Source organism: Hordeum vulgare, chromosome 3H (genome assembly GCF_904849725.1).
Source record: "Hordeum vulgare subsp. vulgare chromosome 3H, MorexV3_pseudomolecules_assembly, whole genome shotgun sequence".
Classification (NCBI taxonomy): Eukaryota; Viridiplantae; Streptophyta; class Magnoliopsida; order Poales; family Poaceae; genus Hordeum; species Hordeum vulgare.
In genome coordinates, this window is record NC_058520.1 from 151,357,186 (window position 1) to 151,500,681 (window position 143,496).

A 143,496-nucleotide genomic window follows, 5' to 3' on the forward strand; every position below is an offset into this window, starting at 1 on the left:
CCTTAAGAAAGATGATATGATGTAGAGGGATAAACTCAAACCAATGATGAAAACCCCATCTTTTTACCCTTGATGGCAACAACACGATGCATGCCTTGCTACCCCTTCTGTCACTGGGTGAGGTCACCGCACGGTATGAACCCAAAACCAAGCACTTCTCCCATTGCAAGAATCATAGATCTAGTTGGCCAAACAAAACCCACAACTCGAAGAGAATTACAAGGATATGAAATCATGCATAAGAGAGATCAGAAGAAACTCAAATAATATTCATAGATAATCTGATCATAAATCCACAATTCATCGGGTCTCGACAAACACACCGCAAAATAAGATTACATCGGATAGATCTCCATGAAGACCATGGAGAACTTTGTATTGAAGATCCAAGAGAGAGAAGAAGTCATCTAGTTACTAGCTATGGACTCGTAGGTCTATGGTGAACTACTCACGCATCATCGGAGAGGTCATGGTGTTGATGAAGAATCCATCCATATCCGAATCCCCCCTCCGGCAGGGCACCAGAACGTGCCCCAGATGGGATCTTGCGGAGACAGAAGCTTGCGGCGGCGGAAAAGTACTTTCGATGATGTCTTGATTTTTATGGGATTTTAGGGAATATATAGGCACAAAACCTAGGCAGAGGAGGTCCAGGGGGCCCACAAGCCAGGGAGGCGCGGCCTCCCCCTGGCCGCGGCTAGGGGGCTTGTGGGGCCCCTGGGGACCCCCTGCCTTGGCTCTCAAGTCTCCCGATCTTCTTCTATTACGGAAAAAAAAACTTTTTGTGGATTTTATTCCGTTTGGACTCCGTTTCAAATTCTCCTCTTAAAGGGGTCAAAAACATGGAAAAACACGAACTGGCACTTGGCACTGAGTTAATAAGTTAGTCCCAAAAATTATATAAAAGGCATGCAAAACATCCAAAGTTTGACAAGATAATAGCACGAAACCATCAAAAATTATAGATACGTTGGAGACGTATCAAGCATCCCCAAGCTTAACTCCTGCTCGTCCTCGAGTAGGGAAGTGATAAAGACTGAATTTTTGATGTGGAATGCTACCTAGCATAGTAGCCCTTTGCAACTTCTTTCACGTGACATGAATGTTCAGATCTGTAAGATTCAAAACAATAGTTTGCTATTGACAGGACAACAATAATACTTCAAGCAAACTAGCAAGGTAATCATGAACTTTCAAAATAACAAGGCCAAGGAAAGTTATCCCTACAAAATCATATAGTCTGGCTATGCTCCATCATCCTCACACAACTAATGTAAATCATGCACAACCCCGGTATTGCCCAAGTAATTGTTTTTGCACTCTTACTTTCTCGGACTTTTTATAACTATCACGCAATACATGAGCGTGAGCCATGGATATAGCAGTATAGGTGGAATAGAGTGTGGTGGTGGTGGTTGTGAGACAAAAAGGAGGAGATGGTCACATTGACTCGGCATATCAAAGGGCTATGGAGATGCCCATTAATAGATTTCAATGTGAATGAGTAGGGATTGCCATACAAGGGATGCACTAGAGCTATAAGTACGTGAAAGCCCAAAAGGAGGACTAGTGGGTGTGCATCCAACTTGCTTGCTCACGAAGACCTAGGGCATTTTTGAGGAAGCCCGTCATTGGAATATACAAGCCAAGTTATATAATGAAGATTCCCACTAGCATATGGTAGTGACAAAGCAAGAAGCTCTCAATCATGAAGAACATGGTGCTATTATGAAGCACAAGTGTGGAAAAAGATAGTAGTATTGTCCCTTCTCTCTTTTTCTCTTTTTTTATTTGGGCTCTTAGGCCTCTTCCTTTTTTCTCTCTCTCTTCTTTTATTATTATTTTTGGGCTCTTTGGCCTATTATTTATTTATTTATTTCCTCACATGGGACAATGCTCTAATAATGATGATCATCACACTTTTATTTACTCACAGCTCAAAGCTTAGAACGATGATGACTCTATAGGAAATGCCTCCGCCAGTGTACCGGGATGTGCAACGATCTAGCTTGGCGTATGACGTTGAAACATCTCGCTAGCTATCTTATGATCATGCAATGGAAATATGAGAGTGACGACACAAGTCATGAGACGGAACGGTGGGAGTTGCATGGCAATATATCTCGGAATGGCTATGAAAATGCCATAGTAGGTAGGTATGGTGGCTGTTTTGAGGAAGGCATATGGTGGGTTTGTGTACCGGCGAAAGTTGCACGGCACTAGAGAGGCTAGCAATGGTGAAAGGTGAAAGTGCATCTATACCATGGACTCACATTAGTCATGAAGAACTCACATACTTGTTGCGAAAGTTTTTATTAGTAATTGAAACAAAGTGCTAAACGCATACTCCTAGGGGATGGGTTGGTAGGTTAACCATCGCGCGATCCCGACCTCAACACAAAGGATGACAATCAGTAGATCAATTATGCTCCGACTTCCTAACATAGCGGTTCACCATACGTGCATGCTACGGGAATCACTAACTTCAACACAAGTATTTCTAGATTCACAACATCCTACTAACATAGCTCTAAATATTACCAAATCCACATCTCAAAACTAATTGAGAGGAATCAAGACTTCTCTTTCTACTCAATGCACATGAAGATGGAGGTTTGTGTATCCTCTTTGGGTACCTATCACCTTTGGGACCATTTTCATAGCATAAGACAACTACCAAGTCATGCACCGCCGTGCTCTAAAAGATATAAGTGAAGCACATAGAGCAAAATTATCTAGCTCAAAAGATATAAGTGAAGCACTGTGAGCATTCTAGCAAAATCACTATGAGTGCATGTCTCTCTCTCTCAAAAAGGTGTGAAGCAAGGATGATTGTGACACAACAAAAAGAAAAGACTCCTACGATACAAGACGTTCCAAGCAAAACACATATCATGTGGTGAATAAAAATATAGCTCCAAGTAGTGTTACTGATGGATTGAAGACGAAAGAGGGGATGCTTTCCCGGGGCATCCCCAAGCTTAGGCTTTTTGGTGTCCTTGAATTTGGCTTGGGATGCCTTGGGCATCCCCAAGCTTGAGCTCTTTCCACTCCTTATCCCTTTGTACATGAGAACATCACCCAAAACTTGAAAACTTCACAACACAAAACTAAAATAGAAACTTGTGATAACATTAGCACAAGAAAACAAACTACCACTTATTTTGGTACTGTAGAAAACTTGAATTATATCTATATTGGTGTTGGGATACTGTATTCTCACTTTTACATGGCTAGTACCCCCTGATACTAACCATAGTTTCATCAAAACAAGCAACCAACTCAACAAAAACAGAATCTGTCAAAAACAGACCAGTTTGTAGCAATCTGTATACTTCGTATACTTCTGGTACCTCAAAAGTTCTGAAAAATTACGACTGCCTGGGCAAAAGGCATATCAACGAGCAGAAAAAAAATCAACTCAAAAGCTCTTTATGAATAAAAATGAAAAATCATCTCGTGAGCGAAAAGTTTCTGTTTTTTTCCAGCAGGATCAAACAACCATTACCAAGACTAGTCATAAAGGTTTTGCTTGGCTCAAACACAAAAAGAAACACAAAAAACACAATCACAACAGAATTATGATGGTGTGGACGCAACAAAACAGAAATAAAAAAAGATAAATTCATTGGGTTGCCTCCCAACAAGCGCTATTGTTTAACGCCCTTAGCTAGGCAGAAAAGCGATAGAATCACGTATCGTCCTCTTTGGTGCTCAAACCATAAGTAGCGTGATCACTTTTCATCTTGAGGTTTTAATCTTTCTTGCTAGATGATTCACCACTATTTTTGAAAAAAAAACAGACTTGGTGACCTTATTGTGGGCAAAGTTTGGAGTATTCTGCACAGCGGCAAAAGCGGAACCCAAGTTGGTTATAACGTCCTCTAGTTTCCCAATCCTAGCGGAATCATGACCTAGCTTTTCGTTAAATGTGGGTTCCTTCTACTTTAAATTTTTCAAAACCATTCCCACCTCGGATCTGTACTGAGTGATTTGATTGTGGATCTTTTTATCCAAATTCTCAATGAGTTCGATCATAGCAACTTTATTTTCAATGATGTCCAGCCTACGCATCACATGTTCCAGAGTTAAGGTAGTTCCATTAGCCATGAGTGGGGGTGAGCCTACCAAATTTATTACAGCTCCATAAGAATCAACGGTATGGCTACCCAAGAAATTTCCACCTACGATGGTGTCAAGAATATACCTATTCCAAGGAGAAACACGCACATAAAAACTGCGAAGCAGGACGGTAGTGGATTACTTATGAGTAGATCTACTCTAAGCATTGCAAATCCTATACCAAGCGTCCTTTAAGTTTTATTCCTCAATTTGTTTGAAATTGAGAACTTCGCTCTCGGGAGTATCGTTCGAAGTGGTGGATCTAGCCATGAGGACAGGTAGACTATCCCACACAGACGAACAGAAAGCAAGTGAGAGAAAAAGGGCGAACGAAAAGGCAAACGGAAAAGGCAAATTGTAAAGTAGGCGAGAGGAAAACGAGAGGCAACTCATGAACAAAGTAAATGCAAGAGATGAGTTTGCGACACTTACTTGGATGAGTTCTTGACTTGATCCTCCCCGGCAATGGCGCCAGAAATTCTTCTGCTACGGCAAAAAAAGTCCTTCCCCAGCAACGCCAGGAATTCTTCTTGCTACTTCTCTTGCTTGCGTCGGTTTTTCCCTTGAAGAGGAAAGGGTGATGCAGCACAGGAGCAGTAAGTATTTCCCTCAGTTTGAGAACCAAGGTATAAATCCAGTAGGAGAATCCCGTCAAGTCCAGAGTACATGCGCAAACACAAAAGAGTTTGCACCCAACGCTATAAAGGGGTTGTCAATCCCTTCAAGATTGGTTGCAAAGTGAGATCTGAAGGCGGAAAGTGCAACGAAGAAAAAGTGTAAGGCTGAAAATATGGTGTGGAGTAGACCCGGGGGCCATAGTGTTCACTAGAGGCTTCTCTCAAAATAGAAAATATCACGGTGGGTGAACAAATTACTGTCGAGCAATTGATAGAACCGCGCAAAGTCATGACGATATCTAAGGCAATGATCATACATATAGGCATCACGTCCGAGACAAGTAGACCGATACTTTCTGCATCTACTACTATTACTCCACACATCGACCGCTATCGAGCATGCATCTAGTGTATTCAGTTCATGACGAACAGAGTAACACCTTAAGCAAGATGACATGATGTAGAGGGATAAACTCAAACCAATAATGAAAACCCCATCTTTTTACCCTTGATGGCAACAACACTATGCGTGCCTCGCTACCCCTTCTGTCACTGGGTGAGGTCACCGCATGGTATGAACCCAAAACCAAGCACTTCTCCCATTGCAAGAATCATAGATCTAGTTGGCCAAACAAAACCCACAACTTGAAGAGAATTACAAGGATATGAAATCATGCATAAGAGAGATTAGAAGAAACTCAAATAAGATTCATAGATAATCTGATCATAAATCCACAATTCATCGGATCTCGACAAACACACCGCAAAAGAAGATTACATCGGATAGATCTCCATGAAGATCATGGAGAACTTTGTATTGAAGATCCAAGAGAGAGAAGAAGTCATCTAGTTACTAGCTATGGACCCGTAAGTCTATGGTGAACTACTCACGCATCATCGGACAGGTCATGGAGTTGATGAAGAAGCCCTCCGTATCCGAATCCCCCTCCGGGAGGGCACCACAACGTGCCCCAGATGGGATCTTGCGGAGACAGAAGCTTGCGGCGGCGGAAAAGTACTTTCGGTGATCTCCTGATTTTTTATGGGATTTTAGGGAATATATAGGCGCAAAACCTAGGGCAGAGGAGGTCCAGGGGGGCACAAGCCAGGGAGGTGCGGCCTCCCCCTGGCCGCGGCTAGGGGGCTTGTGGGGCCTCTGGGGACCCCCGGCCTTGGCTCTCAAGTCTCCTGATCTTCTTCTGTTATGGAAAAAATCTTTTCGGGGATTTTATTCCGTTTGGACTCTGTTTCAAATTCTCATCTGAAAGGGGTCAAAAACATGGAAAAAACAGGAACTGGCACTTGGCACTGAGTTAATAAGTTAGTCCCAAAAAATATATAAAAGGCATGCAAAACATCCAAAGTTTGACAAGATAATAGCATGAAACCATCAATAATTATAGATACGTTGGAGACGTATCAGATAGCTATGATGTTGAGAAATTACTGCGCAAGTGGAAAGAAAAATCTTTGAACGCTAGGATGAAATACGACCCGAAGTTTGCTACTTCGCCTATCTTTGTGACCGATAAGGATTATGAATTCTCTGTCGACCCTGAGTTAATCACTTTGGTCGAATCTGATCCTTTTCACGGTTATGAATCTGAAACGGTTGTAGCACATCTTACCAAACTGCACGATATAGCCACCCTATTCACGAGTGAGGAAAAGATCCGCCACTACTATATCCTTAAGATGTTTCCTTTCTTGCTAAAGGATGATGCTAAGACTTGGTTCACTTCTCTTGCTCCTGGTTGTGTGCGTAGCCCCCAGGATATGATCTACTACTTCTATGAAAATATTTCCCTGTCCATAAGAAGCAAGTTGCCTTGCAGGAAATATATAACTTTGCGCAAGTTGAAGAAAAGAGTCTCCCACAAGCTTGGGGGAGGCTCGTCCAGCTGTTGAATGCTTTGCCTGATCACCCTCTTGAGAAGAATGAAATACTTGATATCTTCTATAATGGACTAACCGATGCTTCTAAGGACCACCTAGATAGTTGTGTCGGTTGTGTTTTTAGGGAACGAACTATAGAACAAGCTGAGATCCTATTGAATAAGATCTTGTGCAATGAGAATGCTTGGACTATCCCCGAACCACCTCCGAAGCCAACTCCGAAGAAAAGAGGTATTATATTCCTTAGTCCTGAAGATATGCAAGAAGCTAAGAAATCTATGAAAGAGAAAGGCATTAAATCTGAAGATGTCAAAAATCTACCACCTATCGAAGAGATCCATGGTCTTGATAACCCCATACAGGTAGTAGAGGTAAATTCTCTTCGTAGATTCAATGAGAGTGATATTCCTTTTGATAAACCTTCTAGCTTATGCATGGATGAATTTGATAACTTTGTTGCCAAACAACAGAGTTTCAATGATTATGTTAGCAGACAATTAGAACAGAATGCTCGTATGCTTAGTCATTTAAGTGCTTGTGTGGACAGAAATGTCAATGATCTTATGCTTCTGAGTAAACATGCCTCTATGGTTACTACTCAAGTAGAACAAGTACTTAAGGCTCAGAATGACTTGCTCAATGAGTTGAATGACAATTATGTTAGAGTCGTCACTAGAGGCGGTAGAATGACCCAGGAACCTTTGTATCCCGAGGGTCGTCCTAAGAGAATTGAACAAGATTCTCAAGGAGTTAGCACTGATGCACCTGGTCATCCTAGGAAGAAAGATGATAGGAACTTGCATGCTAGCAACCCTGATGCTGTTACACCTGAGAATCCAAACGATGTCTCTGTTTCTGATGCCGAAACACAATCTGGTGATGAACATGAGCCTAATGATAATATCAATAGTGATGCTCATGAAGATGCTCAACCTAGCAATGATAAGGATGTGGAGATTGATCCTGTTGATCTTGATAACCCACAACCTAAGACTAGGAGATGTGATAAGAATGACTTCATTGCTAGGAAGCATGGTAAAGAAAGGGAACCATGGGTTCAGAAACCCATGCCCTTTCCTCCCAAACCATCCAAGAAAAAGGATGATGAGGATTTTGAGCACTTTGTTGAAATGATTAGACATGTCTTTCTGCAAATGCGTTTGATAGATATGCTCAAAATGTCTCCGTATGCTAAGTACATGAAGGATATTGTTTCCAATAAGAGGAGGATACCTGAGGTTGAGATTTCCACCATGCTTGCCAACTACACCCTCAAGGGTGGAACTCCTAAGAAACTAGGTGATCCTGGAGTGCCCACTATACCTTGCTCCATTAAAGGCAACTACGTTAGAACTGCTTTATGCGACCTTGGAGTCGGTGTTAGTGTTATGCCTCTCTCTCTTTATCGTAGACTTGAACTGGATAAGTTGACACCCACTGAAATCTCTCTGCAAATGGCCGACAAATCAACTGCTTTCCCTATCGGCATTTGCGAGGATGTGCCAGTTGTGGTTGCTAACGTTGGTATCTTAACGGACTTTGTTATTCTGGATATTCCCAAGGATGATGCCATGGCGGTCATCCTTGGAAGACCCTTTTTAAACACTGCAGGGGCTGTTATAGATTGCAACAAAGGCAATGTCACTTTCCATGTCAACGGTAATGAGCATACGGTGCACTTTCCGAAGAAACAATATCGAGTACATTGCATCAATGCTATCGAAAAAACTTCATCGATTCTTATTGGGAGCTTCGAATGCCCTATACCTACTGTCAAGATGAAGTATGATTTGCTTGTTGGGGATATGCACATCCCCATTGAGGTAACCTAGTGACTATTCTAAAATTCTTCGTTTTCTTTTGCGATTCAAAAAAGTTTGTCAAGGAGACTTGATCAACCTCATTGACAGATTTCTTTCGATGACCATGAGACGGATGAATCGAGGAGTCACAAACCTCTGTTCCAAGATTTTCCTTCGGTTGCTTAGAAGAAAAATGATAGATTTAGCTTTAGTGTCTCCTGTTTTCTGCTTTTTGCATCCAGTAGAAAAGTGTCCCGAAAATAAAAGTTCTCCGAATGCCGTGAAAATCAAGTATGATTTTTTATGGAATTTTTGAAAAAATATGAGACGGAGAGCTAGTCAAGGGGATGCACGAGTGGGCCACAAGCCCTGGAGGCGCGGGCACCCCCCTGGTCGTGCCTACCAGGCTTGTGGGGCCCACGTGTACCCCCTCCACTCATTCTAGCTCCCATCTCCTTCTCCTACCTCCAGAAAAAATCATTTCGCAGCTCAAACCCGTGTTCTTGCTCTTCTTGCTGCGATTTTTGATCTCCTTGTGCAAAGCCCCATTTACCAAACTGCTTTGGGGAAATTGCTCCTTGGTATGTGACTCCTCCATTGGTCCAATTAGTTTTTGCTCTAGTGCCTTATACGTCGCGTATTTTTGCTGCCTTGATGACCCTGTTCTTGAGCTTTGCATGCTAATTTTAGCGGGTCCCAAGTGGTCTTGATGCGTGATATGGCCTCTAGGCACTTGTCGAAGTAGTTGCTACGAGTTTCGTTGGGCCATGTTCACTTTTCCTTTGAGTCACTGAAAATTTCAGAAAAGGAATATGTTCAGGAGAAACTATCATGGTGGTTCCTCAAGTAAGAGGGGTCCCCGTCTCGCTATTCGGGAACCCGACCCTTACCAACCGAGGAATGCACAGGTACAACCATGTGAATGGCCTTCTGATGAATTCATGATTGATGCAGGTTTTAAAGACGAGTTTGATACACTTGTTCACAATGTTGGACTTGAAGAATTCATCTCCGCTAAATGTGAACAGTATACTACTCTCACTGCCTCTTTTGTTCGTAGATTCAAATTTTTAGCTGGTCGTGACACATTCGTACTATTCAATCTCTATGACAAATCGTATACCATGGATTTAGAGGATTTCAATAGAATTTGCAAGATACCTGATTGGGGTAGTCTCAATGATCCTCCTAAGTCTTCGGTTAGAGATTTTATCTCTAATATAACTGTCGGAGAAACTAGAGATATTATGCAGGCTACCATGGGGAGCATTCATTTTCCTGCCTTGCATTACTTTGCCCTCTTCATAGGTAGATGCATTAACGACAATATTGAGCATTGTCACCTCTGCGCACCTGACCTTAGTATTCTTAAGAGCGGAGTAACGGGTGATAGAAGTTTCAACATGGGAGCTATAATAACAAAGAGGCTGAATAATAATGCTAATGAAGGGGATTTATTTGGTGGGATCTATGCCACTCGCATAGCAAATTTTCTTGGAGTACCCATCCATGAAGGAGATCCCCCACTCCATACAGCTTTCCTTGATCGCGCCGCTATGACACGCTATCAGTTCCTTGAGACGGATAATGAATCCCTCCTATACCGGTTAATATTTAATCGACAACGTGTTTTCCATATTACCCTTCCTTCTCCTGCCTTCTTTGACTTTCAGGTAAAACGGAGATATTACATAACCAGAGAAGAGGCAGAGGAGTATGAGAGGAAGGCAAAGGTTGCTCGCCTCCGTGAGGCAGCTATTCAGGCGGTAGCTGCAGCGCTCCCGTACAACCCCCATTATGATTTTGGGTATCGCCCGGACCATCCATGGGAGTAGACCAACTTACGCCAAAAGCCTAAGCTTGGGGGAGTACGTGTTTCTCACCGATTTTATATTCATGCTTACACTTTCACTTTGTTAGTCGGTGTTCACACCTTGACACTGTATCATCCATGTTAGTTTATTTCTTTTTCTCGCTTTCTTCTTATGTGTTTGTCTAGTTTGAGAAAACCCAAAAAGATTTCTCGTTCTTCTTTTGCTTGTTGGGAGCTTTCCCGTTTAAATAGTTTTCTTTTTCTTTGGGTCAAGGTAGAGGACCATGGTTACAATGTTTAGTGGCTCTCGCATGCATATCTGTTTATTGGTCAAAGAGCCATATTACTTTGTCTTCTCCTTTGTGTTTGCTTGCAGATTCCAGCGTAGTCCAATGCACGAGCACTCTTATTATTGTCCACATCATTCGGTCGTGCAAGTGAAAGGCAATAATGACGATATATGATGAAGTGACCGAGCCTGGAAAAGCCAGTATGAACTCGCTCTATTTTGTTTTCGTAAATATGACTGATTCAGCTTTGTTGTGAGAGAGACATGCTTGCAATGACAACTTAGAGATCATAGTTTCTGATGTCATGCTTAATTAGCTAGGAGTTTATAATGGTTTGTCTTGGATGCCAACATGAATCTCGAGATGATTATGATGTAGTATGATAGGATGGTATCCTCCTTTGAATGATTCAAGTGGCTTGACTTGGCACATGTTCACGCATGTAGTTGAAACAAAATCAACATAGCCTCTATGATATTCATGTTCATAGTGATTTATGTCCTACTCATGCTTGCACTCAATGTTGGTTAATTTCAATGCATTTTGATGACTGTTGTCGCTCTCTAGTTGGTCGCTTCCCAGTCTTTTGCTAGCCTTCACTTGTACTAAGCGAGAATGCTGCTTGTGCATCCACTTCAATAAACCCAAAGTTGTTCCATATGAGTCCACCATACCTACCTATATGCGGTATCTACATGCCGTTCCAAGTAAATTTGCATGTGCCACTCTCTAAACCTTCAAGAAATAATCTGTTTTGCATGCCCGAACCGCTCATGTGGTGACAGGGGGCGATCGATATCTTCCATGCTAGGCGTGTTATCCTCGATATGTGTTTATTCACTATCACTCACGAGAAAGGGGCTTCCATGCTCAAATCAAAAAGATAATTGCAAACAAAACTCCCCCCTGGATTGTTGTTGGTATGGACGGCACCCGGGTATTCGGCTAGTCATGGAGTGTGATTGACCGGTGGTGGGGGAGTCAAAACTTTACTTTTCTGTTTGGGAACCGCCTATAGTATGTGTAGCATGGAAGATGGTGAAAACTCTTAGTCATTGCGTTGACAATGAAAGCATGCCACCCAAAATTATTATCTCTGTTTTAAAAGCTTGAGCTATGGCACCTCTCCAAATCAATGCTTCCCTCTGCGAAGGGCATATCTATTTATGTTTCTATTGAGTCATCCTCTTCTCATAAAAGCACCAATTAGAGAGCACCTCTGTCATTTCTATGCTTCGCTTTTAATTGTTATTGAGTATGACTGGATCTTCTTTGCCATGAATTACAATGTTTAGTCAGCCCTTGGTCTTTAAAGGTGCTCTGCATTTATGTTTTGCAGTCTCAGAAAGAGCTAGCGAGATACCACGTGTTCATATTGCTTCATGATTGTTTTGATTGAAGTGTTGACGTCTGAGACTTACCATTATTGCTCGCTAGTTGATTATGCCATTGATATGAGTTTACCGTGAGACCTAGATGTCTTTGCTTATGTGGTTAGCTTGTGATCTTGCTGAAAATCTGGATATGAGTTAGACATAGTTGCTACAACAAGATCAAACAGAGTTCGTAAAAGTTTTTCTTTTGTCTCTTTTAGTTTGTCAACTGAATTGCTTGAGGACAAGCAAGGCTTTAAGCTTAGGGGAGTTGATACGTATCCGTCGTATCTACTTTTCCAAACTCTTTTGCCCTTGTTTTGGACTCTAATTTGCATGATTTGAATGGAACTAACCTCGACTAACGTTGTTTTCAGCAGAATTGGCATGGTGTTGTTTTTGCGCAGAAATAAAAGTTCTCGGAATGACCTGGAAATTTACGAGGATTTTTTGTGAAATATATAAAAATACTGGCGCAAGAATCAACCGGAGGGGTGGAGCGTGGAGCCCACAAGCCCACCAGGCGTATGCCCCCCTGACCGCGCCTAGCAGGCTTGTGGGCCCCACGGAGCTCCACTGCCTCCAATTCCATCTCTATTTAGTCCCTTTCGTCCGAAAAAAAATCAAGGAGAAGAGTTCATCACGTTTTATGATACGAAGGTGCCGCCACCACTTGTTCTTCCTCTGGAGGGCAGATCTATAGTCCGTTCTGGGCTCCGGAGAGGGGAGATCGTCGACATCGTCATCATCAACCTTCCTTCATCGTCAATTCCATGATGCTCTTCACCGTTCGTGAGTAATCTCATCGTATGCTTGCTGGACGGTGATGGGTTGGATGAGATCTATCATGTAATCGAGTTAGTTTTGATGGGGATTGATCCCTAGTATCCACTATGTTCTAAGACTGATGTTGCTACTACTTTGCCATGCTTAATGCTTGTCACTAGGGCCCGAGTGCCATGATTTCAGATCTGAACCTATTATGTTCTCGTCAATATACGTGTGTTCTTGATCCTATCTTGCAAGTTGTAGTCACCTACTATGTGTTATGACCCGGCAACCCCGGAGTGACAATAGCCGGAACCACTCCCGGAGATGACCATAGTACGAGGAGTTCATGTATTCACTAAGTGCTAATGCGTTGTTCCGGTTCTCTATTAAAAGGAGAACCTTAATATCTCGTAGTTTCCATTAGGACCCCGCTGCCACGGGAGGGATGGACAATAGATGTCATGCAAGTTCTTTTCCCTAAGCACGTATGACTACATACGGAATACATGCCTAAATTACATTGACGAACTGGAGCTAGTTACATATCTCTCCGTGTTATAACTGTTGCATGATGAATATCATGTGGCATAATTATCCATCACCGATCCAATGCCTACGAGTTTTTCCTACTGGTCCTTGCTACGTTACTTTGTCGCTACTGCTGTCACCGCTGCTACTGTTACTCTGTCGCTACTGCTGTCACTGCTGCTACTGTTACTGCTATCACTATTGCTACTGGTTACCGTTGCTACTGTTGCTATCACACTACCTTGCTACTGATACTTTGCTGCAGATACTAAATCTTTCAGGTGTGGTTGAATTGACAACTCAACTGCTAATACTTGAGAATATTCTTTGGCTTCTCCTTGTGTCGAATCAACAAATTTGGGTTGAATACTCTACCATCGAAAACTGTTGCGATCACCTATACTTGTGGGTTATCAAGAGTGACAACCCGCCCCCTCTAAAAATTAATATTAAACAAATATCCTTGCAAAATCCAAAAGATTAGATGAAAAATACATAGATGAACGCTTGTGGACCAAGGTCGTCATTTATGTTTTCTTCAATGGATTATATCGAGCATTAGAGAGCTTGGTGGTTATTCTCTTTCGCAAATAAATCAGACTGGTAAGTTGTACAAATCGGTATATCTCTGCAGATATTTTGCTCATATATGAAATATGAATTGTTCTTTGATTGCATGCATGCTTGGCTGGCCACGGATGTATTGGTTACCCTGTTTTTCTTCTAATATTAGGTATTTGAGCCACACGTTCAATTGTTCGGAGGAAAAACATTGTTTTCTACTCCCTCCGTTCCTAAATATAAGACATTTTAGATATTGCATTATGAACTACATACGGATGTATATAGACATATTTTAAAATGTAGATTCATTTATTTTACTTCATATGTAGTTTCCTTAGTGTAATCTCTAAAAGGTCTTATATTTTGAAACGGAGGGAGTAAGCACCATGCATATTTATTTGAACCATGCATGATGTGAGGAATTTTAATGCATGTTGCCCTGCTTCTTTTTTTGACCAAGCCCCTTGACTTTTTTTTCTTCATGGAAGAGCTAAACCACTGTTTTTCCCAAACCAAGAGTCCGACCCCTATCTTTACCTACTAATAAAGCAAATAGTGTTTCTTCCGTACGTCATCGAAAGTGCCCTTAAAGTTGACTAAAATTACCCACCAATGCCACCTATAAGTCATAAAAAACGTTTCAAACAGGAAAATATCCGGACTGGGCCGACCCATGTAGGCACCTCCTATATTACGGTCTGGGCGTTGGAAAAAGATGCAGCACACCTGTTTGGGCCAGCCCATGCGTGGGCGCCTGTTTTTTTAGTTTAATTTTTGTATTTTTCTTTTCAATTCCATTTTTTCTACTTTAAATAATTTAGAACTTCAAACAACTTTTCTCAATTTTAAGAAACTGAGAATTTCGAAATAAAATATTCAAAAAATCATTTTTTTGAGAATTCAAAAACTACTCACGAGTTTTGAAAAGTGTTTAAACTTTGAAAAAATGTCCATAAAATAAAAAAGTCAATGATTTTAAACAAAAGTCAGTGTAAAAATCTTAAAAACAGTTTGTGTCTATGTTTTTAGTCTCATTTTTTATTTTCATTTTTCTGTTCCATTTTTTAGTTCAAATAATTTAGAACTTTGAAAAACTTTTGCAATTTATAAAACTGGGAATTTTGAAATAAAAGTTTGAAGAAAATATAAAATGTTTGTGAATTCAAAAAATGCTCCGGATTTTTGTAAAAATATTCGCATATTCAGAAAAATGTTCATAATTTTGAGAACAATGTTGGTGAAAACAATAAAAGTCGAGGATTTTGAAAAAAAATTGTGTGTTATTTTTTGAGTACAATTGAAAAAAATGTTTGCTAATTCAAAAAATCTTCATGCATTTCAAGAAATGTCCTAAAATTTTAAAGACATAATATAATCAGCATCATTGAAGATTATTATTGTTTTTCTCCCGTTACAACGCACGGGTCCTTTTGTTAGTAAGTTAAAAGATAGCCCGGTGTAAGTATATGCCCACGTTGAGGACTCGTACCTTTTTTAAAATACTACTCCCTCCGTCCCAAAATAAATGTCTTAAGTTTGTACTAGCGCTAGTACAAAATTGTATTAAGCTTAAGACACTTGTTTTGGGACGGAGGGAGTACTATTGATGAGTCATGTCCGGCTACAACACACCTAAGACATGTTGGTTTTCTCCTCTTTTTTAGATGTATGCATCTTTTACTTTTTCTAGGCAAGATGCACGTACTGTATCACTTGCACTATACTACTATTGATCAGTCGTGTCAAGCTACAACACACCTAAGACATGCTGGTTTTCTCCCCTTTTTTAGATGTACGCATCTTTTACTTTTTCTAGGCAAGATGCACGTACTCTACCACTTGCCCTATGTTAACGTGAAATGAGATGAAAACATTTTTTTCCACATAAACATGTCCGAGGCACACCAATTTATGTTACGTAAATCGAACGATTACGGAATCATAATTTTAGAAGATCTACAAGATCAACGGCTAACATTTTCTGATTAATGTGGGAATTTCTAGCATATTTTCTATTTCTTACCCGTATTTTACTTTTAGTATATAATAGAAGATAGATAGATGTAAACATAAACTCACAATTCATCGGATCCCAACAAATGCATCGCAAGATTTACATATAGTAGGTATCGGAAAAGATCAGTGTATTTAAGATCATAAAGAGAGAGAGGGGGGGAATCCATCTAGCTACTGTTATGGACCCGTAAGTCCTATGGAGAAATGCTCACACATCATCTTGGAAGCAACAAGATTGATGAAGATGGGCCCCGTGATGGATTCCCCCTCCGACAAAACTCCAGCAAAGGTCTGCAAACGGGATCGCGAAAGAACAGAGGCATGTTGTGGTGATAAGATTGTTTCGGGTCTCGCTCTAGTGGTTTCTGAATTTTAGATAATATATGAAGGTGGAATTAGGTCAGTCGGAGCCACGAGGGGACACACCCTCACCTAGCACATTCCCCTCAAGGGGGGGGCGAGCTTGTGCCTCCCTCGAACGTCGTATGGTGTCAGCTAGAAGCTCCTGGGGGCTCTTCTGGTGCAAAAAATCACTATAAAATTCATCGTGCTTGGACTTCGTTTGGTATGTTTTTTTCGAAACATAGAAATAGACACAAAATAGAATCTGGCGCTGGGCACTAAGTTAATGGGCTAGTTCATAAGAACAATATAAGATTGGTAATATAGTAGCACGGAACAACCAAAACATATAGATACGTTGGAGACGTATGAGCATCCCAAGCTTAATTCCTACTCGTCCTCGAGTAGGTAAATGATAAAAATAATTTTTTTGATGTCAAATGCTACCTAGCTTGTATACTCATGTAATTCTCTTGGTATGAATATTGGGAAATGATGATTTAATATGTATCAAAAATGATAATACAAATAAGTGCTAGAAAATAATCACTCACTTTCAAAATAAGGAATGCTAAAGAATGTCATTCCAAATCATTTAATCATGTAAGAATCGCGTAGCTTGGTCTTCCTAGCATAAAGTATAAATCATGAACACCCCGGTGCCAAGTTAAGAAATTGTATCATACTTGTTCTCACTTCAGCCTCTTATACTCCACTCAATAAATGAGCATGAGCCATGGACTTAGCACTTAGGATGGCAAAGACAATAATGATGGGGTTATAGGAAGACAAAAAATATAAAAAGTGTGGCATCAACGAGGTTGACCGTTAGTCAATGGAGATGCCTTACAATCGATATTAATGCAAGGAGTACGAATTGCCAAGCACCGGATGCATTAGAGGTATAAATATATGAAAACTCTCCTAATGCAACTAAGTGGATGTGCATCCAACTTGATTGCTCATGAAGACCTCGAGCATTTGAGGAAGCTTGTCATCGAGATATACAAGATAAGTTATATAATGTAAAAATTCCACTAACATAATCATGAAATATATGAAAACTCTCTATATGAAGACCATGGTGCTTTGAATCACACGTATGAGAAAGGGACAATAGTGTGCCCCTCTCTCTTTTTTCTCTCACTTTCTTGTTGGGTACTTTTTTCCTCTTTTTCGTATATCCTCACAGGTAGAAGCACACCCTAATAATGCAGCACAATTTTATTTTACTTACAACTTGATATATAAACAATATGATGATTCGATATGAATGCCTATAGCAATGTACCAAGATGTGCAATGATCTACTGTAACATGTATAACAATGATTTCTCTCACTTAGGATGCTACAATGGGCACCGGTGTGAGCTCGAACGAGCCGCCAGCGATGTTACGACCCATGCGAGGACTATGTCGAGATGCTGCAACCAGCCCCCAGAGTGCTACCACGGGCACCACCTAAATCTGGAACCAGTGCCTCGAGGGTGCCACGAAGACGATGAGTTGCATCTAGGAGCAATCCCTCGTGCTACAACCGGCACGATAGTAAGCTGGAACTACCAGGGCGGTGAGCTGCAAATGAAGTCGACAAGTGCTACGATCGGGATGGCTCTGATATTGCATCTGTCATGGTGGCGAGCTAGAATTGAAGCGTCGAGTGCTGCAACCGCACAAGACAGGTAATGAACCATGGTGGGGCAGCGATATCAAGCATTAGCGAGCGGTCGTGCAACTGATGGCAATTTCGGGCTGGGAGGCAGTATTTTTTGTGAGTGGAATGGTATTGTGCTGGTGTCGGGCTACGTGGGAGATGTTAAGGAACACCTGCTTTGTGTTGAGTTTTTTTGTTACGAGGGACCACTCATCAAACGACTATTACGCACTCAATTATGTGGTTGTGATCGAATAGATAGAGTTTTCGACCAGCTGACTCACACCTAGCACCTTCCATTGCGTCGGCCCATGTATGGGACGGGACCCGCCCTATTATTTTATTTCTTATTTTCCCACATTTTTTGGTTTAAATAATTCAGGATTTAAAAAAATTAGAACTTCCAAAAACCTACATATTTAAGAACAAATATTAGAAAATCATAAATTGTTTGTGAATTCAAAAAATATCCATAGTTTTCAAAAATTTCTGAGGGAATCACATGACTTCGCGGAATCAAAAAAATATTTGTACATTCCAAACAGAATCGGGAAATTAAAAGATGTTGACGAATTTTTAAGAAGTTTGCGTGTAAAAAAATTGTCAAGAATTAGAACAAACTGCTTGCGAATTCAAAATATATTCATGAATGTATCAACAATGTTCAAACTTCAAAATCTATTCGTGAATTTCAAAATACCATCCCATTTTTTTAAACATTGCTTCGAAAATGGTTTGTTGATTCAAAACATGTATGTCAAAACAGAAAAATGGGAATTTCTAAATTTGTTCCCAAATTTTCAAAACAATATCGTCAATTCGAACAAATAACCGAATAAAAATGTTCACAAGATTTTAAAATATATTAATAAGTTCAAAGAATATTCTTGAATTTGTAAAAAAATGTTCATGAATTCGGGAACTATTGAAAATTCTGAATAACTGAGCAAATGTCTTGCTTCATGTTATGCTCCATCTCATTACCATGCAACCGTATTTCTATTTCGTTAACGAACTCTCTTAGTACAATCATCTCTATCTCTTCTCTAATCATGGTTGCCATCCTGGCTTCTTCAATATCAGACTCTAACATTCCAATTTTCTTTGCATGATCTGCCTCTATGGATGCAATGTGTGATGCCTGTGTAGGAAAAGCACACACTTCTACTTGATTATTAGTGGCAGCACCTTGTATTTGCTGGATTTCAGAATCTAAAACATTTTTCTTGTCTTGTTGGCCAACAAATGTTTCTGCCTTGACGCCAGAAGTGGTTCTCTTATTATTCTCCATGAGAAGGCCATCCAATCTTGTCATAACTTCCCCAATTTTCTTTCTAATCTGCTCGAATTCTTTGTTATTCCGTAAATGCCATGGGTTGGATCCTTCTTTGTTTAGCAGGTTTCGCTTGAGTGCAAATATCTCTTCTGTCTTCATTTCCACGACTTTATCATGCATCCTTTTCATAGTATTCATCTCTTTATTAAAATGGGCTATCAAAGCATCCCTATCCAAGTGCTTCAAACATGACGCATCAGCGAAAGCCGCATCAGGAGAGGCTCCAGCACTTTCAACCTTTGCAGAACCATTTCTGGAGGAATGTTCATTGTCTCTAAGTTTACTCACATCATCTGCACCATCAAAGTTATACTGGGACCCCGAAAGACCCCACTCAGAATTCAAGAGTGACTTGGAAATGGCATGAAGCTGTTGGCGGATACTATAAACTTCATCATATTTTCTATCCCGACCCCCAGACAAACTTAGGCTGCCATTTCCAAGCTGCATCAGCTTTTGATTCAGCAACCTTATCTCTTCATCCTTGGAAGCAAGCTGCTGACCTATTTCTTGTTCGGCATCTTTTACAAACCCTTTGATGACAGAGTACGTCACGAATGTTGAGATATCAACCATGGTATTTACATCATCCCACAAGGAGTCCATCTCATCCACGATGATTAACTCATTTCCTTCCGAAGAAGTTTCATCCTGAACAGTGGCGCTTCCATTGGTATCACTTACTGGCACATCCAAGCTCTCTTCACCGTGAACACTGGCACTTCCGTTGGTGTCCCTGAGTGGCACACTCAAGCTCTGTTCAGCTTGAACAGTGGCACTTCCATTGGTGCCACTGATTGGCACATCCAAGATCTCTGCCATGTTTGCTAGGTTGGAATTTGGAGGCACGCCACTGCAGAAATGGAAAGACACAAAATAAGGATATTGCAGCAACTGACTGCAGCTGTAATTAGAACAGAGTTCACTTTAACAACAGAATGATTTCTAAGCAAAGACTTAGCTTTATCAATCAACCAACCAGCAAGGCTTACAAATTTCTGGAACCAATCAGTCATAATGCACGGAAGGAAGTAGTATGTGAAGGAGCTACTCCGGCCTGCGCAAAATTTTTAAAAACGAAGGAAGTAGTATGTGAAGGAGCTACTCCGGCCTGCGCAAAAGTACGCAAGGAGGAGCGGGGGTTGCGTGTTTGGTCGATCCTGCTAGGAAGTAAGGAAGTAGGTCGCGCCGCTTGAAACAAGCATGTGATGGGCCTAGCAATATGGATCATAATGCCGATGACACATTGATCCTGTTAAGAAATTTAAAACCATGTATGACTAAAAAAAATCTTAGCACAGTTAAAAAAGAGCGAATAATTAAAAGAATCATAGCACGGTTTCAAAACATGTATGTCAAACAGAGAAATCAAGAATTACTAAATTTGTTCACAACATTTGAATTTGTTTTCTCAATTTGAACAAATATTCACAAGATTCAAAAGTATATTCATATGTTCAAAGAATGTTCTTGATTTTTCTTAAAAATATATGAATTCAAACAATATTCACAGTTTTAAAAAATTTCATGCATTACTAAAAATTGTTCATAATTTCAAAAAAATAATCATGATTTCAAAAACATATTCATAATTTGGAACAATGTAATAATGTAAAAAAGCACGAATTTGAAAGATGTTCGCAAAAAATAGAAAAGGAAAGAAGAACAATATGGTAAAAAAGGAAATTAAATGAAATTAAAAAACAAACATGAAAAAAGAAATAATGAAAATGACTAAAGAAAGGAAAAAATAAAAAAAAATTAGAAAACACACACAGACATGCAAAGGGTATGTGAAGGCGCTAGTTCGGCCTATCAAAATTACGCGACGAGGAATGGGGGTTGATTCTACTAGGAACATTGAATGAGATGGGCCTAGCGACATCGGTCGTCATGCTGATGACACTTCGATCCTATTAAGAAATTTAAAACCATATATTAATTATTTTTTACCACGGCTTAAAATAAGTGAATAATTTTAAAAAAAATCATGACAATGAAAAATGTACCCGTGTTTTATAAACATATACGCAATTTTTGAAAAATGCTTATGCAACGAAAAAAATATTAAAAATAGGATTTGTTTATCCAACTGGAAATCACAGCCCTTGGTTTGTTGATAAGATTAGAAATAGCATCAACCACGTAGAAAAGAAAAAAGAAGAAAAAAAAACGCGCCAACTGTCCAAGAAGCATCGGATTGGATTTTAGAAAACCCGCCCGGTTCGAGCCTGACCAAACCTGCCCTAGTTTTCGATCCCAATTTTCCCCAATCCTCGCTGCCCTAGTTTTCGTCCCAAATTTCCCCGATCTTCGCCGCCCTAGTTCTCGATCGCAGCTTTCCCCGATCTCAACTCCCGATCTCGAGTTTGCGCGCAGTCCGGCGAACATGGCAGCGATCATGGCGGCGCGCGGGCAGGAGCTGGAGCAAGATTTTGATTTCTTCGTGGTGGTCGACTTCGAGGCGACGTGCCTCAAAGACGCGCGGATCTTCCCGCAGGAAATCATTGAGTTCCCCGCCGTGCTCGTCGACGGCGCCACCGGTCGCATCGAGTCAGCGTTTCGCAGGTACGTTCGTCCTAAACATCACCCTGTGCTGACCCAGTTTTGCAGGGAACTCACCGGCATCCGGCAGGAGGACGTCGACGGCGGCGTGGATCTCGGCGAGGCGCTCTGGCTGCACGACGCGTGGCTGAAGGCGGCGACGGCGGGGGCAGGGAACAGGAGGAGCGGTCGCTTGGCCGTCGTGACCTGGGGAGACTGGGACTGCCGGACCATGCTAGAGTTCGAGTGCCGCTTCAAGGGCATCGAGAAGCCCTCCTACTTTGATCAGTGGATCAACCTGAGGGTCCCCTTCCAGGTGGCGCTCGGCGGTGGAGGGCGGGTGAACCTGCAGGAGGCGGTTCGGGCGGCGGGGCTGGACTGGGAGGGCCGCCTGCATTGCGGGTTGGACGATGCCCTCAACACGGCACGACTGCTTGCTGAGGTCATGCGGCGCGGGGTCAAGATGACCATCACTGGCTCGCTGGCGCCGCTGCTGCCGTTCGAGCAGGAGCAGCAGCCTCGCACAAGCACCTGCGGTGGCTCACCTGCGCTGGCGCCGCCGCCGCTGCCGTTCGAGCAGAAGCAGCAGCCTCGCACAAGCACCTGCGGTGGCTCACTTGCGCTGGCGCCGCCGATCCAGCAGCAGCCGCCTCGCACAGGCCCTTGTGATGGCTCGTTTCCGCTGGTGCCGGCGCCTATCCAGCAGAAGCAGCAGCAGCGGCCGCAGCCTCACATAATCAGCCCCTGTGGTGGCTCCTCTGCGACGTGGTACTGCGGGGTGACGACAAAAGGAGGCATGGAGCCAGGGGCGATGCAGTCTGGATGTACCAACTGGACGCCGGCCATGGGAGCCGTGTCCCCCTACTACATGTGGAGCAACTGAACCATGAGACTGAGATTTAGAATTCAGTGTCGCTCGGCTGCTAGTGTTAATCGTCCTAACCATCAGAATCAGAGTGTAGATCAGCTGATTCTTGCCTAGTCTAGGTGTGAATTTGGTCTTTGAAATCCAACTTGACCAATGGGGCTATTCTCGATGTATTCAGTGTCTGAATTAGTATTACAGTTCTACTATTTTTCAGCAGTCTGGAAATGAATTTGTTTCAGGCCATTTTTTAGTCCGCCCGATTCGCACAAATCTTGCACCACTTTTGTCCTCAGTATCGCGTCGGCGTGTGGTTCTGTCGTGGACTATTTTCTGTCTTTTGGGGCTTTTCGGTTTGTGGATCTACAACCGGTATCACTATTCGCTATCTGAGGAGGGGATTGGTGGGGATTGACCTAGGCGGGGCGGAGGGAAGGCGGGGGCTCCTTGATGGCGATTAGCAGCGGAGATGGCGCACGACTAGGGGTGCAGAGTGGCGTCCCGCATAGACCCGCCAAAGTACAGAATTAGTCTAAATTTGCCTAACAGCATCACAGCCTAGTTAGAACTAACCTTTTTTAATTTGTGTACGGAACGGGACGGGTCGGGCGCCGCCTTGCATCCCTACGCACGACTAGTCCCCCCAGGGAAGGAGAGATTGTAGGCAGGAGGCGTGCTCTACAGGGACGGCTGCAGGTAGGAGATCTGTTGGCCTGGAGAGGAGCTCGATGGAGCTGCCCCTCGTGGTCTCCACCAGCAAGCTCCAGTCGGTGGTAGTCACCGGAGCCGGTGGGCACAAGGTATTTTTATTCTCCCCCCTACTGTCCTCGTGATGTACCTTTTTCTGTTCTACATGTGTCTGCCCTCCTTCGCGCTTGATTTCAGTTCGTCGTGATTGTCACCGGTCATGGACGTTCATGGCTGGGGGTGGTTCAGTTCGCTGGGTTTGGCAGGAAAGTTTGTCATAGCTTAGTGCAATCCTGGCGAGTTTTTTGAGTGGTTCATCGAGAAAGGTTCTTGAATTTGTTGCAGACACCTCTCAGCACGTTTTCCCCAAATTTCCGTCACCAAGTCTGCCTCAACATTATCTTGGATGTAGATCTCCTTTTGTCTTGGATGTAGATTTCTTTTTTTAGTCTGAGTTAATTGTCACTACAGTATGTTTATTGTAAGAATTTAGAGGCCCGAGGAATGTTGCAAATGATCAGGGTTAGTTAACTGAATGATTGGTTTTTCCTCTGTAGGGGTACTATTGTGAAGAAACTATTGAGTATCATTTGTCAGCTTGATTTTGGTGGCTTATTTTAGATTAGTTATGGATGTTTTTTTTTTGCTTAGAGTTGAGCGCTTACCTGAAGAATGTTTTGTGGATCATCTGAAAGTAATGATATGCAATAATTAACAAGCCAGTAGATGGCCTGAATCTATTTATATGCAATGAAATTTGTTCCAGATAACCCTCTGTTATTCTGCACTTTCCTTTTTTGAGGGTTTCTTACCACCAACTATGCTATATATGTCGCACGCCTGCCTAAACTGACTGCCTCTGGCTGCAAGCGAGTGATCACTGATATACCCATATGTGAACTCAGAGGGGATGTAGTCCTAAATTGAATTAAATTTAGTTTTTTTTTACAGATTTTTTTAAATGTAGTTCATGTTATGGTGTTTTCCTCTCTGCGTTCTGTTTGATGTAGCATGGAGGAAGGAATATTTTTGAATCTTTTTTTCTTAGTAAGTACTTTTTGCATCCTGAAAAACACGTGTATAATCTATGTGTTTATAAAAGCCAGAGGCGGCATGTAACTCACAACTCATGTTTTTTGTAGTCATTTTTCTAAGCCATGTGTGATGCTATCTAGTTTTTGGTACTTGATTATTTTAGTTTTCATGCATGTCCTCTAGATTATTCAGGTTCAGTAAATCTTTTTTCATTCTGGATATGGTTTAGTGTCGCTATGTTTTGCATTCAGGGTCAATCAAACATTAAAAAATTAGAGCCCTGTGATCTAGTTTCTCTGAATTTTGTTTTTGTCCCTGCACATACCTGAAGACTCGACATGTACCACAAGACGGGCCGCCTCCATGGATCTCCTTGACAGTCATCAAACGACATATCATCCATTTTTTTGCCCAACTCAAAAGTTGTTGTTTCTGCATCTCTAGGTCCTCCATTTGCACAGGTGAATTGTGTTGGTTGTCAACAAAGCCATACATGTTGCCTAAATCTTGAAAAAAAGGAACATTGGAACCTATCAGATATCCTTCTTTTCATCATTTCATCGTCTGTTTAAGTTTGACATTTTTTCTCTTTCCCCGTTTGTTTTTAATTTGTTACCACCCCCACCTCAAGTCTTGGTGTGTTGTTCAACGTGTAGTCATTTTCTAACACTTGAGCTGCCCCTGTTTTGCTGTAAATGTACAGAGGTTCACCCCGATCACTTGTTGGACCAATGTCAGTTCCATACGAGCATGTCTCTTGCCCCTGCACATGAGTTTGTACAAAGTTCATCTCTTTTTAGCTTTATCTTTTTTTATCTTTTTTTTTTGGTTTTGTTTTATGTGCCGCACCTGGGTATTGATTCTCTGAGAGCCTCCATTCAGGTCAATGTATCCCTTCAACAGTGTCACATAAGAGAAGTTTGGCTGTTTCATCAACATATTTTTTTTCTGTTAGTTTCCACACAACTTGCAAGGCATAAAAATTACGAAGCAAGTTTTAACCCCTCCTTCAACCTGCATGAATACAACTTCTTGGCTTCCAATACACATATCTTCTATATCCTCATTCACACTGCTATTAAACTGTAAAATTCAATGTTTTTCAGATACAGTATGAACTCAAGAACATATATTTTTGAGGAACAAGCAGCAAGCATTAAACCAGCAGATATGCAAGCATTAGGTACATTCAGATATCAGTATCTTAAGTTATTAGTTATCCTGCTACTCATTTCTTCAGTTTCAGTTTTTTAATTCATCATTAGTCTTAGATTTTAAGTAGGTGTCGTTTTCAGTGTAATCACCTATCAGTTCTGTCAGGTTACAGTAGGTGTCATTTTCAGGTCAGTTTCTTTAGTTATATACTCCCTCCGTCCCAAAATTCTTGTCTTAGGTTTGTATAGAAATGAATGTATCTAAATACTAAAACATGACTAGATACATTCATATCTACATAAATCCAAGACAAGAATTTTGGGATGGAGTGCGTATCATTTTAGTCTGACATTTAGTTCATTATGTCAGTTTTAGTTTCATTTTGTCCAGTAATCTCATTGATTACTCTTTATTTTTCAGTCCAGTTATTTCATTGATTAGTCTTTTTTTTTGTTTTTCGAGCAGGAGTTTGTCTATGTGTTTATCATTTTCTCGTTCAATCATGTTAGATGTCATTTTGTCTGTCATTCTAGTGTCTGAACCTGTAGGTGTCAAATTCAGTTTACAGTTTTTGTTTCAGTGTTAAGTGTCATTTTTTACTTTCGTCGGTTAATGTTCTTCATTTTTATGTTTTATTCATTTTTTTCAGTGCCTTGCGTAGTATTCAGTTTTTTCATCTCAGAAGTGTCATAAAATGCTCAGCCATATTTCCAGTCTATAGTTTTCAATTTCAGTCATCTTCATTGCAGGTTAGTTCATGGTTATGTTCAGTGTCATTTTCAGTCTTATTCAGGTTTCAGTCATCTGCAGCTTTCTTCTGCTCCTCTTTTTTTTTGGAAGATCCAGCATCGCTGGCATTCATTGATAATAGCAGGAAGCAACGGAAAACAACAAGGTGGTGAAGGTCCTAGGACCAGAAGATCCGAAGATCAAAGAAAAACAAAAAACAGCAGCCCTAAAAGCTGCATCACAACACTCCATACAAACCAAACTAGACAGCGCAACTCCGACTCCAATGGTGAACTACAAAGGAAACTAGGCAAGGTTGGCGTGACGGAGGATCACCGAACCAACCACCTGTCACGCGTCATCGTATACCACCGTCTCCCCACCATGGCTTTGACTTCGCAGCAACAAACAGTCGAGGCACACCCACGGACACGCCGGAGAAGCAGAGCCGACTACCATGACCAAGACCACACCTCTGACATTGCTCACCGCCGTCATCGTTGCCATAGGAGCCCCCGTACGCGTCCAGTCGTAGGAAGCACCAGAGGTATCAAAGTCTTCAAGACGACGCCCTAAAGAGGGGAACGACGTTGAAGACGACGCCATCGCCCGACCTTACAGCAGGATCTAGGCTTTCATCCGAAGAAATTGATCCAGGAGCAAAGGCTGTGAAATTCCCGACGATGCCTCGAAGGAGGATAAACGGCGCCCGTGGGCGCCGTCACCACCGGCCAAGCTTTCACCTGGGGCAGCCACTCCCACGCAGCAGGCCGAGGTCGACCCGTGCCTCCACCGGACTGCGCACCCCCCTGCACAGTAAGCACGCCAACGCTGTGCAGGGCCGCCAGCTAGCCTCCTCTACGACGAGCCTGCGGAGACCAGAACAGGTCCTGCACCCCGCATCAACCGCGGCCGGAGCCTCCATGCTCCACCAAACGACATTTGGGCACCTTCAACCGCCTAGCCGTCACCATGTGCCGCCCCACGCCAGATCCGCATAGCCCTCCGCTCGCCGCACTTCCCCGAGCCGGATCCGCCACCGACCGCTGCATCCGGCCACCAGCTCGCCAGATCCAGCGCACCACCTCCAAGTGCGCTCGCTGCAGCAGCGAGCCGCTTGCGCCCGCTCCGTCACACACCTCCCCTCCGCCTCGCGCTCCAGCGACTGCAGCAGATCCGCACAACCCCGCGTCGTCGGCTCCTGCCCGTGCCAGATCCACGCAGGATCGTAGCGCTGCACTGCCCGGCAGCAAAGCAGGCGGACCCCCCCCCCCCCGGGCGGGCCGGCGCACCAAGCCGTCGGCCCCCGACCAGCATCTTCCGCGCCCAACCGCATTTGAGCAGCCGAGATCTGGGCGGGATGCCCCCACAGCCCGAGCCTCCACAAAGAGCGCCGCCGCGGGCCAGCCGTGCGCCAACTCCGATGCCAACGAGCTGCAGCCCCACCGCCATCGACCCAGGCGGCCGCGCAGGCTCTCGCCTTTGCCTGAGAAGAGCATCCCGCCATGCCCATCCCCCGACCCGAGACCGATGAAAATGGCCCCGCCACCGCTGACGCCGCGCGGGCTTTGCCCGGCAACGCCATTCGGCAGTGGCGAGGGGAGGGGGGGAGGGAGAGGAGACTGGCGGCGGTGGCTAGGGTTTCCTCCCGAGCCGCTGCAGGAGTGGCACGGGAGTAGAGTACTTTCTAGTTTTTTCGACCAGACGTCTAGTATTTTTCTCCTGCTCCTCATTTCTTCAGTGTTAGGTTTGTTGTTTAGCAAATTTGTTCATACAGTTTTCCGTCTATATATATTTTCTCTCTCAGTTTCAGTGTTGTCTGCATTTTTCATTGTTTTACATGTTTTTCAGTCATCAGTCGTCTGTATTTTCAGTTATCTGTCATTATTTTCAGTCGGTCCATGATAATTCGGCGAGGAGTTGCGTGGTAGGCGGACAGAATAGGAAGCTGATGCTCCTGCTGCTTTTCTCTTCTACTCATCGTACCTGCCTCGGCCACCATTGGCTTTGCGGCATTTGGTAGGGTTTCAGAAATTGCGTAAGTTTTCATCATCAGCCATTCTTTTAGTCTTACTTTTTTTGTCTTCTCGAGTATTCACTGAACATTGAGTGAAAGATCCCAAACTTTCTGCTCATTGGCTGACACGGCGACGCTATTTGGCGTACTATGCGATCAGGCCATGGTAGCGCAAGGAAGGATGTAGACGAAGCTAGCGGGAGATTTGCTTTTCCCTTGTTCGTTTTTTGACATTCCGTTGCTATATGGGAGTATTGTTCAGATTTGTCCTTTTTTTAGATAACATCACCGTAACTTGTCAGTATTAGTGCTATTCAAGTCATGATCCAGTCTGGACAAATTTAAAATTTATCTTTTGTGTTAGTTTTTTTTGCAGTTATGTAAAAGTGCCCGTATTTTCCTTTTGTTTAGATAATATTTCAAAATCTGACCAGGAGAAGTGCTAAGCTCGTCGTGGTTCAGATTTGGCATTTATCTTCAGTTTTCTTGTAGTAGTAATGTAGATGTAACGATTAACTCAGCAAGTCTCCCACACTAGTTTTCATGTTCAGTGATTTCATCAATTATTAGATTCTTTTTCATTTACTCAGGTTTCACTTTTTGCTTGGTTCATAGTGTGATTTTTATTGAGTTCTTATCTGCCAAGTAGAACAACAAGGACAACGTCAATGATCTATAGTCATCTATAATGATTTGTATTTCTATAGTCAGTGTTTGTCATTTTTGTCAGGTTAAAGTGAAGAAAGCCGGATGGTCATGTGCCAATGCTCTGTTTTATCTAGCTATGCTGGTAAAGATATCTACTCCTTGTTAGGAATAAGCAACTTGTATTCCCATGAGGCCATAGGCCGGTATATATATACATGTACAGGTGATGGACTATATGCAGGAAACCCCTTATATATTGGGATAAATACAAAAGGATACATGACTTATATTATAACTCTAACACCCCTCCTCAAACTCATGGTGGATGAACAACACTGAGTTTGGAGAGATAAAAGTCATGTTGTGCTCTAGTCTGGGCCTTCGTCAGGAAATCCGCCAACTGTAACTCGGAAGGTACATACTGAAGAGCAACAACCTGATCCTGCACAGCAGCGCGCACATAGAAAGCATCAACACCAATATGCTTGGTGAGCTCATGTTTCACAGGATCGCGCGCAATGCTAATAGCACATGTACTGTCAGATAAGAGCAGAGTCGGTGTAGTGACAGAAACATCAAAATCCTGAAGTAACCACCGTAACCAAGTCACCTCTGCCGTCAAAAGAGCCATCGCTCGCAACTCAGCCTCTGCACTCGAACGGAAAACTGCAATATGTTTCTTCGTCTTCCAGGCAATGAGAGAACCACCAAGAAAAACACAGTAAGCAGAAAGTGAACGGCGATCTGAAGGATCACTAGCCCACGTAGCATCTGAATAGGCCTGAAGCTGTAAAGAACCGGCATGAGGAAAGAGTAGACGGTGAGAGATCGTGCCTCGAAGATATCGGAGAACACGGAGGAGATGACTATAGTAAACCGATGTGGGTGCAGAGACGAACTGACTCAGAATATGAACCGGATAAGAGATATCCGGACGAGTGACAGCTAGATAAACAAGGCTGCCAACTAGATGGCGATAACGCGTCGGGTCAGGTAGGGGATCGCCATCAGTAGCAGAGAGGTGAACATTGAGCTCCATAGGAGTCTCAACAATGCGCTCATCAGTAAGAGCAGCACGAGCAAGAAGATCCCCTATCGGACAACCGGATTGGGACGGACTTGCAGCGTGACTGCACCATTAACCTGTCGCAATTCATCGAGCCCTCAAACCTGGAAGATCTTGACGCGCCATTCAATGAGGATGAGATTTGGCAAGCCATCAAAAGCATGCCGTCCCGCAAGGCGCCCGGCCCCGACGGCTTCACTGCGGAGTTCCTCCGATCCTGCTGGCAGATCATCAAGCATGACCTCCGATGCGTCTTCGACCAGATTTACGCGCTGCGTGGACGAGGGTTTAGCTGCCTTAACCAGGCGTTGATCACGCTCCTCCCCAAGCGCGCCGAGGCCACTGGCCTGGGTGATTATAGGCCCGTAAGCCTAATTCACATCGTCGCCAAGGTCCTGGCCAAGCTGCTTTCGATCCGCCTAGCCCCCAGGCTCAACAACCTCGTCAGCAACGTCCAAAACGCGTTCATCCCCGGGCGAAGTCTTCATGACAACTTCATCCTAGTGCGTCAATCCGCACGGCTATTGCATCAGCTGGGTGCCCCTCGCGTGCTGCTGAAACTTGACTTGGCACGGGCTTTCGACTCCGTCTCGTGGCCCTTCCTATTCGAGGTGCTGCGATGCCATGGCTTCGGCAACCGCTTCCTTGGTTGGATCGCCCTTCTCCTGTCGTCGGCCAACACCAAGGTTCTCCTCAACGGCAACCCTGGACCAGCGATTTGGCATCGCCGTGGACTGCGCCAAGGTGATCCAGTCTCCCCGCAGCTCTTCGTCCTTGCTGTGGATACGTTGGGCATCCCGCTCACGCTGCGTCGCCCCACGGCTGCCCAACTGCAACCCGTCGTCGATAAGGTCGCTGGGAAGCTGCCCTCCTGGAAGGCCTGGCTAATGAACAAAGCCGGCCGCCTTGCTTTCGCCAAGGCTGTCTTGAGCGCGATCCCCATTCATCAGCTCCTTGTGCTTGCGCCGCCAAAGAAGACCATCAAACTCTTGGAGAAGATTGAGAGAGGATTTCTCTGGGCTGGCCGCGCCGAGGCCCATGGAGGCAATTATCATGTCAACTGGCGGCACGTCTGCCGGCCTATCCAGTTTGGGGGCCTCGGAGTCCACGACCTCGAGCGCACTGGCCTCGCCCTTCGCATGCGGTGGCAGTGGCTTAGCCGAGTCGATGCTGGCAGGGCCTGGAGCGGCCTTGACCTGCACTTCGCGCCCGAGGAGCGCGCGCTCTTCTTTGCCTCTACCACCATGGCTATCGGCAATGGCCATCGCGCCCTGTTCTCGGAGGACCGATGGATCAACGGACATGCAATCCGAGAGATCGCGCCTCTCCTTTTTGATCTCATCCCTAAAGGGCGTCGCAAGTCAAGAACTGTTGCGGACGGCCTTCACGCGAACCAATGGGCCGCGGACATCCACGGCATGATTGGCATCCCGGAGATTGGAGAATACCTGCGCCTGTGGCACATGCTCGCCGAAACCGTCCTCACTGACGCACCAGACAACATTCGCTGGAAGTGGCCCGCGAGCGGCGAGTACTCCGCCAAGTCCGCATACCTCGCCACTTTTCAAGGCTCCGCGAGATGCCAAGCTTGGAAACTTACCTGGAAGTGTTGGGCACCGCCTCGGGTGCGCTTCTTCCACTGGCTTGCCAACCTCGATTGATGCTGGACGGCCGACCGCCTCGCGAGGCGCAACCTGCCGCACCCACAGCGCTGCCCTCTTTGCGATCAGGCTCCGGAGACGATTCATCATCTTCTCCTGGAATGCCCTTTCAGCCGCGAAGTGTGGCACGAGATCCTCTCATGGCTGCGCCTCTCTTGCCCGCTGCCCAACAACGATGCCACTCTACACGACTGGTGGTGCTCTGCACGACACGACACCCCTAGGCCTATGCACAAGGGATTGGCTTCCGTTGCTTTGCTCGTCCCTTGGATGATTTGGAAGCATCGCAACAGATGCGTGTTTGAGGGTGCAACACCGTCGGTTACCTCCCTGGCGGCTACGATTAAGGAAGAGGCCGGCCTCTGGGCCAGAGCGGGCGCCTTGGGGCTCCGGGCCATCTTGCCACAAACATGGGATGTCCACTAGTGTGCATGTGTTCGCCTTGTAAATATGCCTCCTAGGAGGATTGTACCAAACCCCTTCTTTTCAATACAATGAACCGCAAAAGTCTTTTGCGTTTTCTCCAAAAAAGTAAGAGCAGCACGAGCAAGAAGATCCTGGATGTACTTTTCCTGGGATATAAAGAAGCCATCAGAGGTAGAAGAGACTTCAATCCCAAGAAAGTAGCGAAGAGGTCCAAGATCAGACATAAGGAACTGCTCACTAAGGCGGGACTTGACAAAGGCAATATACTCGGGGTCATCCCCAGTGATGACCATGTCATCAACATAGAGAAGAAGAAGAGTCCGACCACGAGGAGAAAGGTGAATAAACAATGCTGGATCATGAACACTGGGTGAAAAAACAACGGCAGTCACCACAGAGGCAAAACGCTCAAACCAGGCGCGTGGGGCTTGCTTAAGGCCATAGAGAGAGCGACGAAGACGACATACCATGCCATCAGGAACAGAATACCCAGGTGGTGGCTGCATGTACACCTCCTCACGCAGCTCACCATTAAGAAAAACATTCTTAACATCAAGCTGAGAGATAGACCAGTGGCGTGTAGAGGCCACGACAAGAAGTGTACGAACTGTGGTCATATGAGCCACATGAGCAAAAGTCTCGTCATAATCACGACCATGCTCCTGCTGAAAACTACGAGCCAGAAGACGAGCTTTGTGACGCTCAAGAGAACCATCGGAGCGAGTCTTAACCTTGTAGACCCACTTACAAGTGATGGGGCGGACTCCGGGAGGAAGGGAAACAAGATCCCACGTACCAGTGCGTTCAAGAGCAGCAATCTCCTCTGCCATCGCAAACTGCCATTCAGGATGAACAACAGCCTGATGATAAGTAGTCGGCTCAAGAACGGCAGCACCAGCGGTGGAAAATCCAAAGCGATCAACAGGCGGACGAGGACGAGAACGCAAGCCATAAGTAGGCTGAGACGAGGATGACGAGACATCCACAGAACGTGAACGACGAGTGTAACACTGAGGAAAAGATGGAACAATGGAAGAAGGAATCGCCAAGATAGAATCGGGGAGTGGCGACAAAGAAGTGACCGGAGATGAAGGTGTAGAATCTGGTGACATGCTAGACGAGGAGACCGTGGAAGATGGAGGCGACAAATCGACTGGAGGTGGAGAAGCAGAGGGAGCGGAACGAAGAGGCAAAGGTTCGACGGGTGTGATAGGTGTGTCAGGAAAAGTGAGAAAAGAGATATCCTCCACTGAAAAAATCGAGGAAGATGGGCGTGGGTAGAAGGGACGAGACTCATCAAAAGTCACATCCCGAGAGATACGCATCCGACGACCGATAGGATCCCAACAACGATAGCCCTTATGCTCATCACTATAGCCTAAGAAGACACACTCAACAGACTGAGCGGCCAGTTTGGTGCGTTCGCGGGGGGCAAGAAGAACGTAGCAAACACAACCAAACAAGCGAAGCATCGAATAATCGAGAGAGCGATCAGAAAGACGCTCGAAAGGAACACCGCCCTGTAGAGCAGCGGAAGGCTGGAAATTGATGAGATAGATGAGGTGGAGACGGCCTCAACCCAAAAATGAGGCGAGAGAGAGGCAACAATCATCAATGCACGAGCCGTCTCAAGAAGATGACGATGCTTGCGCTCAGCCATGCCATTTTGAGCGTGAGCACCAGGACAAGAGAATTGAGAGAGAGAGTCCCTTGCTCAGCAAGAACACCACGCAACATCTTAGAGATATACTCGCCAGCGGAGTCAGCACGGAACACACGAATGGGAGAAGAGAACTGAGTATGAACCATGGCAGCAAAACGCTTATAAATGGACAACACCTCACTACGAGAAGTCATGAAATAAAGCCATGTGTAACGAGAGAAGTCATCTATGAAAATAATATAGTATTTATGACCCCCTTTCGAAGCGAAAGGAGCCGGACCCCATACATCGAAATGAACTAAATCAAAAGGACGCTTAGACACTGACTCACTATGTGGATATGGTAACTGAATCTGCTTGCCACGACAACCCTGACACTCTAAAGAGGCATCTCCTGAGACAGACCCCAGAAGACCTCGACGAACTAACGACGACAAACGAGAACCACACAGATGACCAAGTTGATGATGCCACTGTTGGAAGGAACCAGTAGCCGAGGCGACCAAAGCGGAAGAACTGGCGATAGAGTGGGCAGCGGAAGGAACATGAAGCCAGTCCAACTCCCAAAGACCCTCAGAATCACGGCGGCGAGGACCAACCCCAACCAGAGTGTGCGTGCGACGGTCCTGGACAAAACAAGAGTCAAGGTCAAGGATGACACGACAACCAGAATTAGCAAGTTGACCAGCGGAAAACAGATTTATGGTAAATCGAGGAACATGAGCAACATCAGGAACAGAATAAGGAGTGGTAAGAGTGCCTCTACTAACGACAGTAAGGGGAGTACCATCAGCGGTGAGGACATGAACAGGAGAATCAAGCGATCGAAGAGAGGACAGAGTGGAAGAATTAGAAGTCATATGAAAGGAAGCTCCAGAGTCCAGAACCCATGGGGATGTACCTGACTGTGTAGAAGGTGGTTGCTCAGTGCGGGAAGCCTCAGTCACAGAACCAGGAGTACCCGTCGAGGAAGAACCTGAAGCAACGAGCAGACGCTTAAGTCTCAGAATATCCTGCTCAGTCAAAGCGATGGCTGAAGCTATCGAGGTAGATGACGAAGTCTCTGTAGATGATGATCGCGCCTTGCGCAAGTGTTTCTTCTTCGTGTAGCAGTGGGACTCAATATGACCATCATTGTTGCAATAGCCACAATGTGGACGGGGGCGACCTGAGCCTCCAGAAGGAGTGGGCAAGAGCGGCGGAGCACTCGAGCGAGAATGTGTCGGTGCAGCAGGTGGCGTAGAAGGAGACCGAGCAGCAAGCACCGAGGGAACCTCCAGCAAACCAGCACCACGTAAGCGAGTCTCCTCAGCACGAATCTCAGAAAGCGCCTCCATGAGAGAAATACGGCCACAAGCAAACAACTGAGCACACCGGGGCTCAAACTCCTTACGGAGCCGAGAGAGGAACTCGTAGACGCGATGAAACTCCAAGTTGGCCTGGACAGCCCGGCAACAGGGGCAAGTACGACAACCAGCAGTGCGGAGAGAATCGAGCTGGCGCCAGATAGCAAAACTCTGTGCATAGAAGTCATCAACAGTAGAGTCACCCTGCTGAAGAGCATGCTCCTGATGAATCACAGAGAGGTATAAGGCATCACCAGAGGGCTGATAGCGCTGACGAAGACGGGTCCACATCTCAGATACAGTAGGAAGGCCCAGAAACTCAGAAGCAAACTGAGGCAGAACACTAGCAGTGAGAACAGCTGCAGCACGGGCATCATCATCAAGCCACTGGGTGTAAACTGTCAGAGCACCACGATACACCTGAAGAGCCTCCTCATAAGCCAAGACATTCTCATCATAAGCACTCACAGCGGCCTCATCAGCAAGCTTAGCCGCATCCTTTGCGGTCTGAGAAGCATCCGCAGGAAGAGCCGGTGGGGTCGGCGGAGTGGGAGCCACGGGAGGAACTGGACATGGCGGACAGCAGACCTTGCCAGAAAGAACACCCCATAGACGGATGCCACGAATGTGAATGCGCATGAAGCCAATGAACTCGGTATAGTTAGTGCCATCAAAGATCACTGGACAACGAGAAACAGCAACGTAGCCGGGTGCAACAGTTTTTTATTTATTTATTTTTTATCACGTCGAGACAGAAGAATCTGGCGAAATCCGACGAAGTCAGCAGCCGGAGGTCGACGAGATCGGGAGCTGGTGGCCACGGGAGCTAGCAGGCAGTAGTTTTAGGGTGTGGTTGGAGGGATATGCTAGGGTGGTTGTGGGTATCCCCAACCAGGTGGCTGGGATAGCCCTTTTTTTTGTTTGGTTGGAAGGGTAGGGTTATCCCTTTTTTTTGTTTGGTTGGGAGGATGGGATCCTACCACGTCGGCCTCCTCCCGCGCCGGCCGCCTCCTCCCGCGCCGACCGCGCCTCCCGTGCCTCCCGCGTCGGCCGCCTCCCGCGTCGGCCGTCCCAGAGTGGTTGCCACCGCCCGCCTGTTTTTGGCGGTTGGGCACATCCCTTTTTTTGGAAAATATTCCCAGCATCTGGTTGACTCTATCTCTCCTCACCTCAGATCCAAACGCATGGCAACCACAGAAAAAAGTGGTTATCCCTGTCCCTGGAAGGATATCCCTCCAACCAAATACACCCTTAGAGAACCAGTGGAGACCCAGGTGCTGGGAGCCGAGCCGGATGAGCTGCGTGGTTTGACTCCAGATCGGGATGTAATCCAGCGGGGCAAGAGCCGGCTGGTTTGACTCCAGATCGGGACGAAGTCCAACAGCGGTGACCGAGTAAGCAATGGGTACGGGAACCACCAGGAAGCCTCGATCAGGAGCAACGCGGCCAGGAGCAGATTAGGGGTAGCCTCAATCTGGAGCAACACGGCCAGGAGCGTCTTCGGCCAGGAGCGGATCAGGCGTCGGTAGCGGGATTCAGGCAGCCAGGCGCAACGCGGCCGGGAGTGCGGCGTTGACGCGAGCGGCAGCCTCAGACGCCAGATGCAGACGAGACGGATGGCGACTGCGGAGGAGACGAGATTGGATCGGAGCACGAGTTGCGCGTGCAAGAAAAACCTTAAGGCTCTAATACCATGTTAGGAATAAGCAACTTGTATTTCCATGAGGCCATAGGCTGGTATATATATACATGTACAGGTGATGGACTATATGCAGGAAACCCCTTGTATATTGGGATAAATACAAAAGGACACATGACTTATATTATAACTCTAACACTCCCATCATATTTTGTTAGCCTCGGTTAACAGATTTGTAGTGTTCCTTTCAGATTTTCAGATTTTTTTTAGCCGATGCTTCAGTGAGTAGTGTCTCATGGTTGCTTAGTACTCCTCCGTTTCTAAATATAAGTCTTTTTAGAGATTTCACCAAGGGACTACTACCTCCTTCCCAAAATAACTGTCTTAACTTTGTACTAACTCTAATACAAAGTTGTACTAAGATTGAGACATTTATTTTGGGACGGAGGGAGTACATATGAAGCAAAATGAGTGAATCTACATTATAAAGTACGTCTATACATCCGTATGTAGTCCCCTAGTGAAATTTCTAAAAAGATTTATATTTAGGAACGGAGGGAGTACTTTTTTCTTAGTTAGTGATTGCTTAGTCCTTTTTCTTCTTTGTTACAAATTGATGCAAAGATTCTCCTCGTAGGCCTTTCTTGTTTTTCAGTACCTTCCTATATACAACGATTAATATCTCCAGGGGAGGGGAGGGGGATGAGTACCTCACTTGGGGCGAAGACAGTACAAGGGGCTGCGATCTGGATCGCAAGCAACATCACATGCAGTTGCATCCATGTCTCTCCCGCCGCCGTCACGCCTCCACATATTTCTTTTTTTTGTTACACGTGTGGGTCCTCTACCTCAAGACTTCGTTGGGTTATGTTTTTATCCGTGATCACCATGGACGTTGTGTGCTGGCATGCAATGAACGTTTTGAAGGGGTAACATCACCTGAACTTGCTGAAGCAGTGACCATTTGGCATGCCTTGACATTTTCCAGAGATAATGGTCACAGGTTTGTGCTTCTTAATTCTGATTGTCTCTCTGTGACTTTCAACGCATTCATTCTGATGCCCTGGTTCGATCTTTGTTGGGCTTGGTGATAGATGATATAAAGTCTCTGGTGGCTGACCTTCATAGCTGTATCTTCAAGCATTTTCATCGTGATTTGAATGTAGCTGCACATCTATTAGCTCACAATAGTGAACATTCAGTTTGTAATATTTCTGTTGATGTAATCCCGGATACACTTAACGTAGCTGAACATCTATTAGCTCACAAGTAAAGAAGGATGTTATGTGTATGTGTGTAAATTTTTAGGATGAAATATCTTAAAATACGATCTGCAATCTTTTTAAAAAAAAATCATGTCCTGGGATGATGAATAGTATGATGTGTTAAAAAGTTCCAGATTTCTCTTTTGTGTACAGACCTCATTTTAATGTATTTTTTTCTGAAAATTTACGCCCTCACTTATCTCTGTATTTTTCTTTAATTTTTAAAATGTAAGAATATGAATTTTCATGAATTTTGAATTTTTCTTTTGAAAGCCTTCATGAAGCTCGGCCTCCAAAAGCAATTTCCGGCCTAAAATGTCTTAGAGAAGTGAACGGAGGGAGTACCTTGATTTCTACAGCAAGGTTGATGTTAACATTAACCAACTGATGTGTATGTGCACAGTTTCAGTTTATAAGTCCGGCACGTGTATCTAGGTCGTCAATTTGACCAACTTAATGAGAGGCATATATTACAAAAAATATATCATTAGAAATTTTAGATGTTCTATTTTTTAATGATATAATTTTTATGTTAAATAATATATTTTATATAAGTCAAATTGACGATCTAAGTACACGCGCATACTTTATAAACTGTGATGGAGGAAGTATTAATAGAAGATTTGTTTTACCTTTTCTGTGGATTTCTTCAGTATTGAGCAACGGGCCGACGAGTGAGTTGTAATCAACGCAAACTGTAAGAAATTGATAGATTTCTTAAGAAAGGGTACAATTCCAATCAACAATGCAAACTGTAAGTCGTCCTCCTATGAAGCCCTTGAAATTGATAAATTTTTAGGCTACAATAACAATCGACAACGCAAACAAGCCGCGTGGGCGAGGCCTGCACATCCATAACGTCAGCCAAACACGTGGCGACGACCGATGCCGGGGAGAGGGATGTTCTCTCTCCAAGGCACACTCATCAGGCACTGAACAAGGCAGCGTTAGACAACAGCATCTCACCACATATCACAATTATATTTTGACGAGAAAACAGCCAACTGTGGATTTCTGAGATAAGAGCCAACTCAGATCATTTCCTCGAACACAAATGCCTCATCATATTTGATATTACCACCCCAGGTTTAATATCATCAATACAAGATTTGTTTTAGCTATATGTTCCTTGTCCGCAAATTTCTTCAGTATCGATTTACTTGTAATTAAAATTTATTAATTGCTGACGAAAGATAAATGGATGTGTTCAACAAAAAAAGAAAGATAAATGGGTAATCTTAGAATTCAGATCATAGATGCCACCGTGTATATCAAGATTAAAAAAAAAAGCAGCAGAGTCTGTAGATTACTGAGACAACATCAAATTCAGATGTCAAGCTTTTACATAAACCGAATGAAAATTTGGTCACAAGCACTCCACAACCGTTGTTACTGGTCACTCAAGTCTCACTTTTGCAGATCAGCAGGTGACACAACCCCATACATCAGAATGTAGCTCAGAGACACGCACAAGGAAGGACTAGCCATGGTTTGGGTGGGTCAGTTGCAAGGTGCTCAAAGACTAGCAAAATCTACTGCCTACGGAGGGGAACAAGCTATTCTGCACTACACAGCCCTTGGTTTCTACAGCAAGGGCTGCATCAACCGCCTAAAAAAGTTACCGCAGATCGTCTGAAGTGCACCTTCTGTCCAATAAGACCAAATTCTGTTGTTAACATGTCACCAGCTGATGTAAATGTGCATAAGGCATTTTACTTTGCTGTGCTTATGTGTTTCTTGATCATGTTCAAGGTCTCCATAACCTGTGAAAGCAACACTACAATTAATACCCGACAGGAAAATAAGAACCAAAATTTGTAAGTGTGCAAGAAAATCATGCTGTCCTGATGTATGTCAGCAATTCCTAGCACACTAGCCTGATATGGAGCAGTACGCAATCCTAGACATGCCCTCAAACTTGCATGCAAAGAGCAAATCCATTAATGAAGAAACAAACCAGTAAAATCTGATTGGAATTTCTGTTAACGTCTATGTTACATCAAAATTTTCTTTCTAGCAAATCATCTTGGTCAACATCAAAGAGAGATGGACTATGGACTATCGAGACTTACTCCAGTATAGTGTTGCAAAACTGGAGAATAGTGGTCGAGCGCAATATAGATTTTTGCAAGAAGATCCGTTAAGGCCTCAACCTCATCACCAAGTAAATCCACCTGCAGAAAATTTCAGAAATCACAGCTCATTACATCACTCGTCTCCCACTTTAGGGCATTATCAAGGTTATAGGCTTGTTTCATTTTGTAGGCAAAGCAATATAAATGGAGCAGAAGAAATAAAGTATTGTTAGTCGTTAGGATCTGAAATTTTGTTTACCTCGAGCTCAGCCTTTTGAAGATTAGAGCCTCTTGTCTCAGATATCTCCTTGTATCGCAATGCCTTCCTTCTCAAAAGATTGCCTTCTTTCATGAGGTGTTTACATTGGTCTTTCAGTAAACAGAACCTGTGAAAGAAAAGAACACCATCCTTATTCACCGAAATACAACATGGAATAGTCATAAGTACTATTAACTACTCCCTCTGTTCCTAAATATAAGTCTTTTTAGAGATTTCACTACGGACTACATACGGAGCAGAATCTCTAAAAAAACTTATATTTAGGAACAGAGGGAGTATGAAGGTAATCATATGGCAAGATTGTTTAAGATATTAAGATAAAAACTAATTATCATCAAATAATATAGTTTTCACAAAAATAAATAAATACCCCCAGTACTGAATGCAATGCAAATACAAGCACCTTGATTCACTGTGCTGAACTTTGTTTGCAATGATAGCTTGTTGATCTGTAACAAGATTCTCAAACTCTCTCATGGATTCAACAAGACTTGTCATGTGTTCTTTGAACTCCTTTTCTTTATAAATGGTTGATGTGAATATTTTCTCCTTCTCTTCGATGACTTTACATAAATAATGATTTTGTTTCTCCACCTCCTTCAGAGAGTCTGTAGCATTTCTAAATCTGTCATGGAACTCGCTCATATTGATCTCATTTTGACGAACATGCTGCAGAGCTTGCTCCACTCTGCCGACAATCATATCAAACTCCTTGTTCTTTTCAGATATACAGGAGTCTTGCTTTTCCACTTTGACTTTAAGTAAATCAAGTTGATGGGATAATAAATCCATATGACCCTTCATTGCTCCCAATTCAATCTGACACTCCTCTTTTTCTCTCACTACTTTACTGAAAGAGTCAACAGCTCGCTTCAGATTCTCAATCTCCTGCTTTGTATAGTCGATGCCGCTTCAGAGCAGCTCTTTTCCTCATTGTACTTCAACAATGTAGAGTTGAGGTTTAACACTGCTTCTGCTACAGCTTCATTCTGAATAACTGAGCAAATGTCTTGCTTCATGTTATGCTCCATCTCATTACCATGCAACCGTATTTCTATTTCGTTAACGAACTCTCTTAGTACAATCATCTCTATCTCTTCTCTAATCATGGTTGCCATCCTGGCTTCTTCAATATCAGACTCTAACATTCCAATTTTCTTTGCATGATCTGCCTCTATGGATGCAATGTGTGATGCCTGTGTAGGAAAAGCACACACTTCTACTTGATTATTAGTGGCAGCACCTTGTATTTGCTGGATTTCAGAATCTAAAACATTTTTCTTGTCTTGTTGGCCAGCAAATGTTTCTGCCTTGACGCCAGAAGTGGTTCTCTTATTATTCTCCATGAGAAGGCCATCCAATCTTGTCATAACTTCCCCAATTTTCTTTCTAATCTGCTCGAATTCTTTGTTATTCCGTAAATGCCATGGGTTGGATCCTTCTTTGTTTAGCAGGTTTCGCTTGAGTGCAAATATCTCTTCTGTCTTCATTTCCACGACTTTATCATGCATCCTTTTCATAGTATTCATCTCTTTATTAAAATGGGCTATCAAAGCATCCCTATCCAAGTGCTTCAAACATGACGCATCAGCGAAAGCCGCATCAGGAGAGGCTCCAGCACTTTCAACCTTTGCAGAACCATTTCTGGAGGAATGTTCATTGTCTCTAAGTTTACTCACATCATCTGCACCATCAAAGTTATACTGGGACCCCGAAAGACCCCACTCAGAATTCAAGAGTGACTTGGAAATGGCATGAAGCTGTTGGCGGATACTATAAACTTCATCATATTTTCTATCCCGACCCCCAGACAAACTTAGGCTGCCATTTCCAAGCTGCATCAGCTTTTGATTCAGCAACCTTATCTCTTCATCCTTGGAAGCAAGCTGCTGACCTATTTCTTGTTCGGCATCTTTTACAAACCCTTTGATGACAGAGTACGTCACGAATGTTGAGATATCAACCATGGTATTTACATCATCCCACAAGGAGTCCATCTCATCCACGATGATTAACTCATTTCCTTCCGAAGAAGTTTCATCCTGAACAGTGGCGCTTCCATTGGTATCACTTACTGGCACATCCAAGCTCTCTTCACCGTGAACACTGGCACTTCCGTTGGTGTCCCTGAGTGGCACACTCAAGCTCTGTTCAGCTTGAACAGTGGCACTTCCATTGGTGCCACTGATTGGCACATCCAAGATCTCTGCCATGTTTGCTAGGTTGGAATTTGGAGGCACGCCACTGCAGAAATGGAAAGACACAAAATAAGGATATTGCAGCAACTGACTGCAGCTGTAATTAGAACAGAGTTCACTTTAACAACAGAATGATTTCTAAGCAAAGACTTAGCTTTATCAATCAACCAACCAGCAAGGCTTACAAATTTCTGGAACCAATCAGTCATAATGCACGGAAGGAAGTAGTATGTGAAGGAGCTACTCCGGCCTGCGCAAAATTTTTAAAAACGAAGGAAGTAGTATGTGAAGGAGCTACTCCGGCCTGCGCAAAAGTACGCAAGGAGGAGCGGGGGTTGCGTGTTTGGTCGATCCTGCTAGGAAGTAAGGAAGTAGGTCGCGCCGCTTGAAACAAGCATGTGATGGGCCTAGCAATATGGATCATAATGCCGATGACACATTGATCCTGTTAAGAAATTTAAAACCATGTATGACTAAAAAAAATCTTAGCACAGTTAAAAAAGAGCGAATAATTAAAAGAATCATAGCACGGTTTCAAAACATGTATGTCAAACAGAGAAATCAAGAATTACTAAATTTGTTCACAACATTTGAATTTGTTTTCTCAATTTGAACAAATATTCACAAGATTCAAAAGTATATTCATATGTTCAAAGAATGTTCTTGATTTTTCTTAAAAATATATGAATTCAAACAATATTCACAGTTTTAAAAAATTTCATGCATTACTAAAAATTGTTCATAATTTCAAAAAAATAATCATGATTTCAAAAACATATTCATAATTTGGAACAATGTAATAATGTAAAAAAGCACGAATTTGAAAGATGTTCGCAAAAAATAGAAAAGGAAAGAAGAACAATATGGTAAAAAAGGAAATTAAATGAAATTAAAAAACAAACATGAAAAAAGAAATAATGAAAATGACTAAAGAAAGGAAAAAATAAAAAAAAATTAGAAAACACACACAGACATGCAAAGGGTATGTGAAGGCGCTAGTTCAGCCTATCAAAATTACGCGACGAGGAATGGGGGTTGATTCTACTAGGAACATTGAATGAGATGGGCCTAGCGACATCGGTCGTCATGCTGATGACACTTCGATCCTATTAAGAAATTTAAAACCATATATTAATTATTTTTTACCACGGCTTAAAATAAGTGAATAATTTTAAAAAAAATCATGACAATGAAAAATGTACCCGTGTTTTATAAACATATACGCAATTTTTGAAAAATGCTTATGCAACGAAAAAAATATTAAAAATAGGATTTGTTTATCCAACTGGAAATCACAGCCCTTGGTTTGTTGATAAGATTAGAAATAGCATCAACCACGTAGAAAAGAAAAAAGAAGAAAAAAAAACGCGCCAACTGTCCAAGAAGCATCGGATTGGATTTTAGAAAACCCGCCCGGTTCGAGCCTGACCAAACCTGCCCTAGTTTTCGATCCCAATTTTCCCCAATCCTCGCTGCCCTAGTTTTCGTCCCAAATTTCCCCGATCTTCGCCGCCCTAGTTCTCGATCGCAGCTTTCCCCGATCTCAACTCCCGATCTCGAGTTTGCGCGCAGTCCGGCGAACATGGCAGCGATCATGGCGGCGCGCGGGCAGGAGCTGGAGCAAGATTTTGATTTCTTCGTGGTGGTCGACTTCGAGGCGACGTGCCTCAAAGACGCGCGGATCTTCCCGCAGGAAATCATTGAGTTCCCCGCCGTGCTCGTCGACGGCGCCACCGGTCGCATCGAGTCAGCGTTTCGCAGGTACGTTCGTCCTAAACATCACCCTGTGCTGACCCAGTTTTGCAGGGAACTCACCGGCATCCGGCAGGAGGACGTCGACGGCGGCGTGGATCTCGGCGAGGCGCTCTGGCTGCACGACGCGTGGCTGAAGGCGGCGACGGCGGGGGCAGGGAACAGGAGGAGCGGTCGCTTGGCCGTCGTGACCTGGGGAGACTGGGACTGCCGGACCATGCTAGAGTTCGAGTGCCGCTTCAAGGGCATCGAGAAGCCCTCCTACTTTGATCAGTGGATCAACCTGAGGGTCCCCTTCCAGGTGGCGCTCGGCGGTGGAGGGCGGGTGAACCTGCAGGAGGCGGTTCGGGCGGCGGGGCTGGACTGGGAGGGCCGCCTGCATTGCGGGTTGGACGATGCCCTCAACACGGCACGACTGCTTGCTGAGGTCATGCGGCGCGGGGTCAAGATGACCATCACTGGCTCGCTGGCGCCGCTGCTGCCGTTCGAGCAGGAGCAGCAGCCTCGCACAAGCACCTGCGGTGGCTCACCTGCGCTGGCGCCGCCGCCGCTGCCGTTCGAGCAGAAGCAGCAGCCTCGCACAAGCACCTGCGGTGGCTCACTTGCGCTGGCGCCGCCGATCCAGCAGCAGCCGCCTCGCACAGGCCCTTGTGATGGCTCGTTTCCGCTGGTGCCGGCGCCTATCCAGCAGAAGCAGCAGCAGCGGCCGCAGCCTCACATAATCAGCCCCTGTGGTGGCTCCTCTGCGACGTGGTACTGCGGGGTGACGACAAAAGGAGGCATGGAGCCAGGGGCGATGCAGTCTGGATGTACCAACTGGACGCCGGCCATGGGAGCCGTGTCCCCCTACTACATGTGGAGCAACTGAACCATGAGACTGAGATTTAGAATTCAGTGTCGCTCGGCTGCTAGTGTTAATCGTCCTAACCATCAGAATCAGAGTGTAGATCAGCTGATTCTTGCCTAGTCTAGGTGTGAATTTGGTCTTTGAAATCCAACTTGACCAATGGGGCTATTCTCGATGTATTCAGTGTCTGAATTAGTATTACAGTTCTACTATTTTTCAGCAGTCTGGAAATGAATTCGTTTCAGGCCATTTTTTAGTCCGCCCGATTCGCACAAATCTTGCACCACTTTTGTCCTCAGTATCGCGTCGGCGTGTGGTTCTGTCGTGGACTATTTTCTGTCTTTTGGGGCTTTTCGGTTTGTGGGTCTACAACCGGTATCACTATTCGCTATCTGAGGAGGGGATTGGTGGGGATTGACCTAGGCGGGGCGGAGGGAAGGCGGGGGCTCCTTGATGGCGATTAGCAGCGGAGATGGCGCACGACTAGGGGTGCAGAGTGGCGTCCCGCATAGACCCGCCAAAGTACAGAATTAGTCTAAATTTGCCTAACAGCATCACAGCCTAGTTAGAACTAACCTTTTTTAATTTGTGTACGGAACGGGACGGGTCGGGCGCCGCCTTGCATCCCTACGCACGACTAGTCCCCCCAGGGAAGGAGAGATTGTAGGCAGGAGGCGTGCTCTACAGGGACGGCTGCAGGTAGGAGATCTGTTGGCCTGGAGAGGAGCTCGATGGAGCTGCCCCTCGTGGTCTCCACCAGCAAGCTCCAGTCGGTGGTAGTCACCGGAGCCGGTGGGCACAAGGTATTTTTATTCTCCCCCCTACTGTCCTCGTGATGTACCTTTTTCTGTTCTACATGTGTCTGCCCTCCTTCGCGCTTGATTTCAGTTCGTCGTGATTGTCACCGGTCATGGACGTTCATGGCTGGGGGTGGTTCAGTTCGCTGGGTTTGGCAGGAAAGTTTGTCATAGCTTAGTGCAATCCTGGCGAGTTTTTTGAGTGGTTCATCGAGAAAGGTTCTTGAATTTGTTGCAGACACCTCTCAGCACGTTTTCCCCAAATTTCCGTCACCAAGTCTGCCTCAACATTATCTTGGATGTAGATCTCCTTTTGTCTTGGATGTAGATTTCTTTTTTTAGTCTGAGTTAATTGTCACTACAGTATGTTTATTGTAAGAATTTAGAGGCCCGAGGAATGTTGCAAATGATCAGGGTTAGTTAACTGAATGATTGGTTTTTCCTCTGTAGGGGTACTATTGTGAAGAAACTATTGAGTATCATTTGTCAGCTTGATTTTGGTGGCTTATTTTAGATTAGTTATGGATTTTTTTTTTTGCTTAGAGTTGAGCGCTTACCTGAAGAATGTTTTGTGGATCATCTGAAAGTAATGATATGCAATAATTAACAAGCCAGTAGATGGCCTGAATCTATTTATATGCAATGAAATTTGTTCCAGATAACCCTCTGTTATTCTGCACTTTCCTTTTTTGAGGGTTTCTTACCACCAACTATGCTATATATGTCGCACGCCTGCCTAAACTGACTGCCTCTGGCTGCAAGCGAGTGATCACTGATATACCCATATGTGAACTCAGAGGGGATGTAGTCCTAAATTGAATTAAATTTAGTTTTTTTTTACAGATTTTTTTAAATGTAGTTCATGTTATGGTGTTTTCCTCTCTGCGTTCTGTTTGATGTAGCATGGAGGAAGGAATATTTTTGAATCTTTTTTTCTTAGTAAGTACTTTTTGCATCCTGAAAAACACGTGTATAATCTATGTGTTTATAAAAGCCAGAGGCGGCATGTAACTCACAACTCATGTTTTTTGTAGTCATTTTTCTAAGCCATGTGTGATGCTATCTAGTTTTTGGTACTTGATTATTTTAGTTTTCATGCATGTCCTCTAGATTATTCAGGTTCAGTAAATCTTTTTTCATTCTGGATATGGTTTAGTGTCGCTATGTTTTGCATTCAGGGTCAATCAAACATTAAAAAATTAGAGCCCTGTGATCTAGTTTCTCTGAATTTTGTTTTTGTCCCTGCACATACCTGAAGACTCGACATGTACCACAAGACGGGCCGCCTCCATGGATCTCCTTGACAGTCATCAAACGACATATCATCCATTTTTTTGCCCAACTCAAAAGTTGTTGTTTCTGCATCTCTAGGTCCTCCATTTGCACAGGTGAATTGTGTTGGTTGTCAACAAAGCCATACATGTTGCCTAAATCTTGAAAAAAAGGAACATTGGAACCTATCAGATATCCTTCTTTTCATCATTTCATCGTCTGTTTAAGTTTGACATTTTTTCTCTTTCCCCGTTTGTTTTTAATTTGTTACCACCCCCACCTCAAGTCTTGGTGTGTTGTTCAACGTGTAGTCATTTTCTAACACTTGAGCTGCCCCTGTTTTGCTGTAAATGTACAGAGGTTCACCCCGATCACTTGTTGGACCAATGTCAGTTCCATACGAGCATGTCTCTTGCCCCTGCACATGAGTTTGTACAAAGTTCATCTCTTTTTAGCTTTATCTTTTTTTATCTTTTTTTTTTTGGTTTTGTTTTATGTGCCGCACCTGGGTATTGATTCTCTGAGAGCCTCCATTCAGGTCAATGTATCCCTTCAACAGTGTCACATAAGAGAAGTTTGGCTGTTTCATCAACATATTTTTTTTCTGTTAGTTTCCACACAACTTGCAAGGCATAAAAATTACGAAGCAAGTTTTAACCCCTCCTTCAACCTGCATGAATACAACTTCTTGGCTTCCAATACACATATCTTCTATATCCTCATTCACACTGCTATTAAACTGTAAAATTCAATGTTTTTCAGATACAGTATGAACTCAAGAACATATATTTTTGAGGAACAAGCAGCAAGCATTAAACCAGCAGATATGCAAGCATTAGGTACATTCAGATATCAGTATCTTAAGTTATTAGTTATCCTGCTACTCATTTCTTCAGTTTCAGTTTTTTAATTCATCATTAGTCTTAGATTTTAAGTAGGTGTCGTTTTCAGTGTAATCACCTATCAGTTCTGTCAGGTTACAGTAGGTGTCATTTTCAGGTCAGTTTCTTTAGTTATATACTCCCTCCGTCCCAAAATTCTTGTCTTAGGTTTGTATAGAAATGAATGTATCTAAATACTAAAACATGACTAGATACATTCATATCTACATAAATCCAAGACAAGAATTTTGGGATGGAGTGCGTATCATTTTAGTCTGACATTTAGTTCATTATGTCAGTTTTAGTTTCATTTTGTCCAGTAATCTCATTGATTACTCTTTATTTTTCAGTCCAGTTATTTCATTGATTAGTCTTTTTTTTTTGTTTTTCGAGCAGGAGTTTGTCTATGTGTTTATCATTTTCTCGTTCAATCATGTTAGATGTCATTTTGTCTGTCATTCTAGTGTCTGAACCTGTAGGTGTCAAATTCAGTTTACAGTTTTTGTTTCAGTGTTAAGTGTCATTTTTTACTTTCGTCAGTTAATGTTCTTCATTTTTATGTTTTATTCATTTTTTTCAGTGCCTTGCGTAGTATTCAGTTTTTTCATCTCAGAAGTGTCATAAAATGCTCAGCCATATTTCCAGTCTATAGTTTTCAATTTCAGTCATCTTCATTGCAGGTTAGTTCATGGTTATGTTCAGTGTCATTTTCAGTCTTATTCAGGTTTCAGTCATCTGCAGCTTTCTTCTGCTCCTCTTTTTTTTTGGAAGATCCAGCATCGCTGGCATTCATTGATAATAGCTGGAAGCAACGGAAAACAACAAGGTGGTGAAGGTCCTAGGACCAGAAGATCCGAAGATCAAAGAAAAACAAAAAACAGCAGCCCTAAAAGCTGCATCACAACACTCCATACAAACCAAACTAGACAGCGCAACTCCGACTCCAATGGTGAACTACAAAGGAAACTAGGCAAGGTTGGCGTGACGGAGGATCACCGAACCAACCACCTGTCACGCGTCATCGTATACCACCGTCTCCCCACCATGGCTTTGACTTCGCAGCAACAAACAGTCGAGGCACACCCACGGACACGCCGGAGAAGCAGAGCCGACTACCATGACCAAGACCACACCTCTGACATTGCTCACCGCCGTCATCGTTGCCATAGGAGCCCCCGTACGCGTCCAGTCGTAGGAAGCACCAGAGGTATCAAAGTCTTCAAGACGACGCCCTAAAGAGGGGAACGACGTTGAAGACGACGCCATCGCCCGACCTTACAGCAGGATCTAGGCTTTCATCCGAAGAAATTGATCCAGGAGCAAAGGCTGTGAAATTCCCGACGATGCCTCGAAGGAGGATAAACGGCGCCCGTGGGCGCCGTCACCACCGGCCAAGCTTTCACCTGGGGCAGCCACTCCCACGCAGCAGGCCGAGGTCGACCCGTGCCTCCACCGGACTGCGCACCCCCCCGCACAGTAAGCACGCCAACGCTGTGCAGGGCCGCCAGCTAGCCTCCTCTACGACGAGCCTGCGGAGACCAGAACAGGTCCTGCACCCCGCATCAACCGCGGCCGGAGCCTCCATGCTCCACCAAACGACATTTGGGCACCTTCAACCGCCTAGCCGTCACCATGTGCCGCCCCACGCCAGATCCGCATAGCCCTCCGCTCGCCGCACTTCCCCGAGCCGGATCCGCCACCGACCGCTGCATCCGGCCACCAGCTCGCCAGATCCAGCGCACCACCTCCAAGTGCGCTCGCTGCAGCAGCGAGCCGCTTGCGCCCGCTCCGTCACACACCTCCCCTCCGCCTCGCGCTCCAGCGACTGCAGCAGATCCGCACAACCCCGCGTCGTCGGCTCCTGCCCGTGCCAGATCCACGCAGGATCGTAGGGCTGCACTGCCCGGCAGCAAAGCAGGCGGACCCCCCCCCCCCCCCCCCCGGGCGGGCCGGCGCACCAAGCCGTCGGCCCCCGACCAGCATCTTCCGCGCCCAACCGCATTTGAGCAGCCGAGATCTGGGTGGGATGCCCCCACAGCCCGAGCCTCCACAAAGAGCGCCGCCGCGGGCCAGCCGTGCGCCAACTCCGATGCCAACGAGCAGCAGCCCCACCGCCATCGACCCAGGCGGCCGCGCAGGCTCTCGCCTTTGCCTGAGAAGAGCATCCCGCCATGCCCATCCCTCGACCCGAGACCGATGAAAATGGCCCCGCCACCGCTGACGCCGCGCGGGCTTTGCCCGGCAACGCCATTCGGCAGTGGCGAGGGGAGGGGGGAGGGAGAGGAGACTGGCGGCGGTGGCTAGGGTTTCCTCCCGAGCCGCTGCAGGAGTGGCACGGGAGTAGAGTACTTTCTAGTTTTTTCGACCAGACGTCTAGTATTTTTCTCCTGCTCCTCATTTCTTCAGTGTTAGGTTTGTTGTTTAGCAAATTTGTTCATACAGTTTTCCGTCTATATATATTTTCTCTCTCAGTTTCAGTGTTGTCTGCATTTTTCATTGTTTTACATGTTTTTCAGTCATCAGTCGTCTGTATTTTCAGTTATCTGTCATTATTTTCAGTCGGTCCATGATAATTCGGCGAGGAGTTGCGTGGTAGGCGGACAGAATAGGAAGCTGATGCTCCTGCTGCTTTTCTCTTCTACTCATAGTACCTGCCTCGGCCACCATTGGCTTTGCGGCATTTGGTAGGGTTTCAGAAATTGCGTAAGTTTTCATCATCAGCCATTCTTTTAGTCTTACTTTTTTTGTCTTCTCGAGTATTCACTGAACATTGAGTGAAAGATCCCAAACTTTCTGCTCATTGGCTGACACGGCGACGCTATTTGGCGTACTATGCGATCAGGCCATGGTAGCGCAAGGAAGGATGTAGACGAAGCTAGCGGGAGATTTGCTTTTCCCTTGTTCGTTTTTTGACATTCCGTTGCTATATGGGAGTATTGTTCAGATTTGTCCTTTTTTTAGATAACATCACCGTAACTTGTCAGTATTAGTGCTATTCAAGTCATGATCCAGTCTGGACAAATTTAAAATTTATCTTTTGTGTTAGTTTTTTTTGCAGTTATGTAAAAGTGCCCGTATTTTCCTTTTGTTTAGATAATATTTCAAAATCTGACCAGGAGAAGTGCTAAGCTCGTCGTGGTTCAGATTTGGCATTTATCTTCAGTTTTCTTGTAGTAGTAATGTAGATGTAACGATTAACTCAGCAAGTCTCCCACACTAGTTTTCATGTTCAGTGATTTCATCAATTATTAGATTCTTTTTCATTTACTCAGGTTTCACTTTTTGCTTGGTTCATAGTGTGATTTTTATTGAGTTCTTATCTGCCAAGTAGAACAACAAGGACAACGTCAATGATCTATAGTCATCTATAATGATTTGTATTTCTATAGTCAGTGTTTGTCATTTTTGTCAGGTTAAAGTGAAGAAAGCCGGATGGTCATGTGCCAATGCTCTGTTTTATCTAGCTATGCTGGTAAAGATATCTACTCCTTGTTAGGAATAAGCAACTTGTATTCCCATGAGGCCATAGGCCGGTATATATATACATGTACAGGTGATGGACTATATGCAGGAAACCCCTTATATATTGGGATAAATACAAAAGGATACATGACTTATATTATAACTCTAACACCCCTCCTCAAACTCATGGTGGATGAACAACACTGAGTTTGGAGAGATAAAAGTCATGTTGTGCTCTAGTCTGGGCCTTCGTCAGGAAATCCGCCAACTGTAACTCGGAAGGTACATACTGAAGAGCAACAACCTGATCCTGCACAGCAGCGCGCACATAGAAAGCATCAACACCAATATGCTTGGTGAGCTCATGTTTCACAGGATCGCGCGCAATGCTAATAGCACATGTACTGTCAGATAAGAGCAGAGTCGGTGTAGTGACAGAAACATCAAAATCCTGAAGTAACCACCGTAACCAAGTCACCTCTGCCGTCAAAAGAGCCATCGCTCGCAACTCAGCCTCTGCACTCGAACGGAAAACTGCAATATGTTTCTTCGTCTTCCAGGCAATGAGAGAACCACCAAGAAAAACACAGTAAGCAGAAAGTGAACGGCGATCTGAAGGATCACTAGCCCACGTAGCATCTGAATAGGCCTGAAGCTGTAAAGAACCGGCATGAGGAAAGAGTAGACGGTGAGAGATCGTGCCTCGAAGATATCGGAGAACACGGAGGAGATGACTATAGTAAACCGATGTGGGTGCAGAGACGAACTGACTCAGAATATGAACCGGATAAGAGATATCCGGACGAGTGACAGCTAGATAAACAAGGCTGCCAACTAGATGGCGATAACGCGTCGGGTCAGGTAGGGGATCGCCATCAGTAGCAGAGAGGTGAACATTGAGCTCCATAGGAGTCTCAACAATGCGCTCATCAGTAAGAGCAGCACGAGCAAGAAGATCCCCTATCGGACAACCGGATTGGGACGGACTTGCAGCGTGACTGCACCATTAACCTGTCGCAATTCATCGAGCCCTCAAACCTGGAAGATCTTGACGCGCCATTCAATGAGGATGAGATTTGGCAAGCCATCAAAAGCATGCCGTCCCGCAAGGCGCCCGGCCCCGACGGCTTCACTGCGGAGTTCCTCCGATCCTGCTGGCAGATCATCAAGCATGACCTCCGATGCGTCTTCGACCAGATTTACGCGCTGCGTGGACGAGGGTTTAGCTGCCTTAACCAGGCGTTGATCACGCTCCTCCCCAAGCGCGCCGAGGCCACTGGCCTGGGTGATTATAGGCCCGTAAGCCTAATTCACATCGTCGCCAAGGTCCTGGCCAAGCTGCTTTCGATCCGCCTAGCCCCCAGGCTCAACAACCTCGTCAGCAACGTCCAAAACGCGTTCATCCCCGGGCGAAGTCTTCATGACAACTTCATCCTAGTGCGTCAATCCGCACGGCTATTGCATCAGCTGGGTGCCCCTCGCGTGCTGCTGAAACTTGACTTGGCACGGGCTTTCGACTCCGTCTCGTGGCCCTTCCTATTCGAGGTGCTGCGATGCCATGGCTTCGGCAACCGCTTCCTTGGTTGGATCGCCCTTCTCCTGTCGTCGGCCAACACCAAGGTTCTCCTCAACGGCAACCCTGGACCAGCGATTTGGCATCGCCGTGGACTGCGCCAAGGTGATCCAGTCTCCCCGCAGCTCTTCGTCCTTGCTGTGGATACGTTGGGCATCCCGCTCACGCTGCGTCGCCCCACGGCTGCCCAACTGCAACCCGTCGTCGATAAGGTCGCTGGGAAGCTGCCCTCCTGGAAGGCCTGGCTAATGAACAAAGCCGGCCGCCTTGCTTTCGCCAAGGCTGTCTTGAGCGCGATCCCCATTCATCAGCTCCTTGTGCTTGCGCCGCCAAAGAAGACCATCAAACTCTTGGAGAAGATTGAGAGAGGATTTCTCTGGGCTGGCCGCGTCGAGGCCCATGGAGGCAATTATCATGTCAACTGGCGGCACGTCTGCCGGCCTATCCAGTTTGGGGGCCTCGGAGTCCACGACCTCGAGCGCACTGGCCTCGCCCTTCGCATGCGGTGGCAGTGGCTTAGCCGAGTCGATGCTGGCAGGGCCTGGAGCGGCCTTGACCTGCACTTCGCGCCCGAGGAGCGCGCGCTCTTCTTCGCCTCTACCACCATGGCTATCGGCAATGGCCATCGCGCCCTGTTCTCGGAGGACCGATGGATCAACGGACATGCAATCCGAGAGATCGCGCCTCTCCTTTTTGATCTCATCCCTAAAGGGCGTCGCAAGTCAAGAACTGTTGCGGACGGCCTTCACGCGAACCAATGGGCCGCGGACATCCACGGCATGATTGGCATCCCGGAGATTGGAGAATACCTGCGCCTGTGGCACATGCTCGCCGAAACCGTCCTCACTGACGCACCAGACAACATTCGCTGGAAGTGGCCCGCGAGCGGCGAGTACTCCGCCAAGTCCGCATACCTCGCCACTTTTCAAGGCTCCGCGAGATGCCAAGCTTGGAAACTTACCTCGAAGTGCTGGGCACCGCCTCGGGTGCGCTTCTTCCACTGGCTTGCCAACCTCGATCGATGCTGGACGGCCGACCGCCTCGCGAGGCGCAACCTGCCGCACCCACAGCGCTGCCCTCTTTGCGATCAGGCTCCGGAGACGATTCATCATCTTCTCCTGGAATGCCCTTTCAGCCGCGAAGTGTGGCACGAGATCCTCTCATGGCTGCGCCTCTCTTGCCCGCTGCCCAACAACGATGCCACTCTACACGACTGGTGGTGCTCTGCACGACACGACACCCCTAGGCCTATGCACAAGGGATTGGCTTCCGTTGCTTTGCTCGTCCCTTGGATGATTTGGAAGCATCGCAACAGATGCGTGTTTGAGGGTGCAACACCGTCGGTTACCTCCCTGGCGGCTACGATTAAGGAAGAGGCCGGCCTCTGGGCCAGAGCGGGCGCCTTGGGGCTCCGGGCCATCTTGCCACAAACATGGGATGTCCACTAGTGTGCATGTGTTCACCTTGTAAATATGCCTCCTAGGAGGATTGTACCAAACCCCTTCTTTTCAATACAATGAACCGCAAAAGTCTTTTGCGTTTTCTCCAAAAAAGTAAGAGCAGCACGAGCAAGAAGATCCTGGATGTACTTTTCCTGGGATATAAAGAAGCCATCAGAGGTAGAAGAGACTTCAATCCCAAGAAAGTAGCGAAGAGGTCCAAGATCAGACATAAGGAACTGCTCACTAAGGCGGGACTTGACAAAGGCAATATACTCGGGGTCATCCCCAGTGATGACCATGTCATCAACATAGAGAAGAAGAAGAGTCCGACCACGAGGAGAAAGGTGAATAAACAATGCTGGATCATGAACACTGGGTGAAAAAACAACGGCAGTCACCACAGAGGCAAAACGCTCAAACCAGGCGCGTGGGGCTTGCTTAAGGCCATAGAGAGAGCGACGAAGACGACATACCATGCCATCAGGAACAGAATACCCAGGTGGTGGCTGCATGTACACCTCCTCACGCAGCTCACCATTAAGAAAAACATTCTTAACATCAAGCTGAGAGATAGACCAGTGGCGTGTAGAGGCCACGACAAGAAGTGTACGAACTGTGGTCATATGAGCCACATGAGCAAAAGTCTCGTCATAATCACGACCATGCTCCTGCTGAAAACTACGAGCCAGAAGACGAGCTTTGTGACGCTCAAGAGAACCATCGGAGCGAGTCTTAACCTTGTAGACCCACTTACAAGTGATGGGGCGGACTCCGGGAGGAAGGGAAACAAGATCCCACGTACCAGTGCGTTCAAGAGCAGCAATCTCCTCTGCCATCGCAAACTGCCATTCAGGATGAACAACAGCCTGATGATAAGTAGTCGGCTCAAGAACGGCAGCACCAGCGGTGGAAAATCCAAAGCGATCAACAGGCGGACGAGGACGAGAACGCAAGCCATAAGTAGGCTGAGACGAGGATGACGAGACATCCACAGAACGTGAACGACGAGTGTAACACTGAGGAAAAGATGGAACAATGGAAGAAGGAATCGCCAAGATAGAATCGGGGAGTGGCGACAAAGAAGTGACCGGAGATGAAGGTGTAGAATCTGGTGACATGCTAGACGAGGAGACCGTGGAAGATGGAGGCGACAAATCGACTGGAGGTGGAGAAGCAGAGGGAGCGGAACGAAGAGGCAAAGGTTCGACGGGTGTGATAGGTGTGTCAGGAAAAGTGAGAAAAGAGATATCCTCCACTGAAAAAATCGAGGAAGATGGGCGTGGGTAGAAGGGACGAGACTCATCAAAAGTCACATCCCGAGAGATACGCATCCGACGACCGATAGGATCCCAACAACGATAGCCCTTATGCTCATCACTATAGCCTAAGAAGACACACTCAACAGACTGAGCGGCCAGTTTGGTGCGTTCGCGGGGGGCAAGAAGAACATAGCAAACACAACCAAACAAGCGAAGCATCGAATAATCGAGAGAGCGATCAGAAAGACGCTCGAAAGGAACACCGCCCTGTAGAGCAGCGGAAGGCTGGAAATTGATGAGATAGATGAGGTGGAGACGGCCTCAACCCAAAAATGAGGCGAGAGAGAGGCAACAATCATCAATGCACGAGCCGTCTCAAGAAGATGACGATGCTTGCGCTCAGCCATGCCATTTTGAGCGTGAGCACCAGGACAAGAGAATTGAGAGAGAGAGTCCCTTGCTCAGCAAGAACACCACGCAACATCTTAGAGATATACTCGCCAGCGGAGTCAGCACGGAACACACGAATGGGAGAAGAGAACTGAGTATGAACCATGGCAGCAAAACGCTTATAAATGGACAACACCTCACTACGAGAAGTCATGAAATAAAGCCATGTGTAACGAGAGAAGTCATCTATGAAAATAATATAGTATTTATGACCCCCTTTCGAAGCGAAAGGAGCCGGACCCCATACATCGAAATGAACTAAATCAAAAGGACGCTTAGACACTGACTCACTATGTGGATATGGTAACTGAATCTGCTTGCCACGACAACCCTGACACTCTAAAGAGGCATCTCCTGAGACAGACCCCAGAAGACCTCGACGAACTAACGACGACAAACGAGAACCACACAGATGACCAAGTTGATGATGCCACTGTTGGAAGGAACCAGTAGCCGAGGCGACCAAAGCGGAAGAACTGGCGATAGAGTGGGCAGCGGAAGGAACATGAAGCCAGTCCAACTCCCAAAGACCCTCAGAATCACGGCGGCGAGGACCAACCCCAACCAGAGTGTGCGTGCGACGGTCCTGGACAAAACAAGAGTCAAGGTCAAGGATGACACGACAACCAGAATTAGCAAGTTGACCAGCGGAAAACAGATTTATGGTAAATCGAGGAACATGAGCAACATCAGGAACAGAATAAGGAGTGGTAAGAGTGCCTCTACTAACGACAGTAAGGGGAGTACCATCAGCGGTGAGGACATGAACAGGAGAATCAAGCGATCGAAGAGAGGACAGAGTGGAAGAATTAGAAGTCATATGAAAGGAAGCTCCAGAGTCCAGAACCCATGGGGATGTACCTGACTGTGTAGAAGGTGGTTGCTCAGTGCGGGAAGCCTCAGTCACAGAACCAGGAGTACCCGTCGAGGAAGAACCTGAAGCAACGAGCAGACGCTTAAGTCTCAGAATATCCTGCTCAGTCAAAGCGATGGCTGAAGCTATCGAGGTAGATGACGAAGTCTCTGTAGATGATGATCGCGCCTTGCGCAAGTGTTTCTTCTTCGTGTAGCAGTGGGACTCAATATGACCATCATTGTTGCAATAGCCACAATGTGGACGGGGGCGACCTGAGCCTCCAGAAGGAGTGGGCAAGAGCGGCGGAGCACTCGAGCGAGAATGTGTCGGTGCAGCAGGTGGCGTAGAAGGAGACCGAGCAGCAAGCACCGAGGGAACCTCCAGCAAACCAGCACCACGTAAGCGAGTCTCCTCAGCACGAATCTCAGAAAGCGCCTCCATGAGAGAAATACGGCCACAAGCAAACAACTGAGCACACCGGGGCTCAAACTCCTTACGGAGCCGAGAGAGGAACTCGTAGACGCGATGAAACTCCAAGTTGGCCTGGACAGCCCGGCAACAGGGGCAAGTACGACAACCAGCAGTGCGGAGAGAATCGAGCTGGCGCCAGATAGCAAAACTCTGTGCATAGAAGTCATCAACAGTAGAGTCACCCTGCTGAAGAGCATGCTCCTGATGAATCACAGAGAGGTATAAGGCATCACCAGAGGGCTGATAGCGCTGACGAAGACGGGTCCACATCTCAGATACAGTAGGAAGGCCCAGAAACTCAGAAGCAAACTGAGGCAGAACACTAGCAGTGAGAACAGCTGCAGCACGGGCATCATCATCAAGCCACTGGGTGTAAACTGTCAGAGCACCACGATACACCTGAAGAGCCTCCTCATAAGCCAAGACATTCTCATCATAAGCACTCACAGCGGCCTCATCAGCAAGCTTAGCCGCATCCTTTGCGGTCTGAGAAGCATCCGCAGGAAGAGCCGGTGGGGTCGGCGGAGTGGGAGCCACGGGAGGAACTGGACATGGCGGACAGCAGACCTTGCCAGAAAGAACACCCCATAGACGGATGCCACGAATGTGAATGCGCATGAAGCCAATGAACTCGGTATAGTTAGTGCCATCAAAGATCACTGGACAACGAGAAACAGCAACGTAGCCGGGTGCAACAGTTTTTTATTTATTTATTTTTTATCACGTCGAGACAGAAGAATCTGGCGAAATCCGACGAAGTCAGCAGCCGGAGGTCGACGAGATCGGGAGCTGGTGGCCACGGGAGCTAGCAGGCAGTAGTTTTAGGGTGTGGTTGGAGGGATATGCTAGGGTGGTTGTGGGTATCCCCAACCAGGTGGCTGGGATAGCCCTTTTTTTTGTTTGGTTGGAAGGGTAGGGTTATCCCTTTTTTTTGTTTGGTTGGGAGGATGGGATCCTACCACGTCGGCCTCCTCCCGCGCCGGCCGCCTCCTCCCGCGCCGACCGCGCCTCCCGTGCCTCCCGCGTCGGCCGCCTCCCGCGTCGGCCGTCCCAGAGTGGTTGCCACCGCCCGCCTGTTTTTGGCGGTTGGGCACATCCCTTTTTTTGGAAAATATTCCCAGCATCTGGTTGACTCTATCTCTCCTCACCTCAGATCCAAACGCATGGCAACCACAGAAAAAAGTGGTTATCCCTGTCCCTGGAAGGATATCCCTCCAACCAAATACACCCTTAGAGAACCAGTGGAGACCCAGGTGCTGGGAGCCGAGCCGGATGAGCTGCGTGGTTTGACTCCAGATCGGGATGTAATCCAGCGGGGCAAGAGCCGGCTGGTTTGACTCCAGATCGGGACGAAGTCCAACAGCGGTGACCGAGTAAGCAATGGGTACGGGAACCACCAGGAAGCCTCGATCAGGAGCAACGCGGCCAGGAGCAGATTAGGGGTAGCCTCAATCTGGAGCAACACGGCCAGGAGCGTCTTCGGCCAGGAGCGGATCAGGCGTCGGTAGCGGGATTCAGGCAGCCAGGCGCAACGCGGCCGGGAGTGCGGCGTTGACGCGAGCGGCAGCCTCAGACGCCAGATGCAGACGAGACGGATGGCGACTGCGGAGGAGACGAGATTGGATCGGAGCACGAGTTGCGCGTGCAAGAAAAACCTTAAGGCTCTAATACCATGTTAGGAATAAGCAACTTGTATTTCCATGAGGCCATAGGCTGGTATATATATACATGTACAGGTGATGGACTATATGCAGGAAACCCCTTGTATATTGGGATAAATACAAAAGGACACATGACTTATATTATAACTCTAACACTCCCATCATATTTTGTTAGCCTCGGTTAACAGATTTGTAGTGTTCCTTTCAGATTTTCAGATTTTTTTTAGCCGATGCTTCAGTGAGTAGTGTCTCATGGTTGCTTAGTACTCCTCCGTTTCTAAATATAAGTCTTTTTAGAGATTTCACCAAGGGACTACTACCTCCTTCCCAAAATAACTGTCTTAACTTTGTACTAACTCTAATACAAAGTTGTACTAAGATTGAGACATTTATTTTGGGACGGAGGGAGTACATATGAAGCAAAATGAGTGAATCTACATTATAAAGTACGTCTATACATCCGTATGTAGTCCCCTAGTGAAATTTCTAAAAAGATTTATATTTAGGAACGGAGGGAGTACTTTTTTCTTAGTTAGTGATTGCTTAGTCCTTTTTCTTCTTTGTTACAAATTGATGCAAAGATTCTCCTCGTAGGCCTTTCTTGTTTTTCAGTACCTTCCTATATACAACGATTAATATCTCCAGGGGAGGGGAGGGGGATGAGTACCTCACTTGGGGCGAAGACAGTACAAGGGGCTGCGATCTGGATCGCAAGCAACATCACATGCAGTTGCATCCATGTCTCTCCCGCCGCCGTCACGCCTCCACATATTTCTTTTTTTTGTTACACGTGTGGGTCCTCTACCTCAAGACTTCGTTGGGTTATGTTTTTATCCGTGATCACCATGGACGTTGTGTGCTGGCATGCAATGAACGTTTTGAAGGGGTAACATCACCTGAACTTGCTGAAGCAGTGACCATTTGGCATGCCTTGACATTTTCCAGAGATAATGGTCACAGGTTTGTGCTTCTTAATTCTGATTGTCTCTCTGTGACTTTCAACGCATTCATTCTGATGCCCTGGTTCGATCTTTGTTGGGCTTGGTGATAGATGATATAAAGTCTCTGGTGGCTGACCTTCATAGCTGTATCTTCAAGCATTTTCATCGTGATTTGAATGTAGCTGCACATCTATTAGCTCACAATAGTGAACATTCAGTTTGTAATATTTCTGTTGATGTAATCCCGGATACACTTAACGTAGCTGAACATCTATTAGCTCACAAGTAAAGAAGGATGTTATGTGTATGTGTGTAAATTTTTAGGATGAAATATCTTAAAATACGATCTGCAATCTTTTTAAAAAAAAATCATGTCCTGGGATGATGAATAGTATGATGTGTTAAAAAGTTCCAGATTTCTCTTTTGTGTACAGACCTCATTTTAATGTATTTTTTTCTGAAAATTTACGCCCTCACTTATCTCTGTATTTTTCTTTAATTTTTAAAATGTAAGAATATGAATTTTCATGAATTTTGAATTTTTCTTTTGAAAGCCTTCATGAAGCTCGGCCTCCAAAAGCAATTTCCGGCCTAAAATGTCTTAGAGAAGTGAACGGAGGGAGTACCTTGATTTCTACAGCAAGGTTGATGTTAACATTAACCAACTGATGTGTATGTGCACAGTTTCAGTTTATAAGTCCGGCACGTGTATCTAGGTCGTCAATTTGACCAACTTAATGAGAGGCATATATTACAAAAAATATATCATTAGAAATTTTAGATGTTCTATTTTTTAATGATATAATTTTTATGTTAAATAATATATTTTATATAAGTCAAATTGACGATCTAAGTACACGCGCATACTTTATAAACTGTGATGGAGGAAGTATTAATAGAAGATTTGTTTTACCTTTTCTGTGGATTTCTTCAGTATTGAGCAACGGGCCGACGAGTGAGTTGTAATCAACGCAAACTGTAAGAAATTGATAGATTTCTTAAGAAAGGGTACAATTCCAATCAACAATGCAAACTGTAAGTCGTCCTCCTATGAAGCCCTTGAAATTGATAAATTTTTAGGCTACAATAACAATCGACAACGCAAACAAGCCGCGTGGGCGAGGCCTGCACATCCATAACGTCAGCCAAACACGTGGCGACGACCGATGCCGGGGAGAGGGATGTTCTCTCTCCAAGGCACACTCATCAGGCACTGAACAAGGCAGCGTTAGACAACAGCATCTCACCACATATCACAATTATATTTCGACGAGAAAACAGCCAACTGTGGATTTCTGAGATAAGAGCCAACTCAGATCATTTCCTCGAACACAAATGCCTCATCATATTTGATATTACCACCCCAGGTTTAATATCATCAATACAAGATTTGTTTTAGCTATATGTTCCTTGTCCGCAAATTTCTTCAGTATCGATTTACTTGTAATTAAAATTTATTAATTGCTGACGAAAGATAAATGGATGTGTTCAACAAAAAAAGAAAGATAAATGGGTAATCTTAGAATTCAGATCATAGATGCCACCGTGTATATCAAGATTAAAAAAAAAAGCAGCAGAGTCTGTAGATTACTGAGACAACATCAAATTCAGATGTCAAGCTTTTACATAAACCGAATGAAAATTTGGTCACAAGCACTCCACAACCGTTGTTACTGGTCACTCAAGTCTCACTTTTGCAGATCAGCAGGTGACACAACCCCATACATCAGAATGTAGCTCAGAGACACGCACAAGGAAGGACTAGCCATGGTTTGGGTGGGTCAGTTGCAAGGTGCTCAAAGACTAGCAAAATCTACTGCCTACGGAGGGGAACAAGCTATTCTGCACTACACAGCCCTTGGTTTCTACAGCAAGGGCTGCATCAACCGCCTAAAAAAGTTACCGCAGATCGTCTGAAGTGCACCTTCTGGCCAATAAGACCAAATTCTGTTGTTAACATGTCAACAGCTGATGTAAATGTGCATAAGGCATTTTACTTTGCTGTGCTTATGTGTTTCTTGATCATGTTCAAGGTCTCCATAACCTGTGAAAGCAACACTACAATTAATACCCGACAGGAAAATAAGAACCAAAATTTGTAAGTGTGCAAGAAAATCATGCTGTCCTGATGTATGTCAGCAATTCCTAGCACACTAGCCTGATATGGAGCAGTACGCAATCCTAGACATGCCCTCAAACTTGCATGCAAAGAGCAAATCCATTAATGAAGAAACAAACCAGTAAAATCTGATTGGAATTTCTGTTAACGTCTATGTTACATCAAAATTTTCTTTCTAGCAAATCATCTTGGTCAACATCAAAGAGAGATGGACTATGGACTATCGAGACTTACTCCAGTATAGTGTTGCAAAACTGGAGAATAGTGGTCGAGCGCAATATAGATTTTTGCAAGAAGATCCGTTAAGGCCTCAACCTCATCACCAAGTAAATCCACCTGCAGAAAATTTCAGAAATCACAGCTCATTACATCACTCGTCTCCCACTTTAGGGCATTATCAAGGTTATAGGCTTGTTTCATTTTGTAGGCAAAGCAATATAAATGGAGCAGAAGAAATAAAGTATTGTTAGTCGTTAGGATCTGAAATTTTGTTTACCTCGAGCTCAGCCTTTTGAAGATTAGAGCCTCTTGTCTCAGATATCTCCTTGTATCGCAATGCCTTCCTTCTCAAAAGATTGCCTTCTTTCATGAGGTGTTTACATTGGTCTTTCAGTAAACAGAACCTGTGAAAGAAAAGAACACCATCCTTATTCACCGAAATACAACATGGAATAGTCATAAGTACTATTAACTACTCCCTCTGTTCCTAAATATAAGTCTTTTTAGAGATTTCACTACGGACTACATACGGAGCAGAATCTCTAAAAAAACTTATATTTAGGAACAGAGGGAGTATGAAGGTAATCATATGGCAAGATTGTTTAAGATATTAAGATAAAAACTAATTATCATCAAATAATATAGTTTTCACAAAAATAAATAAATACCCCCAGTACTGAATGCAATGCAAATACAAGCACCTTGATTCACTGTGCTGAACTTTGTTTGCAATGATAGCTTGTTGATCTGTAACAAGATTCTCAAACTCTCTCGTGGATTCAACAAGACTTGTCATGTGTTCTTTGAACTCCTTTTCTTTATAAATGGTTGATGTGAATATTTTCTCCTTCTCTTCGATGACTTTACATAAATAATGATTTTGTTTCTCCACCTCCTTCAGAGAGTCTGTAGCATTTCTAAATCTGTCATGGAACTCGCTCATATTGATCTCATTTTGACGTACATGCTGCAGAGCTTGCTCCACTCTGCCGACAATCATATCAAACTCCTTGTTCTTTTCAGATATACAGGAGTCTTGCTTTTCCACTTTGACTTTAAGTAAATCAAGTTGATGGGATAATAAATCCATATGACCCTTCATTGCTCCCAATTCAATCTGACACTCCTCTTTTTCTCTCACTACTTTACTGAAAGAGTCAACAGCTCGCTTCAGATTCTCAATCTCCTGCTTTGTATAGTCGATGCCGCTTCAGAGCAGCTCTTTTCCTCATTGTACTTCAACAATGTAGAGTTGAGGTTTAACACTGCTTCTGCTACAGCTTCATTCTGAATAACTGAGCAAATGTCTTGCTTCATGTTATGCTCCATCTCATTACCATGCAACCGTATTTCTATTTCGTTAACGAACTCTCTTAGTACAATCATCTCTATCTCTTCTCTAATCATGGTTGCCATCCTGGCTTCTTCAATATCAGACTCTAACATTCCAATTTTCTTTGCATGATCTGCCTCTATGGATGCAATGTGTGATGCCTGTGTAGGAAAAGCACACACTTCTACTTGATTATTAGTGGCAGCACCTTGTATTTGCTGGATTTCAGAATCTAAAACATTTTTCTTGTCTTGTTGGCCAGCAAATGTTTCTGCCTTGACGCCAGAAGTGGTTCTCTTATTATTCTCCATGAGAAGGCCATCCAATCTTGTCATAACTTCCCCAATTTTCTTTCTAATCTGCTCGAATTCTTTGTTATTCCGTAAATGCCATGGGTTGGATCCTTCTTTGTTTAGCAGGTTTCGCTTGAGTGCAAATATCTCTTCTGTCTTCATTTCCACGACTTTATCATGCATCCTTTTCATAGTATTCATCTCTTTATTAAAATGGGCTATCAAAGCATCCCTATCCAAGTGCTTCAAACATGACGCATCAGCGAAAGCCGCATCAGGAGAGGCTCCAGCACTTTCAACCTTTGCAGAACCATTTCTGGAGGAATGTTCATTGTCTCTAAGTTTACTCACATCATCTGCACCATCAAAGTTATACTGGGACCCCGAAAGACCCCACTCAGAATTCAAGAGTGACTTGGAAATGGCATGAAGCTGTTGGCGGATACTATAAACTTCATCATATTTTCTATCCCGACCCCCAGACAAACTTAGGCTGCCATTTCCAAGCTGCATCAGCTTTTGATTCAGCAACCTTATCTCTTCATCCTTGGAAGCAAGCTGCTGACCTATTTCTTGTTCGGCATCTTTTACAAACCCTTTGATGACAGAGTACGTCACGAATGTTGAGATATCAACCATGGTATTTACATCATCCCACAAGGAGTCCATCTCATCCACGATGATTAACTCATTTCCTTCCGAAGAAGTTTCATCCTGAACAGTGGCGCTTCCATTGGTATCACTTACTGGCACATCCAAGCTCTCTTCACCGTGAACACTGGCACTTCCGTTGGTGTCCCTGAGTGGCACACTCAAGCTCTGTTCAGCTTGAACAGTGGCACTTCCATTGGTGCCACTGATTGGCACATCCAAGATCTCTGCCATGTTTGCTAGGTTGGAATTTGGAGGCACGCCACTGCAGAAATGGAAAGACACAAAATAAGGATATTGCAGCAACTGACTGCAGCTGTAATTAGAACAGAGTTCACTTTAACAACAGAATGATTTCTAAGCAAAGACTTAGCTTTATCAATCAACCAACCAGCAAGGCTTACAAATTTCTGGAACCAATCAGTCATAATGCACGGAAGGAAGTAGTATGTGAAGGAGCTACTCCGGCCTGCGCAAAATTTTTAAAAACGAAGGAAGTAGTATGTGAAGGAGCTACTCCGGCCTGCGCAAAAGTACGCAAGGAGGAGCGGGGGTTGCGTGTTTGGTCGATCCTGCTAGGAAGTAAGGAAGTAGGTCGCGCCGCTTGAAACAAGCATGTGATGGGCCTAGCAATATGGATCATAATGCCGATGACACATTGATCCTGTTAAGAAATTTAAAACCATGTATGACTAAAAAAAATCTTAGCACAGTTAAAAAAGAGCGAATAATTAAAAGAATCATAGCACGGTTTCAAAACATGTATGTCAAACAGAGAAATCAAGAATTACTAAATTTGTTCACAACATTTGAATTTGTTTTCTCAATTTGAACAAATATTCACAAGATTCAAAAGTATATTCATATGTTCAAAGAATGTTCTTGATTTTTCTTAAAAATATATGAATTCAAACAATATTCACAGTTTTAAAAAATTTCATGCATTACTAAAAATTGTTCATAATTTCAAAAAAATAATCATGATTTCAAAAACATATTCATAATTTGGAACAATGTAATAATGTAAAAAAGCACGAATTTGAAAGATGTTCGCAAAAAATAGAAAAGGAAAGAAGAACAATATGGTAAAAAAGGAAATTAAATGAAATTAAAAAACAAACATGAAAAAAGAAATAATGAAAATGACTAAAGAAAGGAAAAAATAAAAAAAAATTAGAAAACACACACAGACATGCAAAGGGTATGTGAAGGCGCTAGTTCGGCCTATCAAAATTACGCGACGAGGAATGGGGGTTGATTCTACTAGGAACATTGAATGAGATGGGCCTAGCGACATCGGTCGTCATGCTGATGACACTTCGATCCTATTAAGAAATTTAAAACCATATATTAATTATTTTTTACCACGGCTTAAAATAAGTGAATAATTTTAAAAAAAATCATGACAATGAAAAATGTACCCGTGTTTTATAAACATATACGCAATTTTTGAAAAATGCTTATGCAACGAAAAAAATATTAAAAATAGGATTTGTTTATCCAACTGGAAATCACAGCCCTTGGTTTGTTGATAAGATTAGAAATAGCATCAACCACGTAGAAAAGAAAAAAGAAGAAAAAAAAACGCGCCAACTGTCCAAGAAGCATCGGATTGGATTTTAGAAAACCCGCCCGGTTCGAGCCTGACCAAACCTGCCCTAGTTTTCGATCCCAATTTTCCCCAATCCTCGCTGCCCTAGTTTTCGTCCCAAATTTCCCCGATCTTCGCCGCCCTAGTTCTCGATCGCAGCTTTCCCCGATCTCAACTCCCGATCTCGAGTTTGCGCGCAGTCCGGCGAACATGGCAGCGATCATGGCGGCGCGCGGGCAGGAGCTGGAGCAAGATTTTGATTTCTTCGTGGTGGTCGACTTCGAGGCGACGTGCCTCAAAGACGCGCGGATCTTCCCGCAGGAAATCATTGAGTTCCCCGCCGTGCTCGTCGACGGCGCCACCGGTCGCATCGAGTCAGCGTTTCGCAGGTACGTTCGTCCTAAACATCACCCTGTGCTGACCCAGTTTTGCAGGGAACTCACCGGCATCCGGCAGGAGGACGTCGACGGCGGCGTGGATCTCGGCGAGGCGCTCTGGCTGCACGACGCGTGGCTGAAGGCGGCGACGGCGGGGGCAGGGAACAGGAGGAGCGGTCGCTTGGCCGTCGTGACCTGGGGAGACTGGGACTGCCGGACCATGCTAGAGTTCGAGTGCCGCTTCAAGGGCATCGAGAAGCCCTCCTACTTTGATCAATGGATCAACCTGAGGGTCCCCTTCCAGGTGGCGCTCGGCGGTGGAGGGCGGGTGAACCTGCAGGAGGCGGTTCGGGCGGCGGGGCTGGACTGGGAGGGCCGCCTGCATTGCGGGTTGGACGATGCCCTCAACACGGCACGACTGCTTGCTGAGGTCATGCGGCGCGGGGTCAAGATGACCATCACTGGCTCGCTGGCGCCGCTGCTGCCGTTCGAGCAGGAGCAGCAGCCTCGCACAAGCACCTGCGGTGGCTCACCTGCGCTGGCGCCGCCGCCGCTGCCGTTCGAGCAGAAGCAGCAGCCTCGCACAAGCACCTGCGGTGGCTCACTTGCGCTGGCGCCGCCGATCCAGCAGCAGCCGCCTCGCACAGGCCCTTGTGATGGCTCGTTTCCGCTGGTGCCGGCGCCTATCCAGCAGAAGCAGCAGCAGCGGCCGCAGCCTCACATAATCAGCCCCTGTGGTGGCTCCTCTGCGACGTGGTACTGCGGGGTGACGACAAAAGGAGGCATGGAGCCAGGGGCGATGCAGTCTGGATGTACCAACTGGACGCCGGCCATGGGAGCCGTGTCCCCCTACTACATGTGGAGCAACTGAACCATGAGACTGAGATTTAGAATTCAGTGTCGCTCGGCTGCTAGTGTTAATCGTCCTAACCATCAGAATCAGAGTGTAGATCAGCTGATTCTTGCCTAGTCTAGGTGTGAATTTGGTCTTTGAAATCCAACTTGACCAATGGGGCTATTCTCGATGTATTCAGTGTCTGAATTAGTATTACAGTTCTACTATTTTTCAGCAGTCTGGAAATGAATTCGTTTCAGGCCATTTTTTAGTCCGCCCGATTCGCACAAATCTTGCACCACTTTTGTCCTCAGTATCGCGTCGGCGTGTGGTTCTGTCGTGGACTATTTTCTGTCTTTTGGGGCTTTTCGGTTTGTGGGTCTACAACCGGTATCACTATTCGCTATCTGAGGAGGGGATTGGTGGGGATTGACCTAGGCGGGGCGGAGGGAAGGCGGGGGCTCCTTGATGGCGATTAGCAGCGGAGATGGCGCACGACTAGGGGTGCAGAGTGGCGTCCCGCATAGACCCGCCAAAGTACAGAATTAGTCTAAATTTGCCTAACAGCATCACAGCCTAGTTAGAACTAACCTTTTTTAATTTGTGTACGGAACGGGACGGGTCGGGCGCCGCCTTGCATCCCTACGCACGACTAGTCCCCCCAGGGAAGGAGAGATTGTAGGCAGGAGGCGTGCTCTACAGGGACGGCTGCAGGTAGGAGATCTGTTGGCCTGGAGAGGAGCTCGATGGAGCTGCCCCTCGTGGTCTCCACCAGCAAGCTCCAGTCGGTGGTAGTCACCGGAGCCGGTGGGCACAAGGTATTTTTATTCTCCCCCCTACTGTCCTCGTGATGTACCTTTTTCTGTTCTACATGTGTCTGCCCTCCTTCGCGCTTGATTTCAGTTCGTCGTGATTGTCACCGGTCATGGACGTTCATGGCTGGGGGTGGTTCAGTTCGCTGGGTTTGGCAGGAAAGTTTGTCATAGCTTAGTGCAATCCTGGCGAGTTTTTTGAGTGGTTCATCGAGAAAGGTTCTTGAATTTGTTGCAGACACCTCTCAGCACGTTTTCCCCAAATTTCCGTCACCAAGTCTGCCTCAACATTATCTTGGATGTAGATCTCCTTTTGTCTTGGATGTAGATTTCTTTTTTTAGTCTGAGTTAATTGTCACTACAGTATGTTTATTGTAAGAATTTAGAGGCCCGAGGAATGTTGCAAATGATCAGGGTTAGTTAACTGAATGATTGGTTTTTCCTCTGTAGGGGTACTATTGTGAAGAAACTATTGAGTATCATTTGTCAGCTTGATTTTGGTGGCTTATTTTAGATTAGTTATGGATTTTTTTTTTTGCTTAGAGTTGAGCGCTTACCTGAAGAATGTTTTGTGGATCATCTGAAAGTAATGATATGCAATAATTAACAAGCCAGTAGATGGCCTGAATCTATTTATATGCAATGAAATTTGTTCCAGATAACCCTCTGTTATTCTGCACTTTCCTTTTTTGAGGGTTTCTTACCACCAACTATGCTATATATGTCGCACGCCTGCCTAAACTGACTGCCTCTGGCTGCAAGCGAGTGATCACTGATATACCCATATGTGAACTCAGAGGGGATGTAGTCCTAAATTGAATTAAATTTAGTTTTTTTTTACAGATTTTTTTAAATGTAGTTCATGTTATGGTGTTTTCCTCTCTGCGTTCTGTTTGATGTAGCATGGAGGAAGGAATATTTTTGAATCTTTTTTTCTTAGTAAGTACTTTTTGCATCCTGAAAAACACGTGTATAATCTATGTGTTTATAAAAGCCAGAGGCGGCATGTAACTCACAACTCATGTTTTTTGTAGTCATTTTTCTAAGCCATGTGTGATGCTATCTAGTTTTTGGTACTTGATTATTTTAGTTTTCATGCATGTCCTCTAGATTATTCAGGTTCAGTAAATCTTTTTTCATTCTGGATATGGTTTAGTGTCGCTATGTTTTGCATTCAGGGTCAATCAAACATTAAAAAATTAGAGCCCTGTGATCTAGTTTCTCTGAATTTTGTTTTTGTCCCTGCACATACCTGAAGACTCGACATGTACCACAAGACGGGCCGCCTCCATGGATCTCCTTGACAGTCATCAAACGACATATCATCCATTTTTTTGCCCAACTCAAAAGTTGTTGTTTCTGCATCTCTAGGTCCTCCATTTGCACAGGTGAATTGTGTTGGTTGTCAACAAAGCCATACATGTTGCCTAAATCTTGAAAAAAAGGAACATTGGAACCTATCAGATATCCTTCTTTTCATCATTTCATCGTCTGTTTAAGTTTGACATTTTTTCTCTTTCCCCGTTTGTTTTTAATTTGTTACCACCCCCACCTCAAGTCTTGGTGTGTTGTTCAACGTGTAGTCATTTTCTAACACTTGAGCTGCCCCTGTTTTGCTGTAAATGTACAGAGGTTCACCCCGATCACTTGTTGGACCAATGTCAGTTCCATACGAGCATGTCTCTTGCCCCTGCACATGAGTTTGTACAAAGTTCATCTCTTTTTAGCTTTATCTTTTTTTATCTTTTTTTTTTGGTTTTGTTTTATGTGCCGCACCTGGGTATTGATTCTCTGAGAGCCTCCATTCAGGTCAATGTATCCCTTCAACAGTGTCACATAAGAGAAGTTTGGCTGTTTCATCAACATATTTTTTTTCTGTTAGTTTCCACACAACTTGCAAGGCATAAAAATTACGAAGCAAGTTTTAACCCCTCCTTCAACCTGCATGAATACAACTTCTTGGCTTCCAATACACATATCTTCTATATCCTCATTCACACTGCTATTAAACTGTAAAATTCAATGTTTTTCAGATACAGTATGAACTCAAGAACATATATTTTTGAGGAACAAGCAGCAAGCATTAAACCAGCAGATATGCAAGCATTAGGTACATTCAGATATCAGTATCTTAAGTTATTAGTTATCCTGCTACTCATTTCTTCAGTTTCAGTTTTTTAATTCATCATTAGTCTTAGATTTTAAGTAGGTGTCGTTTTCAGTGTAATCACCTATCAGTTCTGTCAGGTTACAGTAGGTGTCATTTTCAGGTCAGTTTCTTTAGTTATATACTCCCTCCGTCCCAAAATTCTTGTCTTAGGTTTGTATAGAAATGAATGTATCTAAATACTAAAACATGACTAGATACATTCATATCTACATAAATCCAAGACAAGAATTTTGGGATGGAGTGCGTATCATTTTAGTCTGACATTTAGTTCATTATGTCAGTTTTAGTTTCATTTTGTCCAGTAATCTCATTGATTACTCTTTATTTTTCAGTCCAGTTATTTCATTGATTAGTCTTTTTTTTTGTTTTTCGAGCAGGAGTTTGTCTATGTGTTTATCATTTTCTCGTTCAATCATGTTAGATGTCATTTTGTCTGTCATTCTAGTGTCTGAACCTGTAGGTGTCAAATTCAGTTTACAGTTTTTGTTTCAGTGTTAAGTGTCATTTTTTACTTTCGTCAGTTAATGTTCTTCATTTTTATGTTTTATTCATTTTTTTCAGTGCCTTGCGTAGTATTCAGTTTTTTCATCTCAGAAGTGTCATAAAATGCTCAGCCATATTTCCAGTCTATAGTTTTCAATTTCAGTCATCTTCATTGCAGGTTAGTTCATGGTTATGTTCAGTGTCATTTTCAGTCTTATTCAGGTTTCAGTCATCTGCAGCTTTCTTCTGCTCCTCTTTTTTTTTGGAAGATCCAGCATCGCTGGCATTCATTGATAATAGCAGGAAGCAACGGAAAACAACAAGGTGGTGAAGGTCCTAGGACCAGAAGATCCGAAGATCAAAGAAAAACAAAAAACAGCAGCCCTAAAAGCTGCATCACAACACTCCATACAAACCAAACTAGACAGCGCAACTCCGACTCCAATGGTGAACTACAAAGGAAACTAGGCAAGGTTGGCGTGACGGAGGATCACCGAACCAACCACCTGTCACGCGTCATCGTATACCACCGTCTCCCCACCATGGCTTTGACTTCGCAGCAACAAACAGTCGAGGCACACCCACGGACACGCCGGAGAAGCAGAGCCGACTACCATGACCAAGACCACACCTCTGACATTGCTCACCGCCGTCATCGTTGCCATAGGAGCCCCCGTACGCGTCCAGTCGTAGGAAGCACCAGAGGTATCAAAGTCTTCAAGACGACGCCCTAAAGAGGGGAACGACGTTGAAGACGACGCCATCGCCCGACCTTACAGCAGGATCTAGGCTTTCATCCGAAGAAATTGATCCAGGAGCAAAGGCTGTGAAATTCCCGACGATGCCTCGAAGGAGGATAAACGGCGCCCGTGGGCGCCGTCACCACCGGCCAAGCTTTCACCTGGGGCAGCCACTCCCACGCAGCAGGCCGAGGTCGACCCGTGCCTCCACCGGACTGCGCACCCCCCCGCACAGTAAGCACGCCAACGCTGTGCAGGGCCGCCAGCTAGCCTCCTCTACGACGAGCCTGCGGAGACCAGAACAGGTCCTGCACCCCGCATCAACCGCGGCCGGAGCCTCCATGCTCCACCAAACGACATTTGGGCACCTTCAACCGCCTAGCCGTCACCATGTGCCGCCCCACGCCAGATCCGCATAGCCCTCCGCTCGCCGCACTTCCCCGAGCCGGATCCGCCACCGACCGCTGCATCCGGCCACCAGCTCGCCAGATCCAGCGCACCACCTCCAAGTGCGCTCGCTGCAGCAGCGAGCCGCTTGCGCCCGCTCCGTCACACACCTCCCCTCCGCCTCGCGCTCCAGCGACTGCAGCAGATCCGCACAACCCCGCGTCGTCGGCTCCTGCCCGTGCCAGATCCACGCAGGATCGTAGGGCTGCACTGCCCGGCAGCAAAGCAGGCGGACCCCCCCCCCCCCCCCCCGGGCGGGCCGGCGCACCAAGCCGTCGGCCCCCGACCAGCATCTTCCGCGCCCAACCGCATTTGAGCAGCCGAGATCTGGGCGGGATGCCCCCACAGCCCGAGCCTCCACAAAGAGCGCCGCCGCGGGCCAGCCGTGCGCCAACTCCGATGCCAACGAGCTGCAGCCCCACCGCCATCGACCCAGGCGGCCGCGCAGGCTCTCGCCTTTGCCTGAGAAGAGCATCCCGCCATGCCCATCCCCCGACCCGAGACCGATGAAAATGGCCCCGCCACCGCTGACGCCGCGCGGGCTTTGCCCGGCAACGCCATTCGGCAGTGGCGAGGGGAGGGGGGGAGGGAGAGGAGACTGGCGGCGGTGGCTAGGGTTTCCTCCCGAGCCGCTGCAGGAGTGGCACGGGAGTAGAGTACTTTCTAGTTTTTTCGACCAGACGTCTAGTATTTTTCTCCTGCTCCTCATTTCTTCAGTGTTAGGTTTGTTGTTTAGCAAATTTGTTCATACAGTTTTCCGTCTATATATATTTTCTCTCTCAGTTTCAGTGTTGTCTGCATTTTTCATTGTTTTACATGTTTTTCAGTCATCAGTCGTCTGTATTTTCAGTTATCTGTCATTATTTTCAGTCGGTCCATGATAATTCGGCGAGGAGTTGCGTGGTAGGCGGACAGAATAGGAAGCTGATGCTCCTGCTGCTTTTCTCTTCTACTCATCGTACCTGCCTCGGCCACCATTGGCTTTGCGGCATTTGGTAGGGTTTCAGAAATTGCGTAAGTTTTCATCATCAGCCATTCTTTTAGTCTTACTTTTTTTGTCTTCTCGAGTATTCACTGAACATTGAGTGAAAGATCCCAAACTTTCTGCTCATTGGCTGACACGGCGACGCTATTTGGCGTACTATGCGATCAGGCCATGGTAGCGCAAGGAAGGATGTAGACGAAGCTAGCGGGAGATTTGCTTTTCCCTTGTTCGTTTTTTGACATTCCGTTGCTATATGGGAGTATTGTTCAGATTTGTCCTTTTTTTAGATAACATCACCGTAACTTGTCAGTATTAGTGCTATTCAAGTCATGATCCAGTCTGGACAAATTTAAAATTTATCTTTGTGTTAGTTTTTTTTGCAGTTATGTAAAAGTGCCCGTATTTTCCTTTTGTTTAGATAATATTTCAAAATCTGACCAGGAGAAGTGCTAAGCTCGTCGTGGTTCAGATTTGGCATTTATCTTCAGTTTTCTTGTAGTAGTAATGTAGATGTAACGATTAACTCAGCAAGTCTCCCACACTAGTTTTCATGTTCAGTGATTTCATCAATTATTAGATTCTTTTTCATTTACTCAGGTTTCACTTTTTGCTTGGTTCATAGTGTGATTTTTATTGAGTTCTTATCTGCCAAGTAGAACAACAAGGACAACGTCAATGATCTATAGTCATCTATAATGATTTGTATTTCTATAGTCAGTGTTTGTCATTTTTGTCAGGTTAAAGTGAAGAAAGCCGGATGGTCATGTGCCAATGCTCTGTTTTATCTAGCTATGCTGGTAAAGATATCTACTCCTTGTTAGGAATAAGCAACTTGTATTCCCATGAGGCCATAGGCCGGTATATATATACATGTACAGGTGATGGACTATATGCAGGAAACCCCTTATATATTGGGATAAATACAAAAGGATACATGACTTATATTATAACTCTAACACCCCTCCTCAAACTCATGGTGGATGAACAACACTGAGTTTGGAGAGATAAAAGTCATGTTGTGCTCTAGTCTGGGCCTTCGTCAGGAAATCCGCCAACTGTAACTCGGAAGGTACATACTGAAGAGCAACAACCTGATCCTGCACAGCAGCGCGCACATAGAAAGCATCAACACCAATATGCTTGGTGAGCTCATGTTTCACAGGATCGCGCGCAATGCTAATAGCACATGTACTGTCAGATAAGAGCAGAGTCGGTGTAGTGACAGAAACATCAAAATCCTGAAGTAACCACCGTAACCAAGTCACCTCTGCCGTCAAAAGAGCCATCGCTCGCAACTCAGCCTCTGCACTCGAACGGAAAACTGCAATATGTTTCTTCGTCTTCCAGGCAATGAGAGAACCACCAAGAAAAACACAGTAAGCAGAAAGTGAACGGCGATCTGAAGGATCACTAGCCCACGTAGCATCTGAATAGGCCTGAAGCTGTAAAGAACCGGCATGAGGAAAGAGTAGACGGTGAGAGATCGTGCCTCGAAGATATCGGAGAACACGGAGGAGATGACTATAGTAAACCGATGTGGGTGCAGAGACGAACTGACTCAGAATATGAACCGGATAAGAGATATCCGGACGAGTGACAGCTAGATAAACAAGGCTGCCAACTAGATGGCGATAACGCGTCGGGTCAGGTAGGGGATCGCCATCAGTAGCAGAGAGGTGAACATTGAGCTCCATAGGAGTCTCAACAATGCGCTCATCAGTAAGAGCAGCACGAGCAAGAAGATCCCCTATCGGACAACCGGATTGGGACGGACTTGCAGCGTGACTGCACCATTAACCTGTCGCAATTCATCGAGCCCTCAAACCTGGAAGATCTTGACGCGCCATTCAATGAGGATGAGATTTGGCAAGCCATCAAAAGCATGCCGTCCCGCAAGGCGCCCGGCCCCGACGGCTTCACTGCGGAGTTCCTCCGATCCTGCTGGCAGATCATCAAGCATGACCTCCGATGCGTCTTCGACCAGATTTACGCGCTGCGTGGACGAGGGTTTAGCTGCCTTAACCAGGCGTTGATCACGCTCCTCCCCAAGCGCGCCGAGGCCACTGGCCTGGGTGATTATAGGCCCGTAAGCCTAATTCACATCGTCGCCAAGGTCCTGGCCAAGCTGCTTTCGATCCGCCTAGCCCCCAGGCTCAACAACCTCGTCAGCAACGTCCAAAACGCGTTCATCCCCGGGCGAAGTCTTCATGACAACTTCATCCTAGTGCGTCAATCCGCACGGCTATTGCATCAGCTGGGTGCCCCTCGCGTGCTGCTGAAACTTGACTTGGCACGGGCTTTCGACTCCGTCTCGTGGCCCTTCCTATTCGAGGTGCTGCGATGCCATGGCTTCGGCAACCGCTTCCTTGGTTGGATCGCCCTTCTCCTGTCGTCGGCCAACACCAAGGTTCTCCTCAACGGCAACCCTGGACCAGCGATTTGGCATCGCCGTGGACTGCGCCAAGGTGATCCAGTCTCCCCGCAGCTCTTCGTCCTTGCTGTGGATACGTTGGGCATCCCGCTCACGCTGCGTCGCCCCACGGCTGCCCAACTGCAACCCGTCGTCGATAAGGTCGCTGGGAAGCTGCCCTCCTGGAAGGCCTGGCTAATGAACAAAGCCGGCCGCCTTGCTTTCGCCAAGGCTGTCTTGAGCGCGATCCCCATTCATCAGCTCCTTGTGCTTGCGCCGCCAAAGAAGACCATCAAACTCTTGGAGAAGATTGAGAGAGGATTTCTCTGGGCTGGCCGCGTCGAGGCCCATGGAGGCAATTATCATGTCAACTGGCGGCACGTCTGCCGGCCTATCCAGTTTGGGGGCCTCGGAGTCCACGACCTCGAGCGCACTGGCCTCGCCCTTCGCATGCGGTGGCAGTGGCTTAGCCGAGTCGATGCTGGCAGGGCCTGGAGCGGCCTTGACCTGCACTTCGCGCCCGAGGAGCGCGCGCTCTTCTTCGCCTCTACCACCATGGCTATCGGCAATGGCCATCGCGCCCTGTTCTCGGAGGACCGATGGATCAACGGACATGCAATCCGAGAGATCGCGCCTCTCCTTTTTGATCTCATCCCTAAAGGGCGTCGCAAGTCAAGAACTGTTGCGGACGGCCTTCACGCGAACCAATGGGCCGCGGACATCCACGACATGATTGGCATCCCGGAGATTGGAGAATACCTGCGCCTGTGGCACATGCTCGCCGAAACCGTCCTCACTGACGCACCAGACAACATTCGCTGGAAGTGGCCCGCGAGCGGCGAGTACTCCGCCAAGTCCGCATACCTCGCCACTTTTCAAGGCTCCGCGAGATGCCAAGCTTGGAAACTTACCTGGAAGTGCTGGGCACCGCCTCGGGTGCGCTTCTTCCACTGGCTTGCCAACCTCGATCGATGCTGGACGGCCGACCGCCTCGCGAGGCGCAACCTGCCGCACCCACAGCGCTGCCCTCTTTGCGATCAGGCTCCGGAGACGATTCATCATCTTCTCCTGGAATGCCCTTTCAGCCGCGAAGTGTGGCACGAGATCCTCTCATGGCTGCGCCTCTCTTGCCCGCTGCCCAACAACGATGCCACTCTACACGACTGGTGGTGCTCTGCACGACACGACACCCCTAGGCCTATGCACAAGGGATTGGCTTCCGTTGCTTTGCTCGTCCCTTGGATGATTTGGAAGCATCGCAACAGATGCGTGTTTGAGGGTGCAACACCGTCGGTTACCTCCCTGGCGGCTACGATTAAGGAAGAGGCCGGCCTCTGGGCCAGAGCGGGCGCCTTGGGGCTCCGGGCCATCTTGCCACAAACATGGGATGTCCACTAGTGTGCATGTGTTCACCTTGTAAATATGCCTCCTAGGAGGATTGTACTAAACCCCTTCTTTTCAATACAATGAACCGCAAAAGTCTTTTGCGTTTTCTCCAAAAAAGTAAGAGCAGCACGAGCAAGAAGATCCTGGATGTACTTTTCCTGGGATATAAAGAAGCCATCAGAGGTAGAAGAGACTTCAATCCCAAGAAAGTAGCGAAGAGGTCCAAGATCAGACATAAGGAACTGCTCACTAAGGCGGGACTTGACAAAGGCAATATACTCGGGGTCATCCCCAGTGATGACCATGTCATCAACATAGAGAAGAAGAAGAGTCCGACCACGAGGAGAAAGGTGAATAAACAATGCTGGATCATGAACACTGGGTGAAAAAACAACGGCAGTCACCACAGAGGCAAAACGCTCAAACCAGGCGCGTGGGGCTTGCTTAAGGCCATAGAGAGAGCGACGAAGACGACATACCATGCCATCAGGAACAGAATACCCAGGTGGTGGCTGCATGTACACCTCCTCACGCAGCTCACCATTAAGAAAAACATTCTTAACATCAAGCTGAGAGATAGACCAGTGGCGTGTAGAGGCCACGACAAGAAGTGTACGAACTGTGGTCATATGAGCCACATGAGCAAAAGTCTCGTCATAATCACGACCATGCTCCTGCTGAAAACTACGAGCCAGAAGACGAGCTTTGTGACGCTCAAGAGAACCATCGGAGCGAGTCTTAACCTTGTAGACCCACTTACAAGTGATGGGGCGGACTCCGGGAGGAAGGGAAACAAGATCCCACGTACCAGTGCGTTCAAGAGCAGCAATCTCCTCTGCCATCGCAAACTGCCATTCAGGATGAACAACAGCCTGATGATAAGTAGTCGGCTCAAGAACGGCAGCACCAGCGGTGGAAAATCCAAAGCGATCAACAGGCGGACGAGGACGAGAACGCAAGCCATAAGTAGGCTGAGACGAGGATGACGAGACATCCACAGAACGTGAACGACGAGTGTAACACTGAGGAAAAGATGGAACAATGGAAGAAGGAATCGCCAAGATAGAATCGGGGAGTGGCGACAAAGAAGTGACCGGAGATGAAGGTGTAGAATCTGGTGACATGCTAGACGAGGAGACCGTGGAAGATGGAGGCGACAAATCGACTGGAGGTGGAGAAGCAGAGGGAGCGGAACGAAGAGGCAAAGGTTCGACGGGTGTGATAGGTGTGTCAGGAAAAGTGAGAAAAGAGATATCCTCCACTGAAAAAATCGAGGAAGATGGGCGTGGGTAGAAGGGACGAGACTCATCAAAAGTCACATCCCGAGAGATACGCATCCGACGACCGATAGGATCCCAACAACGATAGCCCTTATGCTCATCACTATAGCCTAAGAAGACACACTCAACAGACTGAGCGGCCAGTTTGGTGCGTTCGCGGGGGGCAAGAAGAACATAGCAAACACAACCAAACAAGCGAAGCATCGAATAATCGAGAGAGCGATCAGAAAGACGCTCGAAAGGAACACCGCCCTGTAGAGCAGCGGAAGGCTGGAAATTGATGAGATAGATGAGGTGGAGACGGCCTCAACCCAAAAATGAGGCGAGAGAGAGGCAACAATCATCAATGCACGAGCCGTCTCAAGAAGATGACGATGCTTGCGCTCAGCCATGCCATTTTGAGCGTGAGCACCAGGACAAGAGAATTGAGAGAGAGAGTCCCTTGCTCAGCAAGAACACCACGCAACATCTTAGAGATATACTCGCCAGCGGAGTCAGCACGGAACACACGAATGGGAGAAGAGAACTGAGTATGAACCATGGCAGCAAAACGCTTATAAATGGACAACACCTCACTACGAGAAGTCATGAAATAAAGCCATGTGTAACGAGAGAAGTCATCTATGAAAATAATATAGTATTTATGACCCCCTTTCGAAGCGAAAGGAGCCGGACCCCATACATCGAAATGAACTAAATCAAAAGGACGCTTAGACACTGACTCACTATGTGGATATGGTAACTGAATCTGCTTGCCACGACAACCCTGACACTCTAAAGAGGCATCTCCTGAGACAGACCCCAGAAGACCTCGACGAACTAACGACGACAAACGAGAACCACACAGATGACCAAGTTGATGATGCCACTGTTGGAAGGAACCAGTAGCCGAGGCGACCAAAGCGGAAGAACTGGCGATAGAGTGGGCAGCGGAAGGAACATGAAGCCAGTCCAACTCCCAAAGACCCTCAGAATCACGGCGGCGAGGACCAACCCCAACCAGAGTGTGCGTGCGACGGTCCTGGACAAAACAAGAGTCAAGGTCAAGGATGACACGACAACCAGAATTAGCAAGTTGACCAGCGGAAAACAGATTTATGGTAAATCGAGGAACATGAGCAACATCAGGAACAGAATAAGGAGTGGTAAGAGTGCCTCTACTAACGACAGTAAGGGGAGTACCATCAGCGGTGAGGACATGAACAGGAGAATCAAGCGATCGAAGAGAGGACAGAGTGGAAGAATTAGAAGTCATATGAAAGAAAGCTCCAGAGTCCAGAACCCATGGGGATGTACCTGACTGTGTAGAAGGTGGTTGCTCAGTGTGGGAAGCCTCAGTCACAGAACCAGGAGTACCCGTCGAGGAAGAACCTGAAGCAGCGAGCAGACGCTTAAGTCTCAGAATATCCTGCTCAGTCAAAGCGATGGCTGAAGCTATCGAGGTAGATGACGAAGTCTCTGTAGATGATGATCGCGCCTTGCGCAAGTGTTTCTTCTTCGTGTAGCAGTGGGACTCAATATGACCATCATTGTTGCAATAGCCACAATGTGGACGGGGGCGACCTGAGCCTCCAGAAGGAGTGGGCAAGAGCGGCGGAGCACTCGAGCGAGAATGTGTCGGTGCAGCAGGTGGCGTAGAAGGAGACCGAGCAGCAAGCACCGAGGGAACCTCCAGCAAACCAGCACCACGTAAGCGAGTCTCCTCAGCACGAATCTCAGAAAGCGCCTCCATGAGAGAAATACGGCCACAAGCAAACAACTGAGCACACCGGGGCTCAAACTCCTTACGGAGCCGAGAGAGGAACTCGTAGACACGATGAAACTCCAAGTTGGCCTGGACAGCCCGGCAACAGGGGCAAGTACGACAACCAGCAGTGCGGAGAGAATCGAGCTGGCGCCAGATAGCAAAACTCTGTGCATAGAAGTCATCAACAGTAGAGTCACCCTGCTGAAGAGCATGCTCCTGATGAATCACAGAGAGGTATAAGGCATCACCAGAGGGCTGATAGCGCTGACGAAGACGGGTCCACATCTCAGATACAGTAGGAAGGCCCAGAAACTCAGAAGCAAACTGAGGCAGAACACTAGCAGTGAGAACAGCTGCAGCACGGGCATCATCATCAAGCCACTGGGTGTAAACTGTCAGAGCACCACGATACACCTGAAGAGCCTCCTCATAAGCCAAGACATTCTCATCATAAGCACTCACAGCGGCCTCATCAGCAAGCTTAGCCGCATCCTTTGCGGTCTGAGAAGCATCCGCAGGAAGAGCCGGTGGGGTCGGCGGAGTGGGAGCCACGGGAGGAACTGGACATGGCGGACAGCAGACCTTGCCAGAAAGAACACCCCATAGACGGATGCCACGAATGTGAATGCGCATGAAGCCAATGAACTCGGTATAGTTAGTGCCATCAAAGATCACTGGACAACGAGAAACAGCAACGTAGCCGGGTGCAACAGTTTTTTATTTATTTATTTTTTATCACGTCGAGACAGAAGAATCTGGCGAAATCCGACGAAGTCAGCAGCCGGAGGTCGACGAGATCGGGAGCTGGTGGCCACGGGAGCTAGCAGGCAGTAGTTTTAGGGTGTGGTTGGAGGGATATGCTAGGGTGGTTGTGGGTATCCCCAACCAGGTGGCTGGGATAGCCCTGTTTTTTGTTTGGTTGGAAGGGTAGGGTTATCCCTTTTTTTTGTTTGGTTGGGAGGATGGGATCCTACCGCGTCGGCCTCCTCCCGCGCCGGCCGCCTCCCCCCGCGCCGGCCGCCTCCTCCCGCGCCGACCGCGCCTCCCGTGCCTCCCGCGTCGGCCGCCTCCCGCGCCGGCCGTCCCAGAGTGGTTGCCACCGCCCGCCTGTTTTTGGCGGTTGGGCACATCCCTTTTTTTGGAAAATATTCCCAGCATCTAGTTGACTCTATCTCTCCTCACCCCAGATCCAAACGCATGGCAACCACAGAAAAAAGTGGTTATCCCTGTCCCTGGAAGGATATCCCTCCAACCAAACACACCCTTAGAGAACCAGTGGAGACCCAGGTGCTGGGAGCCGAGCCGGATGAGCTGCGTGGTTTGACTCCAGATCGGGATGTAATCCAGCGGGGCAAGAGCCGGCTGGTTTGACTCCAGATCGGGACGAAGTCCAACAGCGGTGACCGAGTAAGCAATGGGTACGGGAACCACCAGGAAGCCTCGATCAGGAGCAACGCGGCCAGGAGCAGATTAGGGGTAGCCTCAATCTGGAGCAACACGGCCAGGAGCGTCTTCGGCCAGGAGCGGATCAGGCGTCGGTAGCGGGATTCAGGCAGCCAGGCGCAACGCGGCCGGGAGTGCGGCGTTGACGCGAGCGGCAGCCTCAGACGCCAGATGCAGACGAGACGGATGGCGACTGCGGAGGAGACGAGATTGGATCGGAGCACGAGTTGCGCGTGCAAGAAAAACCTTAAGGCTCTAATACCATGTTAGGAATAAGCAACTTGTATTTCCATGAGGCCATAGGCTGGTATATATATACATGTACAGGTGATGGACTATATGCAGGAAACCCCTTGTATATTGAGATAAATACAAAAGGACACATGACTTATATTATAACTCTAACACTCCCATCATATTTTGTTAGCCTCGGTTAACAGATTTGTAGTGTTCCTTTCAGATTTTCAGATTTTTTTTAGCCGATGCTTCAGTGAGTAGTGTCTCATGGTTGCTTAGTACTCCTCCGTTTCTAAATATAAGTCTTTTTAGAGATTTCACCAAGGGACTACTACCTCCTTCCCAAAATAACTGTCTTAACTTTGTACTAACTCTAATACAAAGTTGTACTAAGATTGAGACATTTATTTTGGGACGGAGGGAGTACATATGAAGCAAAATGAGTGAATCTACATTATAAAGTACGTCTATACATCCGTATGTAGTCCCCTAGTGAAATTTCTAAAAAGATTTATATTTAGGAACGGAGGGAGTACTTTTTTCTTAGTTAGTGATTGCTTAGTCCTTTTTCTTCTTTGTTACAAATTGATGCAAAGATTCTCCTCGTAGGCCTTTCTTGTTTTTCAGTACCTTCCTATATACAACGATTAATATCTCCAGGGGAGGGGAGGGGGATGAGTACCTCACTTGGGGCGAAGACAGTACAAGGGGCTGCGATCTGGATCGCAAGCAACATCACATGCAGTTGCATCCATGTCTCTCCCGCCGCCGTCACGCCTCCACATATTTCTTTTTTTTGTTACACGTGTGGGTCCTCTACCTCAAGACTTCGTTGGGTTATGTTTTTATCCGTGATCACCATGGACGTTGTGTGCTGGCATGCAATGAACGTTTTGAAGGGGTAACATCACCTGAACTTGCTGAAGCAGTGACCATTTGGCATGCCTTGACATTTTCCAGAGATAATGGTCACAGGTTTGTGCTTCTTAATTCTGATTGTCTCTCTGTGACTTTCAACGCATTCATTCTGATGCCCTGGTTCGATCTTTGTTGGGCTTGGTGATAGATGATATAAAGTCTCTGGTGGCTGACCTTCATAGCTGTATCTTCAAGCATTTTCATCGTGATTTGAATGTAGCTGCACATCTATTAGCTCACAATAGTGAACATTCAGTTTGTAATATTTCTGTTGATGTAATCCCGGATACACTTAACGTAGCTGAACATCTATTAGCTCACAAGTAAAGAAGGATGTTATGTGTATGTGTGTAAATTTTTAGGATGAAATATCTTAAAATACGATCTGCAATCTTTTTAAAAAAAAATCATGTCCTGGGATGATGAATAGTATGATGTGTTAAAAAGTTCCAGATTTCTCTTTTGTGTACAGACCTCATTTTAATGTATTTTTTTCTGAAAATTTACGCCCTCACTTATCTCTGTATTTTTCTTTAATTTTTAAAATGTAAGAATATGAATTTTCATGAATTTTGAATTTTTCTTTTGAAAGCCTTCATGAAGCTCGGCCTCCAAAAGCAATTTCCGGCCTAAAATGTCTTAGAGAAGTGAACGGAGGGAGTACCTTGATTTCTACAGCAAGGTTGATGTTAACATTAACCAACTGATGTGTATGTGCACAGTTTCAGTTTATAAGTCCGGCACGTGTATCTAGGTCGTGAATTTGACCAACTTAATGAGAGGCATATATTACAAAAAATATATCATTAGAAATTTTAGATGTTCTATTTTTTAATGATATAATTTTTATGTTAAATAATATATTTTATATAAGTCAAATTGACGATCTAAGTACACGCGCATACTTTATAAACTGTGATGGAGGAAGTATTAATAGAAGATTTGTTTTACCTTTTCTGTGGATTTCTTCAGTATTGAGCAACGGGCCGACGAGTGAGTTGTAATCAACGCAAACTGTAAGAAATTGATAGATTTCTTAAGAAAGGGTACAATTCCAATCAACAATGCAAACTGTAAGTCGTCCTCCTATGAAGCCCTTGAAATTGATAAATTTTTAGGCTACAATAACAATCGACAACGCAAACAAGCCGCGTGGGCGAGGCCTGCACATCCATAACGTCAGCCAAACACGTGGCGACGACCGATGCCGGGGAGAGGGATGTTCTCTCTCCAAGGCACACTCATCAGGCACTGAACAAGGCAGCGTTAGACAACAGCATCTCACCACATATAACAATTATATTTCGACGAGAAAACAGCCAACTGTGGATTTCTGAGATAAGAGCCAACTCAGATCATTTCCTCGAACACAAATGCCTCATCATATTTGATATTACCACCCCAGGTTTAATATCATCAATACAAGATTTGTTTTAGCTATATGTTCCTTGTCCGCAAATTTCTTCAGTATCGATTTACTTGTAATTAAAATTTATTAATTGCTGACGAAAGATAAATGGATGTGTTCAACAAAAAAAGAAAGATAAATGGGTAATCTTAGAATTCAGATCATAGATGCCACCGTGTATATCAAGATTAAAAAAAAAAGCAGCAGAGTCTGTAGATTACTGAGACAACATCAAATTCAGATGTCAAGCTCTTACATAAACCGAATGAAAATTTGGTCACAAGCACTCCACAACCGTTGTTACTGGTCACTCAAGTCTCACTTTTGCAGATCAGCAGGTGACACAACCCCATACATCAGAATGTAGCTTAGAGACACGCACAAGGAAGGACTAGCCATGGTTTGGGTGGGTCAGTTGCAAGGTGCTCAAAGACTAGCAAAATCTACTGCCTACGGAGGGGAACAAGCTATTCTGCACTACACAGCCCTTGGTTTCTACAGCAAGGGCTGCATCAACCGCCTAAAAAAGTTACCGCAGATCGTCTGAAGTGCACCTTCTGGCCAATAAGACCAAATTCTGCTGTTAACATGTCACCAGCTGATGTAAATGTGCATAAGGCATTTTACTTTGCTGTGCTTATGTGTTTCTTGATCATGTTCAAGGTCTCCATAACCTGTGAAAGCAACACTACAATTAATACCCGACAGGAAAATAAGAACCAAAATTTGTAAGTGTGCAAGAAAATCATGCTGTCCTGATGTATGTCAGCAATTCCTAGCACACTAGCCTGATATGGAGCAGTACGCAATCCTAGACATGCCCTCAAACTTGCATGCAAAGAGCAAATCCATTAATGAAGAAACAAACCAGTAAAATCTGATTGGAATTTCTGTTAACGTCTATGTTACATCAAAATTTTCTTTCTAGCAAATCATCTTGGTCAACATCAAAGAGAGATGGACTATGGACTATCGAGACTTACTCCAGTATAGTGTTGCAAAACTGGAGAATAGTGGTCGAGCGCAATATAGATTTTTGCAAGAAGATCCGTTAAGGCCTCAACCTCATCACCAAGTAAATCCACCTGCAGAAAATTTCAGAAATCACAGCTCATTACATCACTCGCCTCCCACTTTAGGGCATTATCAAGGTTATAGGCTTGTTTCATTTTGTAGGCAAAGCAATATAAATGGAGCAGAAGAAATAAAGTATTGTTAGTCGTTAGGATCTGAAATTTTGTTTACCTCGAGCTCAGCCTTTTGAAGATTAGAGCCTCTTGTCTCAGATATCTCCTTGTATCGCAATGCCTTCCTTCTCAAAAGATTGCCTTCTTTCATGAGGTGTTTACATTGGTCTTTCAGTAAACAGAACCTGTGAAAGAAAAGAACACCATCCTTATTCACCGAAATACAACATGGAATAGTCATAAGTACTATTAACTACTCCCTCTGTTCCTAAATATAAGTCTTTTTAGAGATTTCACTACGGACTACATACGGAGCAGAATCTCTAAAAAAACTTATATTTAGGAACAGAGGGAGTATGAAGGTAATCATATGGCAAGATTGTTTAAGATATTAAGATAAAAACTAATTATCATCAAATAATCTAGTTTTCACAAAAATAAATAAATACCCCCAGTACTGAATGCAATGCAAATACAAGCACCTTGATTCACTGTGCTGAACTTTGTTTGCAATGATAGCTTGTTGATCTGTAACAAGATTCTCAAACTCTCTCATGGATTCAACAAGACTTGTCATGTGTTCTTTGAACTCCTTTTCTTTATAAATGGTTGATGTGAATATTTTCTCCTTCTCTTCGATGACTTTACATAAATAATGATTTTGTTTCTCCACCTCCTTCAGAGAGTCTGTAGCATTTCTAAATCTGTCATGGAACTCGCTCATATTGATCTCATTTTGACGTACATGCTGCAGAGCTTGCTCCACTCTGCCGACAATCATATCAAACTCCTTGTTCTTTTCAGATATACAGGAGTCTTGCTTTTCCACTTTGACTTTAAGTAAATCAAGTTGATGGGATAATAAATCCATATGACCCTTCATTGCTCCCAATTCAATCTGACACTCCTCTTTTTCTCTCACTACTTTACTGAAAGAGTCAACAGCTCGCTTCAGATTCTCAATCTCCTGCTTTTGTATAGTCGATGCCGCTTCAGAGCAGCTCTTTTCCTCATTGTACTTCAACAATGTAGAGTTGAGGTTTAACACTGCTTCTGCTACAGCTTCATTCTGAATAACTGAGCAAATGTCTTGCTTCATGTTATGCTCCATCTCATTACCATGCAACCGTATTTCTATTTCGTTAACGAACTCTCTTAGTACAATCATCTCTATCTCTTCTCTAATCATGGTTGCCATCCTGGCTTCTTCAATATCAGACTCTAACATTCCAATTTTCTTTGCATGATCTGCCTCTATGGATGCAATGTGTGATGCCTGTGTAGGAAAAGCACACACTTCTACTTGATTATTAGTGGCAGCACCTTGTATTTGCTGGATTTCAGAATCTAAAACATTTTTCTTGTCTTGTTGGCCAGCAAATGTTTCTGCCTTGACGCCAGAAGTGGTTCTCTTATTATTCTCCATGAGAAGGCCATCCAATCTTGTCATAACTTCCCCAATTTTCTTTCTAATCTGCTCGAATTCTTTGTTATTCCGTAAATGCCATGGGTTGGATCCTTCTTTGTTTAGCAGGTTTCGCTTGAGTGCAAATATCTCTTCTGTCTTCATTTCCACGACTTTATCATGCATCCTTTTCATAGTATTCATCTCTTTATTAAAATGGGCTATCAAAGCATCCCTATCCAAGTGCTTCAAACATGACGCATCAGCGAAAGCCGCATCAGGAGAGGCTCCAGCACTTTCAACCTTTGCAGAACCATTTCTGGAGGAATGTTCATTGTCTCTAAGTTTACTCACATCATCTGCACCATCAAAGTTATACTGGGACCCCGAAAGACCCCACTCAGAATTCAAGAGTGACTTGGAAATGGCATGAAGCTGTTGGCGGATACTATAAACTTCATCATATTTTCTATCCCGACCCCCAGACAAACTTAGGCTGCCATTTCCAAGCTGCATCAGCTTTTGATTCAGCAACCTTATCTCTTCATCCTTGGAAGCAAGCTGCTGACCTATTTCTTGTTCGGCATCTTTTACAAACCCTTTGATGACAGAGTACGTCACGAATGTTGAGATATCAACCATGGTATTTACATCATCCCACAAGGAGTCCATCTCATCCACGATGATTAACTCATTTCCTTCCGAAGAAGTTTCATCCTGAACAGTGGCGCTTCCATTGGTATCACTTACTGGCACATCCAAGCTCTCTTCACCGTGAACACTGGCACTTCCGTTGGTGTCCCTGAGTGGCACACTCAAGCTCTGTTCAGCTTGAACAGTGGCACTTCCATTGGTGCCACTGATTGGCACATCCAAGATCTCTGCCATGTTTGCTAGGTTGGAATTTGGAGGCACGCCACTGCAGAAATGGAAAGACACAAAATAAGGATATTGCAGCAACTGACTGCAGCTGTAATTAGAACAGAGTTCACTTTAACAACAGAATGATTTCTAAGCAAAGACTTAGCTTTATCAATCAACCAACCAGCAAGGCTTACAAATTTCTGGAAACAATCAGTCATAATGCACGGAAGGAAGTAGTATGTGAAGGAGCTACTCCGGCCTGCGCAAAATTTTTAAAAACGAAGGAAGTAGTATGTGAAGGAGCTACTCCGGCCTGCGCAAAAGTACGCAAGGAGGAGCGGGGGTTGCGTGTTTGGTCGATCCTGCTAGGAAGTAAGGAAGTAGGTCGCGCCGCTTGAAACAAGCATGTGATGGGCCTAGCAATATGGATCATAATGCCGATGACACATTGATCCTGTTAAGAAATTTAAAACCATGTATGATTAAAAAAAATCTTAGCACAGTTAAAAAAGAGCGAATAATTAAAAGAATCATAGCACGGTTTCAAAACATGTATGTCAAACAGAGAAATCAAGAATTACTAAATTTGTTCACAACATTTGAATTTGTTTTCTCAATTTGAACAAATATTCACAAGATTCAAAAGTATATTCATATGTTCAAAGAATGTTCTTGATTTTTCTTAAAAATATATGAATTCAAACAATATTCACAGTTTTAAAAAATTTCAAGCATTACTAAAAATTGTTCATAATATCAAAAAAATAATCATGATTTCAAAAACATATTCATAATTTGGAACAATGTAATAATGTAAAAAAGCACGAATTTGAAAGATGTTCGCAAAAAATAGAAAAGGAAAGAAGAACAATATGGTAAAAAAGGAAATTAAATGAAATTAAAAAACAAACATGAAAAAAGAAATAATGAAAATGACTAAAGAAAGGAAAAAATAAAAAAAAATTAGAAAACACACACAGACATGCAAAGGGTATGTGAAGGCGCTAGTTCGGCCTATCAAAATTACGCGACGAGGAATGGGGGTTGATTCTACTAGGAACATTGAATGAGATGGGCCTAGCGACATCGGTCGTCATGCTGATGACACTTCGATCCTATTAAGAAATTTAAAACCATATATTAATTATTTTTTACCACGGCTTAAAATAAGTGAATAATTTTAAAAAAAATCATGACAATGAAAAATGTACCCGTGTTTTATAAACATATACGCAATTTTTGAAAAATGCTTATGCAACGAAAAAATATTAAAAATAGGATTTGTTTATCCAACTGGAAATCACAGCCCTTGGTTTGTTGATAAGATTAGAAATAGCATCAACCACGTAGAAAAGAAAAAAGAAGAAAAAAAACGCGCCAACTGTCCAAGAAGCATCGGATTGGATTTTAGAAAACCCGCCCGGTTCGAGCCTGACCAAACCTGCCCTAGTTTTCGATCCCAATTTTCCCCAATCCTCGCTGCCCTAGTTTTCGTCCCAAATTTCCCCGATCTTCGCCGCCCTAGTTCTCGATCGCAGCTTTCCCCGATCTCAACTCCCGATCTCGAGTTTGCGCGCAGTCCGGCGAACATGGCAGCGATCATGGCGGCGCGCGGGCAGGAGCTGGAGCAAGATTTTGATTTCTTCGTGGTGGTCGACTTCGAGGCGACGTGCCTCAAAGACGCGCGGATCTTCCCGCAGGAAATCATTGAGTTCCCCGCCGTGCTCGTCGACGGCGCCACCGGTCGCATCGAGTCAGCGTTTCGCAGGTACGTTCGTCCTAAACATCACCCTGTGCTGACCCAGTTTTGCAGGGAACTCACCGGCATCCGGCAGGAGGACGTCGACGGCGGCGTGGATCTCGGCGAGGCGCTCTGGCTGCACGACGCGTGGCTGAAGGCGGCGACGGCGGGGGCAGGGAACAGGAGGAGCGGTCGCTTGGCCGTCGTGACCTGGGGAGACTGGGACTGCCGGACCATGCTAGAGTTCGAGTGCCGCTTCAAGGGCATCGAGAAGCCCTCCTACTTTGATCAGTGGATCAACCTGAGGGTCCCCTTCCAGGTGGCGCTCGGCGGTGGAGGGCGGGTGAACCTGCAGGAGGCGGTTCGGGCGGCGGGGCTGGACTGGGAGGGCCGCCTGCATTGCGGGTTGGACGATGCCCTCAACACGGCACGACTGCTTGCTGAGGTCATGCGGCGCGGGGTCAAGATGACCATCACTGGCTCGCTGGCGCCGCTGCTGCCGTTCGAGCAGGAGCAGCAGCCTCGCACAAGCACCTGCGGTGGCTCACCTGCGCTGGCGCCGCCGCCGCTGCCGTTCGAGCAGAAGCAGCAGCCTCGCACAAGCACCTGCGGTGGCTCACTTGCGCTGGCGCCGCCGATCCAGCAGCAGCCGCCTCGCACAGGCCCTTGTGATGGCTCGTTTCCGCTGGTGCCGGCGCCTATCCAGCAGAAGCAGCAGCAGCGGCCGCAGCCTCACATAATCAGCCCCTGTGGTGGCTCCTCTGCGACGTGGTACTGCGGGGTGACGACAAAAGGAGGCATGGAGCCAGGGGCGATGCAGTCTGGATGTACCAACTGGACGCCGGCCATGGGAGCCGTGTCCCCCTACTACATGTGGAGCAACTGAACCATGAGACTGAGATTTAGAATTCAGTGTCGCTCGGCTGCTAGTGTTAATCGTCCTAACCATCAGAATCAGAGTGTAGATCAGCTGATTCTTGCCTAGTCTAGGTGTGAATTTGGTCTTTGAAATCCAACTTGACCAATGGGGCTATTCTCGATGTATTCAGTGTCTGAATTAGTATTACAGTTCTACTATTTTTCAGCAGTCTGGAAATGAATTCGTTTCAGGCCATTTTTTAGTCCGCCCGATTCGCACAAATCTTGCACCACTTTTGTCCTCAGTATCGCGTCGGCGTGTGGTTCTGTCGTGGACTATTTTCTGTCTTTTGGGGCTTTTCGGTTTGTGGGTCTACAACCGGTATCACTATTCGCTATCTGAGGAGGGGATTGGTGGGGATTGACCTAGGCGGGGCGGAGGGAAGGCGGGGGCTCCTTGATGGCGATTAGCAGCGGAGATGGCGCACGACTAGGGGTGCAGAGTGGCGTCCCGCATAGACCCGCCAAAGTACAGAATTAGTCTAAATTTGCCTAACAGCATCACAGCCTAGTTAGAACTAACCTTTTTTAATTTGTGTACGGAACGGGACGGGTCGGGCGCCGCCTTGCATCCCTACGCACGACTAGTCCCCCCAGGGAAGGAGAGATTGTAGGCAGGAGGCGTGCTCTACAGGGACGGCTGCAGGTAGGAGATCTGTTGGCCTGGAGAGGAGCTCGATGGAGCTGCCCCTCGTGGTCTCCACCAGCAAGCTCCAGTCGGTGGTAGTCACCGGAGCCGGTGGGCACAAGGTATTTTTATTCTCCCCCCTACTGTCCTCGTGATGTACCTTTTTCTGTTCTACATGTGTCTGCCCTCCTTCGCGCTTGATTTCAGTTCGTCGTGATTGTCACCGGTCATGGACGTTCATGGCTGGGGGTGGTTCAGTTCGCTGGGTTTGGCAGGAAAGTTTGTCATAGCTTAGTGCAATCCTGGCGAGTTTTTTGAGTGGTTCATCGAGAAAGGTTCTTGAATTTGTTGCAGACACCTCTCAGCACGTTTTCCCCAAATTTCCGTCACCAAGTCTGCCTCAACATTATCTTGGATGTAGATCTCCTTTTGTCTTGGATGTAGATTTCTTTTTTTAGTCTGAGTTAATTGTCACTACAGTATGTTTATTGTAAGAATTTAGAGGCCCGAGGAATGTTGCAAATGATCAGGGTTAGTTAACTGAATGATTGGTTTTTCCTCTGTAGGGGTACTATTGTGAAGAAACTATTGAGTATCATTTGTCAGCTTGATTTTGGTGGCTTATTTTAGATTAGTTATGGATGTTTTTTTTTTGCTTAGAGTTGAGCGCTTACCTGAAGAATGTTTTGTGGATCATCTGAAAGTAATGATATGCAATAATTAACAAGCCAGTAGATGGCCTGAATCTATTTATATGCAATGAAATTTGTTCCAGATAACCCTCTGTTATTCTGCACTTTCCTTTTTTGAGGGTTTCTTACCACCAACTATGCTATATATGTCGCACGCCTGCCTAAACTGACTGCCTCTGGCTGCAAGCGAGTGATCACTGATATACCCATATGTGAACTCAGAGGGGATGTAGTCCTAAATTGAATTAAATTTAGTTTTTTTTTACAGATTTTTTTAAATGTAGTTCATGTTATGGTGTTTTCCTCTCTGCGTTCTGTTTGATGTAGCATGGAGGAAGGAATATTTTTGAATCTTTTTTTCTTAGTAAGTACTTTTTGCATCCTGAAAAACACGTGTATAATCTATGTGTTTATAAAAGCCAGAGGCGGCATGTAACTCACAACTCATGTTTTTTGTAGTCATTTTTCTAAGCCATGTGTGATGCTATCTAGTTTTTGGTACTTGATTATTTTAGTTTTCATGCATGTCCTCTAGATTATTCAGGTTCAGTAAATCTTTTTTCATTCTGGATATGGTTTAGTGTCGCTATGTTTTGCATTCAGGGTCAATCAAACATTAAAAAATTAGAGCCCTGTGATCTAGTTTCTCTGAATTTTGTTTTTGTCCCTGCACATACCTGAAGACTCGACATGTACCACAAGACGGGCCGCCTCCATGGATCTCCTTGACAGTCATCAAACGACATATCATCCATTTTTTTGCCCAACTCAAAAGTTGTTGTTTCTGCATCTCTAGGTCCTCCATTTGCACAGGTGAATTGTGTTGGTTGTCAACAAAGCCATACATGTTGCCTAAATCTTGAAAAAAAGGAACATTGGAACCTATCAGATATCCTTCTTTTCATCATTTCATCGTCTGTTTAAGTTTGACATTTTTTCTCTTTCCCCGTTTGTTTTTAATTTGTTACCACCCCCACCTCAAGTCTTGGTGTGTTGTTCAACGTGTAGTCATTTTCTAACACTTGAGCTGCCCCTGTTTTGCTGTAAATGTACAGAGGTTCACCCCGATCACTTGTTGGACCAATGTCAGTTCCATACGAGCATGTCTCTTGCCCCTGCACATGAGTTTGTACAAAGTTCATCTCTTTTTAGCTTTATCTTTTTTTATCTTTTTTTTTTGGTTTTGTTTTATGTGCCGCACCTGGGTATTGATTCTCTGAGAGCCTCCATTCAGGTCAATGTATCCCTTCAACAGTGTCACATAAGAGAAGTTTGGCTGTTTCATCAACATATTTTTTTTCTGTTAGTTTCCACACAACTTGCAAGGCATAAAAATTACGAAGCAAGTTTTAACCCCTCCTTCAACCTGCATGAATACAACTTCTTGGCTTCCAATACACATATCTTCTATATCCTCATTCACACTGCTATTAAACTGTAAAATTCAACGTTTTTCAGATACAGTATGAACTCAAGAACATATATTTCTGAGGAACAAGCAGCAAGCATTAAACCAGCAGATATGCAAGCATTAGGTACATTCAGATATCAGTATCTTAAGTTATTAGTTATCCTGCTACTCATTTCTTCAGTTTCAGTTTTTTAATTCATCATTAGTCTTAGATTTTAAGTAGGTGTCGTTTTCAGTGTAATCACCTATCAGTTCTGTCAGGTTACAGTAGGTGTCATTTTCAGGTCAGTTTCTTTAGTTATATACTCCCTCCGTCCCAAAATTCTTGTCTTAGGTTTGTATAGAAATGAATGTATCTAAATACTAAAACATGACTAGATACATTCATATCTACATAAATCCAAGACAAGAATTTTGGGATGGAGTGCGTATCATTTTAGTCTGACATTTAGTTCATTATGTCAGTTTTAGTTTCATTTTGTCCAGTAATCTCATTGATTACTCTTTATTTTTCAGTCCAGTTATTTCATTGATTAGTCTTTTTTTTTGTTTTTCGAGCAGGAGTTTGTCTATGTGTTTATCATTTTCTCGTTCAATCATGTTAGATGTCATTTTGTCTGTCATTCTAGTGTCTGAACCTGTAGGTGTCAAATTCAGTTTACAGTTTTTGTTTCAGTGTTAAGTGTCATTTTTTACTTTCGTCAGTTAATGTTCTTCATTTTTATGTTTTATTCATTTTTTTCAGTGCCTTGCGTAGTATTCAGTTTTTTCATCTCAGAAGTGTCATAAAATGCTCAGCCATATTTCCAGTCTATAGTTTTCAATTTCAGTCATCTTCATTGCAGGTTAGTTCATGGTTATGTTCAGTGTCATTTTCAGTCTTATTCAGGTTTCAGTCATCTGCAGCTTTCTTCTGCTCCTCTTTTTTTTTGGAAGATCCAGCATCGCTGGCATTCATTGATAATAGCAGGAAGCAACGGAAAACAACAAGGTGGTGAAGGTCCTAGGACCAGAAGATCCGAAGATCAAAGAAAAACAAAAAACAGCAGCCCTAAAAGCTGCATCACAACACTCCATACAAACCAAACTAGACAGCGCAACTCCGACTCCAATGGTGAACTACAAAGGAAACTAGGCAAGGTTGGCGTGACGGAGGATCACCGAACCAACCACCTGTCACGCGTCATCGTATACCACCGTCTCCCCACCATGGCTTTGACTTCGCAGCAACAAACAGTCGAGGCACACCCACGGACACGCCGGAGAAGCAGAGCCGACTACCATGACCAAGACCACACCTCTCACATTGCTCACCGCCGTCATCGTTGCCATAGGAGCCCCCGTACGCGTCCAGTCGTAGGAAGCACCAGAGGTATCAAAGTCTTCAAGACGACGCCCTAAAGAGGGGAACGACGTTGAAGACGACGCCATCGCCCGACCTTACAGCAGGATCTAGGCTTTCATCCGAAGAAATTGATCCAGGAGCAAAGGCTGTGAAATTCCCGACGATGCCTCGAAGGAGGATAAACGGCGCCCGTGGGCGCCGTCACCACCGGCCAAGCTTTCACCTGGGGCAGCCACTCCCACGCAGCAGGCCGAGGTCGACCCGTGCCTCCACCGGACTGCGCACCCCCCCGCACAGTAAGCACGCCAACGCTGTGCAGGGCCGCCAGCTAGCCTCCTCTACGACGAGCCTGCGGAGACCGGAACAGGTCCTGCACCCCGCATCAACCGCGGCCGGAGCCTCCATGCTCCACCAAACGACATTTGGGCACCTTCAACCGCCTAGCCGTCACCATGTGCCGCCCCACGCCAGATCCGCATAGCCCTCCGCTCGCCGCACTTCCCCGAGCCGGATCCGCCACCGACCGCTGCATCCGGCCACCAGCTCGCCAGATCCAGCGCACCACCTCCAAGTGCGCTCGCTGCAGCAGCGAGCCGCTTGCGCCCGCTCCGTCACACACCTCCCCTCCGCCTCGCGCTCCAGCGACTGCAGCAGATCCGCACAACCCCGCGTCGTCGGCTCCTGCCCGTGCCAGATCCACGCAGGATCGTAGCGCTGCACTGCCCGGCAGCAAAGCAGGCGGACCCCCCCCCCCCCCCCCCCGGGCGGGCCGGCGCACCAAGCCGTCGGCCCCCGACCAGCATCTTCCGCGCCCAACCGCATTTGAGCAGCCGAGATCTGGGCGGGATGCCCCCACAGCCCGAGCCTCCACAAAGAGCGCCGCCGCGGGCCAGCCGTGCGCCAACTCCGATGCCAACGAGCTGCAGCCCCACCGCCATCGACCCAGGCGGCCGCGCAGGCTCTCGCCTTTGCCTGAGAAGAGCATCCCGCCATGCCCATCCCCCGACCCGAGACCGATGAAAATGGCCCCGCCACCGCTGACGCCGCGCGGGCTTTGCCCGGCAACGCCATTCGGCAGTGGCGAGGGGAGGGGGGGAGGGAGAGGAGACTGGCGGCGGTGGCTAGGGTTTCCTCCCGAGCCGCTGCAGGAGTGGCACGGGAGTAGAGTACTTTCTAGTTTTTTCGACCAGACGTCTAGTATTTTTCTCCTGCTCCTCATTTCTTCAGTGTTAGGTTTGTTGTTTAGCAAATTTGTTCATACAGTTTTCCGTCTATATATATTTTCTCTCTCAGTTTCAGTGTTGTCTGCATTTTTCATTGTTTTACATGTTTTTCAGTCATCAGTCGTCTGTATTTTCAGTTATCTGTCATTATTTTCAGTCGGTCCATGATAATTCGGCGAGGAATAGGCGGACAGAATAGGAAGCTGATGCTCCTGCTGCTTTTCTCTTCTACTCATAGTACCTGCCTCGGCCACCATTGGCTTTGCGGCATTTGGTAGGGTTTCAGAAATTGCGTAAGTTTTCATCATCAGCCATTCTTTTAGTCTTACTTTTTTTGTCTTCTCGAGTATTCACTGAACATTGAGTGAAAGATCCCAAACTTTCTGCTCATTGGCTGACACGGCGACGCTATTTGGCGTACTATGCGATCAGGCCATGGTAGCGCAAGGAAGGATGTAGACGAAGCTAGCGGGAGATTTGCTTTTCCCTTGTTCGTTTTTTGACATTCCGTTGCTATATGGGAGTATTGTTCAGATTTGTCCTTTTTTTAGATAACATCACCGTAACTTGTCAGTATTAGTGCTATTCAAGTCATGATCCAGTCTGGACAAATTTAAAATTTATCTTTTGTGTTAGTTTTTTTTGCAGTTATGTAAAAGTGCCCGTATTTTCCTTTTGTTTAGATAATATTTCAAAATCTGACCAGGAGAAGTGCTAAGCTCGTCGTGGTTCAGATTTGGCATTTATCTTCAGTTTTCTTGTAGTAGTAATGTAGATGTAACGATTAACTCAGCAAGTCTCCCACACTAGTTTTCATGTTCAGTGATTTCATCAATTATTAGATTCTTTTTCATTTACTCAGGTTTCACTTTTTGCTTGGTTCATAGTGTGATTTTTATTGAGTTCTTATCTGCCAAGTAGAACAACAAGGACAACGTCAATGATCTATAGTCATCTATAATGATTTGTATTTCTATAGTCAGTGTTTGTCATTTTTGTCAGGTTAAAGTGAAGAAAGCCGGATGGTCATGTGCCAATGCTCTGTTTTATCTAGCTATGCTGGTAAAGATATCTACTCCTTGTTAGGAATAAGCAACTTGTATTCCCATGAGGCCATAGGCCGGTATATATATACATGTACAGGTGATGGACTATATGCAGGAAACCCCTTATATATTGGGATAAATACAAAAGGATACATGACTTATATTATAACTCTAACACCCCTCCTCAAACTCATGGTGGATGAACAACACTGAGTTTGGAGAGATAAAAGTCATGTTGTGCTCTAGTCTGGGCCTTCGTCAGGAAATCCGCCAACTGTAACTCGGAAGGTACATACTGAAGAGCAACAACCTGATCCTGCACAGCAGCGCGCACATAGAAAGCATCAACACCAATATGCTTGGTGAGCTCATGTTTCACAGGATCGCGCGCAATGCTAATAGCACATGTACTGTCAGATAAGAGCAGAGTCGGTGTAGTGACAGAAACATCAAAATCCTGAAGTAACCACCGTAACCAAGTCACCTCTGCCGTCAAAAGAGCCATCGCTCGCAACTCAGCCTCTGCACTCGAACGGAAAACTGCAATATGTTTCTTCGTCTTCCAGGCAATGAGAGAACCACCAAGAAAAACACAGTAAGCAGAAAGTGAACGGCGATCTGAAGGATCACTAGCCCACGTAGCATCTGAATAGGCCTGAAGCTGTAAAGAACCGGCATGAGGAAAGAGTAGACGGTGAGAGATCGTGCCTCGAAGATATCGGAGAACACGGAGGAGATGACTATAGTAAACCGATGTGGGTGCAGAGATGAACTGACTCAGAATATGAACCGGATAAGAGATATCCGGACGAGTGACAGCTAGATAAACAAGGCTGCCAACTAGATGGCGATAACGCGTCGGGTCAGGTAGGGGATCGCCATCAGTAGCAGAGAGGTGAACATTGAGCTCCATAGGAGTCTCAACAATGCGCTCATCAGTAAGAGCAGCACGAGCAAGAAGATCCCCTATCGGACAACCGGATTGGGACGGACTTGCAGCGTGACTGCACCATTAACCTGTCGCAATTCATCGAGCCCTCAAACCTGGAAGATCTTGACGCGCCATTCAATGAGGATGAGATTTGGCAAGCCATCAAAAGCATGCCGTCCCGCAAGGCGCCCGGCCCCGACGGCTTCACTGCGGAGTTCCTCCGATCCTGCTGGCAGATCATCAAGCATGACCTCCGATGCGTCTTCGACCAGATTTACGCGCTGCGTGGACGAGGGTTTAGCTGCCTTAACCAGGCGTTGATCACGCTCCTCCCCAAGCGCGCCGAGGCCACTGGCCTGGGTGATTATAGGCCCGTAAGCCTAATTCACATCGTCGCCAAGGTCCTGGCCAAGCTGCTTTCGATCCGCCTAGCCCCCAGGCTCAACAACCTCGTCAGCAACGTCCAAAACGCGTTCATCCCCGGGCGAAGTCTTCATGACAACTTCATCCTAGTGCGTCAATCCGCACGGCTATTGCATCAGCTGGGTGCCCCTCGCGTGCTGCTGAAACTTGACTTGGCACGGGCTTTCGACTCCGTCTCGTGGCCCTTCCTATTCGAGGTGCTGCGATGCCATGGCTTCGGCAACCGCTTCCTTGGTTGGATCGCCCTTCTCCTGTCGTCGGCCAACACCAAGGTTCTCCTCAACGGCAACCCTGGACCAGCGATTTGGCATCGCCGTGGACTGCGCCAAGGTGATCCAGTCTCCCCGCAGCTCTTCGTCCTTGCTGTGGATACGTTGGGCATCCCGCTCACGCTGCGTCGCCCCACGGCTGCCCAACTGCAACCCGTCGTCGATAAGGTCGCTGGGAAGCTGCCCTCCTGGAAGGCCTGGCTAATGAACAAAGCCGGCCGCCTTGCTTTCGCCAAGGCTGTCTTGAGCGCGATCCCCATTCATCAGCTCCTTGTGCTTGCGCCGCCAAAGAAGACCATCAAACTCTTGGAGAAGATTGAGAGAGGATTTCTCTGGGCTGGCCGCGCCGAGGCCCATGGAGGCAATTATCATGTCAACTGGCGGCACGTCTGCCGGCCTATCCAGTTTGGGGGCCTCGGAGTCCACGACCTCGAGCGCACTGGCCTCGCCCTTCGCATGCGGTGGCAGTGGCTTAGCCGAGTCGATGCTGGCAGGGCCTGGAGCGGCCTTGACCTGCACTTCGCGCCCGAGGAGCGCGCGCTCTTCTTCGCCTCTACCACCATGGCTATCGGCAATGGCCATCGCGCCCTGTTCTCGGAGGACCGATGGATCAACGGACATGCAATCCGAGAGATCGCGCCTCTCCTTTTTGATCTCATCCCTAAAGGGCGTCGCAAGTCAAGAACTGTTGCGGACGGCCTTCACGCGAACCAATGGGCCGCGGACATCCACGGCATGATTGGCATCCCGGAGATTGGAGAATACCTGCGCCTGTGGCACATGCTCGCCGAAACCGTCCTCACTGACGCACCAGACAACATTCGCTGGAAGTGGCCCGCGAGCGGCGAGTACTCCGCCAAGTCCGCATACCTCGCCACTTTTCAAGGCTCCGCGAGATGCCAAGCTTGGAAACTTACCTGGAAGTGCTGGGCACCGCCTCGGGTGCGCTTCTTCCACTGGCTTGCCAACCTCGATCGATGCTGGACGGCCGACCGCCTCGCGAGGCGCAACCTGCCGCACCCACAGCGCTGCCCTCTTTGCGATCAGGCTCCGGAGACGATTCATCATCTTCTCCTGGAATGCCCTTTCAGCCGCGAAGTGTGGCACGAGATCCTCTCATGGCTGCGCCTCTCTTGCCCGCTGCCCAACAACGATGCCACTCTACACGACTGGTGGTGCTCTGCACGACACGACACCCCTAGGCCTATGCACAAGGGATTGGCTTCCGTTGCTTTGCTCGTCCCTTGGATGATTTGGAAGCATCGCAACAGATGCGTGTTTGAGGGTGCAACACCGTCGGTTACCTCCCTGGCGGCTACGATTAAGGAAGAGGCCGGCCTCTGGGCCAGAGCGGGCGCCTTGGGGCTCCGGGCCATCTTGCCACAAACATGGGATGTCCACTAGTGTGCATGTGTTCACCTTGTAAATATGCCTCCTAGGAGGATTGTACCAAACCCCTTCTTTTCAATACAATGAACCGCAAAAGTCTTTTGCGTTTTCTCCAAAAAAGTAAGAGCAGCACGAGCAAGAAGATCCTGGATGTACTTTTCCTGGGATATAAAGAAGCCATCAGAGGTAGAAGAGACTTCAATCCCAAGAAAGTAGCGAAGAGGTCCAAGATCAGACATAAGGAACTGCTCACTAAGGCGGGACTTGACAAAGGCAATATACTCGGGGTCATCCCCAGTGATGACCATGTCATCAACATAGAGAAGAAGAAGAGTCCGACCACGAGGAGAAAGGTGAATAAACAATGCTGGATCATGAACACTGGGTGAAAAAACAACGGCAGTCACCACAGAGGCAAAACGCTCAAACCAGGCGCGTGGGGCTTGCTTAAGGCCATAGAGAGAGCGACGAAGACGACATACCATGCCATCAGGAACAAAATACCCAGGTGGTGGCTGCATGTACACCTCCTCACGCAGCTCACCATTAAGAAAAACATTCTTAACATCAAGCTGAGAGATAGACCAGTGGCGTGTAGAGGCCACGACAAGAAGTGTACGAACTGTGGTCATATGAGCCACATGAGCAAAAGTCTCGTCATAATCACGACCATGCTCCTGCTGAAAACTACGAGCCAGAAGACGAGCTTTGTGACGCTCAAGAGAACCATCGGAGCGAGTCTTAACCTTGTAGACCCACTTACAAGTGATGGGGCGGACTCCGGGAGGAAGGGAAACAAGATCCCACGTACCAGTGCGTTCAAGAGCAGCAATCTCCTCTGCCATCGCAAACTGCCATTCAGGATGAACAACAGCCTGATGATAAGTAGTCGGCTCAAGAACGGCAGCACCAGCGGTGGAAAATCCAAAGCGATCAACAGGCGGACGAGGACGAGAACGCAAGCCATAAGTAGGCTGAGACGAGGATGACGAGACATCCACAGAACGTGAACGACGAGTGTAACACTGAGGAAAAGATGGAACAATGGAAGAAGGAATCGCCAAGATAGAATCGGGGAGTGGCGACAAAGAAGTGACCGGAGATGAAGGTGTAGAATCTGGTGACATGCTAGACGAGGAGACCGTGGAAGATGGAGGCGACAAATCGACTGGAGGTGGAGAAGCAGAGGGAGCGGAACGAAGAGGCAAAGGTTCGACGGGTGTGATAGGTGTGTCAGGAAAAGTGAGAAAAGAGATATCCTCCACTGAAAAAATCGAGGAAGATGGGCGTGGGTAGAAGGGACGAGACTCATCAAAAGTCACATCCCGAGAGATACGCATCCGACGACCGATAGGATCCCAACAACGATAGCCCTTATGCTCATCACTATAGCCTAAGAAGACACACTCAACAGACTGAGCGGCCAGTTTGGTGCGTTCGCGGGGGGCAAGAAGAACATAGCAAACACAACCAAACAAGCGAAGCATCGAATAATCGAGAGAGCGATCAGAAAGACGCTCGAAAGGAACACCGCCCTGTAGAGCAGCGGAAGGCTGGAAATTGATGAGATAGATGAGGTGGAGACGGCCTCAACCCAAAAATGAGGCGAGAGAGAGGCAACAATCATCAATGCACGAGCCGTCTCAAGAAGATGACGATGCTTGCGCTCAGCCATGCCATTTTGAGCGTGAGCACCAGGACAAGAGAATTGAGAGAGAGAGAGTCCCTTGCTCAGCAAGAACACCACGCAACATCTTAGAGATATACTCGCCAGCGGAGTCAGCACGGAACACACGAATGGGAGAAGAGAACTGAGTATGAACCATGGCAGCAAAACGCTTATAAATGGACAACACCTCACTACGAGAAGTCATGAAATAAAGCCATGTGTAACGAGAGAAGTCATCTATGAAAATAATATAGTATTTATGACCCCCTTTCGAAGCGAAAGGAGCCGGACCCCATACATCGAAATGAACTAAATCAAAAGGACGCTTAGACACTGACTCACTATGTGGATATGGTAACTGAATCTGCTTGCCACGACAACCCTGACACTCTAAAGAGGCATCTCCTGAGACAGACCCCAGAAGACCTCGACGAACTAACGACGACAAACGAGAACCACACAGATGACCAAGTTGATGATGCCACTGTTGGAAGGAACCAGTAGCCGAGGCGACCAAAGCGGAAGAACTGGCGATAGAGTGGGCAGCGGAAGGAACATGAAGCCAGTCCAACTCCCAAAGACCCTCAGAATCACGGCGGCGAGGACCAACCCCAACCAGAGTGTGCGTGCGACGGTCCTGGACAAAACAAGAGTCAAGGTCAAGGATGACACGACAACCAGAATTAGCAAGTTGACCAGCGGAAAACAGATTTATGGTAAATCGAGGAACATGAGCAACATCAGGAACAGAATAAGGAGTGGTAAGAGTGCCTCTACTAACGACAGTAAGGGGAGTACCATCAGCGGTGAGGACATGAACAGGAGAATCAAGCGATCGAAGAGAGGACAGAGTGGAAGAATTAGAAGTCATATGAAAGGAAGCTCCAGAGTCCAGAACCCATGGGGATGTACCTGACTGTGTAGAAGGTGGTTGCTCAGTGCGGGAAGCCCCAGTCACAGAACCAGGAGTACCCGTCGAGGAAGAACCTGAAGCAGCGAGCAGACGCTTAAGTCTCAGAATATCCTGCTCAGTCAAAGCGATGGCTGAAGCTGTCGAGGTAGATGACGAAGTCTCTGTAGATGATGATCGCGCCTTGCGCAAGTGTTTCTTCTTCGTGTAGCAGTGGGACTCAATATGACCATCATTGTTGCAATAGCCACAATGTGGACGGGGGCGACCTGAGCCTCCAGAAGGAGTGGGCAAGAGCGGCGGAGCACTCGAGCGAGAATGTGTCGGTGCAGCAGGTGGCGTAGAAGGAGACCGAGCAGCAAGCACCGAGGGAACCTCCAGCAAACCAGCACCACGTAAGCGAGTCTCCTCAGCACGAATCTCAGAAAGCGCCTCCATGAGAGAAATACGGCCACAAGCAAACAACTGAGCACACCGGGGCTCAAACTCCTTACGGAGCCGAGAGAGGAACTCGTAGACGCGATGAAACTCCAAGTTGGCCTGGACAGCCCGGCAACAGGGGCAAGTACGACAACCAGCAGTGCGGAGAGAATCGAGCTGGCGCCAGATAGCAAAACTCTGTGCATAGAAGTCATCAACAGTAGAGTCACCCTGCTGAAGAGCATGCTCCTGATGAATCACAGAGAGGTATAAGGCATCACCAGAGGGCTGATAGCGCTGACGAAGACGGGTCCACATCTCAGATACAGTAGGAAGGCCCAGAAACTCAGAAGCAAACTGAGGCAGAACACTAGCAGTGAGAACAGCTGCAGCACGGGCATCATCATCAAGCCACTGGGTGTAAACTGTCAGAGCACCACGATACACCTGAAGAGCCTCCTCATAAGCCAAGACATTCTCATCATAAGCACTCACAGCGGCCTCATCAGCAAGCTTAGCCGCATCCTTTGCGATCTGAGAAGCATCCGCAGGAAGAGCCGGTGGGGTCGGCGGAGTGGGAGCCACGGGAGGAACTGGACATGGCGGACAGCAGACCTTGCCAGAAAGAACACCCCATAGACGGATGCCACGAATGTGAATGCGCATGAAGCCAATGAACTCGGTATAGTTAGTGCCATCAAAGATCACTGGACAACGAGAAACAGCAACGTAGCCGGGTGCAACAGTTTTTTATTTATTTATTTTTTATCACGTCGAGACAGAAGAATCTGGCGAAATCCGACGAAGTCAGCAGCCGGAGGTCGACGAGATCGGGAGCTGGTGGCCACGGGAGCTAGCAGGCAGTAGTTTTAGGGTGTGGTTGGAGGGATATGCTAGGGTGGTTGTGGGTATCCCCAACCAGGTGGCTGGGATAGCCCTTTTTTTTGTTTGGTTGGAAGGGTAGGGTTATCCCTTTTTTTTGTTTGGTTGGGAGGATGGGATCCTACCGCGTCGGCCTCCTCCCGCGCCGGCCGCCTCCCCCCGCGCCGGCCGCCTCCTCCCGCGCCGACCGCGCCTCCCGTGCCTCCCGCGTCGGCCGCCTCCCGCGCCGGCCGTCCCAGAGTGGTTGCCACCGCTCGCCTGTTTTTGGCGGTTGGGCACATCCCTTTTTTTGGAAAATATTCCCAGCATCTGGTTGACTCTATCTCTCCTCACCCCAGATCCAAACGCATGGCAACCACAGAAAAAAGTGGTTATCCCTGTCCCTGGAAGGATATCCCTCCAACCAAACACACCCTTAGAGAACCAGTGGAGACCCAGGTGCTGGGAGCCGAGCCGGATGAGCTGCGTGGTTTGACTCCAGATCGGGATGTAATCCAGCGGGGCAAGAGCCGGCTGGTTTGACTCCAGATCGGGACGAAGTCCAACAGCGGTGACCGAGTAAGCAATGGGTACGGGAACCACCAGGAAGCCTCGATCAGGAGCAACGCGGCCAGGAGCAGATTAGGGGTAGCCTCAATCTGGAGCAACACGGCCAGGAGCGTCTTCGGCCAGGAGCGGATCAGGCGTCGGTAGCGGGATTCAGGCAGCCAGGCGCAACGCGGCCGGGAGTGCGGCGTTGACGCGAGCGGCAGCCTCAGACGCCAGATGCAGACGAGACGGATGGCGACTGCGGAGGAGACGAGATTGGATCGGAGCACGAGTTGCGCGTGCAAGAAAAACCTTAAGGCTCTAATACCATGTTAGGAATAAGCAACTTGTATTTCCATGAGGCCATAGGCTGGTATATATATACATGTACAGGTGATGGACTATATGCAGGAAACCCCTTGTATATTGGGATAAATACAAAAGGACACATGACTTATATTATAACTCTAACACTCCCATCATATTTTGTTAGCCTCGGTTAACAGATTTGTAGTGTTCTTTTCAGATTTTCAGATTTTTTTTAGCCGATGCTTCAGTGAGTAGTGTCTCATGGTTGCTTAGTACTCCTCCGTTTCTAAATATAAGTGTTTCTAAATATAAGTCTTTTTAGAGATTTCACCAAGGGACTACTACCTCCTTCCCAAAATAACTGTCTTAACTTTGTACTAACTCTAATACAAAGTTGTACTAAGATTGAGACATTTATTTTGGGACGGAGGGAGTACATATGAAGCAAAATGAGTGAATCTACATTATAAAGTACGTCTATACATCCGTATGTAGTCCTCTAGTGAAATTTCTAAAAAGATTTATATTTAGGAACGGAGGGAGTACTTTTTTCTTAGTTAGTGATTGCTTAGTCCTTTTTCTTCTTTGTTACAAATTGATGCAAAGATTCTCCTCGTAGGCCTTTCTTGTTTTTCAGTACCTTCCTATATACAACGATTAATATCTCCAGGGGAGGGGAGGGGGATGAGTACCTCACTTGGGGCGAAGACAGTACAAGGGGCTGCGATCTGGACCGCAAGCAACATCACATGCAGTTGCATCCATGTCTCTCCCGCCGCCGTCACGCCTCCACATATTTCTTTTTTTTGTTACACGTGTGAGTCCTCTACCTCAAGACTTCGTTGGGTTATGTTTTTATCCGTGATCACCATGGACGTTGTGTGCTGGCATGCAATGAACGTTTTGAAGGGGTAACATCACCTGAACTTGCTGAAGCAGTGACCATTTGGCATGCCTTGACATTTTCCAGAGATAATGGTCACAGGTTTGTGCTTCTTAATTCTGATTGTCTCTCTGTGACTTTCAACGCATTCATTCTGATGCCCTGGTTCGATCTTTGTTGGGCTTGGTGATAGATGATATAAAGTCTCTGGTGGCTGACCTTCATAGCTGTATCTTCAAGCATTTTCATCGTGATTTGAATGTAGCTGCACATCTATTAGCTCACAATAGTGAACATTCAGTTTGTAATATTTCTGTTGATGTAATCCCGGATACACTTAACGTAGCTGAACATCTATTAGCTCACAAGTAAAGAAGGATGTTATGTGTATGTGTGTAAATTTTTAGGATGAAATATCTTAAAATACGATCTGCAATCTTTTTTTAAAAAAATCATGTCCTGGGATGATGAATAGTATGATGTGTTAAAAAGTTCCAGATTTCTCTTTTGTGTACAGACATCATTTTAATGTATTTTTTTCTGAAAATTTACGCCCTCACTTATCTCTGTATTTTTCTTTAATTTTTAAAATGTAAGAATATGAATTTTCATGAATTTTGAATTTTTCTTTTGAAAGCATTCATGAAGCTCGGTCTCCAAAAGCAATTTCCGGCCTAAAATGTCTTAGAGAAGTGAACGGAGGGAGTACCTTGATTTCTACAGCAAGGTTGATGTTAACATTAACCAACTGATGTGTATGTGCACAGTTTCAGTTTATAAGTCCGGCACGTGTATCTAGGTCGTCAATTTGACCAACTTAATGAGAGGCATATATTACAAAAAATATATCATTAGAAATTTTAGATGTTCTATTTTTTAATGATATAATTTTTATGTTAAATAATATATTTTATATAAGTCAAATTGACGATCTAAGTACACGCGCATACTTTATAAACTGTGATGGAGGAAGTATTAATAGAAGATTTGTTTTACCTTTTCTGTGGATTTCTTCAGTATTGAGCAACGGGCCGACGAGTGAGTTGTAATCAACGCAAACTGTAAGAAATTGATAGATTTCTTAAGAAAGGGTACAATTCCAATCAACAATGCAAACTGTAAGTCGTCCTCCTATGAAGCCCTTGAAATTGATAAATTTTTAGGCTACAATAACAATCGACAACGCAAACAAGCCGCGTGGGCGAGGCCTGCACATCCATAACGTCAGCCAAACACGTGGCGACGACCGATGCCGGGGAGAGGGATGTTCTCTCTCCAAGGCACACTCATCAGGCACTGAACAAGGCAGCGTTAGACAACAGCATCTCACCACATATCACAATTATATTTCGACGAGAAAACAGCCAACTGTGGATTTCTGAGATAAGAGCCAACTCAGATCATTTCCTCGAACACAAATGCCTCATCATATTTGATATTACCACCCCAGGTTTAATATCATCAATACAAGATTTGTTTTAGCTATATGTTCCTTGTCCGCAAATTTCTTCAGTATCGATTTACTTGTAATTAAAATTTATTAATTGCTGACGAAAGATAAATGGATGTGTTCAACAAAAAAAGAAAGATAAATGGGTAATCTTAGAATTCAGATCATAGATGCCACCGTGTATATCAAGATTAAAAAAAAAAGCAGCAGAGTCTGTAGATTACTGAGACAACATCAAATTCAGATGTCAAGCTCTTACATAAACCGAATGAAAATTTGGTCACAAGCACTCCACAACCGTTGTTACTGGTCACTCAAGTCTCACTTTTGCAGATCAGCAGGTGACACAACCCCATACATCAGAATGTAGCTCAGAGACACGCACAAGGAAGGACTAGCCATGGTTTGGGTGGGTCAGTTGCAAGGTGCTCAAAGACTAGCAAAATCTACTGCCTACGGAGGGGAACAAGCTATTCTGCACTACACAGCCCTTGGTTTCTACAGCAAGGGCTGCATCAACCGCCTAAAAAAGTTACCGCAGATCGTCTGAAGTGCACCTTCTGGCCAATAAGACCAAATTCTGCTGTTAACATGTCACCAGCTGATGTAAATGTGCATAAGGCATTTTACTTTGCTGTGCTTATGTGTTTCTTGATCATGTTCAAGGTCTCCATAACCTGTGAAAGCAACACTACAATTAATACCCGACAGGAAAATAAGAACCAAAATTTGTAAGTGTGCAAGAAAATCATGCTGTCCTGATGTATGTCAGCAATTCCTAGCACACTAGCCTGATATGGAGCAGTACGCAATCCTAGACATGCCCTCAAACTTGCATGCAAAGAGCAAATCCATTAATGAAGAAACAAACCAGTAAAATCTGATTGGAATTTCTGTTAACGTCTATGTTACATCAAAATTTTCTTTCTAGCAAATCATCTTGGTCAACATCAAAGAGAGATGGACTATGGACTATCGAGACTTACTCCAGTATAGTGTTGCAAAACTGGAGAATAGTGGTCGAGCGCAATATAGATTTTTGCAAGAAGATCCGTTAAGGCCTCAACCTCATCACCAAGTAAATCCACCTGCAGAAAATTTCAGAAATCACAGCTCATTACATCACTCGCCTCCCACTTTAGGGCATTATCAAGGTTATAGGCTTGTTTCATTTTGTAGGCAAAGCAATATAAATGGAGCAGAAGAAATAAAGTATTGTTAGTCGTTAGGATCTGAAATTTTGTTTACCTCGAGCTCAGCCTTTTGAAGATTAGAGCCTCTTGTCTCAGATATCTCCTTGTATCGCAATGCCTTCCTTCTCAAAAGATTGCCTTCTTTCATGAGGTGTTTACATTGGTCTTTCAGTAAACAGAACCTGTGAAAGAAAAGAACACCATCCTTATTCACCGAAATACAACATGGAATAGTCATAAGTACTATTAACTACTCCCTCTGTTCCTAAATATAAGTCTTTTTAGAGATTTCACTACGGACTACATACGGAGCAGAATCTCTAAAAAAACTTATATTTAGGAACAGAGGGAGTATGAAGGTAATCATATGGCAAGATTGTTTAAGATATTAAGATAAAAACTAATTATCATCAAATAATCTAGTTTTCACAAAAATAAATAAATACCCCCAGTACTGAATGCAATGCAAATACAAGCACCTTGATTCACTGTGCTGAACTTTGTTTGCAATGATAGCTTGTTGATCTGTAACAAGATTCTCAAACTCTCTCATGGATTCAACAAGACTTGTCATGTGTTCTTTGAACTCCTTTTCTTTATAAATGGTTGATGTGAATATTTTCTCCTTCTCTTCGATGACTTTACATAAATAATGATTTTGTTTCTCCACCTCCTTCAGAGAGTCTGTAGCATTTCTAAATCTGTCATGGAACTCGCTCATATTGATCTCATTTTGACGTACATGCTGCAGAGCTTGCTCCACTCTGCCGACAATCATATCAAACTCCTTGTTCTTTTCAGATATACAGGAGTCTTGCTTTTCCACTTTGACTTTAAGTAAATCAAGTTGATGGGATAATAAATCCATATGACCCTTCATTGCTCCCAATTCAATCTGACACTCCTCTTTTTCTCTCACTACTTTACTGAAAGAGTCAACAGCTCGCTTCAGATTCTCAATCTCCTGCTTTTGTATAGTCGATGCCGCTTCAGAGCAGCTCTTTTCCTCATTGTACTTCAACAATGTAGAGTTGAGGTTTAACACTGCTTCTGCTACAGCTTCATTCTGAATAACTGAGCAAATGTCTTGCTTCATGTTATGCTCCATCTCATTACCATGCAACCGTATTTCTATTTCGTTAACGAACTCTCTTAGTACAATCATCTCTATCTCTTCTCTAATCATGGTTGCCATCCTGGCTTCTTCAATATCAGACTCTAACATTCCAATTTTCTTTGCATGATCTGCCTCTATGGATGCAATGTGTGATGCCTGTGTAGGAAAAGCACACACTTCTACTTGATTATTAGTGGCAGCACCTTGTATTTGCTGGATTTCAGAATCTAAAACATTTTTCTTGTCTTGTTGGCCAGCAAATGTTTCTGCCTTGACGCCAGAAGTGGTTCTCTTATTATTCTCCATGAGAAGGCCATCCAATCTTGTCATAACTTCCCCAATTTTCTTTCTAATCTGCTCGAATTCTTTGTTATTCCGTAAATGCCATGGGTTGGATCCTTCTTTGTTTAGCAGGTTTCGCTTGAGTGCAAATATCTCTTCTGTCTTCATTTCCACGACTTTATCATGCATCCTTTTCATAGTATTCATCTCTTTATTAAAATGGGCTATCAAAGCATCCCTATCCAAGTGCTTCAAACATGACGCATCAGCGAAAGCCGCATCAGGAGAGGCTCCAGCACTTTCAACCTTTGCAGAACCATTTCTGGAGGAATGTTCATTGTCTCTAAGTTTACTCACATCATCTGCACCATCAAAGTTATACTGGGACCCCGAAAGACCCCACTCAGAATTCAAGAGTGACTTGGAAATGGCATGAAGCTGTTGGCGGATACTATAAACTTCATCATATTTTCTATCCCGACCCCCAGACAAACTTAGGCTGCCATTTCCAAGCTGCATCAGCTTTTGATTCAGCAACCTTATCTCTTCATCCTTGGAAGCAAGCTGCTGACCTATTTCTTGTTCGGCATCTTTTACAAACCCTTTGATGACAGAGTACGTCACGAATGTTGAGATATCAACCATGGTATTTACATCATCCCACAAGGAGTCCATCTCATCCACGATGATTAACTCATTTCCTTCCGAAGAAGTTTCATCCTGAACAGTGGCGCTTCCATTGGTATCACTTACTGGCACATCCAAGCTCTCTTCACCGTGAACACTGGCACTTCCGTTGGTGTCCCTGAGTGGCACACTCAAGCTCTGTTCAGCTTGAACAGTGGCACTTCCATTGGTGCCACTGATTGGCACATCCAAGATCTCTGCCATGTTTGCTAGGTTGGAATTTGGAGGCACGCCACTGCAGAAATGGAAAGACACAAAATAAGGATATTGCAGCAACTGACTGCAGCTGTAATTAGAACAGAGTTCACTTTAACAACAGAATGATTTCTAAGCAAAGACCTAGCTTTATCAATCAACCAACCAGCAAGGCTTACAAATTTCTGGAACCAATCAGTCATAATGCACGGTTACCTATTTCTTATATAGAGACAAAAAACAAATAGAGGAGGATAATGACAGAAGCAACAGTATAGTCCAAATACTCTACATGCTACACCTGACTACATGCTAACCAAGAAAGGGACATGGATTAAGATCCAAAGGAGAGCGGAGATAAATTAATCCTAATAAGTCAAACATGGTAATAGAACGAGAAACGACTGAAACAACTGTACTAATCAAGACCTAACCACCAACCACCGAGATTAATCAGCTCGGGGACTAGACGAACTCGGAAGGAATCTACCAGCCTATACTCGAATCATGGGGAAAATATGGAAACGAGACCGAAAAAGTCTCAGCGAGAAGAGCTACGCACCACCAAGGACAGAAACTAACAAGGAAACAGATGAAGAAAATGGCAAGAAATCTAGAGAACACGGCCAGAAGGCAACTACTGCGACAATCCCCGCAAGAGATATAACAACTAATGCGACAATCAGCTGATGATTTTCGCAATCGTACAGGGAATCATACCTTTCCTGCCGCGGTGCCGCCGCCGTTGTGGGTGCGGGGAAAAGCGGCCGCCTTTCCTCCCCTTTTCCGCCGCCGCCGCTGAAGTGGTGCGCTCCCCGTGTGCTGTCGACTCTAGTGGGAAGCGACTACACAACTGCTACTTCTCGGTTCGGCCCATAGCCTAAGCCCTAGTAGCCCATTTCGTTATAAGCCCAACCCATAGCACATTACCGCATCCACTAATTCCGTCACGTCTATGGCCTAATTTTCTTTTCAAACAATGAAATATGGAGATGATGAGGTGTTAGAGCATGTGGTATCGAAAACCCCGAACCTTTTTTAGGGTTTGAGTGAAGCCGCGGCGCATGGGCGGTCGGGAGATCATCGCGGTGCTAAGGGACTCTCCTCCGGCAAAACCTGTTGGTCTTGGCTGGCCTCCTCCGTAGCGATGGCACGACTTGACCGAGGTGCAGATAGAAGGGTGGATACGCATGAGGAGTTAGGACGGAGCCATGTGAGGGATACGTTTGAGATGCTGCAAAACCTCAACCTCACGAAGGTGGAGCAGATGATAGCCATGATGGATGATCTTGACGATTCTGATGAAGCAGAAAAGTTCTCCATTGCGCGGAAGGTGATGTCGATCGCTGACTTCCATATCCAGACGATCAGCAATGCACTACGGCCTGCATGTGGAAATCCGTAGGCACTAACCTTCAAGGCCCAAGGGGAAAATATCTTTGTGGCAAGCACGAACTTGAAATCAGATGTAGATCGTATATGGGATAGCTCGTCATGAATGACTCGGAAACATGTTCTGGTTCTGGGTACTTTCCATTGGAGTATGAGGCCACATGAGGTAAAATTTGACAAGCTTCCGATCTGGATCCGTTTTCATGATCTTCCTTTTAACTAGTTGAACCATGAGAGAGCAACAACGTGGTGGCACAGGTCGGCGACTTCGTCAAACTTGATTTATCTCGTACTAACAACGGTTGGGGGGCAGAGTATAAGGGCAAAGGTGTGGATTAATGCGTATGAACCAATATGCAGGGTAGTCCAGCTTAACTCTTTGCGAAGGAAAATGATAGATAAGTATAGTATCCTGTATGAGCGGCTACCCTACTTTTGTTTTGCGTGTGGCAAGTTGGGATATAAGATTCTCACTGCCTAGACCCATTACCAAGCAAGGAAAATGGGTCTTGGGAATATGATGCACGTATTAGGCTCCCAAAACTAAAAAAGAAAGTACCCCAAGTGCAATCTACTATGCAGCAAGGCAAACTGCAGCGGGATCAACCTGTTGGGGGAGAGAAGCAAACTTCAGAGAATATAGGAAAGACAAAGGGTACAGACAACCGGAGTCCGGTTATTGTACCCAGAAGTAATGTTAGGCAAAATAGTAATTCTATGTTTCAGTTCAATACAAATCATTTCGGTACTTATGTTGAAAAACTAAGGAAACCAAGCAGTGCACTGATCATAGCTAAGGAGCAAGGCGCTGGGGTGTCAATCCTAACTCGGTCGGGTCAGGGGATTCCCTAGGCATTAAGCGGAACACAATACATACTCTCCAAGCTAGGTTGGTGACTTGCCATGTGACCCAAAGAAAATGAAGCCTCTGCATTTTAATGATGAAACAGTGGAAGGAGGACATTCTGAACTCGCAGCGTGTGGTGATTAGCGTTGGTGGGAACAATGAATACCATGTTGTGGAATTGTTAGGGGCTTAGGAACCCCGAGACAATTCGAGAGTTGCATGATATAGTGCAACGTGAAGGGTCCACCTTATTCTTCTTGATTGGAACAAAGATTAAGGTTAAAAAAATGTAGAGGTATGACTCAAAAACTTGGTTTCCAGGATTGTGTCATAGTCGACAGTGACGGGCTCAATGGGGGACTTTTTCTTTTCTATACAAAGGATGTGCTGGTGTCACTAAATTCTCGATTTGAATCACACATTGATGTTACAGTTACAAATGTGGGAACTGACCAACAAGTTTGGAGGTTTACGGGTTTCTATGGGAAATCGCACCGAAGTGAGAGATCAAGCAGTTGGACTTTACTTAACTCGTTGCATGGGCAAAGTGACTTGTCATGGGTTTGTGGAGGATATTTTAATGAAATCCTGGACAATACGGAATACTTTGGTGCAAATGAATGACCAGAGTGGCAAATGCAGGGCTTCCGTGAAACCGTTGATGTTTGCAATCTTCGGGACATGGGGTATACCGGTGTACCCTACACTTGGGATAATAAACAAGATGGGTATGCAAATATCAAGGTCCGCCTAGATAGAACTATGGCGTCACCAAGTCTGCTGTAAATTTATTTAAACTCTGTAGTTAGGCATACTCCCTTGCCTAAATCTGATCATGTGATGTTGCTTATGAAACTACTGAAACATGGTCATATTGATCAATCTCCCCAATGTATCTTTCGGTATGAGAACACATGGTGCAGAGAGGATAGCTATGTGGATACTTTCATGAAGGAATGGCAAGGGTCATGGATTCCTTGGGCATGATCCAGTGCACGTTGAGTGTTTGGAGTGTAGAAAATTTCGGGTCCATTTGTCGATAACTTAAGAAGGCGAGGCAGATGTATGAACAAGAGAGGGCTTCAGCCTTGTTCAGAGGCAGCTGGAGGCCAGAAAAGTTGCTTGCGGACAAGATCTTTGATCTTATATCGAGGAGAAAATCATGGCAAAGCAACACTCTCGAGTTGATTGGTTGAAAGAAGGAGACAGGAACACGGGGTTCTTCCACGCCAAAGCAAAAATTCGTCGAAGACAAAACAAAATCTTTGTCGTGAAGAATCATGAGGGTGTTCTTTGTGATCAAAAGGCGGATGTTAATGCTATCGTCTAGTACTTTTATGAAGACGTGTTCACGTCTCAAGCACAGGTTGATGTTGAGGCTCTCACTCGTGTTGTTCGAACAAGATTAACAAGTCAAGTGATTGTTATGCTTTGCCGAGAGTTTAAGGATATTGAAATTGAAAAGGCTTTGTGTTCAATGGGGTCGTCTAAAGCCTCAGATGTGGATGGCTTCATCGCCGAGTTTTATTAGCGTCATTGGAGTTTTATTAAGGATGATATGACAAGCGCAGTGCTGGACTTCCTAAACGGCGGGGATTTACCGATCGTTCTTAACCATATTGTTATAGTCTTGATCCCTAGGGTAAAATCACCGTCAGACGTATCTGAATTTAGACCTATCGTGTTGTGTAATGTGCTTTTATAAGATCTGTTCAAAGGTTTTGGCTAACCATCTACGCTTAGTTATTGATGAGATCATCTCAGAGGAGCAGAGTGCGTTTGTTCATGACAGACCTATTACAGACAATGTGATGGTGGCCTATGAGAGTGTTCACTCTATGAAATGGAAGAAGGGGAAAGTTGCACTTGTAGATGCAAAGCTTGACATGATGAAAGCATGTGATAGAGTTGATTGGGTTTATCTCAAAGGTATCAAGCAGAAATTGGGATTTGCTGATCAATGGATCAAGCTGATCATGCAGTGCGTCACTTTAGTTAGTATGGAGATCAATGTAAATGGTGAGCTACTCTAGTTGTTTACCCCTACTAGGGGTTTCTGTCAGGGTGACCCCTGATGAGTGGTATTTTTACACTCATTTCATCCATGTTTAAACTGAGATATTTCATTAAAACAGAGATATTCTCTCTGATGTTGCCACTAATGACTAATGAATGCAAAGGATTATTGGAAATATGCCCTAGAGGCAATAATAAATTGGTTATTATTATATTTCCTTGTTCATAATAATCGTTTATTATCCATGCTAGAATTGTATTGATTGGAAACTCAAATACATGTGTGGATACATAGACAACACACTGTCCCTAGTGAGCCTCTAGTTGACTAGCTCGTTGACCAAAGATGGTAGACTAGCTCGTTGACCAAAGATGGTAAAGGTTTCCTGGCCATAGACAAGTGTTGTCACTTGATAACGAGATCACATCATTAGGAGAATGATGTGATGGACACAACCCAAACTATGAACGTAGCATATGATCATGTCAGTTTATTGCTACTGTTTTCTGCATGTCAATGTATCTGTTCCTATGACCATGAGATCATGCAACTCCTGGACACCGGAGGAATACCTCGTGTGTATAAAATGTCGCAACGTTACTGGGTGACTATAAAGGTGCTCTACAGGTATCTCTGAAGGTGTCTGTTGGGTTGGCATGGATCAAGACTGGGATATGTCACTCTGTGTGACAGAGAGGTATCTCGGGGCCCACTCGGTAATACAACATCACAATAAGCCTTGCATGCAATATGACTAAGGAGTTAGTCACGGGATATTGTATTACGGAACGAGTAAAGAGATTTGCCGGGTAACGAGATTGACCTAGGTATGGAGATACCGACGATCGAATCTCGGGCAAGTAACATACCCATGGACAAAGGGAACTACATACGTGATTGATTGAATTCTTGACATCGTGGTTTGGCCGATAATGATCTTCGTAGGATATGTAGGAACCAATATGGGCATCCAGGTCCCGCTATTGGTTATTGACCATAGAGGTGTCTCGGTCATGTCTGCATAGTTCTCAAACCCGCACGGTCTGCACACTTAACATTCAATGACGCTAGAGTAGTATTGGGATATGTATGTTGGTGACTGAATGTTGTTCGTAGTCCCGGATAAGATCCCAGACGTCATAGGAGCTCCAGAATGGTCCGGAGGTAAATATTTATATATGGGAAGTCCTATTTCGGCTACCGGAAAAGTTTTGGGTTTTATCGGTATTGTACCGGGAAGCTTCTAGAAGGTTCCAGAAGGTTCCAAAGGGTTCCGGAGGAGTCTGGAAGGGTCCCTCCAGCCCCTAGGACGTGCATGGGATGTAAGGGGGCGTCCAAGCCTTGTTGGGACATCCCCCAAGGGCCCATGCGGTTGGGAGGGAAGAGTCCCTAAAGGGGAAGGCACCTCCTGGTGCCTTGGGGAGGGAGGAAATCTCCCTAGGCCCACGCCCCTCCTTGGAGGAGGGGATAGGGCTGCGACCCAACCCTCCTCCTAGCCTCCTATATATAGTGGGGGAGAGGGAGGGGCTGAACACATCAATTCCCACACCCCGGTGGCAGCCCTACCTCTCCCATAACTCCGTTTTCTCCTCAGATCGGTTTCGACAGCGCTTGGCGAAGCCCTGCTGGCACTGCTCCACCATCATCTCCACCATGCCATTGTGCTGGTTGAGATCCCATCTACTTATCCTTCCTCTCTTGCTGGATCAAGAAGGAGGAGATGTCATCGAGCCATATGTGTTCTGAACGCGGAGGTGCTGTCCGTTCGGCGCTAGATCGGGAAGGATCGTGATGAGATCGCGGGACGGGCTGCGATTTGGATCGCGAAGATGTTCCACTACATCAACCGCGTTATATACGCTTCCGCTTAGATATCTACAAGGGTATGTAGATGCACTCTCCCCTATCGTAGGTGGTCATCATCACGGATAGATCTTGTGTGCGCGTAGGATTTTTTTTTTGTTTCCCATGCGACGTTCCCCAACAAGGATTCCACAAATCCTCTCTTTGATATTTTCGACAGGAAATGGGCTAAAAAGGAAATAAATCATGTGGGAGAAAAGAAATAAAGGAGATTGGAGAAGAAACAAATCACCAGTAGGCGTCAGGAGGCAACCAGAGCCAAAGACGGTGTTCCATGCGAGCGCACGCGCTTGCATGAGCGGTTCTTTGGCGTGGTAACCAAGGCGGATCGTCCACCTTAACAACTTTTATAAAGGGGACCCAGTCGAAATGCCAACAGAACGAACAACAGAGGAGCGTGGAGCACAATCAGAACCTCATCAACGTCATCTCCATCCACAAACCCTAGCCGCCACCATCTTCATCTCCATAGCCATCTCCACCACCATAGTGCTCTCTCATCTAGTTCATACTTGTATTCGTCCATCGCACAAGGCATCTATTGTAAGACATATTGCAATCAATTGATCCCAAGATGTGTTCTTCAATTATTTCTTCTCGCGATCTGATCTTGATGTGTGAGTAGTCTGCTAAGGTATGGGGTGAGGCATGAGCCTTGCAACCCTAGGTATTTGGTAAAGGGATCAATGGAAGTCTTTGACATAACGTCTCGTATGTGTAAAATAAAAGTGTTTCATGAACTATATGTTGTCTTGTCTGCGATCTTCATCCCTACAAGTACCCATGATCATGGAGGTTGAGCACCAGTGAGGCTAGGAGCAAGATGACCATGAAGTCTTACATCGAACACCTGTGACAGTAAGGTTCAATAGGGTAACATGGATCATAACCTTGGAGATTCATGAGGTGCAGTGTGGGGTAACACCGCGAGACAGATAGGGCCTTCAGTAGGACAAATGATTCTTGATGCAGGACTCGAGCCGATCAAGATGTAGTTTGGACACATCCCCCATGCCGATACAAAACAAGCACCTCTTGACGGATGACTTCCCGAGCACAAACTAATATCATTTTTATCCCAGCATCAATACATAGTTGTAATCATTAAGACCTCATCATACCTTATTTTTATTTATAAGTGTTGAGTCACAATTTGCTTGCTGATCCGGTCAAAAGATGGATTAAGACTTTGGCAAAAAGCTTACTCGAGACCATTGCTTCAAGGGAGTCTTCCTCTCGTGGATTGATACTTAGGGTCACCTGTGGGGAAATAGGTGCGGGATACCCTTTCTTGTTCCAATAGTGAATCAATAAAAAGGAGATATCAAGCCCTTTTTCTAACATCATTGCTAGGAAGGAGTTTAGTATTCCTAGTCTTCGTGTTTAGAGTTTTTTGTTCAAGTTAATTTTCACTTTCTCTTTTTAGCTTTAAGTTTTTAGTTTAAGTCTTATTTGTTCAAATCTTTTTAGTTGAAAAATTAAAAATTTACTATGGCTCATAATCTTGGGAGTTTTGCTACTCCTAGCAACAATTTCATACGTGAACCAATAACACAACCTGATGTTGCAGCTGCAGAATATGAGATCAAACTGAACCTAGTTTCCATGGTTCAACATGACCAATTTAGAGGTTGTGCTTTAGAAGATGCAGGTATGCATTTACACAGTTTTACTGAATTGTGCAACATGACATGCATAAAGGATTATGACCCACATGCTCTGAAACTTCACTTATTTCCTTTCTCTTTTAGAGGAAAAACTAAGGAATGGCTTTTAGCCTTGCCTAAAAGTAGTATTACTTCATACGCTCCTTGTTGCACTTATTTTTTATCTATGTATTGTCCACCTGTAAAGATTATGCAATTACATTCTCAGATTACAAGTTTCAAGCAAGAGGCATGTGAACCACTAGCTCTTGCGTGGGAAAGAATGAAAGAGGCTATAAGAAACTGCCCCAATAATGGAATTGAGGAGTGGCTAATCCTTCATATGTTTATAATGGCTTGAATCACATGTAAAAAACTATGTTTGATACAACTCTAGGAGTAACAATCATGGGAAAGCCCTATAAGATGTCAAGAAGATACTAGACCACGTGCAAGAAAACCATGCCCGATGGCATGTTGAGAGGACCACCACCAAGAAGGTGAATGCCATAGAAGAAAATAGCTCAGTGTTGACAACCAAGCTAGAAGAACTTATCTCTTTGATGAAAGGTAAACAAGAGGTAAATGTCAATGCCATTACTAATTATGATACTAGTGATGTGAATTTTATTGCTTATAATAGGTATAATCCTAATTGAAAAAATAATGGTTATGCTCCTAAACTCCCTTATCCTAATAATGGTGGAGCATCAAATAATTTTAATGGAGCTAACGATATCAATAGAAATACTCTTGAAGAAACTCTTAGAAGTTTTATTACTAGCCAGACCGAGCAAAATGAAAACTTCAAGAATATCTTGAAGAATCATGATAACTTACTTGGTCAATTGACCAGTAAGGTTATTGGACTAACAAATGATGTGCACATAATTGAAGTCGGATTCAACAATATGGAGGCACAAGTGGCAAAGATAGTAGAGAGCAAAACCTTGATTTTGGCTGAGCTTGCAGGTAAATCGGAGCCTAACCCGGTTGAAGAAGTTAAAATGGTAAGAAGCAATAAAGAGAAAGGTGAGGTACTTGACACAAGCCACATGCCAGAGTACAATTATACTATTGCAGATTTTGTCAAGATGATATCCATGAAGTATCCACCACTGGAGGTAAGTAATGATGAGGCATACAATGTATTTGTTGAACAAGTTGCAGCCAAGGTATGTGAACTTGATGATGAAAGAAAGAAGTTGTTTAGTAAATTACGAGCTAATCAAGAAGATGCTTTTGAACCAACTATAGATATTGAGACAGGCTTTTAAAAAGTTTAGTTCTTTATGTGATCTTGGGGCAAGTGTTTCCACTATCCCCAAATCTGTTTATGATAGTCTCAATCTTGGTTTGTATGCTAGTATATAGATTTTATTGAACATGGCTAACTATATGTTTACTGAGGCAGTAGGCATTAAGCATTAAGCACGGAGTTATAGTTCAAATTAATGTTTGCCCTGACATGATTGATCTTGTCATAGTAGATATGTGTGAAGATCCAATTGCTCCTATAATACTTGGCAGACCTTTTCTAAGTACTATAAAAGTTGTCATAAATGTGTTTGAGGGGAATGTTTGTTTTGATTTACCAGCTAAAGATCCTTTCATATGACATTTCCCCAGGAAAAATAAACTGGAGGCGTACATAGGAGGTGGCATCATTTTGAATGCCATAAGCGATAGTCTTGGTGTTCTAGCACCACCTTGATCACCACTATGGTCGAGCTATCTGACTGAAAAAGGGAGGCAACCCACACGAATAAAGTAGACAAGTAAGTTTTTTCTTCAATAAAAGAATGATTGAAGTTTCGTATGAAGAAGTGAGTTTGGAAGAGTTGCTCTAATGAAGGCCTAGCCTTGTGCAAGATAACATATATGATTGATGTTTGAATGCGTGGAAATATGTCTATGTATTCCCACAGAACTAAAACCGCGGGAGAAAATAAGAAAAATACAAGTTTCGGAAGAAACATACCAAAAGACGATCTTTCCTACGACCATAGCGGTTGCATGGGCGGTTGTTTGATCGACACGAGGTTCCAGCACAAAACAACCAAAGGAAACAGAGAGAAAGACGATGTTTCGAATGGGCGCACATGCCCGTTCTAGCGGTCGTTTTGATTCTCAGCAGAACCATCACCGAGTCGAGAGCATTCGACGTCGTTTCAAATGGGCGCACGCGCCCGTTTGAGCGATCTTTGCATAGTTGACCATGAGCACCAAATAGACAGAGTGAATGACGATGTTTTAAATGGACGCGGGTGCCAGTTTCGGCGGTCATTTCATGTGCACATAGGCAAAGGTGAGTTTAAATGGTTTGAATACATCGTTCCATGCGAGCGCTTGTGCTCACATGAGCAGTCGTTTTACGTGTTGACGACTCCAATAAGCCCGAGGAAGGAGGTATTTCACCTCCATCTCTCTATTTTCTTCTTCTTCCTCTAAACCTCTCCAAACCCTAACGAAACTTTACCTGATCTCTCTACTCGTTCATTTTCAGTTTGAATCCTTCCATGTGATCGATCTATGGTACGTTTCTTCTCTGATCCCCAACTTATTTCCCACGAATCCACGTTCTACATGCCTAGCATTGCCATGTCTAGGATATGCATGTTTTTGATTCAAACTTGAGCTTCACATGGATTTGTTGATGTTTTTTAGAGGAGTATTATGTTGTGAGTACCATAGGATCATTATTGTTTTATCATGTTGGACTGATTTTTTGTAGATGTTTACACAGAGGTCTTTAGGCGGACGCTGTAATGCCCAAGATGCGGTTCAATCGTCATCCTGGCTCGAGGTTCTTGATAGGGATAGAAGCACATCTCATCGTCTCGCAAGAGTGGATATTGTTACAAGTACATGTAAAGAGGAGATGAGTATATGGAATTGGCTTACACTCGCCACAAGCTAAATCATGATCATCTAAAATACAATCATCATACATAAAAGAAGGGTATGACTATGGACAAATTCAAACGATTAAAAATGATATCCATCTTGCTATCTCAGCTGCTGACCTGGAACCCATCCTATGATCGATGAAGACTAAGAATAAGAAACTCCAAATAGAACAATCATTGGTCTCATGTTCAAGCATCACATTACCTGTACCTGCAACTATTGTTGTGGTAATCTGTGAGCCACGACGACTCAACAATCTCATTTCCAAGGGTATCAAGACTAGCAAAGCTTAATGGGTGAGGTATGGTTAAGTAGTGAGGCTACAACAAGCACTAAGTATTTTATTATGGCTAACTTATGAGTACAAGAATAAGTAGAGTGATCTATGCATAAATGGGCGTGAACTAGTAAGGATCAAGACGTGATCCTGAACAACTACTTATGAGTCAAAGATAAGCCCACTGAGTTCCCTCCTTGGTTCAAACCTCACAAGAAGAGACGGTCATGGTTACACACATGATCGGTGTATTTTAATTGAGTTTACTTCAAGTTTGCTATAATCGGGTGTTAAACAATTTCCAAGTTGCCACATGATTGTAGGCATGGTGAGGGAGTCTGGGACTAAGGGGTCCTCGGGACGTCGGCCTATCTCAGATAGGCCAGACAGGTGGGTCGCTCTGTGGCTGATACATGAAGTTCGGGCTATAAGGAAACCTCGTGTTCAGAAAGGAAATCTTCGGTGCCTTGGCGTATCCTCCAAGACAGGACAACGAAATTGGCATGTTTATCCCTTGTTGGTAACCGACTATGTACCCCAGGTACCCCTGGTGCCTATATAAACGAGAGGGTTTAGCTTGTAGAAGCAGAAGAACCATCATCTAGGGTTTAGCTCATGTAATCTCGTGGTAGATCGACTTTGTAATCTTCATATACACAATAAATACAATCAAGCATGACTTAAGGTTTTACCTCCTCGAGAGGGCCCGAACCTGGGTAAATACCCCCTGTTCCCCATCGATCCAAGATGCATAGCTCGGGACCCCCTACCCAAGATCCATCGGTTTTGACACCAACATTGCTACTTTATTGGGAGTTCCTTTGTTGGATCGTAAAAAGGATCGATGGCTCGCCTAGCCATCAGCGATGACATCCACATTGGGGACGCGTTCGCCCCCGACCAGCCCCTCGCATCAGGCGGTATCGTGCTACACGTCGATGCAACCGATCGTATCGACCAGAGCGATTGCTTCACCCGAGGACAGAAGATCAGGTTCGGCAGCCTAGAGTACACCATCGATGCGAGGGGTAATCTGTTCCTTGTCGGGTTCATGACTTCACCCGATGAGCCCGAAAACTTCAAAGCTTTAACTTCGGATCTCCTCCCTGACCCCGTCTCTGGGTCAACCCTTATCCTAGATTTAGCTTTGAGCGCGGATCCAGTGACCACGCGCGGAGACCTGGGATCGACCCTTATCCTGGGTTCAGCTTTAAGTTTGGATCCAAAGACTACGTCCCGAGACCTGGACTCGATCCTTACTCTAGATCCCGCTTCGAGCTAGGATCCGATCGCTATATCCGAAGACGAGGGCTCAACTTTGGACAAGTATGCTCCCCGTGCCCGCTCGCCGGAGATCAACTTTGAAAAACTCCAGAGCTATGAAATGGCCAATCTCCCGCTATTGAACGAGATGCTCGCTCGGATCCACGCGACGAACATCACGTGCGATCCATCCTCAAGCCATGTTCAGATCGGTCTTGAGGCTAACTACGAGGAATTTTACGTCCCACCCAAAACCCACTCGGTAGCCACCATCGAAGATTTGGCTGATGTGCTGGAGTACGCCTCTGAAGAGGCTGAAGACATGGAAGAAGAAGCCAACGCCAATGCCCCTACCATCACTGGACGATGGGGACCACCTCCAATTATGGTGTCTATATGGTGGATACCCTCAACACCGCTGGAGAGCACGACGACGGCACACCCAAAGAGAACGGTGACGACCCTGGCGAAGTACCTCCCAAGCGATGATGTGGGTGCGAGCGATGCAAAAATGGATGCAAGGGCAAAGGAAGCAACACGGCCACCTGAGAGGATGATACATCGGATAACATAGAAAAGCTCGACGACCCTGTTACCCCCGAACAACAACCAGACTCCAAGGGGAACGAAGACTATAACCACGAGGACCTCAGCGACTCAGAAGATAACAACTACCTGCCTCCGTACAAAGACGAGGTCAGCCTAGGATACGAAGACTTCATCGTCCCCGAAGACCCGCTAGATCAAGAACGGTTCAAGTGGAAACTCATAGAAACTGCTCGGAGCCTGAAGAACCAACATCAACAACTAAAGGCTGAACAATGTACCGTCAACAACAGGTGGACAAAGGTCCTAGTAGCCGAAGAAGGGTACGACAACGAACGTCGGATAAAAAAAGTTACCCGCACCGACGTTTGCTACCGCAATTTAACGACGAGGCACATGAGCCCCTATTGGGGAACGTTGCGTGGGGAAAAAATTTCTATGCGCACCCAAGATCTATCTATGTATATGTATAGCTACAAGAGGGGGAGTGCATCTACATACCCTTGTAGATCTCTAAACGGAAGAGTCAAGAAACATGGTTGATATAGTCGAACGTATTCGCGGTCCAATCACAATCCGTCCCGATCTAGCGCCGAACGGACGACACCTCCTTGTTGAACACACGTATGGCTCGACGACGTCTCCAAATCCTCGATCCATCGAGTGTAGGTGGAGTAGTAGATGAGTTCTCCGACAGCATGACGACAAGGTGACAGTGGTGGTGGTGCGATCTCAGCAGGGCTTCGCCAAGCGCTGCCGCAAACACGACGGGAGAAGAAAACAGATCTAGAGAGAGAGAGGGTGCCGCCAAGGCTTGGTGTGTTGGATGCCTCTCTCTCCTTTCATATATATAGGGGGTGGAGGAGGCCGGCCCCTAGGGTTTCCCCTAGGGCGGGACGGCGGCCAAGGTGGGCAGCCTTGCCACCTAAGGCAAGGGGTGGCCCCCCACCTTGGGCTTGCTCTAGACCTTGGCCACATGAGCCTTTGGGTGGGAGGGGCTCCCAACCCACCAGGGGCCGGTGCGCCTTGCTTTCAGCCCATGTGGCCCTCCGGGCAGGTGGACCCCGGGAACACTTCCGACATCTCCGTCACAAAACTTGTAGGCCTCGAAACTTTTTCGAAACTTGAATACCAACTTCCCATATATCAAGATTTACCTCCGGACCATTCCGAAGGTCCTCGTCATGTCTGAGATCTCATACGAGACTCCAAACAACCTTCGGTTACCAACATATATAACTCAACAATACTATCTCATCATCGAACGTTAAGCATGCAGACTCTGCGGGTTCGAGAACTATGCACACATGACCGAGACACCTCTACGGTCAATAACCAATAGCAGGATGTGGATGCCCATATTAGTTCCTACATATTCCACGAAGATCTTTATCGGTCGAACCACGATGCCAAGGATTCAATCAATCCCGTATGCAGTTCCCTTTGTTCAGCGGTATGTTACTTGCCCATGATTCGATCGTCGGTATCTCCATACCTAGTTCAATCTCGTTATAGACAAGTTGAGGGAGTCCAGGATTAATGGGTCCTTGGGCCGCTTATCTATTCTCGTGGGACGGACTCTTGGGCCGTTTGATCATCATTTATGGTTCTAGAATCGAGATGGAACCTTCTGAAGACTTGGTATACAATCCAAGGCGACGTAGTAATCGACATATTCCTTTCTTGATGTAACTGACTTTGTGTAACCCTAGCATCCCTGGTATCTATATAAACTAGAGGGCTATAGTTCGTAGGACACATTAAGCTCATTACGATTAGGGTTTTAGACCACAATAGTCGATCTCGAGGTAGATCAACTTTGTACCATATACTACTTCATCAGTACAGCAAGAGGAGGACATATGGTTTTACCTGCATTAAGAGGGCCCAAACCTGGGTAAACATCGTCCCCTTCATCCCTTGTTACCCATCGATCAAAGATCCACATTTCGGACATCAGTCGTTTTTTACACCGACATTGGTGCTTTCATTGAGAGCTCCACTGAAGGATCGTCAGAAGGTTTGATGGCCCGCTTGGTCACCGGCGAAAACATCAAGGTCAGGGATATCTTCACCTCCGACTAACCCGCTGATTTCGGCAGTACTACCCCGCGCGTCAAAGCAATTAATCACCAGATCAACGGGTTCGCCCCATGCGAGGGAATCAAGTTTGTTGACTTAGGGTACGTCGCCGATGCCCAAGGCAATTTGATCCTCTTCGAGGTCTCAGCTTTGACTGAAGAGCTCGAAAATTCCAAAGCCTTAACTTTGGGTCCCTCCTCGACCTCGAGTCTGGGGTACTATCTACTCTCGATCCAGCATTGAGCTCGGATCTGACCGTTGCGTTCGAAGGCCCGGGAGTAACCTCGCCCGAACACACTTCATATTGTGACGCATCAGAGGTTAACTCCACCATAGCTCTAAGGACTACTCCGGAAAATCTCCCCTTAGCAAACGAGACGCTGATCCGAACCCAAGCCATGGATAGTTTGGACAGCTCGTTCCCAATCCATGATCTTTCCGGCTCTGAGTCTAGGCGAGAGGAACTTTATTCCCCACCCACCACCCACTTCATAGCCACTATCGGATATCTACCTGATCCGTTAGACTTCTCCTCAGAGGAAGCCAAAGATATTGTCTCGGCTACCAGATCACCTCAGCCTCCCATAACAAGATGATGAACTGCCACCTCCACGTACGACATTTGCATGGTGGACACCCCTAAGGACGATGGCGCCATGGGGAAAAGCGATGATGACACCCCGATCAAAAACAACGGTGAAAAACTCGTCACGCGTCGTTGCGAGCGCAAAAAGGCTAAAGCTCGTAAGGGCAAGGATAGTAATAGGGGAACCAGAGATAACCCCACCCCCGAGGGTATGAAAATCCCATCAAATCCCTAGAACCTGCAGACCCCGAATACAATCCCGGCCTACCAGGTTACATGGATCTAGACAAGCTTGAGTATCTCGACGATTTTGAAGAGAACAGCTACATCTCTCCGGTCGAGGAGGAGGATAGCTTGGGAGACGAGGATTTCATCGTCCCCGAAGACCCACTGGATCAAGAAGTATTTAGGCGGCATCTCATAGCCACTGCTCGGAGCCTTAAGCTAAAGCAGATGCAACTTAAAGCCGAACATGACTCCATCACTGAAAGGTGGACGAAAGTCCTTGCCGCCGAAGAGGGGTATGACCAGGAACGACAATAACAAACTAAAAGTACTCGCGTCGCCGTTTGTTACCAGAATTTAAAGACGAGGCCTTGGAGCCCGCACCACCCAGATTTGTGCAAGACAATCAACTAGACTGCCCTCCTTGAGGACGGGACAGTAGAAGGGAGACGGCTCAACCTGGAGACCCATTTGACCTATGACAAAACATTAAGTCTAGAACAGGACATCGAATATCTCTTTACGGATCTAGGAGTCACACTCCCGCCAGATAGGACAGGTACCAAGATTGGCCCAATCAGAACGATGGGGTTCGAGAAAAGTAGCACAGTAGGCTCTTGTCCGATCTCCAGCATGATACAACTTGGATAAGGGGAGATGCCCACCCAATGTGCTTCAAAGATGAGGTAATGCGACATCAGTTTTCCCAAGGGTTTAAACCCGTAAATATCGAGCAGTATGAAGGGACAACATATCCGGCCATATGGATCAAAGATTTCCTTCTCCAGATTCACATGGCTTGAGGAGATGACCCCACGCCATCAAATACCTACCATTAAGCTCAAAGGGCCAGCAAGGCACTAGTTGAACATCCTCCCTGAAAACTCCATTGGGAGTTGGGAGGAGCTTGAATATGCCTTTCGAGACAACTTTCACGGCACTTATGTTCAACCACATGGGTCCGATGACTTGAGCCACATCATTCAACAACCCAATAAGTCATCTCGGCAATTCTGGAACAAATTCCTCACCAAGAAAAATCAGACTATTGATTGTTAGGATGCCGACACATTAGCTTCTTTCCGCAACAACATACGAGGCGAATGGCTTGCCTGGATGCTCGGACAAGAGATGGCGAGGACAATGGACGCCCTTACCTCACTCATGAACCGCCATTGCACAAGTGAGGATATTTGTCTAGCCAGCCGGGATAACCCTCCCTCAAACCCTGACACTTCCGCAGTCCGGGATGGCAACGTAAAGCCACGACACAACTAGAACAAGCGTCAACATAGCGGTGGTGAAGCCGATGACACGATAGTTAATGGGATTCAACAACTCTATGTCCAGACCCACGAAGAAACCTTCTAAAGGAAATCGGGATGGCCCGACCACACTAGACAAAATACTTGAGAGGCCCTGCCAGATACATGGCACCCAAAACAAACCCGCTACTCATACCAACCGTAATTGTTGGGCGATCAAGGTGGCAAGCAAGAGGGTGGACGAAGACCAGGCCAAAAGCCCCTGCAAGGCTGCAACGAGGATGATGAGGAACCACATCGCCCAAGCAACGGGGGCCAAAAGCAGTTTCCCACTGAAGTAAAGACTGCGAACATGATCTATGTCACTCACTTACCAAAAAAAAGGAGAGGAAGCGGGCACTTCGGGACATATACGCCATAGAGCCAGCAGCCCCGAAGTACAACCCATGGTTGGCATATACGATCACTTATGGACCACCGAACTAGTATTCGACACGAGGGTTCAACGACCTTGGTACTCGACCCCGTCATTGATGGGTACCACCTCACGCCAGTCCTCATGGATGGAGGTAGCAGCCTCAATCTAATTTATGAGGACATAGTGAGAAAAATGGGAATGCTCCATCAAGAATCAAACCTAGCAAAACCACCTTCAAAGGAGTAATTCTTGGCATCGAGGCTCGCTGCTCACGCACCATAATTCTAGAAGTAGTGTTTGGTTCACGTGACAACTTTCACAATGAAGACTTGATCTTCGACATTGTTCCCTTCCGCAGTGGGTACCTGATACGTCTCCAACGTATCTATAATTTTTGATGGTTTCATGCTATTATCTTGTCAAACTTTGGATGTTTTGTATGCCTTTTATATCTTTTTTGGGACTAACTTATTAACTCAGTGCCAAGTTCCAGTTCCTGTTTTTTCCGTGTTTTTGACCCTTTTCAGAGGAGGATTTTAAACGGAGTCCAAATGGAATAAAACTTCCAAAAAGATTTTTTCCGGAACGAAAGATACACAGAAAGCTTGGGAACCAAGGCAGGGAGTCCCGGGGGAGGCCACAAGCCCTCATGGCGCGGTCAGGGGGGCCCGCGCCTCCGAGGCTTGTGGGCTCCCTGGGCATCCCCTGCCCTAGCCCCTTCGCCTACAAATTCCCTAAAATCCCTAAAAAAATCAGGGGATCCACGAAAATACTTTTCCGCCGCCGCAAGCTTCTGTCTCCGCAAGATCCCATCTGGGACACGTTCCGGTGCCCTGCCGGAGGGGAGATTCGGATATAGAGGGCTTCTTCATAAACACCATGACCTCTCCGATGATGAGTGAGTAGTTCACCATAGACCTACGGGTCCATAGCTAGTAGCTAGATGGCTTCTTCTATCTCTTGGATCTTCAATATAAAGTTCTCCATGATCTTCATGGAGATCTATCCAATGTAATCTTCTTTTGCAGTGTGTTTGTCGAGATCTGATGAATTGTAGATTTATGATCAGATTATCTACGAATCTTATTTGAGTTTCTTCTGATCTCTTATATGCATGATTTCATATCCTTGTAATTCTCTTCGAGTTGTGGGTTTTGTTTGGCCAACTTGATCTATGATTCTTGCAATGGGAGAAGTGCTTGGTTTTGGGTTCATACCGTGCGGTGACCTCACCCAGTGACAGAAGGGGTAGCGAGGCACGCATCGTGTTGTTGCCATCAAGGGTAAAAAGATGGGGTTTTCATCATTGGTTTGAGTTTATCCCTCTACATCATGTCATCTTTCTTAAGGCGTTACTTTGTTCTTCATGAACTCAATACACTAGATGCATGCTGGATAGTGGTCGATGTGTGGGGTAATAGTAGTAGATGCAGAAATTATCGGTCTACTTGTCTCGGACGTGATGCCTATTTGTATGATCATTGCCTTAGATATCGTTATGACTTTGCGCGGTTTTATAAATTGCTCGACAGTAGTTTGTTCACCCACCGTAATATTTGCTATTTTGAGAGAAGCCTCTAGTGAACATATGGCCCCGTGTCTACTTCACACCATATTTTCAGCCTTACACTTTTACTTCGTTGCACTTTCTGCCTTCAGATCTCACTTTGCAATCAATCTTGAAGGGATTGACAACCCCTTTATAGCGTTGGGTGCAAGCTCTTTTGTGTTTGCGCAGGTACTCTGGACTTGACGCGATTCTCCTACTGGATTGATACCTTGGTTCTCAAACTGAGGGAAATACTTACTGCTCCTGTGCTGCATCACCCTTTCCTCTTCAAGGGAAAAACCAACGCAAGACAAATCTCCGTCAACGTGCCAATTTCTGGCGCTGTTGTTTGAGAAGTAGCAGTACCATGCACTCCTCGACCATACAACGTATGCTCGATTTAAATCCGTTCCCCATTATGCATACCTCAAGTTGAAGACGCCAGGACCTAAGGGTGTCATTATTGTCAATGATAACACCGAGCGCCCCCTTCGAACTAAGGAACACACTACTGTCGGGGTCCATCGACTGAGGGTACCCAGGTCCTCCTACCTATAGACGAGGGCACGACGCGCGTTGTGGGCCAGGAGTGCTTCGCACCAAGGCCCATGAATCCGACCCTCACGAGCCCCCCTCCTCATGAAGTACAAATCATCAAAGGTTGCCGGGGACCGACAGAGTTCCCCTCGAGGCCATTCCCCCCGAAGTCCGTGTCATGAAGCTGCCTCTTGATGCCCCCTCCTCGGGGCCTGCACGGAGCACACTAACCAAGGACAACCCATTGGGATCGCACGGTCCTACCTCCTCATGTGGGTGACGTGAGTCATACGTCTCAAACGTATCTATAATTTTTGATGGTTTCATGCTGTTATCTTGTCATCTTTGGATGTTTTATGTACCTTTTATATCTTTTTTGGGACTAACTTATTAATTCAGTGCCAAGTGCCAGTTCCTGTTTTTTCTGTGTTTTTGGCTCTTTTCAGATCTGATTTTGGAACGGAGTCCAAACGGAATAAAATCCCCGAAATCATTTTTCCCGAACGTAACAAGATCAGGGGGCCTGTGGGCCAAGTGAGGAGGGCTACATGGAGCCCACAAGCCCCCACTCCACCACCAGGGGGAGGCGGCGGTGGGCAGGCTTGTGGCCTCCCTGAGCGCCCCTGACCTAGATCTTGCGCCTATATATTCCCTAAAAATCAGAAAAAATCAGGGGATCCACGAAAATAATTTTCCGCCGCCGCAAGATTCCGTTTCCGCGAGATCTCATCTGGAGACCCTTCCCGGTGCCCTCCCTGAGGGGACTTTGGAGTTGGAGGGCTTCTTCATCATCATCATCGCCCCTCCAATGACTCATTAGTAGTTCACTTCAGACCTACAGGTCCGTAGTTAGTAGCTAGATGGCTTCTTCTCTCTCTTGGATCTTCAATACAAAGTTCTCCATGATCTTCATGGAGATCTATCCGATGTAATCTTCTTTGGCAGTGTGTTTGTCGAGATCCGATGAATTGTGGATTTGTGATCAGATTATCTATGATATATATTTGAGTCTTTGCTAATTTCTTATATGCATGATTTGATATCCTTGTAAGTCTCTCCGAGTCTTGGGTTTTGTTTGGCCAACTAGATCTATGATTTTTGCAATGGGAGAAGTGCTTGGTTTTGGGTTCTTACCATGTGGTGACCTTTCCCAGTGACAGTAGGGGCAGCAAGGCACACATTGAGTAGTTGCCATCAAGGGTAACAAGGTGGGCTCTGTCGTTGATATGAGATTGTCCATCTACATCATGTCATCTTGCTTAAGGTGTTACTCTGTTCTTTTGGACTTAATACACTAGATGCATGCTGGATAGCGGTCGACGTGTGGAGTAATAGTAGTAGATGCAGAAAGTATCGGTCTACTTGTTTTGGACGTGATGCCTATAGATACAATCATTGCCACAAATGACATCACGACTTTGCGCGGTTCTATCAATTGCTCGACAGTAATTTGTTCACCCACCGTCTACTTGCTTTCATGAGAGAAGCCACTAGTAAACACTACGGCCCCCGGGTCTATTCACATCTATCGTTTACACCTCCGCTTTTATTTTGCTTTGTTACTTTGTTGCTTTCAGTTCTCACTTTGCGAACAATCTATAAGGGATTGACAACCCCTTCATAGCGTTGGGAGCAGGTTCTTTGTGTTTGTGCAAGCACTTGTGATACTCCTTCACTGGATCGATACCTTGGTTCTCAAAACTGAGGGAAATACTTACCATCGCTGCGCTACATCACCCTTTCCACTTCGAATGAACACCAACGCAAGGCTCCAAGGCCACGGGGAAATCCTTTGCATATTTGCCTAGGAAGTCCCTAAAGGCGTAGCCGTAGCAGAAGGATTCCTGGTGCTGTTGCTGAGGAGAATCAAGACAAGAATAGTCTCTTGTCAACACGTGTTTCTGGCACCGTGGGAAGGTCTTTTGTTGCAGTAGCAGAAGTATTTCTGGCGCCGTTGCCGGGGAGGAGATATCTATCCAAGTAGGTCTCACAAACTCATCTCCTTCATTTACTTTTTGCCAGTTGCCTCTTGTTTTCCTCTCCCCCACTTCACACTTGCCGTTTTCATTTTCCTTTCTCCTTTGCCGTTTTCCTTTGCCGGTTTTCTTGCTTGCTTGTGTGCTTGTTTGTTTGTTGAAGTCATCACGGCTGAAAACACCAAACTTTGCGACTTCTCGAGCACTAATAATAATGATTTTATTAGTACTCCGATTGCTCCCGCCACTAGTGCGGAATCGTATGAAATCAACGCAGCTTTGCTGAATCTTGTTATGAAAGAGCAATTCTCTGGCCTTCCTAGTGAAGATGCCGCATCCCATATCAATACCTTCATTGAGCTTTGCGATATGCAAAAGAAAAGAGATGTGGATAATGACGTGATTAAGTTGAAACTTTGTTCCTTTCTCGTTGCGAGATCACGCAAAAACTTGGTTTTTTTCTTTGCCTAAAAATAGTATAGATTCTTGGGATAAGTGCAAAGATGCTTACATATCCAAGTATTTTCCGCCGGCTAAGATCATCTCCTTACGTAACGATATCATGAATTTCAAGCAACTTGATGATGAACACGTTGCACAATCTTGGGAGAGGATGAAGCTTATGATTAGAAATTGTCCCGCTCATGGCTTGAGTTTGTGGATGATTATACAAATCTTTTACGCTGGCTTGAATTTCGCTTCTTGCAATATCTTGGACTCCGCCTTAGGTGGAACGTTCATGGAAATCACGTTAGGATACGCTACAAAACTCCTAGACAATATCATGACCAACTACTCTCAGTGGCACACTAAAAGGTCGCCTGCTAGCAAAAAGGTGCATGCTATAGAAGAAATTAACTCTCTTAGTGCTAAGATGGACGAGTTTATGAATTTTGTTGCTAGTAGAAATGCTACCGTAGATCCTAATGACATGCCACTATCTTCCTTGATTGAGAATAGAAACGCTAGTTTGGACGTAAATTTTGTTGGTAGGAACAATTTTGGCAACAACAATGCTTTTAGAGAAAACTATGTTCCTAGGCCTTTTCCTAGTAACTCCTCTAACAATTATGGCAATTCCTACAACAACACTTATGGAAATCACAACAAATTACCCTCTGATTTAGAGAGTAATATCAAAGAGTTCATCAACTCTCAAAAGATTTTCAATGCGTCCATAGAGGAAAAACTACTCAAAATAGACGATTTGGCTAAGAGCGTTGATAGGATGTCTTGTTATATTGATGCTTTGAAAGTTAGATGCGCTCCTCCCAAGGTCAACTTGGATGAAACTTTGAAAGCTATGCGTATCTCCATGAATGAGAGCGAAGAAAGAACCGCCCAAATCCGCGCTAGGCATGAATGGTTTAAAAGGGTGCGTTCTAGTGATGCAAATCACGAAGATCTTAAAGTGCTTGGTGTGTCTCCTCTTGAATCTTTGTTTTCTCGTGTCAATCCTTTTGATGGGGGGGGGGGGGCTGGATATGAATCCACTTTGGTTGAAAAACGCCCCAATGATTCGGAGTCCACCTATCTTGATGATAAAGGTGTGGAGAGTGGAGTAGAAGAAATCAAAATTTTGGGTAGTAATGAAACTCCCGCTTTGGATTTCAAGGAATTCAATTATGATAATTGCTCCTTGTTTGAATGCATTTCTTTGATGCAATACATTGCAAACTCTCCACATGCTTATGGCCAAAGCAAAGCCTTTACCGCGCATATCGTAGATGCTATGATGAAATCTCTTCAAGAGAAGCTCGAACTAGAAGTCTCTATACCTAGAAAACTTCATGATGAGTGGGAACCTACTATCAAAATCAAGATAAAAAACTATGAGTGCAATGCTTTGTGTGATTTGGGTGCTAGTGTTTCCGCTATTTCAAAGTCTTTATGTGATATTCTTGGTTTTCATGAGATTGAAGAGTGTTCTCTTAATTTGCATCTTGCGGATTCTACTGTCAAGAAACCCATGGGAAGGATCGATGATGTTCTTATTGTTGCAAATAAGAACTATGTACCCGTGGATTTCATTGTACTTGACATAGACTGCAATCCTTCATGTCCCATTATTCTTGGTAGACCTTTCCTAAGGACTATTGGTGCTATCATCGATATGAAGGAAGGGAATATTAGATTTCAATTTCCTTTAAATAAGGGCATGGAGCACTTTCCTAGAAATAAAATAAGATTGCCTTATGAATCTATGATGAGGTCTACTTATGGTTTGAGCACCAAAGATGACTATACGTGATTCCGTCACCTTTTGCCTAGCTAAGGGCGTTAAACAAAAGCGCTTGTTGGGAGGCAACCCAACGAATCTATACTTTTTCTTTTTGTTTTGTCCACACTTTCATAATTCTATTATGATTGTGTTTTTTGTGTTCCTTTTGCGTTTGTGCCAAGCAAAACCATTATGATTAGTCTTGGGGATGATAGTTTGGTCATGCTGGAAAAGACAGAAACTTTCTTCTCACGAAAGAAATTTTCATTTTTTTTCTGTAAGAAATTTTGAGTTGATTCTTTTTGCTGCTGATTTCTACGCAAATACTTCAGACTGTCGTATTTTTTCAGAATTTTTGAAGTACCAGAAGTATACGAAATATACAGATTTCTACAGACTGGTCTGCTGTTAACAGATTCTGTTTTTGTTGTGTTGGTTGCTTATTTTGATGAAACTATGGATAGTATCGGGGGGTGTTAGCCATGGAAGATTGAAAATACAGTAACCCAACATCAGCATAAGTAGAATTTAAGTTTTCTACAGTACCGAAGGAAGTGGTGGTTTGCTTTCTCATACTAATGTTATCACGAGTTTCTGTTTAGGTTTCGTGTTGTGAAGTTTTCAAGTTTTGGGTGAAGTTCTTATGGACAAAGAGATAAAGAGTGGCAAGAGCTCAAGATTGGGGATGCCCAAGGCACCCCAAGAGATTCAAGGATGCTGTAAAATCCTAAGCTTGGGGATGCCCCGGGAAGGCATCCCCTCTCTCGTCTTCAATCCATCGGTAACGTTACTTGGGGCTATATTTTTATTCACCACATGTTATGTGTTTTTGCTTGGAGCGTCTTGTATCGTAGGAGTCTTTTATTTTTTTGTGTCACAACCATCCTTACTGCACACCTAGAGAGAGAGACATGCACACACCGTGATTTTGTCGAGCTTCACTTATATCTTTTGGTAGACAATTCAGCTCACATGTGCTTCACTTATATCTTTTGATCTAGATACTTTTGCTCTATGTGCTTCACTTATATCTTTTAGAGCGCAGCGGTGCGTGGCTTGGTAGTTGATCTATGCTTTGAAAGTAGTCTCAAAAGGGGTAGTTATCCAAAGGGATACGAAAACTTCCACCTTCATGTGCATTGAATAGTTAGAGAAGTTTGATTCATCTCAATTAGTTTTGAGTTTTGGTTTTGGTAATATTGAAGTTATGCTAGTAAGGTGTTGTGGATCTAGAAATACTTGTGTTGAAGTTAGTGATTCCCGTAGCATGCACGTATGGTGAACTGCTACGTGATGAAATCTGAGCATGATTAGTCTATTGATTGTCATCCTTTGCGTGGCGGTCGGGATCGCGCGATGGTTTGTACCTACCAACCCTTCCCCTAGGAGTATGCGTTCAATGCTTTGTTTCGATTACTTATAAAACTTCTGCAACAAGTATATGAGTTCTTCATGACTAATGTTGAGTCCATGGTTTAGATGCACTTTCACCTTCCACCATCACTATCTTCTTAGTGTCGTGCAACTTTCGCTGGTGCACAAAACCCACCATTAGCCTCCCTCAAAACAGCCACCATACCTACCTACTATGGCCTTTTCAAAGTCATTCCGAGATATATTGCCATGCAACTACCACCATTACATGTGCCACCACGTCTACATTGCCATTGCATGATCGTAAGATAGCTAGCATGATGTTTCCATTGATGTCTATGCCATGCTAGATCATTGTCACGGTACATTACCGAAGTCATTCCATATAGAGTCATTGTTGCTCTAAGTTTTGAGTTGAAAGTGTGATGATCATCATTAATGGATCATTGTCCCATGTGAGGAAATAAAAGAGGCCAAAGATGCCCACCAAAATAAATAAATAATAATAATAAAAAAGAGGCCAAAGAGCCCACCAAAAAAATGAGAGAAAAAGAGAGAAAGGACAATGTTACCACTTTTCCACACTTGTGCATATTAAGCACCATGATCTTCATGATTGAGAGTCTCTCGTTTTGTCACCACCATATAGCTATTGGGAAATTTTCATTATATAACTTGGCTTGTATATTCCAATGATAGGCTTCCTCAAAATTGCCTTAGGTCTTCGTGAGCAAGCAAGTTGGATGCACACCCACTAGTTTTCTTTAAGAGCTTTCACTTACTCTTAGCTCTAGTGCATCATTTGTATGGCAATCCCTACTTATTCACATTGATATCTATTGATGAGCATCTCCACAGCTCATTGATATGCCTAGTTAATGTTACTATCTTCTCCTTTTTGTCTTACAACCTCCACCACACTCCACACCATCTATAGTGCTATAACCATGGCTCACGCTCATGTATTGCATGAGCGTTGAAAAGGTTTGAGAAAGTAAAGGTGTGAAACAATTACTTGGCCAATACCGGGGTTGTGCATGATTTAAATTCATTGTGCAATGATGATAGAGCATAGCCAGACTATATGCTTTTGTAGGGATAACTTTCTTTTGGCCTTGTTATTTTGAAAGTTCATGATTACCTTGCTAGTTTGCTTGAATTATTATTGTTTCCACGTCAATAGAAAACTATTTTTTGAATCTAATGGATCTGAACATTCACGTCACATAAGAGGAATTACAGAGGACATCTATGCTAGGTAGCATGAAAGCATCAACAATTCATTCTTTATCACTTCCCTACTCGAGGACGAGCAGGAGTTAAGCTTGGGGATGCTTGATACATCTCAAACGTATCTACAATTTTTGATGGTTTCATGCTGTTATCTTGTCATCTTTGGATGTTTTATGTACCTTTTATATCTTTTTGGGACTAACTTATTAATTCAGTGCCAAGTGCCAGTTCCTGTTTTTTCTGTGTTTTTGGCTCTTTTCAGATCTGATTTTGGAACGGAGTCCAAATGGAATAAAATTACCGAAATGATTTTTTCCCGAACGGAAGAAGATCAGGGGGCCTGTGGGCCAAGCCAGGAGGGCTACAGGGAGCCCACAAGCCCCCACTCCGCCACTAGGGGGGAGGCGGCGGTGGGCAGGCTTGTGGCCTCCTTGGCGCCCCCTGACCTAGATCTTGCGCCTATATATTCCCTAAAAATTAGAAAAAAAATCACGGGATCCACAAAAATACTTTTCCGCCGCCGCAAGCTTCCGTTTCCGCGAGATCTCATCTGGAGACCCTTCCCGGTGCCCTGCCGGAGGGGACTTTGGAGTTGGAGGGCTTCTTCATCATCATCATCGCCCCTCCAATGACTCGTGAGTAGTTCACTTCAGACCTACGGGTCCGTAGTTAATAGCTAGATGGCTTCTTCTCTCTCTTGGATCATCAATACAAAGTTCTCCATGATCTTCATGGAGATCTATCCGATGTAATCTTCTTTGGCGGTGTGTTTGTCGAGATCCGATGAATTGTGGATTTGTGATGAGATTATCTATGATATATATTTGAGTCTTTGCTGATTTCTTATATGCATATTTGATATCCTTGTAAGTCTCTTCGAGTCTTGGGTTTTGTTTGGCCAACTAGATCTATGATTCTTGCAATGGGAGAAGTGCTTGGTTTTGGGTTCTTACCATGTGGTGACCTTTCCTAGTGACAGTAGGGGCAGCCAGGCACACATTGAGTAGTTGCCATCAAGGGTAACAAGGTGGGCTCTGTCGTTGATATGAGATTGCCCATCTACATCATGTCATCTTGCTTAAGGCGTTACTCTGTTCTTTTGGACTTAATACACTAGATGCATGCTGGATAGCGGTCGACGTGTGGAGTAATAGTAGTAGATGCAGAAAGTATTGGTCTATTTGTTTTGGACGTGATGCCTATAGATACAATCATTGCCATAGATGACGTCACAACTTTGCGCGGTTCTATCAATTGCTCGACAGTAATTTGTTCACCCACCGTCTACTTGCTTTCATGAGAGAAGCCACTAGTAAACACTACGGCCCCCGGGTCTATTCACATGTATCGTTTACACCTCCGCGTTTACTTTGCTTTGTTACTTTGTTGCTTTCATTTCTCACTTTGCGAACAATCTATAAGGGATTGACAACCCCTTCATAGCGTTGGGAGCAGGTTCTTTGTGTTTGTGCAGGCACTTGTGATACTCCTTCACTGGATCGATACCTTGGTTCTCAAAACTAAGGGAAATACTTACCATCGCTGCGCTACATCACCCTTTCCGCTTCGAGGGAACACCAACGCAAGGCTCCAAGGCCACGGGGAAATCCTTTGCATATTTTCCTAGGAAGTCCCTAAAGGCGTAGCTGTAGCAAAAGGATTCCTGGTGCCGTTGCTGAGGAGAATCAAGACAAGAACAGTCTCCCGTCAGCACGTGTTTCTGGTGCCGTTGGAAGGTCTTTTGTTGCAGTTGCAGTGAGCCATGCAGAACGACGCTAGGGTCGCTACCAGCAAGCACGGACAAAGAGGCTTTCCCCTTTGGTGTTAAGGGATTAGAGTCAGCCCGCGAGTTCCCAAAGCAACCCCTAAAGGTTTCCTACTTGGTGCAAGAGGACCAAGGATGGGGGCTCGGCAGGACAAAGGTCACCCTCAAGCCCACCAGTGCATCATGGCGAAGAGCTTTACCACGTGTAGACCACCTTTGTGAGGGCGGGCTACTGTCCTGTCCCCTTTTCAAAATGGCCGTTGTGGCAACCTTCCCACCGAGTGTTTTTGAGGGAAGAGGACCGGGGCCGGTATAAGAGGGAGGTCCTGCCTCAATAGAAATGGAGATCCACCAACTCCATTAGGGCAAGACCCCCCTTGTACTCGTCTTCCACCTCAAGCAATCCAGACAAGCACGAGTAGGGTGCAAGGTGGCTTTAACCTTGGTACACTATGCCAGTGTTCTTGTTCATCTTCCTTAGCTCGAGCCACCGGAGAGTCACCGTGAGGTAGAGAGGCAGAACAGGGTAGGAGAGCGAGCGCACCCCACTGTTCGAACCTTTCTGTGTCTGCGGAGCCCCGATTCTGACATTTGGCGTGCCAGGTAGAGGTCCGCAGCCATTCTTCAGCTCTAGTTTCGGCTCTAGCTTCACCAATCCCATGTCCGACGCTCGTCATGTGCGCGCTGAGCATAGAGCAGCCCGGGTCATCGTGACCACGCCCGTGGGCCGTGGCGCTAGCCATCACTCCGCAGGGGCCGAGGCCGCAGCCACTTACCCGCCGCCCGCGAGCAACAGGCTTCCTCCATGCACCCCTCTATGCAGCGGGAGGGCTGCACTGCCATAGCTTCCTCCTCCCATGCCCGCCTCGAACGAGTGAATGCACAAGCGATGCTGCTCATGGCGTGCAAGCTGCTTCGCTATCGCCCGGCGGATGCCGGCTATGACACATGGCTGGGCCGCATCATCGAGCTCGTTACCGCCACCAGAGAGGACCTGACACCCTCCCGCTCGGTTCACACCCCTCCATCCCGCGATGGAGAGGTGGCTCAAGGAGCCCCGCCGCCTCATCCAGCGCACATCGACCAAGCTGAGCCCCGACGCGACGCGCGCCCGGGCAACCACCCCCACATGCCCAAGAAGAAGAAGATAGCTGCCAGATCGTCCGTCGCGAGGCTCCGCTCGACGCGTGTGCGGTCCTCTAGCAGGAGTGTCAGCGCTAGGATTGGGTCGCCCAGGATGTCGCAGTAGGCGGGTGCTAGAACTGAGCCGTTCTCGCGCGTGGCGGCCCCTCAAGCACCGTGGGTTGCCAAGCCTTCATTCGCGAGCTACACAGGGTGGTTTGGCCGGCCAAGTTCAAACCCGAGCTGCCCCGCGCTATGATGGCTCCCTCGAACACGCGGAGTTCCTCCAACTCTACACCGTGAGCATCGAGGCGGCGAGCCGCAACGACAAGGTCATGACGAACTCGCTTCCGATGGCCCTCAAGGACGACGCACGATGAGGGGGTCCTGGATTAAGGGGTTCGCGGGTGGTCGACTTATCCCTTATGGGCCAACCATATGGGCCGCATCATTGAAGACCGGATTGTCTGAGAACTTTATGATTGAGATGGAATGCTCCGAAGACTGGCGTGCACTCCAAGTCAAGAGGACTAGGTCGGCCCATCTGTCCCTGGATGAGGTCGGTAGTAGGTAACCCAAGGAGCCCTGTTGTCTATATAAACCAGGGGTTCTCACGTGTATATGCAAGTTATCTCATCTAGGGGTTAGCTCATATGATCTCGGGGTAGATCGACTTTGTAATCATCATTCCACGTCAATATAATCAAGCAGGACATAGGGTTTTACCTCCTCAAGAGGGCCCGAACCTGGGTAAATATTGTCTCCCCTTTTCTCCTGCAACCCATCGATCGAAGGTCCACGGTTCGGGACCCCCTACCCAAGATCTGCCGGTTTTGACAATGACATTGGTGATTTCATTGAGAGTTCCGCCATTGGATCACCGGAAGGATCGATGGCTCGCCTGATCATCAGCGATCGAATTAGCAATGGGGGCATCTTTGCCCCCGGACAGGTCCTCACGCACGACAGTGTCACGTTGCGCACGAACCCAACTGGCCTTCCCGGCTAGATTAGAGGCCCCGATTAGCAAACATGGTTTGGAGATTTTGAATTCTTTGTCAACTGCCGGGGCAATCCGTTCCCCGCAAAAATCACGGCCTCGACCGATGAAACTCAAAATCCCGAAGCCTTGACTCAGGGTCTCTTGTCCTGCCACGACCTCGATCCCCTCTTCGTCGAAAAGTCAGCTTTGAGCTCGGATCCGACTACTATGCCCGGACAACAGCGAACGACCATTGCGGAACATGCATCCCTCGCAGAAGCCATGCATGTCAACTCGAAAAATCACGAAGAGATTGATCAAGAAAGCCTCTCAATGTTAAACGAGACGCTTGACCAGATCCAATCGCTTTGAATCTCAGATATCTGGAGCCTGACCTATGCGCAGATCGGCTCAGAGGCGGATTATGAGGACTTTTACAGCCCACCCACCACCCACTTGGTAGCCACCGTTGAAGACTTAACCGATGCATTGGGCTACACCTTAGAGAAGATTGAGTACATGGATGACGAGGCCGACTACCCCACCCCCATAAATACTGGGTGGTGTACAACAACGTCCACTTACGACGTTTACAAGGTAGACACGCCCCGTGACACGCGCGACGTTACACGCAAACAAAATGGTGATAAGTCCAGGGAGGAGCCCACAAAGTGCCGAAGCCCGCGTAAGCATGCCAAGGCAAATTAGGGAAGGGGCTCCATACAAGCTACAAGGGAAAACATAACCCCACGGGACGATGGCAACCCTGAAGCTCCCGAGTAACAACTACAAGAACCGGACAATGACGATCCCGACGACCTCAAATTCGGATGACGACGATTACGTCCCCAGTCGACAACGAAGACGGCTTCGCGTCCTAAGAACTCTTAATCCCTCAGGACCCCGAAGGCGAGGAGTAGTTTCGGCAGCAACTTATAGCTATTCCTTGGAGCCTAAAAGTGAAGCAATGACAACTCCAAGCCAAACAAGACACCATTAACAACAGGTGGACCAAAATCCTGGTCGCCGAAGAAGGATACGACACTGAGTGGCCAGATCAAAAGAAAAGCTACCCACGTCAGCATCTGCTACCTCAGTTCGACGACGAGGCCCTAGAGCATGTGTCCCCTAGACGCACGGACTATGAACATCCCAATCCCCCGCCTGGAGGATGCGACAGAGCAGCCAGACATGCCCAATCCCCCGCCTCGAGGATGCGACAGAGCAGCCAGACATGCCGAGTATAGCCTCGATCCTTCCCGCAGAAAAGGCAAAGAACATGTGCACCCTAGGGACAAACCTGACCCACGATACAACTTGGACATCAGAACAGGTCGCAACATATCCATCTATGGATCCATGAGGTACTCCCCCACTCAATGGGATGAAGAACCACCCTGGGCCGCCTACAAGAACAGAGGTCGGGAACCGTACCGGGCTCAACCCGGAGCTAATCTTTGGCACAATATAGCCCGGATTAGAGGTGCCGCTCACCCATTGTGCTTCACAGATGAGGTCATGTAGCACCAATTCCTGGAAGGGTTTAAACCCGTAAACATAGAACAATACGATGGGACGACAAACCCCGTTGTGTGGATAAAATATTTTCTTCTCCATATCCATATGGCCAGGGGAGACGATCTCCACTCCATAAAATACTTACTCCTGAAGCTAAAAGGACTGGCACGACAGTGGCTAAACTACTTACCCGAAAACTCCATCGGGAGCTGGGAAGAGCTCGAGGAGGCTTTCATGTCTAACTTCTAGAGGACCTATGTTCGGCAGCCAGATTCATCCGACGTGAGCAACGTCGTTCATAAGGCGGGCGAATCGGCCACAGAATTCTGGAATCGGTTCCTAACCAAGAAGAAACAAATCGTGGACTTTTCGGATGCCGAGGCAATAACCTCTTTTAGGAACAACATCCGGGACGAATGGCCGGCCCGACAGCTTGGCCAGGATAGGCCGAGAGCTATGTCCGCGCTCACTTCCCTCATGACCCACTTTTGCGCGGGTGAAGATAATTGGCTAGCTCGTCCGTCACAATGCAGATGACCCGGAACCTCTGAAGTTCGGGACGGAAATGACAAGCCAAGAAAAACAAGAACAAACGCCGCCACCGTAACAGTGACGCCGATGACACAATAGTAAATGCTGGATTCCGCAGCTCAAAACCCGGACAATGGAATAAACTCTTTAAAGGGAACACGGATGGACCGACGCCATGGGATAAAATTATGGAATGGCCTTGCTAGATCCATGGCACCCAAGACAAGCCCGCCACCCACACCAACCGTTACTGTTGGGTGTTAAAGAAGGTCGGCAAGTTGTCCGCCGACGAACAGAACAAGGGCCCCCGAAATGAAGATGATGAGGGGCCCCGTGGCCCGAACACCGGGGGCCAAAAACAGTTCCATCCTGAGGTGGAAACCGTGAACATGATTTATTTCACTCATATACCAAAAAAGGAGAGGAAGCGAGCCCTTAGCGAGGTATACACTATAGATCTCGTAGCTCCGATATATAATCCATGGTCGGCTTGCCCAATCACCTTCGACCACATGGATCATCCGACCAGTATCCGTCATGGAGGGTCGGCTGTCCTCGTCCTATATCCCATTATAGATGGGTACCACCTCACTGAAGTCCTTATGGACGGAGGAAGTAGCCTTAATCTGATTTACTCATATATGGTGAAAAAGATGGGCATAGACCCATCAAGAATCAAACCAAGTAGCACTACCTTTAAAGGAGTGATTCCAGGCGTCGAAGCCCGCTTATCTGGTACGGTAACACTGGAGGTTGTGTTTGGCTCACCCGACAACTTCGTCAGCAAATACTTGATCTTCGATATCGTCCCTTTTTGCAGCGGATACCACACACTACTCGGCCGCATAGCTTTCGCCCGCTTCAATGTTGTGCCCCACTATGCTTATATGAAGCTCAAAATGCCCGGCCCAAGGGAGTTATCACCGTCAATGGAAATACACAGCTCTCTCCAGTTCGAGGAACACACATCCGCCCTGTCAGCTGAATGCCAACATGATTGTGAAGCATCAAGCCACATGATGATAGCCAACGCGAGAGAAGCAGGCAAGCGAACCCGAGCTCAATCAGATCTGCCGGAGACTTCTTCAACTTAGTGTAAATAAGGATATGCCTCCCACGACATGGACCGAACACCTTCAAGATATGTCCCGCGTAGACACAATTTCGTTCTTAAAATTCCATGGGCAGCCGTGGGAGCCAACCACCAAGGATCACATGTCTGGCTCGACCGAGCTCTAGTCCAAACATCTCTACGGACAAAAGTGGGGTACAATGAAGAATTCCCCAAGCGCCCAGCTCCTCCGCGTCATTATCAGCTTCTCAAGACCCTCTATTCAAAGTCCGCCTGCTGACAACAACATCCTCTAAAGGATAATACCTCCA

General features: G+C 45.8%; 7 protein-coding genes, 3 long non-coding RNA genes and 2 pseudogenes across 16 annotated transcripts; 7 read left to right on the forward strand and 5 right to left on the reverse strand.

Annotated features, from left to right (window-relative positions):
• Positions 1 to 18,710: 18,710 nt before the first annotated feature.
• On the reverse strand, positions 18,711 to 20,033 carry LOC123439711 (WPP domain-associated protein-like). Its single transcript, XM_045116400.1, has one exon. It carries the CDS (start codon positions 19,944 to 19,946, stop codon positions 18,711 to 18,713), a length of 1,236 nt encoding a protein of 411 aa, XP_044972335.1. The 5' UTR covers positions 19,947 to 20,033.
• Positions 20,034 to 21,331: 1,298 nt separating this feature from the next.
• On the forward strand, positions 21,332 to 22,761 carry LOC123443312 (ERI1 exoribonuclease 2-like). The gene has a single exon (XM_045119651.1). It carries the CDS (start codon positions 21,514 to 21,516, stop codon positions 22,549 to 22,551), a length of 1,038 nt encoding a protein of 345 aa, XP_044975586.1. The 5' UTR covers positions 21,332 to 21,513; the 3' UTR covers positions 22,552 to 22,761.
• Positions 22,762 to 23,339: 578 nt separating this feature from the next.
• Positions 23,340 to 38,020, forward strand: LOC123443313. Of its 2 annotated transcripts, XR_006630618.1 has the most exons (4): positions 23,340 to 25,438; positions 26,060 to 26,159; positions 28,034 to 28,946; positions 37,261 to 38,020. It is a non-coding gene; the product is annotated as an uncharacterized LOC123443313 (long non-coding RNA). The 2 variants fall into 2 exon arrangements; XR_006630619.1 differs by lacking the exon at positions 26,060 to 26,159.
• A 1,094-nt stretch (positions 38,021 to 39,114) lies between these two features.
• Positions 39,115 to 42,487, reverse strand: LOC123443314 (annotated as a pseudogene).
• A 1,336-nt stretch (positions 42,488 to 43,823) lies between these two features.
• LOC123443316 (ERI1 exoribonuclease 2-like) lies at positions 43,824 to 45,278 on the forward strand. Its single transcript, XM_045119652.1, has one exon. The coding sequence runs from the start codon at positions 44,006 to 44,008 to the stop codon at positions 45,041 to 45,043; it is 1,038 nt and encodes a 345-aa protein (XP_044975587.1). The 5' UTR covers positions 43,824 to 44,005; the 3' UTR covers positions 45,044 to 45,278.
• Positions 45,279 to 45,831: 553 nt separating this feature from the next.
• On the forward strand, positions 45,832 to 60,518 carry LOC123443317. Of its 2 annotated transcripts, XR_006630620.1 has the most exons (4): positions 45,832 to 47,930; positions 48,553 to 48,652; positions 50,532 to 51,444; positions 59,759 to 60,518. It is a non-coding gene; the product is annotated as an uncharacterized LOC123443317 (long non-coding RNA). The 2 variants fall into 2 exon arrangements; XR_006630621.1 differs by lacking the exon at positions 48,553 to 48,652.
• A 1,094-nt stretch (positions 60,519 to 61,612) lies between these two features.
• LOC123443315 lies at positions 61,613 to 64,985 on the reverse strand (annotated as a pseudogene).
• A 1,336-nt stretch (positions 64,986 to 66,321) lies between these two features.
• Positions 66,322 to 67,776, forward strand: LOC123443318 (ERI1 exoribonuclease 2-like). The gene has a single exon (XM_045119654.1). It carries the CDS (start codon positions 66,504 to 66,506, stop codon positions 67,539 to 67,541), a length of 1,038 nt encoding a protein of 345 aa, XP_044975589.1. The 5' UTR covers positions 66,322 to 66,503; the 3' UTR covers positions 67,542 to 67,776.
• Positions 67,777 to 68,329: 553 nt separating this feature from the next.
• On the forward strand, positions 68,330 to 83,032 carry LOC123443319. 2 transcript variants are annotated; one of them, XR_006630622.1, is made up of 4 exons: positions 68,330 to 70,427; positions 71,049 to 71,148; positions 73,028 to 73,939; positions 82,273 to 83,032. It is a non-coding gene; the product is annotated as an uncharacterized LOC123443319 (long non-coding RNA). The 2 variants fall into 2 exon arrangements; XR_006630623.1 differs by lacking the exon at positions 71,049 to 71,148.
• A 1,130-nt stretch (positions 83,033 to 84,162) lies between these two features.
• LOC123443320 (WPP domain-associated protein-like) lies at positions 84,163 to 87,499 on the reverse strand. 2 transcript variants are annotated; one of them, XM_045119655.1, is made up of 5 exons: positions 85,641 to 87,499; positions 85,217 to 85,343; positions 84,955 to 85,056; positions 84,760 to 84,799; positions 84,163 to 84,645 (listed from the first exon to the last, which is right to left on the reverse strand). In XM_045119655.1, exons 1-5 carry the CDS (start codon positions 87,449 to 87,451, stop codon positions 84,563 to 84,565), a joined length of 2,163 nt encoding a protein of 720 aa, XP_044975590.1. In that variant the 5' UTR covers positions 87,452 to 87,499; the 3' UTR covers positions 84,163 to 84,562. The 2 variants fall into 2 exon arrangements, with proteins under 2 accessions (XP_044975590.1, XP_044975591.1); XM_045119656.1 differs by lacking the exon at positions 84,760 to 84,799 and having other exon boundaries at positions 85,641 to 87,497.
• A 1,335-nt stretch (positions 87,500 to 88,834) lies between these two features.
• On the forward strand, positions 88,835 to 90,289 carry LOC123443322 (ERI1 exoribonuclease 2-like). The gene has a single exon (XM_045119660.1). The coding sequence runs from the start codon at positions 89,017 to 89,019 to the stop codon at positions 90,052 to 90,054; it is 1,038 nt and encodes a 345-aa protein (XP_044975595.1). The 5' UTR covers positions 88,835 to 89,016; the 3' UTR covers positions 90,055 to 90,289.
• Positions 90,290 to 106,688: 16,399 nt separating this feature from the next.
• On the reverse strand, positions 106,689 to 110,822 carry LOC123443321 (WPP domain-associated protein-like). Of its 3 annotated transcripts, none has more exons than XM_045119657.1 (6): positions 110,689 to 110,822; positions 108,167 to 110,008; positions 107,743 to 107,869; positions 107,481 to 107,582; positions 107,286 to 107,325; positions 106,689 to 107,171 (listed from the first exon to the last, which is right to left on the reverse strand). In XM_045119657.1, exons 2-6 carry the CDS (start codon positions 109,975 to 109,977, stop codon positions 107,089 to 107,091), a joined length of 2,163 nt encoding a protein of 720 aa, XP_044975592.1. In that variant the 5' UTR covers positions 109,978 to 110,008; positions 110,689 to 110,822; the 3' UTR covers positions 106,689 to 107,088. The 3 variants fall into 3 exon arrangements, with proteins under 3 accessions (XP_044975592.1, XP_044975593.1, XP_044975594.1); XM_045119658.1 differs by lacking the exon at positions 110,689 to 110,822 and adding an exon at positions 110,531 to 110,549; XM_045119659.1 differs by lacking the exon at positions 107,286 to 107,325 and having other exon boundaries at positions 110,689 to 110,818.
• Positions 110,823 to 143,496: the final 32,674 nt, after the last annotated feature.

What these genes read in the sequence shown, in the direction of transcription:
- LOC123439711 (XM_045116400.1), bottom strand. Translation starts at nt 19,946, where the DNA reads ATGGCAGAGATCTTGGATGTGCCAATCAGTGGCACCAATGGAAGTGCC.
- LOC123443316 (XM_045119652.1), top strand. Translation starts at nt 44,006, where the DNA reads ATGGCAGCGATCATGGCGGCGCGCGGGCAGGAGCTGGAGCAAGATTTT.
- LOC123443320 (XM_045119655.1), bottom strand. Translation starts at nt 87,451, where the DNA reads ATGGCAGAGATCTTGGATGTGCCAATCAGTGGCACCAATGGAAGTGCC. An exon ending in TTTTGCAACACTATACTGGA is followed by an intron (nt 84,800 to 84,954) that starts GTAAGTCTCGAT and finishes TTTGCATGCAAG; the next exon opens with TTTGAGGGCATGTCTAGGAT. An exon ending in TGCGTACTGCTCCATATCAG is followed by an intron (nt 84,646 to 84,759) that starts GCTAGTGTGCTA and finishes TTGCTTTCACAG; the next exon opens with GTTATGGAGACCTTGAACAT.
- LOC123443321 (XM_045119657.1), bottom strand. Translation starts at nt 109,977, where the DNA reads ATGGCAGAGATCTTGGATGTGCCAATCAGTGGCACCAATGGAAGTGCC. An exon ending in TTCAAAAGGCTGAGCTCGAG is followed by an intron (nt 107,583 to 107,742) that starts GTAAACAAAATT and finishes AATTTTCTGCAG; the next exon opens with GTGGATTTACTTGGTGATGA. An exon ending in TGCGTACTGCTCCATATCAG is followed by an intron (nt 107,172 to 107,285) that starts GCTAGTGTGCTA and finishes TTGCTTTCACAG; the next exon opens with GTTATGGAGACCTTGAACAT.
- LOC123443322 (XM_045119660.1), top strand. Translation starts at nt 89,017, where the DNA reads ATGGCAGCGATCATGGCGGCGCGCGGGCAGGAGCTGGAGCAAGATTTT.
- LOC123443312 (XM_045119651.1), top strand. Translation starts at nt 21,514, where the DNA reads ATGGCAGCGATCATGGCGGCGCGCGGGCAGGAGCTGGAGCAAGATTTT.
- LOC123443318 (XM_045119654.1), top strand. Translation starts at nt 66,504, where the DNA reads ATGGCAGCGATCATGGCGGCGCGCGGGCAGGAGCTGGAGCAAGATTTT.